Source organism: Trachinotus anak, unplaced genomic scaffold, assembly GCF_046630095.1.
Source record: "Trachinotus anak isolate AG129_WGS33_773 ecotype Australia unplaced genomic scaffold, CSIRO_AGI_Tana_v1 ptg000019l, whole genome shotgun sequence".
Classification (NCBI taxonomy): domain Eukaryota; kingdom Metazoa; phylum Chordata; class Actinopteri; order Carangiformes; family Carangidae; genus Trachinotus; species Trachinotus anak.
The window spans coordinates 8,535,928-8,652,865 of NW_027273870.1; the positions used below are offsets into that span (position 1 = coordinate 8,535,928).

Sequence of the window (116,938 nt, forward strand, 5' to 3'; positions counted from 1 at the left end):
TATGTTGTATTGTCATTGCTTGCTGTCTTGTTGTGTGTGTTGTGTGTTGTTTGTGTGTTAAATGTTATTCAGGAGCTGCCATTCGCAATCTTTTCGGACTCATGGCCCCTGAAAATCTCAAAAATGTTGGCAACACACATCCGACTCAGTAACAATATGGAAGCCAACTAATGCCTCCCCAGAGCACTGTGTATTTAATGTTAACAATCAAACATTCAAAGCAGGTGAAGCTCATTTTTTCTTTTCCTTTTGACAGGAGAGATCACTTGTTGATTCACCATCTGTCTCTTGACTGTCTTTCCTTTTAATTCTTCCCATTGTTAACCAGCTATCCATTTTGATTCTCCATTTTTGCCATGGATGTAATCTTTTTTTAGAATGCAGAATTTAAATGTAAACAATTTTAACGTTTTTAAAAACATTAAAAAACATTATTTATACCTTTTTTTTGCAAATGATTTGTCAGCCCACTTGCAATACTGTTGTGACCCACCAGTGGGCCCCGGTCCACAGGTTGGGAACCACTGTTCTAGAGGCTCACAATGGAAACAAGCCTTCTTGCTTTATTGTGTTTTTATTCTTGGTCATTTTAATCTATTAATTCATTAACAACACCATCAATGGACAATTGCACAGACAGTTCAAAGGTATGTATCATTATCCCCAATTGTAGCCCACCATTCATTGCATCCCTTCATGACATCAGAATTTTTCCCTGTGGCTATGTTACAAACGATACTTTCTCTTCTCTTCTCTTCTCTTCTCTTCTCTTCTCCATCTGACAGTTCCTCTAAGAGCAATCAATGTGTTACGTTATTAAATAAAAAATGTATTTCACAGGGGAAATAGCTCAAATGATTATTCTGTCCTCAGAAGTATGGATGTTTTCTTTTCAGTGTCCTCATACTGCATCCTCAATGATGCCCAGTCTGATCACAACATATCACCTCACAGACGTTTGCATGAGTGTATTTGTTTGTGAGACATTAAGAAAATACCTGTTTCTTTTTTTTGTGTGTGTCCATGGCTCTCCGCAACAGAAATGTAATTTCTTACTATTTCTTCCTATGCTTCACCAACTCTAACTCTTCTGTTCCCTCTGAGCTGTGAGTGATTAAGAGCCTATTTCAGTCATATTACCATGAAACAGACCAAATGTCAAATGGTACAGTATTATGCTGACAGCCCCAGACAGAGTCAGCAGGCAGGCCATTTGTCAAAGTGCTTGACTTAGAAGTTTAACTACTGAGCTAATAGACATGGTCACACATACAGAGATTCATGGACAGACTGATAAGAATGGATGTGCAGCACTCCTCTTCTTCTTCTCGTCCTCCTAAATTTCCCTCACTTGTAGCACGTAGCTCAGCATTAGCCGTGTGGAAATGAACAATAAATGAAGGTCCACAGACAGCCATTTACAACATGAGAGATCTGAGTCAATATTCAATTGAAAGGCTCACATGGGGGGGAATTTTTTGTGAGTGATATTTTATGTGTTCACTCAGTCAGATTGATTTACAGTTAGCACCTGGGATTTATTATTTTCTTGTTACAGTTGTGATGGTTATTTAAAGGCTAGGTCTGGTTTGATACCCATATAGAGAGCAGCAAATGTGGCATGTGAGAGTGTGTATTGATGTCTTTTATTATCCAGAGAAGGATTTGATGAGAGAGAATGACTGATTCAGTTTGAATAATTTACCAGCTTTTGTTAACAGTGTTAAAATGTTAAGAAAGTTAAGTTAAAAAAAGAGTTTTGAAGGGCTTACCTGTGGAAAAGGAAGTGTGGCTAACTTGCTAGGCCCTGGACTTGGATAAGTGGTGGGAAATGAATGGACAATTGTATAGATAGCTAGATAGATGAATAGATGGACAGATGGATAGATACATATACACACATACACACACACACATGCATAAATATAATGAGGTTTTAAGTTGCTTATTGACAACCCCCTTTAGTGTGGAGTACAGGTGTGAGAGATGTGAATGTGACAGTCTTTTGCACATGTACTGGGAGGGCAGAATGCAGTTGTATAAACTTATCTGCCGTGTTGGTGGTGATTATAGAAGACAGCTAAAAGATAATTGTAGGCTGCTCGTCGCTGTTACGAACCCCACAAGGTTTTATCCAAAAGTGAAGCCCCAGCATAACTGACAGAGCCAGACTGTTGCAGTGGGAGAAAATTATTTATTTCAAAACAAAAAGCAACCATACTCAGCAACACAAAAAAGAAGAAACAAAAGACTGTTTGACCGCCCAAAATAAACAAAAGCAGGGAAGCCACTCAGGCCAACCCACAAAGGGTCGTGGGACCTGGCGCCTTCCCTCTACCCTAAACGAAAAGAACCCAACTCTAATCTAACCAAAAGCAAAACCACAAAAAATGGACTACCTGACCCATCAGTACAACAAAAGAAACAAGAAACCCCAAACCCTGGACACAGCTACTGCAGCGGTGGCATGCAAGAGGAAGACAGAGAGATCTGGGATCCCAGAGCAGGCCTTATAGGTTTCCTCCCCTCCAATCAGGTCAGACCAGAGCCACCTGAGTAACAAAGGAAACACACCAAACACGTCATGTTCAACATCCCCAACAGGGAGGGAGAATGTAACAGTCACCCACAGCCACAAGAGCCGTGAGAACCACCAACCAAGATATCAGGGTTCCACATACACAGATACATAGATACATTGATAAATGCATAAAAGATATAAAGGAGAAGTCAGAAGTTTTTATACACTCTAGCTGACTATTGATATAATCTGAGCACCTGTGAAAGTATTTTAAGGTCTACCTTCAAACCCAGTGCCTCTTTGATTGACATCATTAAATCAAAAATAATCAACCAAGATGTCAAAAAACAAAAAAAAAAGGACATTCCTCAAAACCCTTGGGGGCAATTTCCAAACACCTGAAGTTTCCTTGTTCATCTGTACAAAATACAGTATGCATGTATAAACACCATGGGACCACGCAGGTGTCATGCTGCTCAGAAAGGAGATGTGTTCTGTCTCCTAGAGATGAACCTCATGTTGTGAGGGGGCTTTGCTGCAGGAGGGACTGGTGCACTTCACAAGACATCAGCCAGCAAGTTAAAGCTTGGTTGCAAATTGGTTTTCTAAATGGGCAATGACCACAAGCATACCGTACTCCCCAAGTTTTGGCATATTGGCTTAAGGACAACATAGTCAAGATACTAGAATGGCCAGCACAAAGTCCTGACTTCAATCAATTGAAAATCTCTGCACAGAACGGAAAAGGCGTTTACAAGCAAGGAGCCCTACAACCCTGAACTAAACTTCTGACTTCAACTGTAAATAGGTAGATAGGTTTTACTATTTATCTGACTGAGTAAGTGTTACTTCTGTGAAATGAGGGGAAGTTTGGTATCAGGTGGTTAACTGAATCAAAGCTGTCTGTCATAAAGCACCTTACCCTTATCTTTGCTTTTATAGAGGCTAATTGGATCGCTCATGAAGCTGTCTTGAAGCCCTGAACTCTGATGCAGCCATAGAGATACTGTATTCATGTATTTTTGTAGGAACATATCTATCAAAATATTAGTGCTTTCCATATATTATGTAAAGATGGGAGTTGAATCAATATTTTTGAATATATAGAGAATAACTATGAGATGTATGATGATAGCTGTTGATATGAAACAAGCAGTTCCTCATTGTGTTGTTAATTTCATACCTAAGAAAGTTGTGTCAGGATCTTGTGAAAGATTGTGAGAGACTGTGTGCATGCACGTTCACACAGGCTCGTTGTCCTTGTGGTCCTTCATGTATCATTACACCGTCATCTTCCTGAGTGAAACCAGCAGACTCAGATGTGTTACTTGATCAGATTCATCTTCTCTCCAGAAGCACAAATAGTTCACCCGGCACTCTTCCAGCCTCCCCTGGCCTTTCAAATTTCACCAGTGTTTCTCATTCCAACTGTGTTGACAGTGACTTCTATTCTCCCTGTCCAGACTGATTTAGTCAGGACTGCACAAGAGCCTCCTACATTTTGTCAGTGTAATGCATCTCTTAACACAGAGCTGGTAATGGGCTACAATCCCAATGAGCTTTACCAGGGTGTATAAATTGGGAAAAGCTGTTTTCTGTGTCACCTGCAGTTAAACATGAAGCATAAAAGTATAGTCCAGCAATTTGAAATATAAGACTGGAAAAAGGAAACTTTAAACTAACACCTTTTTTTTTCATTATTATTATTCATTACTTAATTTTTTTGAACCCAAACATACAAAAATCTTTGCGAGGTGTTTCATTTAGGAGGTAGCACTTCTGCTCAGCTGCAGCATCTACTATAGCTACATGCAGGCTGCCAGATACAGTGGGTGAGCACAAGTTTTGGTTTTGACACGATGGTATGAAACCTGGAAACCTCAGTGTGTTGATAAGATTTGAGGAAACTGCCCACAGTCACTGTATCCCACTAGTAAGTACTGACAACAGATCTACATACATATACATAAATAGTTTAAGGCATGGACAAGGTATGGGGAGCAAGCAACTACTGAAGTAAGTTAGCTGCAGGGAGATGCTGCCCCACCACCAAGAGATGTTCCGGGATAAGGGGCGGTAACATGAGCAGTGGTCCCCGGCTGATGACCCTGCAACTAGGTGTGTCAGGCCTAGGGCCTAGCAAGAAGATCACTCACCTGTACTAATCAAAAAGTGATTTTTCCTGATCTTTTTTTTTTGCTGTCTGTGTTAAGGTAATGTTGAAAACGGGGCACATAGCACTTGATATCCCTAATTATTTAAACATATCACTCTCTGTCTTGCAGTCTTGACACTAGAGTTCACTCTATTAGATGCATGCTTTCACCTGAGTTGTTCCTCTGCAGTGGTGCGGCTTTGTTTCGCCTCTTGGGAGCTGAGACACAAATGCAGGTGAGATGAGATGAGTCTCTAAATTTAGTTTCCTGTTTGTCTGCGTCTCACTGTTTTGTCTGTGAGAAGTAGGAAAAACACAAATGCTCACCAGTGCATACAGTAAATATTACAGACGATGTTACATCCATGTAACCTGAAGGATGAGCATACACACAGTGTCTCCACAGAAGAGCAGTGTATCTTTGTCCTGTAGAGTTTTCACCGTTGTGCGTCGGCTCTTACCTCTGGCTTCCTGTAAATTGCCGTCGGAACACAACAGTTGTTTTGTGAAGCCGTGGAGATTTAACAACCGACAGCTATCGTGGTTAATTAGGTTGCTGGGGTTTTACTGTCACGAGGGCTGGGCTAATAAATGAAGTGAGCAAGGATGCTGCTGTCCCTCCAGCATCGCTCTGACGGGGATTATCATTGAAGTTCTCATTTCAATTCAGCGCAGAGGACGATGGACTGACGGAGACATGAGACAAGCCCAAGCACACACACATACACACACACACACACACACAAATACACATTTTTGGAGGATCTTTGTCTTCAGTCAGCCTGAATTGAGAGGTATCTTCATCAAGTCATAGTCCCAAGCTTACTGATTGGTGTATATTAATAAAAACTGAATGTCCCCAAGATTTTGCACATCAGTGCATTGTAACAACTTTCTACACCATGTTATCATGCATTATACACAAGATCTTTCTCTTGCCCATCCGTTCTCTACTACTCTTCTACACACTTGCTCACAATCAGTCAAATTATGTCTAGACAGCTCGTCACCTAAAATGACAGGTCACTGCACTTTTGTGGTTCACTGCTGAACCAATATGTTGTTTTTGTTTTGTTTTGACACCAAGTTTGTGGGTCTGTAAAAATTTGAGCTGTTAATTTACAAAATGTTTGAAGAAAACACACAAAGAAGTAAGAAGTAAAATGTATCTCCCAGTATTTCCCTTACAATCAAGGTACAATACACTGACTGACTGACAAGCTGACAGTTTCATCCCCCGCTGCTGTACCAGTGTTGTGCTGTGTGTGAACAGTAGCAGGTAATAATGGATGAAGCTGACACACGTAAATATTTATATCTCTGTCACTGTCAACAACCTGCCACTAACCTCCACCTTAGTCAACCTGGAGCTCCAGTCTTTGATTCATACAGGTGCTCCTCTATCCTCCATCTGTCCTCTCTGAGTAACACACACACATGCACTGTGGCCAAAGCACTGGTGCTGAATGATTCATTATACCCTGCTACCCCATGAGACAAACCTGTATGTGTGAGAGAGTCACAGTCAAAAAATAAGAAAAAAAAAATTCGAATAAACTTTCTGACTGGTGCTCCAACTTCCCTAACATCCACAATTTTTCTTTTGGTTAAAGGAGTGAAATGTCAAATCCTCCTCTAGGTGGTAGATACATTTGGGTGCAGAAAGAAGATTGAAAACTCTGTAGGGTCTGTGGAAACATGATACTGGATTTTTAATTTCTGACAGACTTTGAGTGTCTGAAAATACTTTATTTACCGTGAATCCTCTTCTAATAAAAAACAAACGTACCCTCAATTCTTTTTCCTTTTTTGTCATTTTATTTCTCACTGCTTGCTAAATAGCATATTGGTAGGTGCCTGTTGCCATAGTTACATCACACATGGATGTAACCATATCCTTGCTATTATGGCCTTGCTGCAGCCATTTGCTGCATGATGTGGATGTTGTGGCAAGTAGTGAGGGGAAGTGTGAGACTTGATGATTGGAAAAATACATATAATGGAAAAATATATATGGGTTAGGGTTAAGATTAGAATTAATAGAGTAATTAGCCTGCAGAGAAGCCTGTGTAAATGTCCATTTTAAAAGCATTTTAAAAACCTTTGTATTCAAATCTTTCATGATAAAACGTTGTGTGTTTTTAATGCATTACTTAACTGAGGTGGGGAGTTGGAGATGTGACTGTCAGACAGGGATGTGTGAGCAGTTGGCATGATTTATGAAAACACCCACTTTGATTGAAAGTTTGAAACCGACTGAGATATTGATGCATGTGCTCATCCAGGCATCTTCATTCATTAGCACCTTATTTATCCTCTTAGCATGATACATGGGGGATTAATATATCCCTGTAAAAATGAGTTATTATTATGCTTTCTAGGGTGACTTTTACATTCAGAAACTCCAATTATAGGCTTTTACTCATAATTTAGTTTAATTTATGAGCCTGATTCTCTCTTGTGATTCCCTCTGTGAAACATTGAAAGCAGCAGATGGGGAAATAATTAACTTTTCCAGCAGAAAGCAGCTGACAGAAGCCTATGAAAGCAAACACTGTTGACTGGGATCTCAATTAAGTGGACCATGACATATTTACAGAAAATCCCAGGCTGTTCTAAGTTTCAGAGGTCTCTTACTGAGACAAACACTTGAAGGAAAGTTGGCTTGTGATCAGTCTTAATGTGTCATTATATCAATCCCTCTACAATAAAAGTCAATAAATTTCCAGCCATCACCTTGGGAGCACAGTTATGATAACATCACAGTTACCATGGTGTTGTTACGGTAACCAAAGTAAAACCATCATCTTGCGTAAGTGAGGCTGCTGCAAGATTTAATCTTGTCATCATCTTTGAGCGATGGAAAGATGGATGGATAAAAAAATCAGTAAGACAGGAACGAAAGTGAAAAGGGGACTGAGAAAGACAGAAATAGCAGCAACGGAAACAATGGAGTAATGGAAGAAACAGGAAAGTGGCACAAATGGAATGAGGGGACAAACAGAGTAGAGGAAAATGAGGAAAGCACAAGAGATGATGAGAGATGGTGAAATATGGAGAGAATAGACAAAATGGTAGATGGGGATAAAAAGGCAAAAATATCAGAAGGATTCAGGGGTGTTAGAGGAATGAGTACAGTGCTTACTTAGCTCTCTGCAGAGCGACTGTCTGACCCCGACTTCTTTTATCCATCCAAGATCAAAGCAGTGAAAAAGCTTGCTAAAAACCCAGGGGAAGGGATTAGACATAACTGTAGAAGTTCTAGTGCTTTCTGAGTGGCTGAAGGACTTTTTATCTCAGTCTGGCCACCATCATTATGATTATCATTAGCATATATACTCATCTGTTATTGTAGCCAAAGAAGCTCTTATATACTGAATACACATGAAGTCAGTTATCCAAACATTGCTAAAAACTCTGCAAGCCATCATTTGGTTTAGAAGTTTTTTGAGAGGTTTTGAGAGTAAAATGATTCAATATACTTGACAGCATGCCACTGTAATTAAAGCAAATACAGAGTAAGCCTTGTGTGGAGGAAAATAGGGTGCTGTTTCAAGTTACAAAAAAAATCATTAGATCAACTTTTAAATATGCAAGAAAGGGAAAATAAAATCCTTTAAAGCACAACAAGAAGGTCCTGTAAAGGTTTAAACCCCTAGGGCTGGATGGGATCTTTGGTTGTGAAGTTTAAATGTCTTCCTGTGGTTTCGTTGTTTTCCTCCAGTGTCAGGTTGAGGTTAAGGGCTCAGTGTGCTTGAAACAAACTGGGTCTTACAAGGTGTTATCTGAAACATCTAAAGGTGTCTACTGATGTCTCCACCTCCTCCTGCCTCCCCGATCTTTTTCCAAGAGCTGTGTAGAGGAGCATGTGTTTGTTGCCTCGACAACCTAAATCATACAAATAGGGATGAGATAAGAAGATTATAGTCTTTCTTCAAAATCATTGAGAGATATAGAAGATCCTGTCTTCTTTCTCAGCTTCACACACCTGTGCAAAGCTGGCATGCTTGTTAGTAAGTTAAAAAAAAATGCCAGATGCAGCCACCTCGAGGGGGAGGGGGCTCGATCCAGTGCTGTTTGTATGGTGGTCAAGAGAGCTCAACGCACTGCAGATGATCCAGGATGCGGCAGCCTGTCTGGTCTTCGATCAGCGTCAAAGGGCACATGTCACTCCAGTGCATCAACTGGGTAACCATGGCCACTGGAATCAAATTCACATCACTAATTCTTGCCTTCACAGTGAGTCTTTACCCATAATCATACAGCCTTATGCTCCATCTCAGTGACTGTGTTCCTCCAAGGAATGTCGTCTGGCATTACCATCCCTGCACACAAAGTCCAGACTGTTCTCGTTTGTGGTTCCCAAATCGTGGTTCCCCGAGCTACCAAATGCTATCAGAGCAGGGGCCCTCTCTATCCTCAAGAATCCCTTCAAGACAAATCTCTGCACCTCCTCTCCTAACACCTTTAACACCCTAACACCCTGCTATGCCACTTCTTTTCCGGATCTCCTTGCATTTATTGAATAGATTTAGTACTTCCACAAGGTCTCCTACTGCACTGAAGCTTTAGGGATGTCCCTCTCTTGTAAGATGCTTAGGATAAGAGTGTCTGTCAAATGAGTAGATGTGTAAATATTAACACATAAATAGACAAAACATCATCAATTTGAAAACGCATGTACTGCAAATACACACAAAAAAATGAAACTGACAAACATGCTGCAAATACTCACAGCGCAACCATATACATTAAGACACTATACTTGTAGCGTGTTTCTGTATGTGGTTTCCAGGGGACACCAAAACCTGAGGAACACAGCTGGGACACTCTTTTTGTTCAATGCTGTGCGACTTTTGAGATCAGCTCCTCTTCAGTGTTAAGTTTCTTTTTTTTTTTGTTTATTTTAACTTTATGATCACATGTTTCAGATATTTTTGTAGATATCTGCTTTTAACCTAGCCTTAGCCTTTTGCGTATTATTAGCCTGCCAACTCAAATAATCTGACAAAATACACACAATTAGATCTGAATGGTTGTGCTGTGTCTATTTGGTTGTGCTGTAGATAGATAAACTATAACTTAACATAAAGGAGCTATTTGTGAGCTTTTCTATTGCTACATAGCTAACATTAGCAGTAACAGCTGTTTACTTACCAGTCTTGCCAAGAGCTTCAGCCATTGTTTCATTTACAAAACAAATCGTTATAATACACCCACTGAGCACTGCTATGTCTTCAGGGCAGACTGGAGGATACAATGACTCAGTATCAGCGTGATGACATCAGCTTGGTACCATGCTAACTTCAGTAGAAGAAAAGAATTGATAGAAATGGAAGGTTGCTGGAGACTGCTCTTGGTGAGTAAAGGACAGAAGATTGATGCTGAACTCAATAATTGTTCTACACTGAGCACACAGTAAATAGCTGTTAATGCTAATGTTGTCTATGTAGCAATAGCACAAACATAAATTTAGCTTCTTTAATGGCCATCTAAATAAAAAAACAAATGACCACGCATAAATAGAAAATTGACTAATGACCCTAGTAGACAAGAATTGGGAATCAGTTGTAGAGAGATAGTGACAGAATGAGGTGTGTGTGCTTGGTCTCTCTTGCTCTCTCTCCTCTCTCTGTGTATATCTGCCTGGGCTTGCTGTTGTGGATCAATACCTGCCAGTCTGCCCCTTCACTGTACGAAAAGCTTGGTAATGGGCTGTAACAGAGCCTGTGTGTGTGTGTGTGTGTGTGTGTGTGTGCGCGTGTGCGTGCGCCTGTTGGTCGTTTAGGTATGGTCCAAGCTGACACTATACTCTGCTTTGTCTCAGCTGCCTTGTAGGTAGGTGCCATGCTACCTGCTAACAAGAGGAACCTTTCATTAGTGTGAACAAGCTTGAGTGATGTCCTTATATTTTTCTCTCAGCAGCCTTTCGTGCTGCACAGTTGGACCTGTGAAAAGACTTGCAGGAATGTGGCTGCCCAGGTGGAAATTAATTGCTGTAGAGATGGTAGATCTACAGAAGCATTTAATTTCACATATTTGTATCATGTTTTGCCAAATGTTGAGTCTCAGGGTACAATTTTATGCTTCAAAGTATCACTTATCATTTTCTGTCTTATTATAGAAAATGATACATGTAGTAGTGATAATGGTCTTGGCAACACCTAGCATTGCACTGGACTGGATGAAGGTCGAATACATCACGGTGGAGTGCGCAGTATACAAATTGTGCCTTTAGATATACACTCTTTAATTCACAAGTTCCAAACACAGTGTAAACCAATTAGCATTTATTTCATTTCTTTTTGAAATCAATGTCAAAGAGCTAAGCACATTAACCACAAGCTACATTGTGGTTCAGATTCATGTGGCCTTTCATAGCAGAGTTTGAAAAAGAGTCAAGCAGCTCAATATTTTTTAAGCAGAAGGGTTTCTGCCTGCAAAAAGTTGACATTTATAATCTGCTTGAATGTTCATGTTCCTGTTTAACATTTTAATGTATAAAAATGCTCACATTTTATAAAACAATTCACATTACCATTCATCCCTAAGTGTTTGAAAAATAAGTAAAATTAAGATGTTTTATTTTGATGCATGACTTTATAAGAAGAGTAATGTATTGTAATAGCAGTGACCTTAGTTCAGCTCTCCAGTCCTGAATAATCATGAAAACATCAGCCTTAAAAATCATGAAGATTACTGCAAACTTTAAATACATTCACACACTCCTAACCTTATAAATATATTTCTTATTCCACAGGTCAGTTATGACTTTGGGAACATTTTGGTCTGGGATAGTTTTACAATCAGGAGTAATAAGGATGAAGCAAGAATAAAATGTCCTCCTCCTGATGATGATCTTTATGATGTTATATCGAATTTAGAGGTAAAAATCAAGGTATAAAAAGGTACTGAAGCAAATGTAACATCTTGGATTAAAAACTTCTTACATTGAAATTTACTTGCTATAAAAGTTTTGTAGTTACATCCTGACAATACAAATGTGATATCTGACATATCCAAATAGGTAACAAGGCTGATAAAGAACCCCAACTCCATCCATGCAAATACAAGCCAATAACAGCATTTAATGTTCTCAATTGCTAATGTTTCCCCCTCAAGCTATAAACCTCTCAAAAGCATTATTTCTTACCTCCATATATGCATGGAGGTCAGAACAGCATAAAAATGACTACACCACAACCATATACTGTCACTGCAGCTTCACACTTTACTTTGATCTCTCCAACACTGGTCAGCTGCAGTTAGCTTCATACTGGATGTCACTGCTGCCATAACTTACGTGCACTACTGGTTTTATTTTCACACTGCTCCTACAGATTCATGGCAGTGCAGTGGTACTGAGTGAATCCAGTAGGTGTACTGTTATGAACTACCTTGTCACTCTGACCTTGCCAATTACACAATAAATCTTAGGTTGCACAACCTCTGTGCCTTTTCCCTTTCTCATATACAGTGATTTGCTCACATGGCAGCTCAGAGAGATACCGTGTAGTAACATTTAATCCTCTTTAATCTTCTTTATATGTAGCCTACCTCTCCAGCAGTATTTTTGCTGCATTTGATTGTATTGTATTTATATGCATCTTCTTTTATATTGCTGCTGCTGTTGCTTTTGTTTCCTTTGCCCATGCACCTGCCCCAAACTTAATTTTGTTGCTTATACAAAAACATTGAAGGAATCCTGAAAGTCACAACGATCTGAACGTCTTAGATCTTGTCCTGTCTGAGCTGAATCAGCTTTGACATTTCAGGCTGATTACAATTGATTCTGGTGTGTATTTAAAACTTTCATTTTAAACCACCCTCTTCCACAGGGCATGATGTATTGGAATTATTATTTTTATTTTTTTAGTTGAGCTGAGTCATTCTGATTTGAACTGCATGTCTTGGAAACGGTCGATAATAGCAAAAAAATCTTCCTTTTGAATGAAAAGCAAGCTCTGTGTTGTGCACTGAACAAATCTTACAAATACAAACATGTAGAAAATACCTTGGTTATCAGCAACTTGGCAAACAGTTGTGAATACACAGAAAGCTAAAGCAGGTGTGCAGTCAATCTGCAGGGTGTTTAAATTTATCACAAGACTTGATTAAGTCTTAATTTGAACTGAAAATAAACAGAAGAATTTTTATACTAATGCTGCAAACCCATGTGCTGCTTTATTGTCACAGCAGTGAATAGATTGTTTACAAAACTCATTAAACTATACCCCCTGTCTTCTTGGAGATGAACCTATAGGGTGATATTGGCCCATGTTACAAATTGTAATGTGTTTCTAAGAAACTGAAGGCCATTATAGTGTTCATCATGATGCTCTGTTTTTTCCTGTCACCAAACTCCAGATTCAGCTCATGTATTCTCCTGAATATTTCTATAAAAAGACAGCTGTGACCTGTAACTGATGTTTGAAACAGACACTGGATTGTGGAACATAGCCAGGTCTCATTCTTCCACAAAGATGCTACAGGACCTCCACTGCACTGTAGTGTGTATGTGTGCATAGTATGAATGCCAAGTATTGCAGGTGGTCCTTTGGAGATTGTCGTTGTGTCCTGGCTGATTTTAAAAAACTATATTTAAATTTTCACCTTCAGTTTACTTTAGATTTTATTTTAACTTACATTTCTGCCCCCGTGCTATGAGAAATGTTAAGTGGCATTTACACGCAATTTGTAAAATGTCTTTCTCTATTACTGGGTTTATTATGTGGAACCCCTTACCCACAGACATCAAACAGAATCGTAAATGGATCATTTTAAACTGAAGTTACGAGTTCAGTTCAGTTATAGTCCTACTCCAGGAAATTCTTTTTGCAGCAAGGAATGCAATAAATGCATAAAGGTGCTAACCACCATAAAAATGCAAAGACATTATGTGCTGATACTTTACTCTCACAGAATACAATAAGATGGTACATTAGAATTAAAACGTTTAATGCATCTCAATCAGGAGAGACTTCATTCTGAGTCAACAAATAAAGTTTTATTATCACATGCAGAACGAGAGGAAAAGTTAGAGATGTGAGTCTTAGGCCATTTAGACCCTATTGTGATGTCATCATATTTGAAAAGAGGGTGAGGCTCTGCAAAGTATAGGAAACCCCAGGGGTCTAGACACTGGTGGGGGTGATGGGAGGAAGAGAATGCTGGAAATCTGGATGTGATGAGGAGTGGACTCTGATGAGCTCAGCCTGATACTGGATGTGGAAACTGAAAGTGGATAATGTGGAGGAGGGTCGCAGCAATACACACTGAAATGACAGCTGACAGCAGAAGAGAACAGATTTTAAAGATTGACCGCAGCAACATGATGGGTGGTTGAACTTACGCTGAACTTCATATGGGATAAATAAAAATTTGAGCCTTCTTACCAGAGGGGACAATGGTCCGGATTTTCTTAGAAGCCTTCAGCTTTCCGTGCAAATTTCAGGCTTAAGATGTCTCACAGAGAAGGCTGCTGCTCAACAACAATTTTCCTTGCCACCTTGACAAAGGGGTCCAGATGATCCCTGCACAGAGTGGCATATTCATTCACACATATCTTGATACCCAATAGTCCTATTAGTTTTTTGTGTTTATGTTTTAAGGCATCTGCTACCTCTCAGCACCTGCCAAATGAACATCTGAGGCTAAGAGCAGACACCTCAATCATTGTTAACTCATACCTTGAAGAGGGGGAGTCAGACAGGGATTCAGCTAAAATAACCTTTAATTGCCCAGCAGGGGACACCGTGACAATTGAGATGAGATAGATAGCAGTGAACTGGAAAATCATAACTCACATCACTCAGTGCTTCCCTCCTTTCGTTTATAAGCTGCCTAGGTGACTGGAGGAGTTGAGTATGTTGGCTGAAAGTTAATCAGGGGAAAATTCGATCAGTCTTCCATCAAGCAGCAGCAGGTGGGCATAGTGTGGGTCACACAGAGATAGCATGGCAACTTGTCCGACCTGCTCGTGTGTGTATGTGTGTGTGTCTAAGTGTAAGTGTGTGGGGGCATATGCACTTCCTTTGTCTCTGCAACCCAATAAGTGTCTGGGTTTCCTGAAATCACTGGTGAATGATTTCATTAAAGAGGTATAGAGAGGAAGAGAGAGAGAGAGAGAGAGAGAGAGAGAGAGAGGAGAAAAGACATGGTATCAAAGAGAAGTGGACAGAAGAAGAGGATGAGTGTTTGGCAAACCTCTGCCAAACCCTCATTTTTCTTTTACCACCTCAGGGAATTTGTGATACTATTTATGACAGTAACAGCACCTCTAAGCATGCACATGCATGCATGCGCACACACACACACACACACACACACACACACACAAAGCTAAATTTCAAGAATGTATTGATCCCGAGGGTCCGGTCAAAGACAACAATCACAATTTCTGTAGGCTGTTAGACTCTTGAGGGAAATAAGCTTGTGTAGCCTTTTTTTTGAGTTTTTATCTTTCACACAAAAGGCTAAATGAAGGTTACGCTTGTGGAGACAGATGCAGCTGCTACAGGATCAGCAGTCTCCTCTGGTGTCCACTTGCCTCTGTGATCAACCTGTGATATATCATCTCAGTGTCACTCCAGCACATAATAGTTCTTTTGCAGTAATTTCAAATTGCTGTTTTGAGGTCGTCCAAACATGCCAATATTAAACAATTCTGCAAGACTCCTTAAATATTCTTAAAATATCTTTGCAGGGTAACTGTGGTATGGCTAGGGTTAGGGAAAAATTGTAGCTATGGCAAATGAATTGGTGTTTGGCAACTTGGTCAACTTGCTTGGATGATTATGGTCATGGTTACAAAGCATGCAAGCAATCTTATTTACACTTAGTTTTTTTGTGTGTGAACCATGTTGCTTTGTAGTCACTCCAACAGTTGTGGTGATATTTCGTTCTGAACCACAAATGTCAACCTCACTGCACTAGAGGAAAAGTCAGGGAAAACCAAAGTCAATAAGATTCATCCTTAGGGACCATGGATGACTGTCTCAAAATATGTGCCAATCAATTTCCTAGATGCAGAGATACTTCACAGGATAGATTAAAAGTTGGACCTGCTCGTGGGTGAAAAGTCAATAGATCACCAATGTCATTACAGTTAATCCTCTGGGGACTATGTATGTCTGAATGAAATTCTGTGGCAATCCATCCAGCAATTGATGGGATATTTTGACTAAAAACCAAAAATTTCAACCTAATGGTCGACACTAGAGGAAAAGTCATGTGATCATTTAAGTCATGATTCATTCTCTGGTGACCATGAATTTTGTGCCAATCTATCAATCTGTCCAATAATTGTTGAGATATCTGAGTCTTGATCACAGTATTGGACCCAGCTTAGTGACTAAAAAATGGCAGATTTCCATAATAAAACACTTTGTTGACCCATCCATCCACCCTGGGCTTCTCCGTAAGGTGTTTTGTGGTGTCAATAAGAATGTCACACTAATTCTGGCAAAGGAAGAAGAAGCATGTTGCCTTTACTCGACCACAACAGGCCCTTGTCCTTTAAACATAAACACAGGCATTTGAACAAGAAACAATTTTGTTATTTTTCTAGCCTAGTATCCCTGAAAATTACATCTTTATTCTGCACACATTCATGTGCACACAAACAAACACACGTGTGACTTAACAAAAAAGTTTACTTTATTGATTATCTATTTACAGATATAACGTGCCTGTAACTTGTATGATGAGTTTTTAAACTGTAAATTTTACAGTTTTTAATTTAATATAAATTTCATCTCATATAAAATATGTACTCATATACATGTGATAGATTTTTTACAAAAACGAATGTATAAAAAGCTGTAAGAAGTGGGCTAGTCTGAATCACACTCATCTTCAAATCTCACCTAAGAATATTTCTTTTTTTGATTTTGTTGACAGCTCAAGGGTTTCATGACAGAGCTACAGTGATGATGTATCTAGCTATCTTTAAATAATATCAAAGTGAAGCAGACCGAAACAGACAGCAGCTCACCTGTCTGTGTCTGTGCTCTTTTAGGCTGCTGCTGACAGGATTTTCAGAATAAAATGATGCCTGACAAACAAATCAGTTGGACAAGCTGTGGCTCATTTACTTTATAAATAATGTCCATGTCTTAATGACCCATATGCAGTCATAGCTCCATTCTTGATTCACTCATTGGAAGGGGTGGGATGCCATTCTCTGACTAATGTCAGAGAAGAAGATACATTTCTTTTTCTTTTTCTTTTTCTTTTTCTTTTTCTTTTTCTTTTTCTTTTTCTTTTTCTTTTTCTTAGCGAAGCTGAGCTGTTACTCTTTGGTTCATTTGCTTCTTTAAAAAGCACTTGATGTCTTAACTCGTGTTAGGAGGCAGAAAGTTTCACCAACAGTAATAATGTTATTTAATAAAATAGTAAAAAAAGAAGTCTGAGCAACGATCACAAATGAGCTAACAACACCCAGTCCAGTGACAACATTTTAAATTCTGTCACATTTGAAAGATTTTAGCTATAAATACCATTTCAGATTCACATCATCTCATCACCAGCTCCACTACCACTACTTTGAAGATGAGGGTTGCCATATCATAGTACAGTATCCCCCATATCCCAATCTGTAACTCTTTATCATTCATTTTGCTTAGGACACAAAAATCTGGCAACCCTACATAGATGTAACATGTAACACCATGTGGAGTTAAAATGGCAGGATAGTGTCCAATTAGTAAAAATATTGGTAGGGAAAAATCAGCAACACCGTGTTATGTCTAAATCTATGCCCATGTTTTAAGATTATGCCAATATTTGTGCAATGAGCCCTTCTATTTGTGCTATGCTTCTCTAAACCTATTGTTGCATATTTGCATGAAAACCGTAATAGTACTGTCAGATGTTTGACATTATAGCCACATACTCCTGCTTCTCCTGCTTGTTACCTGTGTCTCTTTACCAGTGTTGGCTGATCAGTGTCCGTAGCACTGAGTCTGTGAGAATTGTGGGATGCTCAGAGGTTTGAAGAAGTTACTGACCTGCGTGTGTTGTTTTTGTTGGACATTTAATTTGAAAAGTTGAAGGTGTTGGTGAGTTTTTTTGTCCTGCTGTGATCTTTTCCAGGATGTCATCACCCTCCACAGGAAGTCAGCTTGCACTCAACAGACCCAGCCTCAAACTGGTCCATGAAAAACCCCCTCACCTTGATGAGTGTATCATAGCCCATGATTGTGTGCATTGTTTTGTGCGCTCTGTGTGGTGTCCTCTAAGACTCTTTCCGTGTGGACTGATCAAATCTGACAGTCTTAAAAGGTCTCAGTACTGGGTGGTGTTTCAAGACTCCCTGCGGCACCAGTAACAGGGCTGGACAGTCTGATGACAGTGAGCTTAAAGGGCGAGTTTGCACACACGTGCACACACACACTGTAATGTTGACAAGGTGGTGACTGTTGTTTTGTTTTGAAGGTCAAGAGCCTGCTGTGCGGTGTGGTGTAACCCCCTAGGCTCACTTTCTTTTCCTTTTGCACCCATGTCTGCCGTGATTCTTAATACTGATGTACATTTCCTTCAGCTCCCTTGGCTTTTCTTAATGACCCTATACATTATGCATCAGTGCCATTATTCTCTGTGGAAATAACATCCTTCAGAATGAGCTATTTGTAAGCTGCTTTACATTTTGTTTTAGACGGACCTACAGTTAACACATACAGATACAGATAATAAGTGGGTGACAGAAGGATTCTGCTTGACTGACCAATGCAGATTCAGTGATGTACTGCTCTACAGTCATTTTGTGGTCATGTTGTGAAAAAGATTAGGGAAGTATTCTCCAAAGGAAGAGCCAAAGTGATTTGCAACAGCCACTGATGCGTTTGTGCGCCTGTGGTGTGAATTTTAAGATGGTCATTGAGAGTATTTGCTTCCTCAGTTGACTCTCTGTCTCTCTAACTTATTCCTTGACTGATTGGACCACCCTTGGCATGTCTCATCACAGCATTGCAGGACTAGCATGTTAATAACACAAACCGTCATCATTTCTTTTGTGTGTTTGTGTTACTCTGACAGGAGCCATATAACTGTGCATTTTATTTGGATATGCAGAAAAGCAGAATCAAGCTATACATTTAAACAGGAAGCTGCCTTGGGGTTTGGATGTAAAAGACAAAAGACAAATACCAAACTAGTATTTCGTACCCTGCACCATACTAAGTAAATATGATTGGCTGGTGAACAAAGTGCAGTGTTGGCCAGCTGGGAGACCAAAACAAAGCAGGCATTCGTCAGGTGGTCAGAAACACAGATGAATACTGATGTCGCTTTGCATCAGCTGAAAGTGCACATAGACACATAAATAACTAAATAATGATGAAATGTTGAAAAGTTGTGTTTACAGCTTGTTCAGCTGTCCACGAATAGACAAAAAAAACAATGCAGCTTTGACAAAGGATTTGATATTAGTAGATACATGATAAAACCTTACCCTGATAATAGTGGCCTGAAAACTTGCATGATAAAACATCAATTAATAATGGTAATTCCTCTGACATCCTCAGCCTAAATAGTCTTACTGAGCAATCAGCTGAGGTGGTACTGTTTTAGATGTTGTTCCTAACACCCATACTTCCTGCTGATCAGGAATCTAAAAGTCAATCGTACTGCCAACATGCCCGTTTCACTGTTTAGGGTTACATTTTGGTCATCTTGAAATTATGCATATCTGTCAGCCACATCAGCAATTAGCCTGTAAAAAACATCCATTTTAACCTGATTTATAAATCACCCACACTCTTCATTATTCTTAATTACATCTTGTTTTGATATTGATAATACGTAAATCTATTTACCCACACTGGGGTAAAATTGTGCTTGTGGAAAAAGGCTAATCTACAGTGATATTATTATTATAGGAACTAGTGAGGCGCTGCTGGGATCTGATGAAAAAAAAATTTTTAAAAAAAACATTTTTTTTTTTTTAATACCTGTTAATGTATGGAAAGTGGCACATTCACCTTTGTTCATACAGCTGGCACCCAGGTTTTGTCACGGGCATCATTTCTATGTATGGCTTGATGTGCTTAGAGCATCCATGTGAGAGGATCAGTGTCACTTAGAGCCTTTTATCCAAAACAGGTTAATAGCTTTGTTACTAGTCAAGATAACAGAGATTTGCTTCAGAGCTTTTTAATCAATGATTTCTTATTCCCTGTACCTCTTTTATGCTCACATGTACACACACTCTACCTCACCAAAAACATGCAAACATGCATACACTCAGAATATATTTGTACCTTGTCTACTTCATACTTACAGTGGCACATTTGTAAAATCTCCTGCTTACATATGCAGCGCACATTAATGTGCATGTGTGTTTGGGTGTGTGTTTGTGTGGCTCCAGGCATGTGTCTAAGTCCTTGCATGCATGCATTCATTGTTCTTAGTATAATTTTATGACAGCAAATTCATTAATTTATCTTGTGCTACAAGTTGAGATATGAAACTGTAAGAAACAAAGAGATGAAGCTGAATGGCAGGCCTGTGGTATAGTCGGGCTGTGTGTAAGCCACACCAGCGTGGCTAACACACAGCCTAATGGAACTAATGACTTTGTTTTTTTAAGGTTACTTCAAGCAGAAGCATCACTGTTGCTATAAATTCAATGGCCAATTTTTAGGTAAAGCATACGTCACAGAAGTATGGACAAATTTGGAAACATAGATTTCTCAAGACCATTTAAAGAAATAGAAACTATAGTTTAGTGGGATGTAAAGTCTCTACTGTTTTTATTGGTTAAATGTAATTTATCCAGTCTCCCAAGCTAAGTTTATTATTGACCTTGGGATTTATGTTTTACCCACATATTTGCTTACAGAAGCAAAGTACTTATTTACTCTGCTTCTGTACTGACATTTTGTGCATCATGGAATTTATATAAATACTAAATATGAAGGTTTTCACCCTGTAATTCACCAGAACTGTAAGAGTATGTGCTTTACTTTCATGTGAATATGCAGTCATGTGTGTAATTTCTCTTTTTAAATGGAGGGTATCTCATTTTGGGATGAGGCACTTCACAAGCTGTTCACTGTGACAGTGAAACTTAAGTTGAAAGAGTGTGTTGTTGGAAAGTCGGATAATATCAGGAGGGTGGCTCAGTGCTAATAAGCCAAGAGACATCCTAACTTTGTGCCAGGAGTACTATTGATCACATCTCTTGTAGAGTTGAAGAGGGGAGGGGGATACTTTACCTCTCCTGAACAAGGAAAGTAATTGGGTAAACTGACCTTGCAGAGATGGAGGAGAGAGAAGGAGGCAGAGCCAGACAGAGAGTCACTGAGACGGTGAGGTGAGAGAGTGAGAGTGATACTGAGAAGAGGAATTCTTACAGTACTGGCATTCATATTTTTTATAACTCACCTTGAGCTTAGCTCAATACATGTGTTCCTGTAAACTTGCAGGTTTTATAGATGAAAAACTCAGTCAGAGTCACTGGCTTTATTTTGCCACTAATAAAGACTGAATTATTAGGCAAATAATAAGGAGAAGTGTTGTTTTTAAAATAATTAATTGAATTTAATTAATTATGATTTAATGATTTTTGTATCTTAGCCAATAGTTTCTTTCATACACCAAATTATGTAAGATTGATATTAGACATATTATGAAAACAAATTATATGTGTACAATACCACTACAAGGTGCAAACATTTTGTTTTACACACATTTTTCACAGTTGTGATTAAAATAAGAAAATTACATACAGTAAACACAACAAGAAATGGACACACTCAAGACCCATTTGTTAAGAGTGGTTAACAAATGGGCCGGGGGATTAAAACTGATAGAAACACCAAATAAAGTAGTTGTACTTTAAAATGGACGCCAGGGAGAAATGGGGAACTGAGCCGTCTAACATTCGATTGGCTTTTTTCTCTGATAACTTAAAATCTAGATGTCCAATGACAAAGTCCTTCATGTATAGTTCAAAACAACAAGGGTGTACAAATGTAGCGTAAAAGTCAATTTTGAGCTTCCGGCATGCAACCACAACACTTGTGTATATGGGATATGACATCATTAATAGGTTAACAAATGAAACAGACTGTTCCACGTATTTCTCTGGGCTTGAGAATTGTTGGAAACATTTGGGATCATGTAATGCACAACTCAAAAAATATATATAACATAGGTCTAGTCATTTTTAGACATTTTAATGTGGAAAAGAAACATAACTTGAAAAAAACATTGAAACATCTGAACCTCACATAAAGACCATGCTGCAACATGTGCAGTACAACATTAAAATGAATTAATTCATTCTTGAATTCTATTAAACAGTATTGTTAAAAATAAAATGGAAATATCTTTTTTTAATGGTCATTGAACGTTTGGAATTCAGATGCTTTTCAGATGAATTTTCTTCTGAATCCAATCTGCCAAAGATGACATAAATCTGAGAAAAAAATCATTTTTACCTTGGAAGGAGCCACAATCACATGATCTTCATCAGCAGATAGAGCTATCCAGTTGTCTTGGATTATAGATATTCAAATATTGGAAATAACAGCTACAAAACAACGATTAATGTTTTTGTTGAATATTGTCATGATATGAGGGTGTGTTATTATATACTATATATTATGTCATTATATTTTTCTGTGGGGCAGTACAGTGCTGCAGTGTCGCTTCACAGGTTGAAGAGGGCTCAGAACGTGGCATCTGGTTGTGGCCTTTCTGTTTGTGTGCAGGTTGACCTGCAGGTACAGTTAATTGGTGAATGGTTGTTTGTCGCTACATATCAGCCCAGTGATAGACTGGCAGCCGGCCCAGGGTGTACTCCGCCTCTCCTGCCCAATGTGGGCTGGGATTCGCTACATCCTGCCCTCTAAGTATTTTTGTATGTTTTGTACGGTATGTTTTGGCATTAAAGGAAAATGCAGTAGTACACAAACTAATACAAGTTTAATTAATTTAAAGAATTAATAATTTAGAAAATAAATCACACTATTAATATAGACAGGGGAAAACTTATTTTAGCGTTTAATGACTATTTCTGTACATTTTCAACTTGGGTTTGTGTTTGTGTTATGTCCTTTGGGCGACAGGTTATTCCTATCCTCCGAGCTGGACTTGTTGTCTGTTTCCAGGAAAACCATTATTTCCCAAGAGCAAACAGAGACAGAGTCTTCTCTGGACCACAAGTTACAGTGTGTCAACCCATAATGTACCAAAACAAGCAGAAGCAGGAAAGCAAGGGACTGTTAATTCTCTTGTATACACAGAGAACGGAAACAGAGATACATGAACAACCCTGGTTATTTATGATTGTCTCTACACACACACACACACACACACACACAAGACCTGAGAGACTTCATGTGTACAAAGAAAAACACAAACAAAAAAATGTTCTCTTTGGTCTCAGCTCAATCATTCATTTCACAGTATCAGCAGACTGAGACAAACAGTTTTGGTCGGCTGGCTGGTCTGTGGTCACAGTTTGAATGGTTTTAAGTTTGATGAGTGTTTTTGTTCCAGGTCTCCCTCTTGAATTTGTCAGTTGGGGCAGAAGCCAGATGAAAACATTTAAAACCATAGATTGGCAGCCAACATTCACAGTATGAAAAGAGCTACCATACATCTAAACTAGGTCATACTTTATTTCACTTAAGTGTAGCCTGCTGCTGATATCACATGTTATTGCTCATCCTCAGAGTTGAAATGATGCAGCAGGTAGAGCACTCTGAGACTCAGGTTAGAGATGAAGAACAATTCAAAGAAATAGTTTCGGGGCAACAGTGTGATACACTTTACCAAGCACTTTATCTTCCCTCCTTTATTTTGAAATCCCATTTTGGTCTTTTATCTCCAGTAAACTTCAAGACTTCCACTGTCAGTGTTTGTGTTTTCATGTCTTTTTCCTCTCTTTATCTTGCTTTCTTCACTACCAAACCCTTTTCATGTTCTTTCTCCCTATAAACCGACTGTCACTGTCACAGTTACCCTGTGTTTGCTAGAGTATTTCAAGTGAACGATTTAACCCTAGAACACTCACATCGGGTGATTTTCACCCACACGATTCTTGTCATGTGATTTTCATTGTGTTGCTGCTGTCTGAGTTGCATGGGTCCTTGGGTAGCTTCAGGCTGCTCATTGATGTCATTAATGGTATGTTTGTTTCCCACCTCCCATCTATGTTTTTTTCAAGAGGCATGCGTTCAGCGTTCACCCGACGTTAGTGATGGTGTTACTAATTTTAATGTTAGTGTTCTAGGGTTAATTTGGCAGGATCTATAACTCACGGCACACCACTGCAGGTTATTATTTATTATTTTAAAGGAGGGAGCACCAGATAGAAATAAGGCCCCTTGGGTCAGCACGAGACAGTACGACTGACAGTGAAAAATTGATTGACACGATCTGATCTTCATAGGACGTACTATGGTTTCCTTATGGCTTTATGACATGTGTTCATTCCATATTACGCCTTATTGTTTATTTTTATATCCTTGTGGATTTACACCTCCATATTTGATGAAGTTAAGCACCATAAATTCAGCGAGGAAATTCAATCTTTCGTGTGTATAGCTGAATGAAAACTGCTGCAGATTTTCCAATACAGTGATCACCACTGTAATATCTCACTGGTTTACTCTCGTGTGTGAGCTGTCTCTGTGCATCCAACACTGAGGTGTGGGCTGTACATGAGATGGATGGACCACTAACACACTCAGACAAACAGCTAGATTTCATTACTATTCCATTATCCCTCGTCTTTTTCCTTGGAGGCAGGAAAGGCATCTCGCTCTGCAGGATTACGCACTGCATTGTACTGGAAACCGTTCGAGCACATCCTCGTGTGAGACCACCTGTAGCTCCGCAGATGCTGTATTTTTCTATCGCTTCCATCAAGAGGCTGCGCATCATGCAGATCATGCAGAACCACTGTGTCGTTGCAGGCACCTTCAGCTGCAGGATTATCCTGTGTAATCCTTCAAGAGCAGTAAAGACAGGGAGGGGGTGAACTAAGGAAGACTTTGTGACTCGTGTTATATTGCAGACCCCAGCTCTAATTCACCATCCTGTGCACACCAGCTCCACGCTCACAGGCACAATTTCACACACAATTCTGCAGCACACTCCCTCTTTTGCTCTCTCGGTTTCATTTTGCACAAACACATCTTTGCAGGGAAAAAAATGAAGGACACATGAGCTTCACAAGTGCTCTCTGCTGTGACATGAGCAAAATGAGACATTAGAGCAAAAATGAGGCATCGGGGCACAGCCATTTTCTCCATACCATTGCATATATGAAAATATATTGACATTACTTAATACTGCTATCATCTGCCTTCATTGACACCTGATCTGATAGTGTGGACTTGCATATTTCTCTCTGGATATCCTCACTTCCATCCATGAAGGATGAATATATTTAAATGCTTGCTTACTGCAAATTTAATAACTTCATCCACAGTTGCAAAACGGCATTTAATGTTTGTTAAATGTTTATTGTTTATTAAAGCTGCCACTTCCTCTCCCTCTTTTTCTTTCTCTTTCACCTCCTTTTTTATCTCACGAATCCACGTCACCATTCTTTAAAACTTATGCGTTAAACCAATGATGATGTCATCACAAACCTCAAGAGCCATAGCTCAGTTAATGAGCAAGTGCCTGAAAATGTCTCCTCTTTCAATCTCCCTCTGTCTCCCATTCTTCTTCCAGAAATCATTTGTTGATCTCAGGATCAGCACTAACACCTGGAGATCAATATATCACCATTTTACGTACACACACACACACACACACACACACACACACACACACACACACACACACACACACACACACACACACATATATGCATATACAGACAATTTGCAGTCAATAGAACAGATCATCTATGAGCCAACCAATAGTAAGGCTATATTGGAAATCAATTGTGTCGCTCTGTCAGCTATGAGCATTGTTGTTTCATGTCTTCACTGTTAATGAGACCTGACCTTTGACCTCTCACACCTGAGTAATGGATGGCTTCAGGCTTCCTCTGAAAATGAAAGAATTGCCATTTCTCTATTCGAGGTGGTCAAACAATGAACAAATCGAGGACTGATCAGTTTTGTGCTTCATGTCACCTTGCAGCTCTATTGTTTATTTGCTTTTAAGGACAACAGAGGAAAACTGCTCAAGATGAATTTTGGTAAGACACAGAAATAAAGAAAGCATAATGAGCATAAGCATAAAGAGTCTAGAGCCATGGTTCATGTCTACACCCTCAGCCAGGCATCGTCCAAGCTTAGTTGACTTTAGGACTTGCACTGACAGAGAGAGAGCTTGCATCTGTGTGTGTGTGTGTGTGTGTGTGTGTGTGTGTGTGTGTGTGTGTGTGAGGGAGAGTATGTGTGGAGTTTCTGTGTGCAAGCCAGTGCATATGCTGGCAGATATGCAGCTGTGTGAGTGTGTGTGTGTGCATTGGTGTGTGCGCAGACACCCCAGGATCAGTTCTGAGGAGTGTGGCTTTATACAGCTATTTACCCAAGAGTCAAATTAATGAGGGAGATTAACAGGCTAATAACTTCAGATTGCTTCAGTTAAGCCATTTTCTCATGATATGCCTGGACCTGACACTGTGCAGAGTTGCCATTTCACACATGACGCACACAATAGGAGATGTCCATGTCAGACGTGTTCTCACCTACTGGAAATACTCCATGGGGCGTTAGGCATGGGGGTAGAACATTATGTAAAAAGTCACAATGCTTTGTTTATATCCCAGTAAAAAACCATGTCCCTTGCTGTTCCTTGAATTTGTCTGAGGATTTTGCCACACGTCTCATTTTCATTATTTTCATTGACGACTTTGTGTAAATAACCATTCTTTTTCACCCTTGGTTGTTTGTATTCTTCTCATGATAGAAACGTATCTGGACAATGACCTGCTCTATTCACACATGCACTCAATTGGACAGTACACAGACTTTGTACTAGGAAGCTGGCGAGATAAAGTCTGTTTAATGTCTGGTCCAAGTAACTCACACATTTGCATCCTCAAATACAGCTCCAGTGGGTAATGTCTAGATAAGTTTAGGGTTGCAGTGCATGTGCTTATTAATGATTCCCTGATATATTGTAAACACTCCCAGGCCCATAAAGCAGAGAAATAAATTGCAAAGCATTGCTAATGAAAAGTGTAGCGGAGGTGCTGGACTGAGACCTCTAAAGAGAGAAAAAGAATGGTGGTATGAATTACACTCTATGGTAGTTGTACTCTGTTCCCAGCCTGTGGAGCTAAAATAGGCACACACTAACATCACTGTAAAGATTTACAGACAGCAATTATTATATTGTTAATTTCTAAAGTTATCTTTCGTAGTATTTAGTAAACAAAGCAGAGGGAGATCTACTTATCATGTATGTCACATAGATCTGCGAGGTGTGTATCATGTATCATTTGTAACATTTCATAGTAAACAGGGTTAATCTGCCACAATTGATTAGATGGTTATGGTTCTAAACAGCTTGTTATCTAATTGAACTCAGTGTTAGACGCTCATAGATTATATGAAACTCAAAATGGAAAGGCATCTTTTCTCTGGAATTAAAGCTCCCATGTGAAATAGATTTTACTGTCAACAATATAAAAGAATTGTGAGTTATAAATCAGAAACAACTACAGACATCAGTGTCACCAAATCACATCGTATTTCACATGGGAGCTTTAACTCCAGTGTCAGGATGTCTCTATGTCATTGCTTGGGTTTTTGTGTGCAGCACACTAACCTGCTGCCGATTCTGTGGCTCTGACTGTCTTTTCTGTTAGGCTCATTCGTGGCTAGCTAATGCTAATAGCAAAATCATGACGCAGAAAATTGTGCTCACGTTGTGATTTCTCTTCCATGGAGGCTCCAGGGTGAAATAATGTGACATTTCAGGCTAACATCATCATGAGTCTGTCCCATCACTAACTTTGTCGCACCTGCTTCGCTGACTCCTGCTCCCTCGGTAGACTTGGCTATGCATGCTTCATTTGAGTGGAAAGGGCAACTGGAATGAGGTGATTGTTATTCATTCTACTTTCTGCATAATATTCATGAGTCACTTCATTACTGCATTTTAATGCAGTCCTTCTTCATATATAATGTGGTGTTTTATATGTATAATGGTGCATGCCAGCAGAATGCAATTGTGCCATCCGTTTCAGCAGCGTACCGGGATCACAGGGGCCAGGAGGGAACTGCGCACCAGACAAGAGGTCACTAAGTTTTCACAAAAAAATTTGACATCACTGAACAGTAACATTATCAGGTTATGAAACAAATGTTTATCAGTGTGTAAATCACAACATTCACTTTTTGAGAAATCCAATATGTTCTGTACTTACAGCTAAAGTAGAAGAGCAAGGGCAAGATTTTCTGACACCACTACTGCAACTGCAACAGCAAATTGGTTTTATATTATAGTCTGGTTTAATACAGGAAAAGTTATTCATGACCTAGGACACGTTTATTCATATTTGACCAAACCAACCATCTTTCCGTAACTTTAACCAAAGTGCTGTTGTTGCTTAAACTTAACCATAGACAGGTTATGGGTATGGGTTAAATGGATCTTTGTAGAAATGCTTTTATATTCGAGATCAAACAGAAGATGGCAGTTGCCTAGCTTTTCATTGTTTTTTTGCTATAAACTATGCCCAGAACAGAAACAGAAATAGTTTACCGCCTCTTCGTTTGATTCTGGAGTCAGCTCGCTCCTCTATGCATGTCAAATAGGAGAAGAATGACCTGTTTTGGTGTTTCAATGTGGATGACGGTAATTTCAGGAACAAGCTGAAACACCTGTGTGGACGCATGTTGCTTTTGCACAAAAACACCATTTTAGAATTTAGCCCACTTAACGTAGACAAAGCCAGTCTGCACTAACAATTTTCAACACATCTATCCTCTTTAGCGTAGCATACAGAGCATGTAAGCCAGCGTGATGGAAATGTCTACTTTTTCTACACAAAACAACGTGTTTGATATGAGGAATTTTAATAAACACAGTTATAATTGTCCTAAAAGGCTAATGATGGACTGCTACTACAGTCTCATTTCATTGTGGCAATTATGTTTCATGATTTATTTACAAATGACAGTTATAGGTTTGATATTCAACAAACAGTGAAAGGCACACTGCATATTATCTTCTCCCTTAAAGGCACACCAGTGTGCATGTAAAATAAAAGGTATGGTTAGGAAGCATTCTGTAGTCATCAAATCTTACTTTAATGCCTCTGACAGTGAAAAAGGCAATAGCGCGTCAAACCTGCATCATCTCTTTTCCTCTGTTTGCTTTGTCTTAGGAAATCATTTTTCATTTTTTACATCATTTTGTTACTGACAGAGAGGAATGGTGTTGGGGGGATGGGATGTATGGATAGAGCGAAATAGAAAACAGGAGTGGGGTATGAACTCCTGACCCTCAGGGTAAGACTGCTAGATGGAGGCGGCTAAACCAGACACCAGAGCATGAGAAAGACATTTCTAAATGCAATAGTCTGATGAAATATAGATCTGCTTTTGTCAAAGGATAAAATTTGTCCTTGGGAAAGATATACTACTATACATTTACAATTCACGTGTATTTTCACAATTCACGTATTTTTAGCCGCTCTAGCAGCATGGCCTCTTTAGTCTTTGGTCCATATTGAAGTATTCTGACAACTACTAAAGTCATTGCCATGACATAACAAGACATTCGTGGCCACTAAAAGGTCGACATTTTTGACCACTTTGGTCCAGATTATATCTTAATGGATATTAGTTGGATGGAAGTTTAGCACAGACATTTCTTTTGCACAGATATTCATGGTCTCCAGAGGATGAAGTCTACAGACTGTGGTGAACTTTTTCTGTCATGCCTCCAGCAGGTTGAACTTGGTGTTGAGTAATACATCAACACCCACTGGATGGATTGGTAAAAAAAAACTTTGTACAGATATTCATTGTTCCCATGATGAATCTTAATGTCTTTGAGGTCATGAGGTTCATTGTGGTTTTGACTGAAGTGTTTCTACAACTGTAAAATGGATTGCTATGAAATTTTGTGCAGACATTCATGTCCTTCTCGGGTGAATTGTAATAGCCTTGGTGATCTCTTAACCTTTCATCAAGTGCCATCACAAGTTCAGAATTTAAATGTGTCCATTTCTTTGGTCTATGACTAAATATCTGCAAAACAAATGGTATCCCATCAGCCTATCTCTCTGTAGCTAGTGTGTGTTTTGTATTTAGCATGCATAACTCACATAACATGGCAAACATTATACCTTCTGAATATCAGCAAGTTACCATTGTCATTGTGCGCATGTTAGCATGCTGATTTTAGCAATTACCTAAACGAAATGCTGTGCCTAAGTATAGCATAACAGACCTGCTAGCATGGCTGTAGACTTTTTAGACCCTGAAAGAAAAATGCAAACAGAAACAAGAACAGACATTTGGGTCTGTAAATTAATCATTATCCCTCATTCACTTCCTCCATCAGCCTTTCCACTCTTTCACAATGTGAATAGTTTTTGCCAAATACGTTTCCAGCTGTGTATAATGGTGCAAAAACTAAGCCTACCCTGAGAGCTATTACATGTCTAGTCAATAAAATAGAATGCCTATTTAAGTTTAAGTTTTGGGTAGTGTATAAAACTTGTTGAATTTAGCAGGCTGTGACTGAGGAGCAGCTTGTGAATGCTAAAACAATAGGCGGTTAAACAATCAGAGCGGCCCATCTGGTGGCACTGTTAGAAAGTAGAAGGTGCTATTCCCCTGTGACAAATCAATCGACAACTCCATTATGCAATCCACAGTGATGACTTCTCTGTTGCCTTGAATTAAAACATTAAATTTGAACCAACAAGCACTGATTGAGCTAAAGAAAATGTTAAGAAGAGTGGCTTTATTAGAGGCTATGTCCGACAAAAAGCATTACAGCTCATGTACTAAAACTAGGAACTGGAGGTGTATTTACACCGGCCTGTGTGTGTGTGTGTGTGCAGGCGTGCGTGTGTGTGTATGTGTATGCTTTATCATGCAAGTGGAGCAGAGGCTGCTTCACAGAATGGATGGCTGCTGTCAGACTGAGGAGAAGAGATAGATTGATCTGGGAAGAGAGAAAAAGAGGGTGAAAGACTGAGGTTGAGATAGTGTGAGGAGTGTGAGACTGATGGCAGATGATGTGCGAGAGATGGAGTTTGCTGCTTTTCCATCCTTACTGGGAGGAGAGTAGAGGTATGGAGAACCCTGAAGAAATAAAAGGATACAGTGATTGATTGTATCAATCACTGTATCACACACACACACACACACACACACAACTGAGCCTCTTGTGCTCGGTGTCCACCTTTTGACTTGTCTGCTAACCACTGAAACATAATCCTTTCTGGGCTGTTTTTATTAATCAAATACTCTAAGTCACATCCAGTTTCTCATTTGCCTGCCAGAAACCACAACTCTCGTGTTGTAACACAGCAGAGACACTGATAGAAAACATAACAAATGACATGGTGTTGTTCACATGCTCCTTGCTTTAAGGTATGAACATGACATTCAGTGAAATCCATTAGAGAACCCTTCATCCTTCACTGTCAAAGCTCTGTTTGTCAGACAATAAAGAAAGAGAGGTGTTTTCATTCACTGCCGCATCGTTACTGTACATCTCTTGTGTCTTAAGTGCTTATAATGTGTGTGTTTTAGGAAAGAGCTTGAGTTTTTGTGCGTTAGACGGGGGGATATTTCGCAGTAATTTTCAACCATTCTTGATTCTTAAAGTGGCAAGTCTTTAACTGTTCTTACTTGCTTCCTTGCCCCAAATTAGATGAGAAGATTGTTCTCACTCCTGTGCCTGTGAGTCATGTATGGCGCTGGAGCCAGGGGGTTGTTGGCCTAGCTTAGTATAAAGAGCCCTCTCTAAAATACACATCTGAGCACCTCTACAGGCTAACGTCTACCCATTGCCTGCATACAAGGCATTCAGGAAACATTGTAATTTATAGCTTCTGCCAATTGTCTGCATGTGGGGGTCGGAGGACTCTTCAATGGGCTTCTTTGCCTGGGGCCCCCCAGAGTCTACAATCACCACTGAGTGTTGGTGGTAAGTAGGCTGACTGCATTAAGTCTTTGGACACAGCAAATAACCTCATTAAGTTCACTCTCAGGAATCTATAAGTCTGCTGGGTTCATAGTTGGTTAGTTTGTAGTGTTAGGGTTTTACAGAACCGCAGACAGACACAAACTAAAGCAGGTAGGTACAATGAGTGTAGTTTAACAAACAAAGATGATTTACAAGCAGAAATGCAAAAACTGAAGAACTGTCATGAAAGCAAAAACCGAGAAAATCCAAATGAAAGAAAAAAAAAAATAGGAGCATGAGGAAAATTCAAGTGAGCTGAACAGACAAACTTAAATACACACAAGGGGAGCAGGTAATAAAACACAGGTGTAACACATTTAAGCAGCACAGGTAATCAGAAAGGCCCCTACAACCTCCCTCTACCCACTTCAAACGCATTCGTATGAAGGCTTCGCCACATTAAGTGTTGTTCCAAACTAATGGCCCTGAAGTGGGGGTGGGTTATAAAGCCCTCCAACACCGATTCTGCGTCCATGCAGGCTTACAAACCACACTCCCAGACAAGTGCAGCATCGTTTTAAGTCTGGGATGGATGAAATGCCACAGTGCTGTCCTGGTGCTGTTGCTTTGGTCTGAATCTGTGAGATAACCCCGCCCCCTCATTTCAATATAACAAATGGAAATATAACATAGAAAGAGCTGCAAAATAAATGTGGCATTGTAAAATAAGTAAAATAAAATAATAAAAATAAGTCCCCCTGAAATCATTTTTATTTCAGGGGGACGGAGCTATTTTTTTATTTACTTAGTCATTTGTAAAGCTATTTATTTTTGTATTTACTCATTTATATATTTATATTTACATTTATTTACATATTTCTACATGTATTATCTAACTTATTTATTTCAGGATTGATTTCATAGCTGTATTTATCTAAGTATGTATTTTTTTTTTTTTATTTAATATTGATTTATATGGTAAGTCAAACTATTAAACCTGCATTAGGTGATTTTTTTTTTTTTTTTTTGCCACTTCAGCAGTGGATCTAAACACAACACTGGCTTGTTATCTTTTATAAACATGTTTTATAAACAGCAAACAGCTGGTTATTTACACATCCAGCATATACAGAACATAAACAGCATTCATTTGGAGTTGTGTTTGCGGATGTCAAATCTAAGTCTCTTCTTTTAGTTCTGGTTTGGTCCAGACTGACTCCTGAGAAAAATATTGGGCTCTTAAATTCCCAATGTTCTCTTATGTTTACAAGCAAGCAATTAAAGTAAAAATAGAGTAAAAAGTTAAAGCAATTACAAAAAGTCATAAAATTAACTGTTAAAAATATTGATTATAAATAAATGCCCACATATAATAATGGTGAGCACTTTATGCACTATAAGTTTTGTGTCTATGTGTGCCCCCTTTGCAGAGTAATTCTCTTGTTGTATTTCTCAAGATTTTGATTAACCCTGAAAAAGATGTGGAATTTCCACAAAAAATAAATGAGAAGGAAGATGGAGGTTACAGCAGATGAGCTCAAGAGAATGAATAGGGTGAGGCGCAATGGAGAAGAGACAAACTCAGGATGTATGATGATACTAAAGAAGATAGAGGCAGGGGGAAAAAAAAGTAAATTATCTCTAATTTCCCTAAACACATTCAAGTGATGCATAATCCCTTCCACATTCAAAACATGAGCATCATTTCAGAGGGAATGTAGCCTTAGAGCCTCTTGTGACGACTTACCACAACATACTGTGTAAATATGAAATACTTTACAGTCTGCCCTGTCTTGAATTGGCACTTCCCGCCCACCAAGCACTCGTGCAGGTTTGCTGAAATTAGTTATGACACGTGTGAGGGAGGCTGAGAAGACGGGGGATTTTAGAGGTCAGGCTGAGTTGAAGACATCATCGCTGCCTACCAGAAAGGAAGGCAGCATAGGCATTCATGAATATATTTTCCCTTTTAAAGGACTTGTCTTGTCTGATCAGAGAACCAAAATGTTCAAACTGAAGTACAGTGAGGTAAGCTAGAGGGTATGTTTGGATTGCAGATTATATACAACTCTTAGATGAATAAATTAGGTACATTTAAATAATTCACTTGCTGATAATGAAACATCTATACTGAATGAAAATATAAACACAACACTTTTGTTTTTGCTTCCATTTTTCATGAGTTGAAATAAAAGATCTAAGATTTTATCTGTACACACAAAAGTTGTCTGTCTCTCAAATCTGGTTCACAAATGTGTTTGTCACTGTTGGTGAGCACTTCTCCTTTGCCAAAATAATCCATCCACCTGAAAGGTGTAGCAGATCCAGATGCTGATAACACAGTTTGTTGCACAGGTGTGTCCTGGGTTGGTCACAATAAAAGGCCACTCTAAAATGTGAAGTTTTATTTTGAAAAAAATAATTTACTAGGCTCTGAATCATGGATTTTGTAGGAGGGTTCTGATCCGTGACCCTCCCCCCAAAAATGCACATCTGCATTCCAAGTCATGAGAAATCCATAGTTCAGTACCTAATAAATGGGTTTTTTTGAAAATAAAACTGCACATTTTAGAGTGGCCTTTTATTGTGACCAGCCCAGGGCCACACCTGTGCAAAAATTATGCTGTGTAATCAGCATCTTGATATGCCACACCTGTCAGGCGTCAGGTTATTTCATCTAAAGAAAAATGGAGGCAAAACAAGTGTTGCATTTATATTTTTGTTCAGTTTAGTTCATTCTCCTTTTGATGGGTTTTGCTTCAGAGCTGCCATCAAACCATCTGCAGCATGAGGATGTGACCCACTGACACCGTAAGCCATAAACACTTTGATGGGGGCAGCGATGACAGAATACATTGTGCCTAGTCATGGAGGTGACACTAGTCAGCTCTCAGGGACAAATGAATTAGCATGAGGCAGGCAGGGAAAGACGTACAACGGCGTGAAGTGTCTTTTTTGACCCAGAAGCAGACACTGAAATCAAAGAGAGTTTTGGTAAGTGATTTAATAAGGTAAACTGTAGAAGAGGGTTGAAGGATTTGAGGGGGTAAGGGCAAAGGCAGAGGCAGGCTGTAAGATGCGGTGATTGGCTGAAGGCTGAGGGCTGAGGTTAGCAGCTACTTGCAGGGATGGGTTAGTCTGGCACTGGAGTTCTGAGGCACAAGAGAAGCTTGGTTAGTAAAGAACACAAGAAATAGCACGAGGAACAATCAGGTATAATAGAATGAGGGGCTGAGAGAGTGGCTACCATGTGAACGGGCTGAACAATCTGGCGATGGGTGGAAGCAGAGTCAGAGTACCTGAACTGTGAGTGATGAGTTGATTGTAGACAGGTGTGCAGAGACACCAGGAAGCAGGAGAGGTAAGCCGCACGACACACACACATATACACAGACAAACATGGGAGGAGGAGACACAAGAGAAACACAAAGGAAGGGAAAAAAAAACCAAACTCACTACTAGAGCCGTGACAGAAGGGGTGTGTTATATACTGTTTCTGGGCTGAACTAAATTGTCTGCCCTCCTGACAAACTCACCTAAATCTGAGCTCTGACTGGATTGCAGGGTCTCTCACTGTACCTATAATATAAAGGCCGAAAAAGTCAGAAATTTTTTTTTTTTTTAAATTGCATACTGTTTCAGTAAAAGCTGACACTGCTGACCTCTACTTGTGGATTGATCAGAGCTCTTTCTCATACCTGGCGCATAACCGCTCATCAGGCTTTGTAAAAGCCCTCCTGGGAACTACATGCCATATAAATATAGTGGAGTCAGTGCATAAGTTCCATCTCTGGAGGACATACTAAATGATGCGCTAGGGGAAGGATACTGTTTACACCTATGATGAGCAACAGGGACTCAGGCAGTGGGAGAGTCAGAACTGACTTTGAACAGGAGAAAACTGTTTATTCAAATAACACGAACATCTTTGGTAAACCAAATCTAAGTCTGGGCAGACAATAGGAGACTTCTGATTTTTGGAGCCAGAGTTGCAGTACTGTGGTGAAGGACATGCAGGGACAGCAAACTTCGTACAATGTACAAATGTTTGTCTGTTAAGTCAAATCCAAGCTCTTCCGAGTCTGATTCATTAGAAAGCAAAAATGTCCTTCTCACTGTCGGCGTTCTGTGCACTGAAACTGCAAAGTTTTAGTCACAGACCATCAAAAGTCGTCATATTCACAATATGAAAAAACTATTTGATGCTTTAACCACAGGCTGCAACAACCAATCAAAAAGGACTGCTTTCACAAACACCTTGAATGATCACAATAAGTGAGTAAACAACACACATACATCCCTGACACAAGGCAAACAGTATATCTCTGGAACTATAGAATACAATAAAACACTTAAAATAGCAAAGGCTGGATGGAGTTGCAAAATAAGTTATTTATATTGTGAAAGATGATTTGAAAGTGGAGAGTTGGAGGAAGATAACAACCTGACAACAACCAGTTCAAGTGTCATTTCTCTGTTCTGGATCTTGATTTTTTTAATGAATTGCTGATGGTGTAACACAGCAGTTCCCAGCCTTTTTTTGTCTGACATACCCCCATAGCTCTATAAGATGAGTTCAAGTACCCCCTTGATCAACACCACCCATCAGTTCCAACTTTGCTTATTTGAATGGACTTAAAGCTGCATCTTATTTAACACATTAACACAAGCAGATATTGTTAGATGTTTTTTCATACAGGCCATAGAAACCCTGGACTTGTTGATGCTTAGGCTTGGTCCGTTTTTCAGTGGGTTCTGTAAGGTTTGCATCCACACAGCTGCCACACGAAGTGTAAGAAGCTTGACATTTCAACTATTTTATTCTACTGTAAATCATCTTATTAGCTCGCATATTGACAAATTTATTAGCACAATATTCAGGTGATTCAACTGATTCAGGTCCCGTGCAGTCGGCCTAACGTTGCTGGTTATTATGACAAATACACTATTGTTTCTAGTTAGTGTGTTTAATTCACACTTTTCCATCTACCGCCCAAGCAACTGCAATCGTACCCCAGTGGGTGCAAGTAGCTGTTTGGGAATCACTAGTGTAATTGTCTTATGTGCTTTGGCGCTAGTGTAAAGACGTTTCCTGACCAAAACATTTCCCTGCAGCTGTTAAGCTTTTGCACATTAGGCTACATTTAAAGTTTGAATTATTACAAACCATCAATAATTCAACCTAATCTAAATTTTCATATCCTGTGCTGCAAATTTTCCTAAATATCTTCCAACCAAGGCATGAATGGTGTTGATATAATTTACACTTTTATCACAGTTTAATGGCTTTTTCTTCGCCAACAGCTTACCAAGGAGGCTAACTAAAAATGACTGCATTTAAAAAAAAAGATCATTAGTCATATGTTGTGAGTCACACCAGTAACGGCGTCAGAGTAATAAACAAACAACACTGACACAGCAGTAAACTCTTTATTTGATCTTTTCGAATGTGCTCAAAGCAGAGAAGTAAACACTTGTTCTTTTAGAAAAGGACAGAGGTTGGTGTAACATGAGAATCGTTCAGAGCCTTGATAATTTTACAAACAATACATTTTTATCATATTCATACATGTGTGATTATGAGGTACCACACGATAATACTGTACTGTCTTCAGTTATTTACACAAGGAAAAAAAGCATTAGCCCTTCTGGCTATAAATGCTTGAAATGTGAGGATGAAAATATTGACTATATAAGTCAATTTTATGTCTTTATGTTCATAATAACAACGTGTACGAGTGTTGTTATGTGTGTGCGAGCAGCAGACATTAAAACAGCAGTAAGGTGTTTGGTTTTTACTGTGGCTTCATGTTTTTTTGTGGCTGTAAGGGAGAGAAAAGATATGTGACAGACAATAGGATGGAGAAGAAGAGAAAGACACTTGACGAGAGAGAATTAGGACGTTTGAGAAACCAGGCTTGTATACACACACAGACACGCGCACACACACACACACACACACACACACACACACACACACACACACACACACACACACACACACACACACACTAACTGGCAGTTGGGATGCAGTAAACTCGCTGCCTCGCTTTATCACAACACAGTTCCTCATGTTATTCACTTTGTCCTCTCTTTCTCTTTCACACAAACACACACACACAGACACACAGTGAAAGCCTCAGTGGGTTCCCATCGGTCTCAGCAGTACTCCTGTATTCCATCTATTTTTCTCAGAGGGGAGAAGAAGGTGCAAGCTCATGCCTGGGAGGGAAATTGCCCGAGATGCCACTCTTCTGTACATGCCACCGTATCCAGAGCAAGTTCACCAAAACATGTCCTAAAGGAAAGTTTCCACCGCAGTTTCCAGTAAAGACACAGAACACTGAGGCAGAAATATAACTTAGTAGTTTTTGAGGATGAGTCTTTTTTTTTTCTCTTTTTTTTTTTTTTTTTTTTTTTACAGTTTTGCTACTGAAACAGTAAGCAAAGAGCCCCTTCGTCCCATTGGTCCTCATGTTGAGAGCGTGTCGTCAGTAGAAAGGTAAAGAGACGGAGAGAGAGAAGATAGGTACGACCCTCTAAAGTCACAAACAACAGTTGTGTGGAGATTGTCAAGGCCTTCGCATTATATTCAGTGAATGAGGTCACATTATAAATGAAGTGTCTCTGTAAACCCTTTGCCTCCTGTGCAAGTGCAGCCACTGTAGTGTGCATGCATCAAAGTAACTGTTACGAGTCAGTTTGTTGTGTTTAAATGAAGGGACAAGTCAATGAGGAGGGGGAATGAGCTGAAACCCACATCAGAGTCCAAATGTAGCCTGAATGGCATTTGATGAAAGCCTCCTCTGTGATTATTATCAGAGTGCTTACTTGTACTTTAAACCCCTTTCCTGCACCTCAGGTCAATCCTTTGATTCTTTAAGTAACTCTTCATTTCAAGTGCAATCCCTGAAAGTAAAAGTGTAAAACCACCCAAGGCCAGCACTTTATCCTACAGCTCAGAACACTTCAGATTTATGTCTGCAGCATAAAATGTCTATTAAAAACTCAGCCATGCAGGACCCCCCCACCCCTTCAGAAAGAGCGTTTCCATGACTTACAGAGGATCTTCTGGAAGGCTCTGCGGAAGTCCTGGTTAAAGATGGTGTAGATGACTGGGTTTAAGGAGCTGTTGCAGTAGCCAATCCAGAAAAAGAATTTGAACAGTGTTCCTGGGATCTGGCACGGCTCCCGGCAGATTCCATACAGGCTGTAGGAGAAGAAGAAGGGGAACCAGCACACGACGAATACGCCCATAACGACGGCAAGGACGAAGGTGAAGCGTTTCTCCCGAGCGGCAGAGACTTTCTTGCGGTTGACGGTGCTCCGGCGTTTGCGACGAGATGAGAACAGCTCCATGGACTTTGAACTGGTGCGTGACTTCCTGCTGGAAAATTTAGAGGCAGAGCTGCTCTTCCGGCTGGACTTCCTGTCTTTCCTGTTGTCGTGGTGGTGTCTGGAGGAAGTGGAACTTTTCTTGGGTTTCTCATCTGATGAGCTGCTATCTTCAAAGTCGTCGTCGTGGTCTGTCAGTGTGTGTTTCGGCTCGTTTGGTAGAGGGGATTGAGCTGCCTGCGCCTGGCAGTGCCCATTCTCACGGTCCTGGTCTTTCATGCTTCCGCCCCTGTTGGACTTTAATGACCCGCCTCTGCCTGGTTCAGCTTGTTCCATCCCATTCTCCAGTGGGGAGTCCACATCCCTCTTCTTCTCTGACAGTGTTCTGGTCCTGGTCTTTGCCACCTGGTAGATCCGGATATATACCAGGATCATGATAACACAGGGGGCAAAGAAGGATCCAATGCTGGAGTAGAGGATATACCAGGTCTCATCATTCAGGATACACTGGGGACTGGCCTCATTGCTGCTCCTGTCCATTGATATGAGAGGTGGAAAGGAGATGACGGCTGAGATCAACCACACCACCACAATCATCCCTTTAACTCTTTTCGGTGTTCTCTTTAAGTTGTACTCTACAGCCTGTGTCACTGACCAGTACCTGTCCAAACTAATAGCGCACAGGTGAACAATTGAAGAGGTGCAGAATAAAACGTCCAGGGCCAGGTAGATGTCACACCATATTTTGCCAAAAAACCAGTAGCCCATGAGTTCATTTGCCAGAGAAAAGGGCATGACTAGGGTGGCCACCAGTATGTCGGCACTGGCCAGGGAGACAAGAAAAAGGTTCTGGGGTGGTTTCAGGGCTCTGCTCGTTAACACAGCGATAACAACCAATACGTTCCCGACTATTGTAAACAAAATCAGAAAGCTGACCAGTCCAGCCAGACCCCAGATAGCGAGCTGGGTGTACTGGCTCTGAGAAGTGGAATTAGAGGAGATATTTTCTGCCAGTATCCCGTCCTCCACGCTGGACATATTAATAAAATCCATCTTGAGTTTTTTTTTTTTTTTTTTTCTAGCAGGGTATGACTTTTAAAAAATTACAATGTGCCGAAATAATATGTAGAAATATCCCATCACGACTTCAGCGCATATTTCACAGGAATCTACATCTAATGGTATTTTACGTCTGTGCTCACCTGCGATATTCCACATCCTGCATACAAGTCTCTCCTTCAGAAAAAAAAGAAGAGAGACAGACCGAGAGAGAAGGATGGATAGAGGTCGTAATATGCAAAGTCTATTAAGTCCTTATTCCAGAAACGTGCAGGCTGCTCAGCAGCACAATTTCCATGCCTATGGAGCGGGCTCCCTCCTCATCGCGTCCTCTCCCATCCCGACTGCGCCCGCATCCCTCCACCTCCGCCTCCCCGTTGTGTCCTGAGAGAGGTTTGTAACAACCACGTGTCTTTTTTTTTTTTTTTTTTTTTTTTTTTTTTCATACATCAGAAAAAAACTAGCAAGTGCTCCCCTACGCCCTAGAGAAGAGATGGAAGCGATTAGTGGAGGAGCAGGGATGGAGCCGGTGAAATAAGCAGAAATTCGCGGAACTTCATTTGAGATTATAAGAGCGTGTCCAGTGTGGGGGGGGCGCCTGTCGAACGTGTGCCCTGCCAGAGCAAATTGGCTGACAGTCAAAGTCGGACAATTGATCTGTGTCTCTGCTTATTTGACTTTTTGAAGGTCACTTTCAGTATTGAGAGTGTGCTCCTGTGTGTTTTAATAGGCAGAGTGAGCAGGAGCCGCTTGATGGAGGTCACATTGCTGTCAAAAGGCACAGACTGATAACGGCGGAGTCCCGCACCAAGGAGAGCTCTGCCCTTCTGTGCGCACACTGGAGGTCAGTATTGTAACAGCCAGTCCAGGAGGGACGAACAGGCAAACACATGCACCACGAACATGAGCAGCATTAGCTGTATACAATAACATATCTGCACAGCCATCAGGTAAATAGATGTTCCAGTATGTATTGATTAACGTAAGCCCTTTGGGATAAACATGGAAAGAGCTTGTATGACCTTAGACTGGAAACTCTTATCATTTCCCTGCACTCTTCTGCCATTAATAGTTTGTGTGTTTGTGTTGTGGTAATTGTGTTGATAAGAAGATTACAGGATTACATGTGCAGTTGTCATGTTGTGATGGCGCTGAGAAGCACTCTGCTTTTGGGGATATCAAAGGCGCTAAATCATCTGCATGGAAAGCAGTGTGAATATAGACAGAGTAGAGGGCTGGCAGTAATGGCTTCATCCCCTGGATGGGCTTTATCACAGGAAATAAAGCGCTGAATCAACTATGACACAGACTTCCAGGTTATCTTGTTTGGAATTATTTATTTATGTGTTTTCATTTCCCATGAGGACACACTTACCACAGAAATTATCAGAGCACCCTCTAACTGTGTCTTTCCTTACCCATAACTCTCTATGTGCTTTTCTCTCTCTGCGTCTTTCTCCAGCATGCGCATATTCTTTAAGGCTATCAAATGGATGGTGCAGCAGCAGTAGCCTGCTGTCAAGGTTGTTCAGATTAAATCCAAGATCACGTCAGTAAAGTCAGTCCGAAAAAAAAAAAAAAAAAAGCTTGTGTAAAAAGTTTTAGGCCTTCCTTTTTGCTCTCTGCTTTGCTTTGTTACCTCATCTGATCTGGGTGGTGCTGCCACCTGGAGAAAGCCTGTCTCCTCTTTAGCATACAGCCTGGTATTAAGTTCCTGAACCAGTGCATTTATTGACCATGTCTCCCAACTAAGTACCTGCCATTAATCAATGAGTGCTCAGCCACACTGAATTAAAGAGCAGCCCCAAATGCTCAAGTCCAAATTGATCCTCATCAAGGCTATGAGGTGGAATGACGAGGGCTCCGGGGGTTGTGGTCCATCTGCCTGCATGGGAAATACGGTCAGGATGGTGAACTTTCTCTAAATTGTCCCCCACCGTTCCCAAAAACACCCTGCTCCCTCTCATGCTTTCTGTTTAAATTGAACAGGCTAGAGTGATGCGGTGAGTCTGTGTGGATGCACTCTAAGCTGATTTTGAACAGACAGACAAGCCTTATTATGGTCATTAAGTTGTGTCCCAGGGCCACAGCTCTGCCCATATAATTAGGGCACCAGTGAGCGATATCCACTATTACCAAGCTCTTTTTTAGTTTCCAACATTGTTCTCTGCTCTGAGGGAATAAGCAGAGTCTTCCTACCACTAGCCTGGCTAGTATTGATTACTTTTATCTACTTAGATCAAGCCTTTGTGCTTTTTCACCCCTTTCAAACTTAGTGACATACTGAATTGTCCTCCTTTTTTGTGCTGTTTTATTCTTTGTTATTCTATAGTTGTACAAAGTGTGGCCCTTGTTTGCTCCTTGTATCAGGGTGGTTACTTGCTTGCAGTCCTTTGCACTTTTATTGAAGGGACACACTGCAGTATTTGTGGACCTGAGAATGAACGAGGTGCCCAGAGCTTCCTATTTACAGGGTGAAAGAGAAGCAATATGAGCCTAATAAGATTCACCTAAGAGAACTTCAAAAACCTAATAACATCTGATGTGTTCTCACAAGGTTAACATGACTGGCCTTTTGTGGCCCACTGAAATCCAATACAGTGACCACTCCAGTTATTGTGTTTCATCACACAATCAGCCCCTCATAATAGCCACAAGACATAATGCCACAGACCTCTACCTCCTACTTCAGAACTTGTGTCATATTGCACATGAATGTACGACAAGAGCACTGAATTAAGTCAGCCACATGCTGACAAAGGGCTAAGAAATCAAAGCTGCTAACAGTAACGACAGCCACTTGTAATTGTCCCACCCTCCCTAATGTGCAGTGGTTTCCATACGGGCCCACTGCATAAAGGAAGGTATGATACCAGCTGTTGACAGAGACAAATGACAGTGCTACCTGTGCAGGCAACTACAGAGCCTAGAACAAATAGTTCAGCGAAGGAACATCCAGCCCAGGGGAGTGTCTCTCTTGGTATCACCACCTCACAGAACAGGGTGTGCTTTTTATCTAGTACCTTGCCTTTCTGTGACAAATTACCTTGCAGGAAGAACAGCAAAACAAGATCATTGGAATAGTTGATTTTGATTTTTTGGACTGCTTTCAAATTGAGGGATTTCCATTTTTTTGGTAACGTTAAGATAAAATGCCCGTATCTCGTGCTGTAAATAATGTAATGTGAAGTAAAACCAAACTAGTTATAGCCTACAAGTGGAGAGGAGAAGTTTATCAATGAGCAGTAGACTGACAAGCTCTGTGTGGAGGGCTGAAAGGTTTATATTTAACCACAGTGGTCCAGGTTCAAGTCCGGCCCGAGGCCCTTGCTGCATGTCATCTCTTTTCCTCTCTAATACTAATTGCAAAGCAGTAGTACACTGCATTTTTCATTACCCTTGATATTTTTGGGTTATGGGTACATGAGATCGACAGTTTGTTTGGTGTCCTTGACTAATTTTATCCTGAACAGATTAGCACTAGGCTTCAGGTAAGGTTCACTAACCTTATCTAAGTACTTCCATTTATACTCTGTCCCTGTGTAGTTGGATTAGCAAGTATTTGAAACATGAATGTGATTACTCTAGACATCAAACAGACACTGAAGTCCAAATCAAGGAACGTTACTCATGCCCACCCCTAGCAATTAGTTATTTTTCTTATCTAATGCATACCATATCCCATATACCAGTTTTACTAGTTTCAATTTTGTGACAGAATCAATGAATGTGTTCAATTTTTTCTGGTGATAGATTGCTAGGTAGATATATTTGTGAAATTATTCAGCTACAGTTAATTTATAGGTAACCTACAGATAATGTTAGTTAGTTACAGCAAAGAAGATATGTTTTTTTTGGTAACGTCACATTTTCTAAGTAATCCACACTACACTGTATATAAGTTAGCTCACAGTTTGTGTTATTAGGTCTACTTCAAACCATATTGTCTTTGGTGATCAACCAACGTTTCAGTTTATCCAATGACCGTGACCCTGACTTTAAGATGAATGTTTAAAAGACACATGAAGCGTGAAGCGTCTTGCTCAGGACAGATGAGTATGTACTGATTAGAGTAAAACTGATGAGGCTTTTAGGAGCCAGCTGCCATCACCACCCACAAACATGACGCATTCTGCTGGAAAACGCAAATTAACATGGTCACTGTTTAATCCGAAACACCGGCAAGGGCTATTGTAAGCCCTGAACTAGTCATGTTTTGAGTAGGTATGAAGTGCAAAATTGCATAGCCTACACTGTTTACACACTGCTGTCATCTTTTTTGCTGAGAGAGGATGTAGACTGAGGTTTGTGGCTCCACATTTGGAATCCATATTGCTCTGTGTACATATGGTTGATTATGGCATATGCTTTTTAGCTATCAGGGTCCAAGCTTCTGCACCCCTAAAAAGAGGCAGTGGAAGAAGCATCACTTGATGGCCCCTGCACTGTTCAGTATTGGATGTCTATCAAACGGAACACTTCATGACCTGAATCGATTTTGTTTTCAGCCCACATTGTGAAATGTATATCCTAATAGTGATGTGAATATTAAAAATTGAGAAGTATGTAGCTGTAACTAAGGAAGTTCATATAATTTAACTTGGTTACATTTTGTATTACTTGTGGCCTACATTTACACAATTTGATGTCTGTAAATAGTAAAACAAGTTTCATCTAGGTGTTGAGAAGAGCTGCCGCATATAGAAGAGGGCACTGAAGTATTAGAGAGCACCATGGATGCCCCTGAAGCGCTAGAAAAAAGGTAAATATGGTCTGTCAATAAACATGACACAGTGAAATAGCTCCAATTAGCTCCTTTGCTGATCGTATATAATCCTTTCTCATTAGTCTTCAGAATGAGTGTCCAAGATGAAGAAAACCTAATCATGGATGAACATGAGATTAATGACCTCAGGAACAGCATGTCAGTTGTGATCAATGTTCTTTTTCATATGGTATTGTAGGAATAGAATAGACGTAGATTTACAATTATTCTTGGTATTTACTAATTTGTTTGACAGTGGGAGGCACGGTGGTACAGTGGTTATAACTGTCGCCTCACAGCAAAACGGCTCTGGGTTCGAATCTGTGTGGAGTTTGCATGAGTCTCGTGTCTTCATAGCTCCTCCCACAGTCCAAAGATCAGAGATTCTAAATTTCCCATGGTTGTGAATGTGAGCATGAATGGTTGTTTAGCTCTATATGTCAGCCCCACATGACCAAACAACCAGCTGTGTACATAATGCAACATAAACCTTGCATAGTTTTAATGTGCACAATAGGAAGACACAAAAGTCGAAACTGCAATGTACACACTCAGGAGTAGGTGAGTAATTGAAACCATACTGGAAGCAAGTTTAGGTCTATGTCAATGTATTTGTATCAAAAATGGTTTCATGATACGTGATTATAAGGCTTCCAAAGATGTTTGCATTTATACAGAATGTGAAGAACTTGTCAATCCATGCTTGCATTAGAGAATGTTATTTATGGACAGAAGTTGTCTCAAACTTGATATACCCTTACTGCTGTTTGCTGTCCACCACTTTTGGTGGTGCTGCAAAACAGCTGAGTCATCACACAACTTCCCAGTAAGTTGTTTAATGCTGTCACATTTTGGACTGTATTGACACACAGACATGCACACACACACATGGTTTGGGTAAAGACTTGAATCTGACTGGCTGATGGCCTGCTAGACTCTCTGATGTAGGTGTAGGTACAGCTATGAGCTTATGTGGATGACTCGCGGCCATTCTTATGCCAAGGCTATGGTGGGAGACTCCGCTCACGATGGTGCAGTGGCTGGATTTAGATAGGGAGGAACAGAGTCAGTCTGAAGAACAACAGGCTTCTGTGGCAGCAGAGAATCTGAGCAGCTCTCAGTCTGCAGGAACTGTACAATCACAATCAGCAAATAATGTTCAGGAAGCAGCTTCCAAAAATTCTGCAGGGAGAGATCACACTGTGACCACTAATGAAGGACAGGGTGTGTTCAATAGCCGGTTGTCATGTGAAGGGGAAGAAATGGAGTATGACTCTGAGTCAGAGTCTGTATCTACTAGTGAAACTTCTAACAGGAACACTTATCTCTACTCTTTAGAGGAAATAACTCACTTTCTGGATGAAACACTTGTAAAGGCTGTTAGAGTGAGCGATTATTTTGGAGACACTGAGAAATTCATTAGATCTGCATATTAAAAAAAAATGGTTGGCTTTGACCTCTTGGATGAAAAGAAACGTTTCAGCCTCAAAAAGCATTTTACAAAAAAAAAAAAAACTGCTATAAAAGACTAGAAAGTAGCTCTCATGATCATGTATCACATGGTGTTTTCCTCTTTAATAATCTGTGCTTCTTTCCTGTTTGTTTCTCTTCTTTGATCTCGCCATGTGGAGCTTCAAAATAGGTTCTTTGAAGAGTAAGAGAAAGAGGCACAAGCGGGCTTAAATCTCTGAAGTCACTGCTCAAAAATAGATTGATGTGTTGTTTTTGCAAGACAAACATACTAATTCAACAGATGAGGTAGATTGGTGTTTATGGTGGGAGGGTTCATATGCCCTGAGCAATGGCACTAACTTTAGTGCTGGAGTTGGTGTTCCATTTCGAGCAACAACAAATGCAATTGTTTTATCTTACACTGAAGTATTGAAGGGTCAGCTGTTGATTGTCAGACAGAAATAGAGAGCTCTGTGTTCTGTTTTGTTGACATAAACTGTATGCCCCAAATCAAGGAACCGAAAGAGTAATCTCAACATGTTAAAAAAATGAGCAAAGAATTTACCATCATTGGTGGGGATTTCAAAGTCTCAATTCCAGACTAATTTCCAATAACACAAGTTCAGGTGGTTTCAGTGACCACCTCTTTGTTAGTATAGGCTTGATCATTTTGCCCGGTGAAGGGGTTAAGACCTACTGGCTTTTCATCAATAAACCCCTGCAAATCAATACTTTCTGCCACTACTTTTGTGTGCTTTTGGCAGTGGAAAAACAAAAAAACTGGGTTGTTTTTTTTTTGGGGGCAACCCCCCAGTTGCCAGCAATGCACCTCCCATTTCAGTGCTAGAATTAAGGTAGTTCAGGAACTGTAGGCCAGTGTTGGGAACATTGAAGAGAACTTGCAGAGAGACTCTGATCCCACTATGGGTCAACTGCTGCAGGAGCAGAGGTTGGAGTTGAGTTCCTTCCTGTAGGAGAGTGAAGGGAGCTCTTTTCAGGTGTTCTATCCTCCAGCTAAAGGGTATGGAAGATCAAAGCTCTCTCTTTTTCAATCTGGAGAGATTAGTGTGGGAGTGTGGGTGAGCTGAGGAACCATAATACAGACTTCTACACTGACCTCTTTGGTGCAGAACTATGCAGCATGTAGTGCTTCAGGGAGCTCCTGGAAAGGCCTCCTCAGCCAAACCCGGAAGGGAAAGCTGCTCAAAAAGGACTCCGACCTGACTCTAGAGTACAGACAGTTGACAGTTGCTGTTAACCAGGTGGCATCAGGACGGGCACTGGGGATTGATGGTCTCTCCGCTGACTTTTATTGTGAATTGTATAATTGTGAATTTCTAATGAACGAAACACATTTTTCCCACTAGCTAATGATGTCAGGTTTCTCCCGGTAATTGCTTAAGAAAGTGACATTTAAAACCAAAATCTTACCTTACTTCTCCTCTCCTCCGAGGAGAGCCAAGGAGAGGAGAAGACTCTTCTTTACTCTTCTCTTCTCTCCAGTCATTTCCTCTCCTCTCCTCATCAGGTCTCTCCTCTTTAAGAGGAGTGTAGCGCCTAGCAGAGGAAATGACTGGAGAGCAAAGAGACCAAGCAGAGATCAAGCAGAGAGACCTGAAGAGGAGAGGAGAGGAAATGAATCCTCTCTCCTTCTCTCCTCTCTTCTTTGCTTGAAGAGGAGTCAACATACATAACTATCTGTTGTTGATATATATATATATATTAAAAAATACTTTTCATACTTATTTTAGGTACAGGAGACTATACAAGAAGAATGCCAGACAACACAGTCTTTATGTTTTTCTTGGGCTAAAAACACACACTGAGGCTCCGACAGAAACTATGCTTTCTTTTCTACATCATTCTGTGCTAAAGAGCTGGTCCACAAAACAACAAGTACATTTTTTGGTCGAGTAATTGTAATCCTCAGAGCCAGCATCCCAGACAGACTGATGAGAAGCAAATCCCATTGCAGCCTCAAAACTGTGTCCACTTGATTGTCCTACAAGATTGTTCTACTCTTACTATTTATAAGTAGTCATTTTTTTCTGCATGCTTTCTCTATTAGGTCATTGCGCTGCCTTGAGTTAAATTGCACTTCCCATCATTATGGTGAAAATTACTTAAATATCAATACTAACAAGTAAGTACTAGAAACTATTGTTATTATTTTTGCTGATCTCAGCACACTCGCTTTGTTGTTGTTATTCTGGCTCTTCCTCTCTGCCTCTTGGACAAGAATCAGGACCTGCAATATCTTGAAGTTTATGGATGCTTTATTACATACTGGTTGTGAAAATCTGCTTTCAATAATCAATTTTTTTAGTGTGTTTCAGTGATTTGAACATCAAGAAAGTTCAAAAATTATCATTTAAAAACACTTTTTCAAATATTTTCCAGATTTAATCCACATTTTGTTGTTGCTCTATGAACAGTATTCAGTGCACAACTTTTTTTGCTCTGTCAGACTCCAAATGAATCTTAACATGACTGCTGAACGAGGCATTTTTAGAAAAACATTATTGGTGGATTGGCACATTATTGTAATTTTCAAAAATAATCATATAATCAATGGAGAAACAAAAAGTGAAACAGATGAAGGCTGAGGCTGTATCAAGAATCTTAAAGAAGTCTTTATTCCTCTGAGTCCATTTTGGCATTTCATAATTTGGGCATTTGTTCATCACACGTTTTATGCACAGATTGGACATGAAAGAGGGCAGATGCCTTGTGCTTTAACTGATGGCATGAAAGCATTTTCTGGTGATCAGTCTTTTAAAGAGCACTGCCTGAAGAGAGGTAAAATATTGGCAGCAAGTATGTATGGTAAAAATACTATTAAAAGCCTCTTTTAGCTCCTCGGGTGATTAGTGTTGGAAACACTCAAGCTGAAAATGTGTGCTTTGATTTGAAAAGGACTTGTGGATCAGCAACTTAACTAATCAAATAAATATATCAGGCTAGATTAAGAAAGAGTTTTGACTAGATAACTGATTAAGAAGCAACAGATAAAACATGGTGTGCTCTGTAGTAAAATCAGCATGGTAGGACTGAGTCTCACTTCAAAAACATAGTCAGAGATAAGTCTTCTGCAATGACGCATGTGACCTTTCATAGTGAAGTCAAACATTAAGGTTCACCAATCTTAAGTGTTGGGGCAGAAGAAAAAGACGAAACTGCTTCAGACTAATACATCAGTCTAGTCAAGGTCTTCTCATGTATGGCTTATGTTATCTGTGTTCTTCAGTCATTCCCAAAGAAATACTGGGGACTCTACTTTTGATTAATACATTTGGCTGTAAAAACAAATCATAAAGCTCTTCCAAAAATGATGCATCAGAATGACTAATACAAAGCCACTTCAGCCGCATAAAACTACTGAATATATGCTGTAATGCATCAGACTATTGTAGTGCAGAGACACAACTCTAGATTATGCAACTGTCCTGAGAAAGGTTGACTGTCCAATTAGAAGTGGCGCCTTGCTCAAGATGAGTGGCTGTGCAGTGTCTGGCCAGGCAAAGTCATTACTGTCCATCCGAGTGACAGCTGGGCCAAAGTGGCAGATCTGCAGGCAATTCAAGCATTCGGCACAGCAGGAATGTGTTGAAAACGTGACACCCAAGACAGACACAGCGCAACACCAGTCGACCAGGTGTTGTATCCTGATCTACACACCAGATTGACTTGCTGTTGGTGAAAAATGACCATCTGTGAAGCATCACTTGGAGAGAGGTCACAGATGGGCCGAGAGAGCACAGACAAATTGATTTGGGAATCAAATGTGAGACTAGAGATGGGAATGAGAGTGAGGGATTAACAACGAGAAGTCATCATTTGTTTTGGTTTGCCAATGGAATCAACACCTCGGAGTTAAATGCATCATGTGAGCCAAATAAATCTGGAGATGTTGGACTCATGATGCATTATCTTGTAAGTCAATCCTCCTTAACTGCTGGCTGCTTCAAAGAAAAACTGCCTAGTGTGGATATAAAATGAATCCAAGTCAAGACATTCAGCTGTAAATCACTTTCAGGCATGCTCCTCTAACCAGCACAGAGCTCAGCAGTGCCAAACCTGTCAGCTGGTAAACCACCCCAATGGGAGCACCATTAGATCCAATAAAACATGGAAGCCCGCTCAAATGTACCACATGCCAATATAAAGCCTGATCGATAGATCATTTCACAGCCTTCAGTAACCACAAGTATTTTTCAAGTGTTATGGGTTTCTTTGAGATGCCCAGCTTCGAATACAATCCAACTACTGATGCCTCTGCTGCCTTAGAGCTCAGCCTATAAAGCTGAAATCTGTAACAGCCCATTGAGGGAAGTGCGAAGTTTGGGAAACAGAGAGAGGAAGAGAGATGAAAGAAACACTGGACAGGAGTCAAGAGGGAGAGAAACACTGGGGAAGGAATAAAGCCAACTAAAGACCAATATTTCGATGAAGAGGCAGGAGTGGAGATGACTTAGGACAAGAAGAATCTTGGATGCTTAGATCCCTCCTTCATTGATCATATGGGGTGGTTGTCAGTTGATTAGCAACAGGGTTGAAAGCAGTGGTGTAGTCTACGTGATACGTAGGAATATGCCGTATACCTACTGAGAAAGCTCCAGAATTCCTGTGTAACGACTGGCCAATGCCCAAGGATACGTGACCACATAGTTTTGTGACAGAACTTACACTTCAACAATTTGTTTATGTAAAAAACGCGTGCTGTGAATCATGTAATGTCAAGTGAAAAGTTCATCCAGAAGCAGTAGCCTGACGAGCTCCATGTGCTGTGAGAAAATACAAGTCAGTGTCAGTGGTTTCCCTCTACAATACTCTTACAGGTGACTGAACAATTTAATAGGTTTATGTTGTGGCCACTAGTTTTATTGCAGACAACAGCAACCAGGATCCTTGGCCACGGAGAAGAAGCCAGTCAGAGGCATCAATCACAGCAGTCACAAAAGTTCAGAACATCCACTGCTGCATTTGTGAAGAAAACATAGTTGACCTATAGCTGCCAAATTCCTCCAAAATTTACCCAGAATTCCATTGTGAAATCTGCAGATTCCAAAATAAGTTTTTGTCTACACTGCAGCCTTAAGTTTCCACCCACCATAATACTGAAATTCCCCTTGGGTTTTTATGTACACAGGCTTTTACCTTAGATGTTTTATCAAAGACCCAGATATAATGAACCAAGATATAAATGCAATGCAGTTGTTTTTCCTCCCATTTTTCATTTTTTGAAATAAAAGATCTAAGGCTGTTTTCAAGCCCACAAAAGGCATCTTTCTTTCAAATCAAGCTCATAAATGTGTTTAAATCTGAACATGTTAGAGTGGCGTTTTATTGTGACCAGCCCAGGGCACACCTGTGGTAATCATGCTGTATAATGCTCAGTATGAAATGCTCAGTAACTTGGATTTATGTTTCTTAAAAAAAATTAAGAGACAAAAACCCTCTGTGTGTGTAGATATCTTAGTTATTTCATTTCAAATAATGATAAATGAAAGCAGTGATGCATTTATATTTTTGTTCAGTGTATTTTCTGCCACAGTTGTTCATCTTTTGTACTGATGATTCAAGCAGGAGAGTTTTATGTCCATCTGGGCCATAAAGGCGCTCTAACTGTGAGTCACTTAACTGTGTTTGGGAAAAACAAATGGCAGTTTTATGTCCAGAGCAGTAGCACTTGAAACAGCTCCTCCCACTTTCAAACTCTGTTCTCAGCTACACTGCCCCCTGGCCAGTATCACTCACAACTCTGCTTCTACAGGGAGTTTTATGTTGCTGGTGGAGGGGCAGGTGATTGGTAAATGTTGGCATCAGCATCGGGAGCTTGAAGCAAATTTGTACCTCCATGATAAGATTTGAAGCAGTAATGGGCAGGTGGGTGTCACGGCAGGAAAAGTTTGAATCCCTGAAGTCAGTGAAAATCATAGTATTTATCAATGTGAATATAAATTGCAAATTATTTTTTACTGCTGAAATAAAAACTGCAATAACCATTAAAAGCAAACAGAAAGCTGCATTTTAATTGACAAGCGATCCACCCACAAGCAGCAAACTGTGAGTGCTGTCAGCAGCTCCCCTTTTCAGTTGGTGTCAGTGCGGCTGAAAGCAAGTGCTTTTTGGGTTGTCAGTGTCTGAAACCCTGTCCCCCTCCACCTTTCAACAATCTGTCAGACATGCCCACTTCGCACTCAGTGATTGGCCAGGTGTGTGAAGCTCTCTTTCTTATTCTTTACACAACTAATTTACTTTTCATGCATACATTAACATGAAAAGCCTTTGAGAAGAGACTGTCCCCAAGTCGGTACCAATGTGATTAATTGTGCGTTTCATCACAGCAGTAAAAATATGACCAAGCCTTCTGACCGACTCCCAACTTTGTTAATCTTTGAACTTCAAAAAGAAAATCAAAGCAGCGGAGCATTATTATTATAGTGATGTGCAATTTTCTTTTCTTTTTTTTTTTTTTTCACAATATTACACTGTTAGACTACAAACTGCATCATTGCTTTCATAGAGTGTTTACAATTAATCATCTCTCTGCTCATTAATTCTTTATTACATATATCAGACCCATGACATCACATCCTTTCTTCAGGGCTGAGTGCAGGGCACAGAGTTTCATCTTACGCCGGGAACACACTGCCTGCGTGGTGTGTGCATGGCGACTGTAACGCTGAACTGCTACAGCTCACGTGTGCGTGCATGTGTGGGTTCACACCGGCTGCATGTCTGCTGCGTCGCTGCTACTGCCTGCTCTATCTGTCTAAGAAGAGTTTGCCTTGGATAATGGCCATCAGCAGGCTGCTTGAATGTTGGCTTTCTTTCATTATGAATTAATTTCTGATTTATTTTTGACTAACTAAAATGTCTCCACATGCAGTTGCTAAAATGGTTGAAAAAAATATAGTATTTATATTTTTTCATGTCTGTGACATATACAGATTCAGCCAAGAGATTGAAACTGTGGTGAAAGGTGTCCATTTCATGTAATGCTGCTGGTATGATGTCAACATGACTGTCAACAGATCTTTTCCCAGTCTATGTTTGCTGGGAACTGGCTGCGTCATGCGTGAAAAATAGGTGAGATATCGAATCTCTGGAATCTCTCTAGCCATGAAACATAAGAAGAGGGAAGTGTGTCTGCTATAACTCAAAGCACTGAAATGAAAACCAACCATGTTCTGCAGCCGCAACGCTTCCAGTGTGGCTACCAGCTTCAGTCAGTCAAATCTTCAAAAAAATCATCAGTCGATTCCTATCACTATCTTCAGCAGCTTACTGTGATGTAGTAAATATGTTTGTTTGATTTGGACCAGGAAAAATTACTCTGACATATTGTCACATTGTCTTTTGTTTCCAATTCTCTCGTATCTTACAAGCTGATAATTGCATGATGACACCGTTTTGACCTTGCCTGGCTGTCTACTTTCCCAGCCTGTATCTATATCATTTTTCTCCCCCACACTTTTTCTATTTGCAACTAAGACTGTACACATCTTACAAGCTGTGAAGGTTGTGAATAAGTAGTGTGTTGGTGTGTATTCGTGAGTGTGAATGTTTGTGTTTGTACTTTGCCGGATGTGCAGTGTTATACGCTAACCTTGCCTTTATCCCAGTCTAACAGGTAACATGCTTTATTCAATAGAAAATCAAAGCATTTGAACCTTCTTGAAGTCTGGGAAATACTCCCTATCTTCAGACTGTCTGCTTCTAAGCCCTTTTAAGTCTGCGCTGTGGACAGGCGGTGACAGAGCCAGCTGATCTGAAATTTGAATACAGACTTTGCCTTTGTTATGTCAGCAAGTTTTTTCAGCTAGAGCACTGACATCTCTGCCTGATCATGTCTACTCACCTCCCCTGTGAATAATAGATGATATATACTGTATATTGTGTGTGTTTGTGTGTGTGCGTGCATGCATGTGTGCGCATGTGTGTGTGATGTAGGAAACTAGGGAGATTTAGGCAAACTAGATTGTTCTGATTGGACAAAACTGGACTGACTTTAAGGAGACAGGACTGTACTGGAGTTGAGTGGATTTCAAGAGAAATTGAGATTTTTAAAACTCAGAATTTGTATTCATTCATCATTCCTTGTGGTTATGTACATGCAAATGCAGTTGTACACTATAGATAGTACTGAAAAAGGTTTTATGTTTTGGAAATTTGGATCATGTCATCCACTGCATCTCCCTTCCATCACCACTCTGCTCCTCTTCTCTTTCTTCCCCTTTCTGCAAAGTTTTTCATTTATTAAGGTGCCACACAGAAAATTTAATCTCTTTCTCTCTGCTTTGATTTGTAATTGTAATCGTGATTTGTTATCATGTTCAGTCATTTGAGCAATGTACCAGCTCATGTTTGTACCTGTGAGTGGTGAGATAATATTTTAGCATTTTGTATGGCAGCGATTTTTGTGTAAACACAAGAGCAAAATGTGCGATTTACAATTTCAATCATCTTGAAAAGCAGCGAATGTTCTGGTGCTTCGCTCCTTGGTTTCTAAATTGATTCAATAAACCCTTGAAGAAATTTTGGATATAAAAGGAAGGCAATTTTGCACTCCTGTAGATATGTGTGACGAGCTTTACTCTCCAGTCCTTATTGTGCGGCTCACAATATCCTGAGTAAACAACAGCAGAAAATGTGTCAGTGGAGGTTCTGCAGTCTCTGTCAGAGGGGATCGTAATGGTCCTCCCCTGGAGATTTGGCTCATACACAGTGCAGATACTGTGATTTCACACACATTTTTGCTCAATTCATAACTTTTATAACATTGTCATAAAAGAGAAGTCCACTCAAGGCTGTAATTTGGGCTTAATCCTGCCATCCTAGTCTCACACTAACTATTCATTTTTCACCATGGCAACTGCTGCAAACTTACAGAAGCAAGACTTGGTCAAAACCTAGTATATGGCTGGACCTCGACCTTTTATCTGTTTTATTCCCCCCTTTTCTCTCTGTGCTATCATATACAGTATTTTAATACAACCAAATTCCCAATGAAGCTATTCTCATTTAAATGTTTTTCTGTTTCTATTGTGAGACAACGAAACAAGAACGATGTAGTGACTGAAACATAGCCCATTAAGACAATATGTTAACTTCCAAACCATTTACATGCTGTGCCTCTGCAGTGCTAAACTCTGATTTTATAATCATGACGTTTTCTGAAAAAGTCACCCACATGTTAAAGACAAAGTGATTTCAACTATCTTTATTTGTGAAATGATGACTCAGAGAGACAGAATTGACAGAATATTAGGATGTTTTCACACATAGTCCTTTTTAAACAGACCAACCTCAGTCCTGTTTAAAGTAGATGATTTGCTGCATGTCATCCCCTCTGTCTTTCTTCAGTTTTCCTGTCTCTCTCTCTCTCTCTCTGTAGCTATAATAAAGGAAAAAATGTAATAAAAAAGGCTAAGACTGGGCAGCTCAAGAGCCAGATATTTCCCTCAAAAGTTGGTGGAGACCAAAACACAACTAAAAGTAGACTCAATGGTGGAATACTGGTGTACTTTTTTTGATGTGTATATATTAAATGGTTCGTTAGCGCACTAGCCATAACTTTTTAAAGAGGTGACATTATGTCATGTGGAGGACCACAAGTGTGACGGAAACAGCAATAAAACATTTCATTAATTAATAATAAATTGTACAATAAAAGTAAGGATTAATACATTTGTTCACAAATAAATGTATTAATATATAAATAAATAGACTAAATGAATAAAGTAATTCATTACTTGATATATTAATGGACAATAAAAAGATTAATTATTGAAAAAAAATTACAAATCAAATATTAATCCATGAATAAATGGTCCAAATTAAAAAGGGGTTTACAAAAGCAATATAAAACAATACGTACTTCATTTAGGAAAACATTAATGCATATTCGAATTTGAAAATCTATTTGAAAAAGCTGTTTTAAAAGAGAAATAAATAACTGGATTCACAAATTGAATTAAGAATACAGATTTTAATCAGGTATTTATAAGGACAATTTCCTTTCCCATTTACATTTCCATTTCTCTGCTACTTTCCTCTTCCTGTTAGCCATTCAGTTTGATTAGTCATGTGGCTGCTTCTTTTATCCTCTCCATTAAGCCTCTCCACGACACTTGGGGCGTGCACTCGTAAAACAAGGTAAGAGAATGCGAATTAGCCATGGGATGTAACAAGCTCGGCCATCACCTGTCAAATGAAGACGTTCGTGTTGTCTGTTGTTGTCTTGTGTTGTCTTGTGTTTTGTGCTTTCTAATCCCTATTGGCAATAAATGGTTAAAAAAAAGTCTAAAATATTTTTCAATAAATAAATAAATAAGGTGTTTTACCTTCCAGTCCTCATTCCAGTTAGTGCATTTTATCTACATTTGCATGGATGCTGACCCTCAAAAAGCTCTCATTTTGCATGTAATTTGCCAGGTTCACAACTTTGATCCCTGCCCACAGTGAAAAGTTGGCCATGCCAAATTGCTGTCCAAGGTTTGCGTTTACATCCAGCTGGGCTGCACTATTTTGTTTTTAGAAATTACTCACACTTTTTTGCCTTGAACCATAGAGGGATTACGAAAGGTAAACAGTACCTCAGTAAAATGTTGCTCTGAAAGGGAAAGTAGGAAAATAAAGCTAAATTGTAGCACTTCTATACAGATAACTAGGAAGGGTTACTGTATGTTGAATCCAATCACTACTGTATATTCTCTGCCTTGTGTAAATACAACCACTTTCCTACAGGATTCCTAAGTGTCTTGAATTCACTCAGTCTATTCACATTACATGTCAATAGATCTGTGGGTGGACAGAGCCAGTTGAAAGTCAAATTCATAAGACCAGTTAGGGAAGATCAGTGTTTGGGGTTTTTTTTTTTTTGCCTTTTGTAACCAACAGCAAGACAAATACATTGACATCTTAGACTTTTTTATCAAAATGTACCGGACTGTAAAAAATAAATTTGACCCCAATGTGATCCCTCCACACAGGATGAAAAATGGATACACACACTTTCTCACTGCCACTGTCCATCCTGGAGATGAGCATGGCAGGGCTAATGCAATAACAGTTGCACATAATGAAATGAAGATTATACAAAACATGTACATCCATACTCAATCACATGTGCACACCCATCCACTCACACACAAATACAGACAGTTCACTCATTTATCCTGATTCCAGCAAGTGAAACCAACCTCACAAATACACACAGTCTTCTGATAATTCTGCCACACAAATACACACACAAACAGTTACAATTTGTATATGGATGTATATGTATATATATATATATATATATATACACATATATATATATATATATATACATATATATATATATAAGACCACATGCCCACAATAGAAATACATACCTTTACTTGTATATGCATCTATATGAAACTATAACTACTTTCAACACAGGGATTAAAAGCTTAACTGTGAGAGAAAGAACCACAGGCTCTCTCTCTCTCCTCTCTTTCTATTTCCCTAATCACAAGCATTACACAACTCATATAGCCTAGCTGTCAATTAGCCAGATGTAAAGCCATAATTTGGAAGGTAATTTGCCTGTTGCATACCAATATTTATCTAATCCTGGCTTTTATGTAAGTATGTTAGTACAATGACTGTGTGTGTGTCTGTGTGTGTGTGTGTGTGTGTGTGTGTGTGTGTGTGTGTGTGTGAGACAGTTTGAGAAGTGTGGCTTTTTAATGAGTTCAAGGCTGTTATAGCACAAACCAGATGTGACTCCTTATTAAGTGAAGTGCAACAGTAGCTGTGAATTAGCTTAATGTGTAAATACAGAGTTTCAGGATGGCCTGAATTCTGTGTTAAATTTGATGGCAGTTCAGATGGCGACGGACTTATTTGGCTTATTAGCATCACTTCTACTGTAATTTAAAAACTCCTTTCCTCTACATCGATTTGAGCAGAAACATATTAAAGTGTCCAGTGCAGATTTCTTCTAAACAATAACAACGGTGGTTGTTTACATTAAGTATTTCTCACTGAAATGCATTGTGGGTGTTCTGGAGGGCAGGTTGTTAGGGGGCCCAGCCTCAGCAGTACATGACGTGATTTAGTTTGTTCCAGTTTAATGGGCTGCTCTGTTTCACATTTGATCCAACGCTTGTATTATACAGATATTAATAGTAGAAATGTAATGATGTTAAATGATTAGATACATTATCATTTCACACTTTTATGATTCTGTAATCGCTGTATATATGAATAGTATCAAAATGCATCATTTATTGACCTGATCAACACAGAACTGTCCCATTATTTATAAATCCAACAGGTTCTCACTGTTTGTAATTCATGTGTATTGTTGCTAATGATGAATAAGTTTTTCTGAATGATTAGTTAAGTTCCTGGTGCACTGTGGCCACTGTGACTAGGACACTTTAGCTTCATGTTAGTTGTTAGCTTGGTGTTATAGCCAAGTTATACCCTATTGGATATCTGTGGTTATTATTTATTGTAAGTAAGCTGGTATTTACAGCTGCCTTGTATTGGTTTGTCTTTCAGACATTAAGTAATCCAGAAAGTGCATTCTAATAGATCAGCTGACTTATCATTATAAGTTATAATGATGCACATTATAACTAAGTGTAGCCAGCCTGTATTGAACCTCTACTACAGTGAGTGTCCTTGAGGCCTAACAAATGTGTTGAGAACATTTCCTTCCCTATAAAAAATTTGTAAAGCCAATTTGTAAATAATATTTTATTGTGGCATTCATATCATATCATTTGGACTATCATGAGCAAAGAAGTCCAAAGAATTGTTGACATCAGCCTTTCGGATGTAATTCTGGGATAACAAGTAGTTTACCATAGCATATACAGTTTGTTTGTACCCGGTTTCACTTGTTAACAAACTCCTCTGAGATATTTTCCTGTTCTTCCCATTCTGTTCACATTTCTTGAATGCAGCAAAAATTGTTGATTTGTTTATATCCAAGTTTGATTGTTGCCTTTGTTGGTGCATTGCCGCATTTTTTGGTGCATTATCATCACTAGTTGCCGATCAGCAATGTAATCACTTCCACCTCTATGTTTGCCCACGTGTATGCGTGTCCTGGTGCACATGCACAATACAAACAAGACAGGGAGCTACATGTAAAATAAATCGCTCCATAGCACTGCCAGAGTTCAAAAACTCCTCAAATTGCCTTTAATTTACAACTGTGAGTAAGATTTTTTTTAAAAACACTTAAAAAAGCTCTTTCATTTTGTTTACTAATAAATAGATTCTTCTTCACCTGAGCCTATAAGGCCATATTACCAGTCGTAAATGTCTAGAAGTATTGAAATGAAAGTCTTTTGGATTGATGATGATGTCTGGATTGAAAATAACCCCTTTCACACACAAACACACACACACACACTCACATACTTGTACTTCTATCTTTGTGAGGACACTCATTGACATAATGCATTCCCTAGCCCCTTACCTTAACCTTAACCATCACAACTGAGTGTCTAACCCTAACCCTGACCCTAACCTTAACCTAAACCTAATTCTAACCATAACTCTAAAACCAAGTCTTAACCCTCAAAATGTGATTTGAAGGTGTCTCAAAAAGTGAGGACCGGCCAAAATGTCCTCACTTTCCCAAAATGTCCTCACTCTGTTAGTAAAATACTTTTTTTGGTCCTTACTATGTAGCAAGTATAAGTACACACACACACACACACACACACACTCTGAAACATGTGGGTGAAGGCACAAATTGTTTACAGGGTTATTGCTTTGATAGGTAATGGTGTAGAAATGGTCCATCTGCTGCCATATAACCTTCCTCCACTGTGGATGTCCACGTTTTCATTGTTCCCTCCATCTCTTTCTTTATTCTTTCACTTTCATTACACCCTTCACAGTCACACACTAATGCCCACCCTCTCTCTCTCTCTCTCCCTCTCTCTCTCTCTCACACTCACACACACACACAACCTCACACACACACACACACAGACCTAGCTGTATAGGGAGGTCATTGTTATGCTTCTCATGTTAGAGTATGTTTGTGTCTGGTCTGTCCGATTGTTCTCTGCTCACCAAAGCCCTGTGTGTGTGTGTGTGTGTGTGTGTGTGTGTGTGTGTGTGTGTGTGTGTGTGTGTGTGTTTGCTTGCATTGCCCTGTCTTGGCTGACAGATACAAAACAGTTCATTATGATGTTCATGTCACATCAAAATTACTGTCACTTAAAAACCTCTAGAAAGAGGATATGCACCTATTTTATTTACAAAAGCATATACACTAACTGGCAGTATAAAGATGACATTGATGGAGGACAGCCAGAGAATTATGTGTTTGTATAACTGCACACGAAAAGGGTTGTGTCATGATCCAAATAACCAGCACTGCTACTGTACATGCAGGCTGCAACATGTGTTTCTGTGTGTCTCCTCTGGTCCTGTCTTCCCATCTGACAACAGCTGTTTGATTTTACATTTAATAGGTTAAGTCATCTAGCAATTGCCCTTGTATCTATTTTATTCATTAGAGTCCGTGCTGAGCTGGCATTCTGAGTGATAATTTTGTGCTTTTGTGTGTGTGTGTGTGTCTGTTAATTTTCTGTCTGTGAGGGCAGTGGCCATGGGAGAATTAGTCCCACAGCAGGTGGGTTGGAAAATCATAGTTTATTGCTAGTTACGAATGTGTTATGACCTTTTCTATTGGTCTTTTGTTCAGTTGCTAATGGCAACAGAAAAACAAACAGCCAGAACCTGGGGTAGATGAAACCTCTGTGCTATGCTGTTTAATTTGTCTTTTTATAAGTTCTGTATACAGTTTGTAGTGACCACAGAGTGTGCACGTGTGCCTAATCCATGCTGTCCATCTACCTTCATTAGAATATGTTACATCTGATGTGAGATGTGTGTTGTTTAATTTAGTTTGACATTGGAATAATAATAATAATTATAGCATCAATACATACAGTATATGCAGTAGATGTTCAGGTTAGCAGTGATACACCATAAACAGACATTGTCAACATCTGAACAGACTGTTTCCTCACGCAGGCCAACCTTTTCATCCGGCCGCCAAGGCCCCATCCACCGTGCCACACATACACACAAACACATACAGTATAGGTCCTTGCATTTTCTGCAGCTTGGTAGAATGTGTTCTAAGGAAGGTAACCAGGTCCTTCACACTGCTCCTTCATGTCAAAGGAGCCAGTTGAGGCGGTTCAGACATCTGACTATGATGCCTCCCAGGCCCCTTCCTTTGGAGATTTTCTGGGCATGTTGAACCTGGAAGGAAACCCCGGGGTAGACCTAGAACTCGCTGGATGGATTACATATCCCATCTGGCCAGGGAATACCTTGCTGGAAACTTTTGCTGGAGAGAGAGGGATATCTGCAATTCCACTGCTTAGCCTGCTGCCACTGTGACCTGACCCCAGATAAGCAAATGGAAAATGGATGGATGGATGGATGGATGGATGGTAACCAGGTCCCTGCACTGTGGCTGTGGCGCAGGAAGTACACCTGGTTGTCCACTAATCACAAGGTCTGTGGTTTGATCCCTGGCTCCTCCAGTCCGTGTGTCAAAGTGTATGAGTGTGTGTATGGTGAAAGCGCTGTATGAATGTGTAAGTGAATGGGTGAATGCAACTCGCAGTTTAAAGCCCTTTGAGTGGTCAGTAAGACTAGAAAAATACTATATGAGTTCAGTGCACCATATATCAAGCATCTTGGGCTCAGAAATCTTTTTTAAAAAATGGTGACAAAAACTACTTTTGGGAAGACAGGCACTAGTGGCTGTAAAACTGATAGAGGACCAAGGTAGTGAACCTGCTGACTGAGTGACACTGCCATTTCTAGAAACAGTGTCACTCACAAATAGTTTCACCTGGCTCTGCATGGATGGTCTGTGGTGTGTGTTTTCACTCCAGGAGTTAAGGAGAAAGACTTGTGGTGTATCTGTTTCCACTATCCTTCACTCTTCCTTGTTTACTTCGATTACAGTCAGTGATCTCCTAAATGACTTTCAGCAGACCCTGGGTAGTTTGTCTGGATTTGTATCGAGCTGGGTTTTTACATGCAGGTTGAGGGAGCAATAATAATGGCCACAGTAAGAGCAAAGAGAAGAGGAGCCAGTAGAGAGAAAGCAACCAGCCCCCAGAACACAACATGTCTTGGAGCGGTGTTGCATAATGATTTGTTGAGTCTACCGAATGTATTGTTGGAGGAAAAATTTGTATCTTTTTCTCCCTGAATGACAGCTGAATGTCAGCGCTAAACGTTGCAGCAAGAAAAAAGTCTTTGCTCTTCGATAACAAATCATGACATTTACTGTTCTTGTTTTATGTTGTTGAACTTTCTTTCCCCATTTGATCTTTTTGTACACTGCCAATTACCATCTGGAAATGTTTCTTTAACACTGACTTTATATCATCTACTGTGTGTTTTGGCCATTGTAAAAATGAAAATAAAAGCACCAAGCAACAATATAGACTCATAATTGTGTTATGTCACTAAAAGCTGTCCTGTTACAGTATTTTAGTGCAGATTTTTTTTTACTATAAGCCGTATTTAATAATTCCCACAGACAATAGAGTGTATTCCCCTGAGGAGCTATCTGGAATTGAATCTGTTTCAGCTGGCTACACTGATAACTTTGTTGTTGTACATGAAGTGCTATCAGTCTATGACTCTCATTCCTGGCTCCCATGGAGAAGCGCTGAGAGTGACATGGAACATTAACACCTCTGTTGCAGTGTTGTTCCCACACATCCCTCAGCAATGTGAAACCAGATGGATAGCTTCTCATGGGGAGTGTACTGCATCGTTGCTGTTGTTTGATCCTGAACCTCATGAACAGTAAGTGTTATCTAACCTCAGTGCGATGAAATGAGAGGGTTGCAGAGGCATTGTAGAGAGAAGTGTGTTACCCAGTGTCAGAAAACAAGGTTTGTGGTTTAAGGTCTTGGGTCTTTCAGCTACAACCTAAAGCTCACATCCAGCACAAAAAAATGGTTGAAAAGGAAAAGATGGACTCTTTTAAACTTTTGGAGAGAGATTAAATCTCTCAGTGTATAAGGGACTCCTGCAAATTTAAGAATGTATAGCAGTGGAAGAGTGACAGAAACTAACAGCAGGCAGGTGAGACATCCACTGAGAAAAATAACAATGAATGTGCTACTCCCCTCTGAACCATTTTTTATCAGTTCCTCTTACAAATGGAAGTGTGTGTGTGTGTGTGTGTGTGTGTGTGTGTGTGTGTGTGTGTGTGTGTGTGTGTGTGTGTGTGTGTGTGTGTGTGTGTGTGTGAGGGGTTAGAAGGGATGCAGGACATACTTACATACATTTGCTCTTCTGATTATTTGCTAAAATTCCCACATGTTGTATGTGTGTGCGTCTGTGTGTGCTCAGCCATGCACACGTACATGCGTGCACATGATTCTTATCAAGGTACCTCCTCTAAAATGTTTATTTTTGCCACTGATGTGTTCAGCTTGGAAAGAATTTCTGCAGAAATTGATCTATTTGTTGAAGAGAGTTGTTTTATATGTTCAAAGCCACCAGACTCATTTGACAAAAACAGGAAATTTACCTTGCATGGGATTTGCTGGTCTACCACATTGACTGTATGTAAAGATGGACGACACATCTCCAGTTCCTCCCACTGTACAAAAATGAAGCCAAAATACCCAGGATATGGAGTGCTGCAGAGATGATGTATGTGTGTTTAGAGACACACATACATACATGTGCGTGTGCATGGCTGAGTCACACATACATACACACATTTTAGTAAATAATTACATGAGCGTATGTATGTATGTGCATCTCATCCTCCACGTCACTTCTCACCGCCCATACTGCGTGCGTGTGTGTGTGTATGCAGACTGTCATCAAAAACATTAAGGAGTATTACTCCTTAATGTTTTTGAGACACTCAATGTAAATCATTGTGTGGAGTGGAAAAGATTATGAAGTGACACTTGGGAGGTATTGATTAGTTGAATGTGCTTCTCTCTCCTCCTCTTGGGGGTTGGTTCAGTCCTCTGCTACCATTGCTCTTTTATCAATTCCTCTTACAAACGGAGGGACTGGAGTTATCCTCAGTACTTCCTCCTAGAACCTGCCAATAAATCGCCCATCTGTAATACATTTAAACGGGCACAAGGGAATCATGCCATTTATCAAACTGCCTTTGCAACCAGGGAGTTACAATTCTGTAAGATTTCTAGAAATGCTAACAGTAGCATATAACTGACACTAACAAGAACAACACATTTTCATAGTATGGATGAGTACCAAAGTGAAAAGACCCAGCAATCCAATGCATAATGTAAGGATAGGGATATAAATAATGATTAGTTTGATACTGGGAAATACATCAACCTGTCCAGGGTGTACCCCGCCCTCACCCAATGTCAGCTGGGATTGGCTGCAACCCTCCTGCGACCTATAAGGATAAGTGATAAAGCTATTGGATGGATGGATGGATGGATGGATGGATGGATGGATGGATGATAAATACATAATTTTTGTTATTTTTGTCACAACCAGACTAGGACTCAGGACACAGATGCAGGATAGTTTCAATCAAAGTCTTTATTACCGAATCTGACTCGAATCCTCCGAGACCAAATATCAGAAGCAGGCAAAAGAAGTAACAAAAGGAATCGAACAAACACAAAAACTCTCCTGAAAACCGGAGGCACTAGACTATGAGATTTATAACAGAAAATCACTCAATGAGGAGGAACCTGAACAAAACCCAAATGGGAACAGGCTTGCGATGAGACTGTGGTAAGCTAGGGTGATCGCATGCAGACATCGACAAAGACGACACACTGGCACAAGACAAAGGGAGACACAGACTCTTATACACATGGTAATAAGGGACAGGTGGATACACTCAGACAATCAGACCAAGACACACGAGGAAGGGCAAGTGACCTGAAACGAGAGGAGAGTTACTTTTCAAAATAAAACAGGAAATGACAAGACAAAACATGGAGACAGGACAAAAACCCAACTTGACCTCACCGCGGTGTGACAATTTTTTGATTTATTGGTCATGTGTTTTGTCCATAACATGCCCTATTGTAGCAAATCCTTATATCTGAGAATCTGGAACGAGCTACTGTTGGCATCTTTGCTTGATCAAGTACTGAATAAATTATCACAATTGTTATTAATTACAAAACTATTACCGTTGATAGACCAATTTGTTGATTAATTATTTCTACCCCACACCTGCAAAGTGAAATAACACATCTTGTGATCATTTATGTAATAAGAGAACTGGGTGATTGGATGTTCCACTGACATCTTTAACTGTGCACATGGGCTTTGTTGGATTTCCACATTTTGAGGCGCATGAAAATTTGCATTTGAGTTTTCCCCCAGCTTCTGTTGTTCTCCTATGTATCAGCCATCTCTCATCTTGAGAGCATCTCAAGGCTTTTTCCACCTCCTCAGTTTTGTAAGAGGCTTCTGCTCTTGCCTGTAACACCGCGTGAGTAAAGCTGGAATTATGCATACAGAGAGATTTCTTCTCAAGGAGGCTGATTGGTTGAATCAACTCCTGTTGGGAGGAGGATTCAAAAAAGAGAAGAAGAATTGAGAACTGAGTAATACTTCTCTATGAACCCCGTGCATATCTGCCTACATGCAGCCTACATGCAGCCTAAGTGTGTCTTAGCCTTTAAAATGTCTGGAGAAATTACCTCACAAAACCTTAATTTTCATCTTGCCTTTTAGCCTTTTGTGTCACATTTGCTGACCAGAGCCTCTTTATCTCCATAGACTCATACAGACTCATACATGCAGTCTTCACAAGGCAAGTTCAGCTTCAGCACTGATGACAAAAGACGTAATAAGCATGTAGAACCTCAGACCTGTACTGTCCGTCCAGGTCTCCCAGCAACTGAGTATAAGGACCTGGGCTTGGGCTGATCTATGACTCTGATGAAGCAATTGGTCTGCTTCTCTGGCTGTTTTATCTCATACTTCTGCAGTAACTGTGGACAGTGTAATGAACATGAAAGCACATCCCTGTGTGCATGTTCATTTTTGGAAATATTTTGCAAAAATGTGAGGGGGGGAACTGGAGTGTCCTGAAATTACAGTGCACAGACAAGTGCCAGAACATATGTTTGAAAATGAGGTAAGTAATTACTGAGCCAATGCTACTGACCAACAACCCTATTAAACCCTCACATGATGGTCGCTTGACATGGTAAAATGTAAACTGCTGCTACTGTTAAGAACTAACTCTGTGTTTGCGGGGCAGTTCTTAACAAAAACACGGTCATGCCATTGTACCCTAAACAGTCAACGTCAAAATATTTTACATCCCTGAATTTCAATTACATAATTCAGAATATCTATAACAAATAATTGAAAATGAACCAATTCTGTATGACCAGGATACTTTTAATAAAAGCTTAGTGTGAAAAGGAAAAAAAAAACTTGCATAATGGTGAAATAATCCAAACAACATGTACGCTAGACACAATATTGGTACCCTTTTGATTAATTTAAATTACTTCCTCAAACAAAATAAAAAAAAACAAATAAGAGCCACCTCAACTGCCAGTGTCCACAATAACCAATAACCAATGACTGATGGTTTTACTTTAAACTGTAGGCTAAACTGTTTCCACTTCCAAAGACAAGAGAGCTGTCTGAGGGCATCAGAAATTCTATTATCAACAAAACATGACAATTTCAAGGCAACAAGGCAAACAGATCCTGAAATCCCTGTTTCAACAGGTTGTAGTGTTAGCAAGAAGTTTCAGAGTCATAAAATTGTTAAGACACTTCCAGGATGTCGTGTGAAGATAAAATTCAATTAAAGAAGTCTGTGAAGCTTGCTACAAATTGTGGAAAATTTACCATGCAAGACATTTAAAGAGTTTCAGGCTGACCTGGAGCCATCTGGAGTGGTGGTTTCACTCAGTAACATATGAACAATAAACCACGTAGACTCCATGGGCCAAGGAGGACAAGACTAATGTTTTCAAAACTTTCATAGATAAGACACAGTCTTCCTGGGTTAATGTTCTATGGACAGATGAAACCAAAGTGTTGCTCTTTGGGAATGAAGTGCATCAGTTGTTTACTGGCAATGAAATGAAGCCCATCAGAAAAAGAACATCCTACCTACAATGAAACATGGTGGAGGCTCTATGATGCTGTGAGGTTGCTATGCTGCCTCTGGTACTGGAAGCGTTGAATGTGCTAATGGAATGATTAAATCAGGAGATTACCAAGGGATTTTAAAGCTAAGTCCGTTATCCAGTGTCAGAAAACAAGGTCTGAGGTGAAGGTCTTGATTATTTCAGCAGAACAATGGCCAAAAGCACAAGGCCAGCAGCACAAAAGAATGGTTGAAAAGAAAGAGATGGACTGTTTTAAAAAGGCCGGTAATGAGTATCCATGGATGTTGATCTACAGTATTGATACAATATCATGCGAACTGCTCAGTGTGGCAGGCTTAACATGATAAAGGTCATTTGCAGTTTCTTTCCTCATGAATTCCTGAAGAGGAAGTGAAGAGAAAAGACAGTTGGTACAGATGTGCACTCACATGCATTTTCACCTCTGCTCCCATGCGGTCCTCCCCAGTGGCCAAAGACGGCTGATGCAAACAGACGTGTGTAATCAGTGGTTAAAGGTCATGTTAATTATATACACTACAGCACACCCACTCTCACATGTCTATATATAAATATGTGTAGAGTGAAATATACAGTATACATAGAGAGAGATCTTCTCACAACCTTACAAGTTTTCCTTTTCAATTTTGCAAGTTCATATGACTGATGTAATGCAGTGTTTGATTCAGTGGAGACCAACAGGAAAGGAGGTAGAGAGAGGGGAATGACATGCAGGAAAGAGTCAGACCGATCTGAAGTTGAACCGCTGACCAATGTTCCCTCTAATTTTTCATGTGTCTGGGCATACACACAAGGTCCCTGAGCACACTGAGGACCATTGTGAGCAACATCAGATGTGCACACTGTGGCCACACACCAGTATCACACCTGATCAACACTGAAGCTCAGTAAAGTTATTGACATGGCAGGACAATGACCCTTAATACTTAAGTAAATCTACTACAGAAAATCCAAATTTTGGAGTGGCCAAGTCAGAGCTCAATACACATCCTGTGGAATTACCTGAAGAGAGCCATTCACACCAGACATCATATGAATATGGCTGAGCTGAAGCATTTCTGTAGGAAGAATCAAATAGCTTTTTTGAGGTTGATACTGTCAAAGGACTTTCCAGTTATTAAATGCAAGGGTTCACCTGCGATTCCTCTCAGCGTTGTGACTGTTTAATTGATGTTTTCAATAGAGAACAATAGATTATATTTATATAAACTATGTAGATATTTTTTGGCAGATGCTGTTTGCACCCAAGTGTCCAAAACCAACAATGCTATTTGCACCTGGGGTGGATAGGCACTTGCTGTGGTGTCTCTGTCTCTGGATAGCCAAAGTAGCTATGTACATAGATTTTTAACCCAAACCATGATCTTTTCCCAAATCAAACCAAGTAGTTCTGGTGCCTAAAGCCAACCAACCTGCAACTTAAAATTGAATATGGACTATTTTCACCTGGGTACAAATAGGTGCTGCAGTTTTTTTTTTTTTGTTTTGTTTTGTTTTGTTTTTTGTAGAGATTAGAAGCAATTACAGTGATCAATAACAGTTTCAGTGTTCATATGGACATGCAAATGTTGTTTTAAGATAGACTCAAAAAATTGTGAACCTGTCCTGTAATGTATGATGTACTGTCCAAATCATAAGGGTACACAATCACCACTGCTAACACTGTTATTTTTTGTCGATGTTTGCACTGACACCCCCATTTTTATATGTACTTCAACAGAAACTGATCAAACACTAATTTTGAATGTCAACTTTGATCGATCTTACAGCCCATTTTCTTTAAATGACCAGCACAGCCTCACAGAGCTGTTAGCAAGGCTGTAGACCATAGTGGGTTTTTTTTGTTTTTTTACTTCCATTGCAACCCTTTAAAATACAGAATTTGTAAATCTAGCTTCTGTAAACAGTGTGAGTGTTGGTCTGTCTCTTTCTGCACATGCAAGCATGTGGTTGTATATCCGTGGGCGTGTGCTTGGCTGCATATTCGTGTTGATGTTTTAACAGTGAATAGCATTCTCTGTATCAGTGGAGTTGCGAATTCCCTCTCCTTTATGGACTTGTTTTCATGTTGTTTTTCTCAGCAGGAAATGCAATTTTGCCAGTGCCTAGGGCTACAGGGCTTCTAATGTAGTTACTATTGTCTTTTCTCTGACATCCACCCACATCTCTCTATCTCTCCATCTCATTCTGTCCTGGTTCATTCTTGTCTCCCAGGCTTCTTTCTCCTCTTTACATGATTAAAGTAGAATCACTCTGCAGCAACAGACATCTTGTTATTTTACTTTCCCACCCTCTTTTTTCCTTGCTTTCGCCGTCCATCTCTCCAAATCAGACTACTTTCAGAGAAATATTTCTTGTTCTGCTTATATGTAGAAATATGGTAAGGATTGTATTTGAGAGCATGGCTTCAATTTCACATTTGCACAGTTGTTAACTGTGTTTCATTCACTCACAGTTCAGGCTACTCAGCAGAAAAAGAGAGCAAAGGTGAGGGCAGAGAACGTCAGATAAATTGAAATTCATAAAAGCGGTGAAAGAGGTTCATTTTCTAAGTGATGACAAAGATGAATGATGGTGAGTCGGTTAGACCTCGGTGTGATTATAACACCATCATCAGACTCTCGCCTTCCCCTCCCTATCCCTGTCAATCACAACGTAGTCTATCAGCCATAGCTGCACTTAAACACAGACCCACCACTCAGTCCCTCACAGCATACACACATGCATAGCCACCCCTGTCCACTTTCCATCCCCATCAGACACAGACATACACACACACCCATAAATCACAGGGTTAACCATGCTTTAGCAGAAACACTGGATTGGGATGAACTGCTTCCTCGCTCCGTCTGCATCCTGATTTGTTAATTTATGGCCTGAGCTCACCTGAGTAGCTCACACACTCACACACACAGATATACACCTCAGTGACTTGCAGCATTACCACATCTGTCCCTCTGGTCTTACAGTATGGACCACCAGAGCGAGTGATAAGCCAGGATGAGAGAAGACAGGACTTAATGCAAGGAAAAAAGCAAAGCAGAGAGGAATGGGGGTTGGCATATTTTTATTCCTTCCTTATCCATCAGGTACTATCAATGGGCATAGACCACCAGAGCATATGATAGGGGAAGGCCAAAGGATGGAAACTGAGGAAGAGGTAGAGGGATTGACTAAAAGGGGGAGAGAGAGTGGAAAGTGAAAAGTGATCCCTAAAAGGTCTCATACAGGAAGTGAATTAGCTCAGATGCAGGGATGGAAGAACGCCTTAGGAGAGGGATCATCCTTCTCCCAGTATTAACCTGTGATACTTAGGGAAACAGAGTGGTCAGAGATGGACATTAGAATAGACAGACACAGAACGAGGGTTCACTTGAGCTCTGTAGGTGGAAATTGACTTACAAATCAACTTACGTTGAGATATAAAAAGCAAATTTAGGCAGAAAGGACTAAGAGGTGTATGCAGGTAGGTGACAGATTACAGGAAAATGTAAATAAATGAGCGGAGAAACATAATGAATGCAGATGCTTCCATACAGGGCATAAGTGAGTCAGTAAATCGTCAGTAAATCATGTGCTGTGGCCTTCGCAGTCACCAGATCTCAACCCAAGTGTAGGCCTGTGATTGATTTTGGATCGACATTATGGCTGCACCACCGTCATGAGGGAATATATATTGGAAGAATTGGTGTCCGTTCCTCCAGTAGAGTTTCACTGGAGCTGAAGTTGTCCTGGAGGCTCCTGCTGGCACCTTACTAAGACATTTACTATGTTAGTTTTTCCTTTAATTTGTCACCTGTCAATGGGATTGAAATGCTTATCCCACGCTTCTATCACTGAGATGGAGATAGGTTAATGGAGTGAAGGGCAGAGAAGATAGATGGAAAGTGGCAGTGTTAGGTATCCTCAGGCATGTGCATGTGTGTGCAGGCACTCAGGAGTGTAATACTCCTTAATGTTTGAAGAGAATGAAGTGTATTGCTCCTCAGTGTTGTGTGTGAACCATTTCTTGAGGCAGTATGATTCATGCAGCAAGGGTGAAATACTCTTCTTTTGACTGTCTAAAGAGATAAACAGTCCAAATCAGCACCTCAAGATTTACATCCAATGTCAACATTCAGTTCGAGGAAGTGCCCTTATGCAATGAGGTAGAAAATAAGGGTGTGGCCGTCACAGTGGTGGATTGGCATCAGACTTTCATGCTGGAGGAGGCTGGAGTTTGTGTCCCATCACAGACCTGCAACAACTGCCATTTTCACTGTTGCCTAACCCTGATCATACCATATTGTAAACTTGATTTATTTGCCTTGTTGTGCACATACTGTATATCGTAGAAAGGAAGAATCTTTGAATCATTGTCTTTGAATCTTCAGAGAGTTGTTCAACATCAAAATGTTCTTGCCTGGTAATAAATAAAAATGATTTGAACCATATGCTTTGACCTTTACAGTCACTCAGTTTAACATCTATAAAAGAGTTTGGACCAACAATTGTCAATAAAACCATCAAATGAAGGAATATCTTTTGGAACAATGACATTCATTCATATATTTTCAGAGACTTGGGGAGTCTGGTCCAGGAGCATGTTCTGGAGTCTCATTAGTTTCACTTTCAGGATTAGAAATTGTTGGTCAAAGATCAAAGGTAAAGATAACTGTTACCTCACTAAATGCATTTTTGGCCATAAGTCACAAACTCATACACTAATTACGACACAATTTAACTCAAATGTCTATAGGATAAAATGAAGTGGTGACATTTTATATCCAAATGGTCAATGTTCAACTTTAGGGTGACATCATTATGTTCTATTAAAACACTTATGGCCATTAGTCACTGCTGTAGCTCAGGAAGGAGAGATTGTGACCATATTTTCTGCAACTTGGCTGGTTGGTGGAGTCATGCACCCGTGGGACAGTAATTCTAGGTCTTGAAAGTGTTTTTTTAACATTTAACATTTAATAGCTATGATTAAGTATTTGATGATGCCATGATTAAAACTCTCAAGTTTAAAGATAGAAAAAAATATATCTAGGAATTGTTTAGCAAGGAGTTTCACACTCAAAACTCACTTACAACTACTACATAAGGAATTTACCAAATGCTGTTATCTAAAATATAACTAAATATAACTAAATTCATAAGTACAGACATTCCATCTTTTTCCAACAGAGCCCTGTCCACTTCAAACAAGAGGAGCTCAGAGAAAAAAAACACAAATACAGAAATCTCTCATGTAAAAAACAAAAAAAGAAACTGTTCTAAATTTGGCAGCAAATTCTGTGTTCATGTAGCACTTCATTGCTCTTACTGACATACATATACACTAAGACATACACACCAGATTAAAAGCGTTGAGGATGGATGGGTGGATGGATGGTCAGTAAATTCAGCCTCTCACTATAATTCACACTAGCAAAAACATTATTTAAGGCTAAGGCTGTATGCATTATAATTACAAGTTCATAGGTTCAAATTGCAGGCTGTCCAACCACAAACACAAAGTCCCTGGATACAGAAAGCTCTGCTCTGACCTGACCTGTTTTTAAACTTGCAGTGAACCTTTCAAATGTGTTTTTCCTGGACACATATTGCATATTTGTCTGCCCATGTGAATGAGAACAGGTCGTTCTTTATGAAGTAGACAGCTCATTCTGGTGTTATTAATAGTGCTCCACGTAGGAGGGGGAACCAGAAGTTGTTGAGATAAAAGAATTTGTGATGCTTTATGTGCTCTTGGCATGTTTGGCCACTGAAAGAAAAAGAAAAGTGAGTCAGTGAAGAGAGCATTTTAACAAACAATTCAAAAGACAAACATTTTCAGCATTTCAGCTCTTTGTGACTGGCTGTAAACTTGCACAATAATGAGGTGAATGAATGAATGAATGATAAATATTAGGAAATATGTTTTAAAATAAAAGTAATTTATATTATTTACAGTTCATTACATTTACAGACTTTTATATAACTGTTGTATGTTATAGTGTACAGTATTGTATGTAACCAACCACCTCATATGTTTTTGTTCTTTAAAGAGTCATAATTGCATTTAAAAATGCTGCTTAGTCCAAGATATTCTGTGTCAACAACCCTCAGTTCCAGGTCCTTAATTCTGCCTAAAAGCATCAAGTGAGATATGAACGATGAGAATCGTGTTCCCATGAATATGTAAATGAAGATTAGCTTTCGATCGCAATTCACCAGGTTTCCAAGCAGTACATTAAAGTCAGACAAGAACAAGGAGAGGAGACAGAGGCATGGTAACATTATGAGCTTGTAATGAAACCCAGATGCTTTCTGGCAACTGACAACCACAACCACACACTCCACAAGGATGCCTCCTGAATTAGCATTTTCAAATGTTTGATTATGGTCATAAAGACATGGCCCTGAATTTGTTTTGGAGTCTGTCTTAGTTTGACTCTCATGATTTAATTTCCCTACATTCAGTATTTTCTAAAAGAGTTGATATTTGCATAAGAAAAATGTGCACAACTACACCTAAGGAAGGATCGTCAGTAATGGTGGATTGAATGATGTCTCCTCAGAAATGTTTAAAAACAATGAAAAGATGACAATGTGGTTTGATTAACAGGATGTGCCTGTGTGACATCTCATCAAAGGCTGCTTCCTCTCAGCATACAGCTGGGACAGATACGTTGGCAAGGGGAAATAGTTGACATGCTGAGGCTCTTTTTCGCTGTGCTTGGATTAACAATATAATTTCAACACACTATTTATCATAATATAGTTGTTCCTCTGTGAGAGACACACAAATATACATATACATATATATATATATATATATATATATATATACATATACATATACATATATATATATATATATATATATATATATATATATATATATATATATATAATTATTATTATTATTATTATTAATATACTTTTTCTAACATCAGTCATTTTAACATCCTGTATATATAGCTCTTAATTTAAACGCTGTACATGCCATTTGTCCTCACTACATTAGATTTTTTAAATGTCTTTAATTATTTTTGGTGAATGTTGGTAGTCTCTAAGAACCTCTCTTTTCATCATGCAATGTTGTATTAAGTAATTCTCCATTAAATATTTACTTGAAGATAGAGAGAGAGAAGAGAAAACTTTTGGGCTGACTGAGTCGTATAGTCTTGCATTCTCCAACTCTCTGCCTTTCATGAGCTGTATGTCCCTATTGTTGAGACATCTTGCCTGAGTTTTATCTATTTACTGGGTTGTTAAAGCCCTTTATTCACATTTAATCTCTTGGGACTTTAGATAGATTATTCTCAAAATCATCTTTTTCTCTGTTGAAGTCATATGAATGTACATACATCATGTTAAATATTGTTGTAATTGTATGTGTTTGATATGTATTTATATTCATCTTTATTTACCAGTGTCTATTAGGGATCTCTGTAGTACTGGTTCTTGATGTTGGTATTTGTTCTTTAACTTTTAGTTAAGTTGTTTGTCATCATGTGATGATGTTGCCTTGGCAACACCAACCTCCTTGTCGCTTCTGGGGGACTCTTTCATGGATGTATCTCATCAAGAAATCATGTATTCTCTTTGTCTAGTAGTTTAAACCTAACCTATCTGTATAAATGATCACATCCACTACTACTGTTCACGCTGATGATGGCTTATAACTGAGACGCGGTCGTTCTTTGCTCACGTTGATTTTTAAGACTATTTATCTGTGAGTGGCATTCTGCACGCTGCTACTGTCTACTGTATGAAGAAAACACTATTTTCTGGTATTCCCAGATAGAAACAGGACTCCCACTGTTGACTGCTATTATAACATGACATCAACATGACATGTATTGCAGTATCATTAGCATGTCTGAAAATGCATTATGACAAGTTACACATTTAAACTTTACACCTTTACTGTATTTTGACTGATGCATACAGGCAGACACTGGTAGACACTTTACAGACAAAAAGAGATAGAAAGAGGGGGAATAAATCAGGGAAAATCTGAGGACAGGAAAACTCTCAAAGAGTCCATATTGAAAAGCAGGAGTCCTATTTTTCACACCCCTGACAGAACTGATCTATGCTCATGACAGACTTATCCTTGGCCTCCTTGTTCTTTATTATGAGAGGGATTCAAATGATTGTAGACCGTGCAGTTTGCCCTGCAACAATAGATAGATCTTGATGATAGACCAGTGTGTGTAGCTAGATAAAGTGCACTCCGGTTCTGGTTATTTTTCTGCATATGCCAACAATTCTTTCTCCACTTTCCTCTTATTTTACTGCTGCACTGAAGCTGCTGAGAGTCTAGAGGAGGTAGACTGTCCACACTTCTCCAAACACAAATACAGATAGATTATAATAATGGGCTTGATCCCCACTGACGAAGTGTTATATTATTTTCATTCTTTTTCATACTTTCATACTTTTTTTCATCTATTTTATGAGGAAGGAAACCTATAAAGTGTCTGTAAAATGAAGTAAACAACCCCACTCTCTGACTGATGCAAGAAAATTTGATAACAAACTAATTAATGGGTTTCATGAGCTATTTCTTCACAAAGAATTTTAATAACTTCCATAACAACAAGCTAAAAATTTAATTAAACTTTAGTTGTAGTTGAAAGCATTTAATGTGACAGTCTTGTCATGCCAACCAGACCTCCTTTTTGAAGATATAACATGAAGGCAGTAAGTTTTTCAATATGAAGTCACTCAGTGTCTGAAATTTTCTACAGTGCGCAGGATCAAAGCCATAATACACACAGATAGCAGCCAAAATGTTTCTTTCTGAAGGGATTACTGTCTAAATTACACTTTAAATAACATGTAAAAAGGCACGATTAGGTAACAAACACTTTTTTCTTTTGTCAGAACAGAGGACTGTGAACAACCGCAGAGAAAGATTTTTAGTTTGCTGCATTTTTTAGAATAGTGCAGCTTAGTTTGATTTGATTTTATTTAGTAAAGAGCAAATTGAATTTTTAAAGAACTAATTTTGCCATGAGAGTAACTGTGTGAGTGCACAGGAAGAAGTGGGCAGGAGTGAATTGTCTCAGGTTAGTGACAGCTGCCCAAAGTGTTCAACAGGTCAAATTACTTTGATCAAAAGACCTGGAAACTGATTTCTGAGCAATACATTAGGGTTTGAAGATAATGGTTCAATTAATTAAATAAAGGAAATTTTAATTTGAAAAAATTATATGTAGTATGTCCATTCTAGCATTTTTTTTCCATGGCAATGTTCCTTAATTCCAGAAGACATCTTGCATTTGCTGCTTTATTTGAATTTTTTGGGCAACACAACTAGCTATGAAGTTGATAAGGTGAACATTTTAGCAAACTGTGCCTAATTATATGTCCAGCAGACACCAAGCACTATGAGATTTAGAGCCATTTTTGTTTCAGCTTGACGAATGAAAGTCCAACATTCAGTCTCTACTTAATCCTGATGAAAATATCTGGATCTTTACTTGCTAAATAATCACTATGTGCTGGGCGGGTTTTTATTGAAACAGCTACCTGCTGCACTAGAAACAAAGCTGACCAGCCCTTCAGCCCTTTATCTGTTTGCTTGTCTCCTACTCTGTGCACTCACACATGCAGTATTTTATCAGTCTGAGTCTGTGTCGCGCAAGCAGTAGCCTGGCTGTTCCCACCAGAAGCGTATTTCTCTGCACCATCAACAAGCAATTCTGCTCCTCTGCTCCTTTTTAATCGCACATAGAGCTGATCATTATAATAACCTCATGAATTTGTAATGTAGAGCTTTTGATGTGTTCCTGGATAAGCAGGGCCTCACTTCCTCTGCAACAATGAAAGGACCATTTGACCACTTGTGTTACGATCTGCCGGGAGGGGCTTCTCTCCTGTCTGTGTGTCTGTGTGTCTTTCTGTCTGTCTGTCCTCCCATCTGTCTGCCCGTCTGTGTTGCTCTCAATTTAGACACTTAGATTTATTTTCTAATTGTTCCAGCCCACATTACTCCTGCCAGCGAATCTCTCATATATGGAAAGATGCTAAGGTTTGTCCAAAATGTCTCTAGAGTGGTTGCTAGGTCTTTTTTTTAAATAAAATTTCTAAATCTAGTGACAAATGTGCTAATGTGCTATCCTTGTTTTTCTTGTGTTTTTACACATCCCTGCTTTCTATGAAATCAGAAAGCTATAATTATGCAGGTATCTTAACCATTTAAATTAATTTACTTCACCTAAGATGGAGTCAGTGTGTCAGCTTGGAATGTAGGCGACAACAGATGTTTTTAATTTAAACTTAATTGAAAAAATTAGATGAATTAATTATTTTATACGCTGTAAATGACTAGCTGCAGTTAGACTGATGAGGTCATAGCCTTCAATCTGTTACAGACAAATAAGTGTATGTGTGGTTCTGTGTATGCATGTTCGTATGCGTGTTCACAGGTAGAGTTTATACAATATTAACTGAGTAAATCCTCAATTCTTATTGTTAAAGCAATGCAGCCTTGACTCGATTCAGTTTCATTTAAATCATCCCTCCTTTGAAATGACAGCCATGCAAAGACCATATAGATTAATTTATTTCCTTCAGTACGTTTCCTGTCACATAGTAACTAGGTTATGTGAAAGCCATAGGAACACATTGTCGGGAGCTTTATTGTTGAAAGTTCAATATGCCCACAGAGACATCATCCTTTCATGGGCTGATATCATTAAATTAAGTTATCCCTCCTATGGATTGTCATTCTTCCACCTAGAGCTGAGGGAAGAAATCTTATGTTTGTTTGTGTGTGTGTGTGTGTGTGTGTGTGTGTGTGTGTGTGTGCATATGTGGAGGCATGTTTAATAATTGTGAGAAAGAGAAAAACAGGTATTTAATTGTGTAGTCATGGCATGTTTCATCATCTTAACCTTTTTTAGAGTTAATCATTACAGCTCACACACACAAACATGCACACACTCACATACACCAGCTTACGGTATGATTGTACTGGCCATTTGAATACTGATCATGTGAGAGGTCTGTGTCAACACAGAGACAAACCGCTGGCTGGTCAAAATACACAAAAACAGTTCTGGCAGTGCAATGACATGCAGTAGAAAGGGACTGTGTGCCACGAATGCAGATGGGGTCGTCAAGGGGACTGCCTCAAGGTTAGTGCTCAGCAAGGGGGATCAGCTGGAGTTTGCACTTAAGGAGCCACATCTACTACATGATGCAAGCTCTTCAGGGACATAAGGCTGTACATGTATAATGAAGATGAAGAATTTCAAGTGTTTCCTCTGGCAAAGATACCACAGTTTGTCTATTTTCAGAACATGCTTTTGATTTAGTGAGTCCAACTTCAATGCCAGCAGGCATCAGAGTCATGAGACGTTGAGACTGTGGTGGCCACTTAATCCTTTTTCAGATTTTGTTGTCATTGTGATGTATTTTATTTTCTATAGAAACAAATGTCACAGTACACAAGGGAATTAGACCCAGCATTGTCAGATGAATGATTTCTAACTGTCGTCGCAGTCTCTGTGTAAATTCCTCTACTGTGTTCAGTCTTAATAGAATCATAGTTATGTAAACACATTTATACAACCCACTTAGAGGACTGGACAGTTTTGCTAATACATGTTTCAGAAAATGTCTTTGAAGTGTGAAATATTTTGCTACTGCAGTAACAGCATGCCCCGTCACTGGCCTCCCACCTGGGATTGAGGTTTTTGTTTAAGCCAGAGGCACCCACTCTGTGAGTGAAACTGTGTCTCTGTGGTGCTGTGAGAAGGTGAGATGGTCCCTCCATTTCAACCAATGCAGATGTCTGGTTATGTAATAGTTAACAGAAAAATTGCAAAACTGATAAAAACCATTATGCCGTACACTACACAACTACCTCTGTGCTAATCTATACAAAATCAAATTGTGTTCTAGCAAGTTACGATATGTAACTTTTCCACATTACTGTCTAAAAATGACTAGACTTATGTTATACATTTTTTGAGTTGTGTTCTTGCATTTTCCCAAATGTTTCCATCACTTCTCAAACCTAGAGAAATACATGATTTTAGTAATTGTAATGGTCCTGCCTGTCAGTGATATCATATCCCCTGTGTCAGGGTTGTGGTTGCCGACCAGAACTGGTCAAAATTGATTTTTATCTAGTTTTAAGCCACATTTTTAAGATACACTTTTTACACCTTGGTCATTTTAAAATCGATTTTAACTGAATGGAGGATTTTAGTCATCGGACATCTGGATTTACTCAACTGTTAGGCAGCTCAGCTCCCAACCACTCCCTGATGTACCATGTCCACTGAACAACTGATTTTTAGTGTGAAACTGCCTTATTCATTGTTTCTACCTGTTTGAATCCCCTAGTTCATTAATTATCGACAAAATGGTAACTCTGTGGATATTTCAACTCCCGTTAAAAAAATCTCCTGAACATTTGTGTAAGGATGATTTCTTGAGGAGATGAGAAGAACTTATTGGAGGCTGGAGAATTTGACAGAGATGGAATAATATAGTAGACACTGGAAGGTCGAAGATCAACGAGTCAATAATCAGCAAACATGCATTCAGGAGATTTTGACAAAGAGGAATTCTTGAACACAGATCTTATATAGGTAACATTACCATACCATACATAGTAAGTTCTGACTACCGGAAATAAGTATCTTCTTGCCTATCTGCTAGACTCCCTGGTGCTATGTAAGGAAGCATACAACATCACATTGTCAAGTGCCAGTTATATAAGTACTGTACAGGTTAGACATTGGCCAAAAACAAAATTCCACTATCAGTCTGGATCATAAGTGAACCATCAGAGAACCACTCAAAATAAAGGTTAGCAGTCTCAGCTCTCAACCCCGTCCTGTGACGTCTCACCTCCGCCAAACAGCACTGGTGAATCACCAACTTTTAATGTGAAACTGTCTTATTCAATGTTTTTACTAGTTATTTGCGCCGGGTCTGTTTGATTTGGAGAGGAGGAAACCTCTTCAGCTCCTGGTAAAAACCTCCTGAATCACTGATAATTAAGGAATCCAAACCAGGAGAAGCTGAGGACAATGGTGGTGAGGCCAACAACAAAACAAAATTGTGCTATTCCAAGTAAAATTCTCAGATCATCCTACAGAATTATCGGGTAAAACTGTCATCACTATGTCCATATTATTGAGAAAACAATAAGATAGTGGAAGATGTATCATTTCACATGCTTATGTGGTGGTGTGAAAAATCAACCATCTACAGTGTGTTTTCTCTTGGATCTTTGTACTCTGTGTCCATGAAACAGACAAGATGCTGAAGCTCTCCCTGGGCTTTACTGGACCTCTGTTCTGTAAAATCCTTTGCTCCTATCCATGGATCCCTCTTTATCTCTCTGTTTACCACTTCCCTGTTCTCTGTAGCTCTACTATTTTCTTTCCTCTTGGCATTTACCCAACAACAAATCTTTCCCTCCCCTTTCTTTCTCCATCATCCCCTCACTCTCTACTGGTTTACCAGTTGGAGCTGAGTGTCAAGGGTATTTGTCCCTAGCAGCTCCTGCTCCATTCTCCTTCTCATGGTCCTTTATCAGGTGACAAAAGAATCACTGCACACTTTTCCTTCACATAAAAAAGTCCACACTATTTATATTTTATAGCAAATATTTGACAATAGATTCTTATGTCACTGGTTTTATGCCTTAGTGATTTATTCTGTGCCACAGTAGGAAAGGTAAACTGGCTCATCATCTCCTCCTCCTCTGTTTTACTCCCCCTCCTCCTCTGGGTCACCTGCCTAACTTTGACCACCACAGTCTATTCTTGTTACAGCACAAAGATAAGCATGGCCACACATTTACTGTGAGCTCTGACCAGTCCTTTAAATCAGATTGGCAGTAGCAGCACCAACCAAGGAACCCAGGAGAGCTGTGTACTCTCTCCAACTGCTGTTTGACCTGTGGGTGTTTTGCTATTCTGACAGTGACTCACCAGACTATCTGCTCAGCTGGTCCCATGTCCACGTGTTCTGGGAGGGAGGAGAGTGCAGAGGAGGAAGGAGAAAAGAGGGGAGTAAGACAAAGGCACACCTTTATGTCAGCACAGACAAATGGAGACTGCCAGTCAGCTGGCAAGCAGCCACTTCAGTCTACCCAGAATCTCTCTTCTTCTCATCTCTCTGATTAAATACCACCCTTGGTTCAGGATCCGCTTGGCTTGGTCTGCTTATATATTTTATACATATTTATATGCAGTTGACACTGCAGCTGAACGGGGTCAAAGTCGAAGTTGAATGGTAATAATATCAAAAACATGATGTGAATACAAAATCAACAATTATTGCAATAGTAGTCACAGGATAGCTAGCATCTCCTGTGCATTTACAGTTGTCAGGTCAAGTGGCTTGTAGCCACATAAAATCCAGATGAGATTTTGGTTTACATTTAGCCATATGATTCTCCGATGGTCATATCTCATCAGTCGTCTGTACTGCAGGTGGTGGTGATGTACTTGAAGCTATTTGGTAACTGCCAAGAACACCAGAAAAATAACTTGTGCACCTTAGCATTTTAGTTTGAACAGTATGCTAACAGTTTAGCTAGCAGTAGAATAGTTTAGCTAGCAGTCAAACAGTTTAGCTAGCCGTAGAGTAGTTGAGCTAGCAGTAGAACACTTAAGCTAGCAGTAGTATATATTAAAGACATAAAATGCCCCAGAAGAAAAATGAGAATTTGATACCCATTAATGGAGCAAAGAGTAAATACAATGTAGCCCATACTACAGCATAGTTTATCTTTATCATCACCTCCACTCATCTAAATTGTATATTGACATTCAATCACATTCCAGATGTCAGATCAGATATTGTAATCAAGAGATTGGTAATGTGGATTAATACCAGGTGATCAGATGTCATTATCCAGATAACATATTTAGATGTAGATCACATGTTAACATAGGTATAAAAGGATTCCACCTGAGTTAGGGCAGAACCAACAAATTACAGGAGATCTCCATACTTTGATTATAAAATGTTCTCTCCTTGTTAAACCTTCAAGTGTGTGGGCTGAGAGTCCACTGTGTTCTCAACATGCAGCCTTGGAGCACATCCTGGACAGCTGTGGCACTGGAGAGAGACATTGCAGATGGAGAATGGCTTGATGGTAACTGTTAAAAGCCATCTGCTTAGATTATGATGGAAACATGCCTTATCACCTTTCCGAGAGCCAGGGAGCATCAGTGGTGTGAAGAAACTGAAAATCTCAACTCGTTGTAAATGGGAATCGTTTTCTTGTCTTCACCAAACAAAGCCACCCTGCAGGTACTGACAGTCCTTTGGGAGGATCATAAAGCTTTTGAAAGGAAAATGGCTGAGTTCAAGGGGATGGTTATTGAATGTGGAAAGGGTGGCTTGACAGAAAGGAGCTTTCTAGTAGAGACTGTATCCGGGGCTTTTGCTTCTTGATGTCTGTGTGACAAGCCTTCATCTTGGTGGGCATTAAGGGAGAGGGGAGGAGAAGACCCATTAGCAGTATAACTGAACTGGTGGGGAGCTTTAGAAATGCTTTGGCTCAAGAGAGGAGCACCATGGAGGACTGAGTTGGTAATCTGGATACAAACTGGGTCACCTGGTGGAGATTGTATAATGTTTAAAGAACAAAAGCTTAACTGATGATATGTCCAGAAGAAAAAATAGTTTCCAAATGAGAACATAGAAATAATGTGCAGCCTTTACATATTCCATACCTTCTATTGTTTCCTGCATCTCTATTCCTGTATTTTACTTAGTATATATTTCACCTTTCCAGTCGTCCTTTTCACTCCTCTGCTCTAATCATCATGTTCTCCCACTGAGGCCAAAGGTTGAGCTGAGAATAGGCATTCCCTGCTCAGTCACTATGCTGTGATTAGCTACTCAATTCAGCTATTAATTAATCTCACTTAGAGATGGAGCAAAAGACAAATGAAGGATAGAAAAAAACTACTATCCCTGCTTAGGCCAAAAATTTACTTCCACCAGATACAGATTATTATCAGGATCTGTACCATTTCAATAATTAAATCTTTATTAAGGACACAACTAATGGGGGTCCATAGCAAGAGAAAACAAATTTTTAAAAAAAATTCATAAAAACAAAAGACATGTCTTCATAATCAGACATTTGTAAACAAACTGGAACACCAACGGTTCCACATCTTAAATGAGAACATGATGGAGCTCAGTTCGGGGTTGGTTAAGGCTGAGACTAAACTGCAAAATCAGATAACATTCACATATCAGATTTCATATTGCAGCAAAGCAGGTGGGCACATCAACATTAACAAATATTTGGTTTTAGCCTCATACTGTCATTGTAAGCCACTGTGAGTCTCTGTATACCGCCTGTCCTGTGGCAGTGCCACAGGTGGGCAGTTTATGGTGGATCATTGTTACTTAATGTTCTAAATATTTAACCTCATTCCATTCTTTAAGGGAAATACCAGACAGAAAAAAGTCAGGAAATACCAACTTCCAACAATTGTAATATTATACTGCATTACATTTGATCAAAGTCAAAGTCTATATCATATTGTGAACTTACCCTGAATTCACTATTTAAAACCTGCACTACATGAACAGAAAATCACTAAACATCTGCAGACAGAAGGTGGTTAATGAGAAAATTACCAACCATACACCCTGTTTGTCATCCTTTAACTGCACTGACAGATCATCCATATAGATGAAAAGGAGACAAAATACCAGCTTGTCGACCTCCATAATTCACATGTAACAGTACAGATACAGAATTTCCCCATCTAACCCACATTGTCTGATGTGCCTACTAGAAAACCAGGATTGTCACCAGAAATTTAGGAACCCCACTTTGATATGATTGTTAAATTATTTAAAAAACAGGAATTTTGCTTTATGTATTTGCACCAACTTGTACAAACTCATAGATGCCAACACCATAAATTTGTATGATTTAAAAAAAAATTTTTTCCTTTTTACATCAAGATCCATACATTACCCTGTCTCACAATGTTAAGGAGAGTGACTTAAAAAAAGCCCCTTTAATAGTATTGACACCAACATTTTAATGGGTTCTTGTCTGGCCCATGCCCCAACCAAGCGGAAACCCTTGGAGGTTCAGTTCTGCAAATTGCTTGAGGTTGGCTACAACAGTGAATCAATCCCCATAGACTTCCATGTTGAAATGCCCAATTTTACAGCAGAAATACGCATGTTTACAGCCTGGTACAAAAAGTTTTAGCCTCTAATTTTTCTCCTTCATAACAACTGTACAGGGGTGAATTTATATATAACTCACCCTTTTAAAATTTGTTAAGGCTCAAGGTTCTGAATAATTGAGGGTGTGCCACTTTGAGTGTAGGGCGGATGAGCATATGCTTGCCGTAAACCACCTTTGTCTGAAAACCCAAACTGATTTAACTTTGGGAGCAAATTCTCTGTTGATGTAGCACTCCATTGCTCATATTAACATACAGTACATATACACTAACTAATTTGTCCCCTGATTAAAAGAGTTGATGATGGATAGATGATATTCACTAAGTCCAGCCTCCCAGCCATGACATTTGGCTCTGGGTCCGGCTCGCGCTGGGGTTGGTGGTCGCGGGCTGGCTCTGGGGCTTCCTGCCCGCTATCCCTCTACGGGCCTCCTTGCGCTGGGGGCTGTTGCCTCTGTACTCCCTTGCGGACTCCTCCTTGGGTCGGGCATGTGGCTGCCGGGGGGGCATGCTGCCGTGGGTCCTAGGGCTCTGGGGGTGGCTGGGAGTCTCGGTGGCCTGGTTTCTGGCCACCTGTGCCTTTGGTCTGGGGGGGTGGTGTTACCCCCACATCAATTACCTACCACATCCAATGACAAATCGCAACACACTTGCATACACACATGAACACATACACATACATACACACACACCTACCCCTTCCCTCATACACACACACACACACACACACAGAGACAGATTCACACACACACACACACACACACACACACACACACACATATACACATATACACAAATACACATAGGGAGCATCTAATGGTTAAGGACTATAGAGTGACCATAAATGTGGATATTATTAGCTATTGTTATTGTTACTGTGGTTGTTTTTCTGTTGTTGTGTTGTTGTTGTTGTTTTTCCCCGTCTCCCCACTCCCATCTTCCTTTTCCCCATATTCCCTCTGTTTTCCTCTTCCTGTCCACTCTCACTCCTGATGCGGTCCGGTTGTCTTAATAAAATTAAAATATGCTATAGGAGGAGTATCCCACACTCCTCCTTCGCAGAGTAAATCTGCCCCAACAACACAAGGCATCCAGACCACTCATACTGCTTGCCAATGATATTGGGACAGGACAAAAAAAAAAAAAGTCCAGCCTCCCACTATAATTCACATAAATACACCAGCAAAAACATCTCAGATCTACACATGCACCAACTTTTTGCTAATTTTTGGATTAGCCAGGAGTTAGGCGGAGTCACTACCAAGATGGCGACAGCAGCACAGCCCACTCTGAGCTTCAAAAACCACTCTTCAGAAACCTCTAGGTGACGTCACGGAGTCTACGTCCATCTTAATTTACACTCTATGGCCCCAACCCACCAGATTTGATGTAAATCGGTTCAGTACTTTTTGCGTAATCCTGCTGACAAACAAACAAACAGACACGGGTGAGACCATAACCTCCTTGGTGGAGGTAATAAAAGACAATTGAGTCCAAGCAAGATGAGAGTCAAAGAGGTGACAAGAGCAAATTTAAACAGGAAAAAACATCTCCCCAGAGGCACATGCGGGACTGGTGAAACGTTTTCATGTCTACCTTGTTTTGAATAATTTCCAGAACTCCTATCGAGGGTTTTCTTGATGGATTTTAATGTACTTTTCTTTATTTCCCTGTGTGTGACAGAGTGGCCGTAAATGCTTGCATTTATGAGCATGTGCGTATATATATATATATATATATATATATATATATATATATATATACATACATACATATATATTTTTGTGTGTGTGTGTGTATATATATATATATATATATACACACACACACACGTATGTATATTTATTTATTTATGTATTTATTATGTGTGTGTGTGTGTGTGTATACGGTATACTGTAAAGGTGCATGTCAGGATATGTGTGTGCATCCCACATCAACATTTCAGGATTTAAAAAGAGTTTTCCAAATGAAATACACATCTTTTCAAGCAGAAAACAAAGGAGATCCTGGTTAGCAAAGAGATAGAATTAGGGCATAGATGGCTATTGAAAGAAAGCAACAGAATTACAGTTGTAAAGACTATTGGTTGTAAATTATACTAAGAGAGAGAAGAATACACTGCAGAAGAGAGAAGAGGTGAGGGACATTAATGCGCCACCAAGGCAAAGAAATGAGGAGAGACATAAGGGAGTAGCACATAAAAATTGGAAGACAACATCAAGACAGATGGAGAGAAATAGCCAAAATAACACGAGTGAGTGAGACACACACAGAGAGTGTGATTCTGATTACAAGGAAAGAAAGATTGCCTTGGTGACAAATTAGTTTAATCAAGCTGTATGGGAGACGGGCGAATCATTTGACAGGGTCGTCGTCATTTAGCTAAATTGATGCCAGTCCTTCCTCATTTTCATCCCCCTCTGTGCCTCAAATATATTCTGATGTGAACTGAAGACGACTGGTGCAGGATCTGACCACAAATTGCCCAGTTTTTAAAAGGGCACTAGAGTCAGTGACTGCACAAATTGTGTAGATGTGTATGTGCATCTGTATTTGCAAATCTGGGTGTTTGTGTGTGTGCACGTGTGTGTGTGTGTCCTTCCCAGAAGTGGACTGCCTGCAGCCTGTTGGCCACCTGGTCCTCTGTGATAGCTTTAACCCAATAAAGAGCAGCGTGAGACTGACTGTCAATGTCTGTCAGGGCAGACCATACAGTCTGAAAGGAAAACCCTCCCACTTGTGTTTGTGGGTTCAGCTGTTCACCTGTCTGTCTCTCTTTTCACCACTTGTTCCCTTTCAGTATGTACACACTAATTATACTTATGGGAGGAACTCTGCACTATTCTGATTTGTTTGGCCTATTGTGCACCAGATGAATAAATGAATAAATCCAGACCTTGTCATCTCAAAGCACTGCCCCTGCTTTTCAACATGAATATACTGTTGACATGAGAACAAGGGATAGAACAGCTTCACTTGTCATACTTTTTCTTTATCTTTATCTTAACACTGTTTACAGCACAAGACATAATGACAGCTCATGTATTTTAACAGACAGATGATATTCATAGTAAAAAGCCTTTTGACCATAATTATACAAAAGAATAGAGGATGTCTATACACATTGAAAGCTGTGATGTACAAGTGTGGTTTAAACTACTGCTCCATGTTGGTTTCTGTGTTTGACTGACAGCTGGCAGGTTGACCAGAGGGTAAATGTAGTGCTCTTGGGTGTGGTTTTGAACACAGCCATCGAAGATAATTACTTTATACATTCAATTGCACATGCCCTCACTATTGCATACTCCTGATATCATACAGAGTCAGGAGTTTGCACACACATGCAGAAGTATATGCTCACAACATGCTGACACATACACGAGGGAACCACCATTTCTACCGCATTCTGTGTGGAGGGGAAATAAGGGAAAGGAAAGGAAAATATATTAACTGTTATATTGTGTGTATGTGTGTGTGAGAGAGAGGGAGGGGGGAGAAAGAGGGGGGGAGAGAGAGAGAGAGAGAGAGAGAGAGAGAGAGAGAGAGAAATTTAATATAATGGATTTGTTTCCATGAGCAAAGTGATTGAGAGATAAGCCGGGAGAGCCTCTGGTTATTGTTTCATCAGAGCAGCCTCTTTGTGGCCCAGCCCCCCCAGACACTGTAACATACAGAACACACACATGCACACACCATTCTTTCTGTACATGCTATACATCTACATATCTCTTTAATTAGCTAGAAACAAAATGCTCTCAACCTAGTCTCCTATAATCTTATTCCTACTTGCATGCCAGCTACACAATGAAGTAATGGAAGTGTTCAGTGAGTAGATGTGCTTAAAATCTCCAGGGAAAATCCAACACACACACACAAAACAACACTGCTTTTGTCCAGAGTCTTTATTACACCCACTCTGTTTGTCTTCATTTCAGAATGAAGCAGGACAGAGTCAGAAGCCTCAGACTGTTTTTCAGTACCATGGACAGCACCACTACTGCACTACATTCATCCTGTTGAATTACACACTTCTTTAACATGGGTGACTGAGTTTGATAGCTTATGGTGTCAGCGTGTCTTTAATAGTGTGTGATCAGTTCAGTGATTGGCTTTTTGTGCTTCGCATTTTTTGTGATGTGCAGTGCTTGGGGGAAATATGTTATGCCATTTTAATGCTGCACACAAAAATGCTGTGTGCTCATGAACACCAGCATGGTATAAGCCGTAACACATGCATGAGCAATACTGGAGCACAATGCTTTCACGCAGCAGGAGGTAGCTTTGTGATGTCCTTTTTTTTTTAGAAGCTAGATCAACATCAATTTTTATTTCTTTTTTTGATGCAGAACGCTTCATGGAGCTGGTTTGTATCACAGAGTCAGACTCACAAACCCACTCATTCACATTTAGCAGACTAGAGTCACACATGTTGTACACATGCAACAGCAGCAGGGCAGACGTATTAGGGACTTTAAGCAGTGATGGTTGAAAGGTTGAATCTACAGCATGACATGATGACATAGATTCTATCTCGACTCTTCCTAGAATGACTGGTTAGCTGTAGCAGACAGTTGTAATTGTCTGTGGTCTAGCTACACTGATCATTACATGAAAGCGCAAAACAGCAAAACAGTGTATGTATAGGCATCAGAATATGTCTACATTTATGCACTATTACATCTGATGGTAATTTACTGTAGTCATGCAAAGTGGACATGCAATATGAAACATAGATAACACACAGGCTTCTGTTACACATAAATACCTAAGTCATAATTGCCTGTGTTCAAATTGGTCTTCACACCAACATACACTGACAATATAAGAATAACACCAGAGGCAGCAGAGTAGACATTAAAACAGATTCATGTGTGCACTACTGTATGTTACATATAGCTTGCTACAGTTAGGCACAGTGCAATGCAAAAGAAAACAAACTAACATTAAAATGAAGTTAATTGTATTTTATTTCAAGAACCTGATAATGAATTATGTTCTGTTTTTCTTTCTCCCAGCCTCCAAACCCCAGGAAGTCCTGCCTGCTAAATGCCACAGTGTCAGTACTGGCACTCTACCCAGAATGGACTTCCATCTCTCCAGGGCATCTTTCAATGCTCTGATGGCTGTCCTTGGTCCTGTTCTTCCTACTTTGGTTGTTCAGTGGAACCCCACACAGTGGTGTGGCTGCGTGGCGTTCATTATGCCCCGAGCCACCGTGTCTAGGGCAGTCCACAAACAAGCAAGAATGTCCTCTCTCTCCTCTCCCAGGCCATTCACCTTCCATCTGTGGAGGATTTGCCTCACCTGGATGCAGGGTTTGCATGTTTAGCCAGGTCAGCAGCTTTCCTACAGGGTTGTTGGCAGCACTGATGACTGCCACGTTGGTGTGAAGCCACCAACAGAGAATGCAGCCTGTTACCTGAATAAGTAACTATTCCACTCTGCTCAGTTTCAGGCTGTCTGTGACCCCACAGTCAAGTACTTTGATGTCTTCAAGGGTTTCCCAGAACCAGTGCATGATACAAGGGTGTTAAAGAATAGCCCCATATATTACCTCCATAAATACCCTCCACCATACCTCCAAAACTTCTGCATCATTGGGGATGGTGGCTACCCCTGCCTCACACAACCCATCAGCTTTATCCCCCTTACTCCCCACAGTGAAGTCCAGGGGCACTTTACCAGTCACCTATCCAAAACAAAATGTGTTGTAATGTTGTGATATAATATAATATAATATATAATATAGTTCATATATATGGTGTGTGTGTGTGTGTGTGTGTATAACATGTGTAATTCATTCATGTATTTTTACTTTGTTGTATTAGTACCTTTAAGTCTGTAAAGGATCTGAAAACATCTTCCACCACTGTATGTGATTATATATGACAATAAAACTGTCAAATAAATGTAGTAGAGTCAAAAATGCAATATTTCCGAACTGTAAAGGAATAAATCATTTTTCTTAACTGAAACATTAATGTGTGTGGATATTTCTTTGTTTTCGACTTCATTAATTTAAACAATGTACTGTGCGTCTGTTGCTGCACATTTCTTCTACAGACAGCAAGTGATAACTTAATGCAGTCATTGTTTGTTCACCAATTTCTAGAGGACTGATGGGAAGCGCTCCTCCCTTGAAGCAGTGTCTCTGTCCTTCCTCTCCTCCCTCTCTTCCATCTTTTTAAAGAACTGTTCCTCCCTGTTTACACCCTCATGATATCTCCTCTCCTCCCTCTTTTAATTTGAGTCTCTAGACTGTATCTAAGACAGGGAAACACTCACCATTCCTCTTGGCTCAGTAAGGAATTATTTCCTTTGAGGCAGCAAAAAACATATGAACCAGGAGAAACTCCTGCAGGTTAAACATAGGCAGACACACTGCAGATAGACAGGTACAAACTAACTAGCCTTGCAATATTAAGGCTACAAAAAGAGCTTGCAAATACCCCACTCAAAGAGAACATCTGTGGTTTTGAATATGTTAATGTCTTTGTATTTAGCAACCTTAGCCTTTTCAGGGCAGTAAGGTGGTTTTATTTCCAGGTGACCAATAAAAAATAATCAGATAACAATAAACAAGCAGTTAAAGTCACAGGCCTCTATGTCCCCTGATCTTGGAATAAATTGTTAGCTTCCCAATTAAAAGTGCTGAAAAGACTGGCCTAATATTCTCCGATGTATGCTACATCTTGTTAAGTTAACAGGCAACTATAAGCCCTGTGACTGGGCCAGAGGATTATTTATGGTTGTTGTTATTAGCACAGAACTCGTTATAGTGTATTGCACTGCAAGAAGAAATTGTTCTATATTACACTGGAATACATAAGACCCTTCCTAGACCCTATGACTGCTACTTTAAGAGGCACATTCAACTTTGCTCAAATACCATAGTTACTGGTTGTCAAGTCACCTCCTGTGGTATAAATGGAAACAGGAATCCCTGAGCCCTGAAATGCTGCAGACAGCAGTCGCCTCCAAGATCGATCTCACGATTTCTTTACTGTATGTGTGGGTACAGCACAACACTGCTGTTGCCTCAGTGGCATTATAAGATGCCCCTTGGGTGTTACTGCTATAACACATCCTTATTGACCAACCAGCTCTTGTCAGCACAGTGTGGTTACGCTTGATAACATGCAATCAAACCAGGGAATGTAAATGTAGACAAACAAATATAAAGAATGAGGTTAGAGTTGTTTTTACATACAGCTTTTAATGTTATGTGTTATGGTACATTTGTAGGAAACAATTTAATATATGGTAAGTCTATGTACAGATATGCATACCATGCCATGTAAACGCGGCTCAGGCAGTGAATCAATGAAGTTCTCTGCCTCATTAGTGCTTTCCACTGTCCTCGCTACCTAATTACATCAATCCAGCCTACACTTCTTCAATTACAGACTATTGATTAGCTGACATGACTGCTACAAACAGGGACCATCTAAGTCTTTGTGTGAGTGCATGTGTTTGTGATAATGAAGAGGTCTATAGGAGCAAATGTATTGGTTTATCCACCTATCACTTTGCCTCTATAAGTGCCAATATTTATTTTCATGCAGCGTTGGTGGTAGTTCCCCATGTATGTTACACTTTGTGTCATTGCTACAGCCTCTGTGTTGACGACCATGTGTCTACTCAGATACACATACAGAGTCACCAGCTGCTGAACTTAACTTGACAGTGACCATGAGATTGTAACGGGTGTAGGTGTTTATTTATCCCAAAAATCCCTTATTGTTTGACTAATGAATAACCTATTTGTTTGTCTGAAATGTGGCCCATTGAATAACCATTCCAATAACCAACCAATATTCCATTTTAGCATTTACAACCAGCACTGTAACACATTGTTCTTTTTTGGTCTCATTTCCATCATCACAATACAGAAGACATTGTTATCATGATGAGCTAACGGGGTTTCTTGACTTACTTCACACCTAGGATCAGTCATTGGGTATTTTCCAGTCAAGATGTCAAACTTGTCACACACTGACACACAGCTACATAAAAAAGCTGAATCACCCGTTCAGTGAGTGCCAGTCTGTAAAAGAAATACTGTCGCTCTCACCACAGCAGGTTAGCAATATCAGAATAGCAGAGGTAGTTGTTAAGATTCATTCTATCATGTGATGTTTTCCAGTAGGAATATGTTAAAAGCAAGAAGGTGCCAATTCATGGGTACTCGGCTTTGTGCGGAACCTGCTTGAATGAAACTCTGAAATTGCTTCCTCAAAGGATGTACAGGTCCATTATCTGCTGTTCTTTATATTTTCAACTACTTTTATTTGATAACTTTGTTTTGTCACTAGTTACTTTGCTGATTCAGATTAATAATGCAATATAGTTTATAAACAACAAATACTGTCCACTGTCTTCACAATATACCCAGTAGTAAAAAAGTTATGAAAATCAGCCCCTTAATTTTGTAGGTTTTACTCACGCTCCAAGAGTTCAGGTCATAACAACACTTTGGTTAACAAACACAAAGTTTAGCCTCTATTATTGCTGTTGGTGTCAAGATGGAGCCATCTGTATCCCCTGTAACTAGGGTACTCAAGGTTTTATAAGTAAGGAGGCAGAGAAAAGCATAACAACATAACAAGATTCTACTCAAGGATGAGTGAAGTAGGGGAAAGGACAAGACACATGTGATATTAATTACATAAGAACATGTGATGATGGTCAGACTTAAGGCTTATGAGTTTTCACACATATAGGTTTACAATATAGTTTAGCCTTATTTGGGTAAGGTATGAAGGAGTGTTGATACCCAGGAATGTATACAGAAAAGATGTTGAGAATTTGGTGTGGCACTACTCTGAGTCCGTTTTTGGCTATGTAGGCTACTGCTCATCCTTTTCTCCTTGGTGCCAAGCTTACAATAAATATTTCTGCCTGAGACATCTGAAGTCCTGGTAATTGTCTTGTTCTCCAACTCACAAGATTTCAATCACACCCACCTTTACCTGCTGCAATGTTAAAGTGATGTATACATGAACGAATCAATAATATAATGTACATTATGCTGAAATGAGACATTCTGCATAATGAGTATTGCTTTAAGTGTTGGTATGGTAATACTTGACGATAACACTTTTGTACTTTGCTTGAAAAATTTAAATGTTGACTTCTGTTGAGTATTTCTACACTGTGCTATTGGCACTTTTACTCAAGTAAAAGATCTGAGTACTTCTTCCACCAGACTACATACCACAATAAGTTTTATTACCACCACATTAAGAAAATATAACCTACATAATGATTTTCTGTAATGATTTGATAATATTTGAACAGCCTCTCTTCAGCCCTTCAGCATGAACAAAATACCACAGTTCAAATGCAGGTTAAAACAGCAGCACTTTAGAGTTGGAGCTCACCTGCAAATAATGCTTCAATAAATGACTTTTTTCTCACAATACCCTATGATGACAGCTTTCAAATAAAAATGTCAAATGCAGTCTGCACTGCAAATGAAACAGTTGGTCTCCATTGTTTTAGGGTGGCAGCAGAAATCTCCCATGATTCTGTTTGAAATTTTGCATGACATTGGCTGGCCACAGTTCATCCCAACAATATTTTGCTGGCTGATTGTTATAACTATCAGCCAGGCAGTGTTTAAAAAAAGTGCTACAAATGATTCACATTTGTCTTGGCATGTACGTTTATTCATATCTATCTAATATGGTTCATTTAACACAGACAAACCCAGGGCAACATAAGGAGAACCCCACATTTACTGTAGTGAGACTCATTGGTTCGAATGGAGGCAAACACATTGGGACCAGATACAAAGAAGGCTTTAGAGTCAGTTGCATGGTCTTTTCTATAAAATGCCAATAATAAAATCTGGTTTTCATGACACTTTTATTAGAAAAATCCATGCACGGTACAAAAAGCCTGCAAAAGTATTAAAATGAATGAGAATCTTTTACATTCATTAATCGTAGAGAGAGGAAAAAGGCTAGGCTGCCCAATCTTCTCTTCACACTGCTTCTTGAAGCTTTAAGTCAAACAATAACACAATATTATCAAAAGATATTGAAGTCACTAGGGTAGAACAGTACTGTTGTTTGCAGATGATATCTGGGACAACCCTCATAACAATCTCCAGAAATAATGGTCCTATTAGAAGAGTGTGGGGCTCTGTAAACTTTTTATACAATGCACAGGACTTTAGACATTCACATTTACAGGGCTAGCCCCACTGATGCAGTCGAGCCAATATGCTTTATTGAGCTGTGTGTGTGTGTGTGTGTGCCCATGTATCTGCGTGTGTGTGTTTGTTTGTTTGTGTGTGTGTGTGTGTGTGTGTGTGTGTGATTAAGGTTTTTTGAATGAAATTGAACTGAATTAGGAGTCACTGGTGGCAGACTCTGGATTCCTGAAAATCTGCCCTGGTCATTAAAATCTGTTTTAGGTTGTTAACCAAAACTCTTTGGAGACTTTAATGTATGAGCCTATAAAAAAGCAATTATACAAGTATATTTTAAAGAGGAGAGGTATAAACAAGGGCATGGAATTTCAAGTAGAGTCTTGAAAAAAGTTTTTTTTTACATTTCCTCTGTGTCTCTCGGCCTCTTTAAGTTTGAGACACAAGTTGGGAAATGTTATCCACTTTTTTGAACAAAGGTTATCCAGGATCAGCATCACAGTGGTGCAGTCAACATGGCTCTGATGCAAATCTTTTCATATGTTTTGGGACTGCCCAAGTTTTTCTTAATTATTGTCAAACTCTATGCACAGATACTGTATATACCACAGATATACTATTCATGTATTTCATATATTGTATTTGGGCCACATTTTGAGCTGGGACAGAGAGAGGATATAAAACTGCTCCAGGGCCTATTGGCAACAACAAAAGAGCAATAACTAGAAAACGGTACAATTCAGAGTTACCGTCCACAAACAAGAGATTTGCTGCACAGCAGTACATGAAATCCCTGCAATAGAAATATTGACTTATTTCAGGATTCAGACATACAACTTGATTTTCTATGAAGTTCATGGAGTCTCTGCTTCTGCAGTTTTCATTGTTTGTGCGTCCTTAATTCACATGTATAAAGTTCTATAGTTTTATGTTTAAGAAAATTTACATTTGAAATGTAAGGATGAATAAAACAAATCGCCATTAATTTCGATATCCTGCAAGTGGAAGATTGATCTCACTTTTAAAATGATGTATTTATTTAATTAACACAGAGTAAAGACTGTAAGAGCTCTCCAATAAAGCCAAGTCTGATTATGATTATTGTTGGCTTTGCTTCTCTGTGTTTTCTGCAGCTGCAGGTCTTTGTCTTGGTTGTTTGTTTTTCTGTTACTTTGAACTCCGGCTGGCAAAGATGAGAACTCACTACTTACAGAATTAAATGTTATTGAAATGTTTCAACTAAAACCAATTGCAGAACAACTTTGATATTTGTGATACTTGTCACTGTATTAGCTCACTATATTGTGATTTTTAGCTACCCAATTATGCAAAACCACATAATAAAAAGTTAATCTCATCCAACTGAATCAAGTTATTTAATAATGTTAATGTTAATAATGTTATACCAGAAAAAAATCCATAATTTTCGTATTTTATTCTTGATTCAATTATACTGAGCAACAATAAACAATGATATTGAATTATCTGCCAGCCCTCTCACTATCAGTAAAACCCACGAGTCAAACTGTCAGCACAGTACAATGTGCTGCAGACAGCTTTGACTACTGCTGTGTTTCAGATTTAGCCTGCTAAATTCAGACAGACACTGGGACCAAAGGCATGGAAAACTTTCTCTAAGTTTTCACTCTGCGAGAAGCCAAAGTGCCTGGTGAAGCATAATAAATAAGATTCTACCCTCTCTCACCCTATCCTCCTTCCTCTGCCTCCCCTCTCTCCTCAGCTTATACCTCTCCTGATCTCCACATCTCTTCTCCTCCATCATGATTGTCTTACTCTTGTCATCACCTTTAAATCTCAGCCTTCGTTCAACCACTCCCTCTGCTGCTTCCCTGTGATCTCTTCTCTCTGTACACCCAATATCCTCTTTTATTCTTTCCCTTTTTCCTTTTTTTCAAATTAAAAAACAGTCAGAGCCAGGGGTATCTCTAATTACAAAGCAATTACAGAATGTCTTTTATCCTCATCCTCTCTTTCTGTGTGTTTTTGATCTCTTTGTCCTTGCCTGACCCTGTTGAGGCTTCTGGGCCTGTTAACAAATCAATAATGTAACTCACCGCTGTTGCTGGATAATGCTAATTTTTCAAGTGAGGAATAGGTTAAATCCATTTTCTGGATCTTGATTCAAAAGTTTGGTTAGTTCTTTTAAAGTGTAGATTGCATGGTTAGTTGTAAGTGAAAGGGTTTGCTCATAGTGACAAACCCACAGAGACATATCACCTGACTTTGCAGCTCCCCTCTATCTGGTCTCCTAAAAATGACGTTTCTATACAACTATACTATCTAAATACTATACTAAATACTAAATATTATACTATACTACTAAATTGCTATCAGAGCAGGGGTGTCCCTCTCTATCTTCAAGAATCTCTGAAGACTCATCCCTTCTGAGAGCACCTCCTCTAATACCCTAACATGCCCAACAGGTATTTACTATGCACTTTTGGTGCACTTCTTCACCTGATCTCCTTGTGCCCACTGAATAGATGTAGCACTTAGTATTTACAACAAGGTCTCCTTCTGCACTGAAGCTCACTTGTGTAAGTCACTTTGGATAAAGTGAGTAAATGTAAATGTAACTAAACTGCAAATACAGCAACAGCAAATAGGGTGTCAGTGATGTTCATTTATGTATTTGGCAAATCACAAATACATTGATACTGAACATATTGGTAAAATGTTTACAAATTTGTTTTTTTACAAGATCTATTTGTAGTGACTTCAGCATTATAACACTTTTAAATGTTTATGTTTAGGCAAGGTTAGAGAAAGTCTGCACTCTGGTTTAATACAGATACGGTTCATATGACAAGCCATTTCCAAGCTGCTGCTCTGCTGCTGCTAAAATCCTGATTCACGACCATGACGTTGTCTCACAAAAGCACCAAACACATAAGTTAAAGACAAAGACTGTGTTGTGATTTTCATTATATTTAATTGTAAATAATTGCTCAGAGAGAAAGAAGCAAGGGATTATCTGTTTTATTCTGTTTCTCACACAGCACACAGCCTCTTGGTAACAAACTACTGCTCCGCCTCTCTGCCACTCACTGAGCAGAGCGGGCACAGGCAGGGCATTAGTGTCACATGTTCTAAGTTGGCAACACTGCGGGCTGTAGATGTGACACCCACTGCAGATGCATTACTAAATGTCTTCAATACCTTGGTAGCCACAATTGATTTTTTATTTGATTTCTTTTAATTTTATTTTAGCTCAAACCTTATTGTCAGTTATTTTGCATATAAATCTGATGTGAGGATTTAGTTTTGATTCTGCGTGAGTTTTCTCCTTTTTGTTTTGATTTGGATAAACAGGCTGCTGAGCGTGAGGAGGCAGAGAAACTGACTGTGACTACTGTTGCAGGTGCACTGCTCCGTGGAGATATAACCCAGTGTGACGAGATAGTGAGGAGACATGCTGGAGTTGGAGCAGCACTGAGAAGGTGTTGAGACCAGAGAAAAAGTACGCCTAAATCCCAGCTGTCAGCTACATAATCACCTCCCTAGTAAAGACTGTAGTAGCGCCAATTCATTTGGACAGTACAACCACCAATGGGGAAACTCCAACTCAGTCACGTGGCATTTGGCTGACAAATGGTGGAACTGTCCCGGCTGTTGTTGTCCATCCAAAAAGATTCATGTCTCAGAGAACATGTTTGAAGCGAGGCACAAAACCTGGGCCTGTATTTGCAAAGCCACTTAGCGCTAAAAGTAGCACCTAAGTCAGAAGTGGAGAGGACTCCTAAAGCGCTATGTTTTGGAAACCTTAAACAATGCTGGAGTACTCAAAAGATACTCAGTCGCAGGTCAGTAATGATTGTTGTGGAGCATGTGAGGGATCCAAAACTACCTCCAACCAACCGAAACAACCCAATAATGGAAATTAAATGTTTGGCAATGCTGTGTTACTTGGTAACTGGGAAAATGCAACTTTGCAAGAATGACTGTGATGGAAATTCTTTTGAGCTGAGGAAGACAATGACCAGGAGTTCAGATGTCTCAGGCAGAATTATTTATTGTAAGCTTACGCGTCGCAGAGAAAGTGATGAGCAGTGCAATGACAGCAAGTGAACCATAGTAGTTCCACACCACAATTAGTATGTATTATTACTGATTGAAGATAATTAGTATACATATACATATATATATATATATATATATATATATATATTCAGATCTCACACATTTGCTACATTTACCACACCTTACTGCAAATAAGGCTAAACTATAGTCTAAACGTGAATGTGTGAAGATGTTATTGGAGACCAAAATCCACATTGTCACATGTTCTTACCTAATTAATATTACATGTGTCTTGTCTTTTCATCCTCAACAACTAGATTTCAAAAAATATTTCCTACGTTTTTGCTTTCCTCCTACCTCCTTATCTATGAGATCGTGGGTACCCCAGCTATGGAGGATAGCTGTGGCTCAGTCAGACACAAACAGTCACAATAGAAGCTAAACAGTGAAACACTGAAGGTTGTTATGGCCTGAACTTTTCCTTTTCCTTCACACTGACAATCTGGAGATCTCCCAGACACACAGGATTCGTGGATTTTAATGGAGAGTGGCCTGAGGTAGGCCAGGGAGGCCAGGCATTATATTCATCATATGGACGTGACTTGGTGAGGGAAAGTGGATGTCACACCCTACCTCAACCCACAGTGGAGATCATGTAGCTGTCTAGGTGAAGAGCTGAAGAGGTGAAAATTTAATTCTCCCAGGACGATATAAACCTTATTTGCTTTGGAGAATGCCTATAATATAATAAAATACAAATAAAATTGAATTGAAAATTGGTTCTTGCAAGCCAGCTCATCCATGAGAACTGGCATCAGCCATAGCAACAGAGTCTCGCTCTTACCCTAGGAGTTTTTGCTTTTCCCAAGTAAACATGAGTCTCACTGGCTTTGTGAGGAGGAGTCAGGAGAAAACTTTTAGTTAGAAACTTTTAGTGCGATATGTCGTGGTGCTGAGTTTGCAAACTGTCCTTTTCATAAACCTTGGTCTATTTTGTTTTTTGTTTTTTTTTTTAGCTTCCCACCCTGCCTAGTCATGACAGCTGTTTATCATTCAGAGCAGGAGCTTGGTTAAATCATTCCTAGTCTCCTCTTCTTCCTCCACTCTCACCTCTGACCTGCCTGAAACATATCGTCTCCACCGTGAGACAAAGACTGTTGCGTCATCCTATTGTGACATCCTCACATATGAGTGTGTGTGTGTGTGTGTGTGTGTGTGTGTGTGTGTGTCTGTGTGAGAGAGAGAGGGGGACTGATAGACAGAGGTCTTTGTGTCTGTGCTGGGTCAGGACGGTGTCGCCAGCACCTCATCATTAAGAAATGAATTCTGCATGTCCTTCACTGAAAAATAAGAGTAACTGAAGGAACAGTTTAAGAAGTTTCAAAGGTCCAGAAAAGGTTTCGTGCAATTGATCCTTCAGACTTATTACTTGGAAGAGAGTATTTATTTTTCATCAGTTTGTTCCCTTGTATTGCATTCAATGATGTAAGCATTGGTCTCTCAGATATCCAGTTGGTGATTATCATTCATCATTTCGAATTAAAAAAAAAAAAAATCCAATTACAACTTAATAAACTGTTCATTTTGGAGAGTAGATTCTTCTCATTGCAGTATGTCTAATGCTGAATTGTGATCTATAACTTTTATTGTAATGAAACAAAAAAACACTTACAGACATTGTCCTTTGTGTCTTCCGTAGATAATTCAAAGCAGACACTTCACCACAGAGGACAGAAGTGATATGCCAATCATAGCAGTAACGCTATAGAGAAATATTTAATTAATCTAGCAGATTGTATGTTTGAAGGCGTTTCCTATCAGCTGATTAAGTTGAACCATTTAGTTTCTGCTCCAGAAGAAAGAATTCCTCTGTAATTGTAATAATGCATTTGTAATAATGAAAATTAATGAAAATCCTTGCTCAGCAGTACGTCATGCAATTTACTCCACGTGTGTTGGTGAGAACCCTAGTCAATATCTAAAATTGGGTTCTGGATGTTAGTTGTTGGTGTCAGTAAGAACACCCATGAAGTCTTCTGTCATTTAAGTTCTGTTTATTGCCGATGTGCAGATCAGTATACATTCAGAGTGTGGCTGTGGATATGTGCGTGTGTGTTGTAGTCTAAAAGGAAATAAAAGGCATTATTACTAACTTGTCTCTGTGTTAACAAATCTCATGCTATTCAATTCACAGCAGTAGAGTGCATCTGCTTTCATTATCAACTAAAATGTCATAGCAATACAATGGCAAACATATGGCAAATAATGTGCATTTACCTGGCACGTTAACCGCTAGCACGCTAATCTCTAACACGTTAACCTCACAATTCATATGTTCCCAACTATAAACTTGACCTAAATAAACTAACATATCATGCTCACACTTATTTATCAGCAGAGATACACACAGTTCAGCGCACAAGCGGCTACATTCAGATGACGGGCTGGACTACTACATCAGGCAGGGAGACTTTCTGATAACCTGTCTGCAGTAAATTCTTTTAACATGAAGCAATATCTTTGTTCTTTGATATATCTGTTTTTAGCAGCCTTTAACAAACAACATCTCTGTCAAGCCCAAGACCATTGGGAGATAAAACATCTGCAGTTTGGCAGGGTGAGGCCAGTCGAGTGGTGTGGTGATGGCAGAGAGGACAAGGTGGGCCAAACTGCTTTAACATTTTTGAGATTACAGCTAAAAACAATATTAGAGAGCACGGGTGGGTGTCATAAGTGATGGAGAATAAGTTACAATGACATATTTAAAGAGCTCACTGCTGCTTCATGCAGATCTAGTGTTTTTTTTTAGTTCTTCTTTCAGACAGAAGAATCATTATTGATTTCTGTTATTAGTAATATAGTAGATTTTGTCCTGTTGTTTATAGAGGGAGTAACTGTTTGAGTGACAAGGCCAAGTCCTGTAATTTGTAACAGTTGAAATTGTGAAATTTGCCTTTAAGACATGCTGTGTTACCTAGTTACGAGAAGGGCTGTGTCATCAGCCCGCGATTTTGTGTTGTATTAGTTAAGCCGTGCACCTTGATGGAAATGGATGTCTGCGGATGAGCTCCTTATTCTTTTCGCTTCTCAACTAAAGAGTAACGTTTAGGGAACGTGTGGCTTCTATTTTGTTTATGTACGATAAGACAGAGCCATCCAACCGGGCTTGGTAAGGCTGAAGTGTAGTAAGTTTAAAAACGAGTATTGTAAGTCCCAGAGTTTGTGTGAACATGCATTTTTGCCTTCCTCTCTTTTTCTCCACACCCTCCATACTGCTTCATACTGAATACACAGACACAAACTGTTACAAATTACAACAGAAATTCAGACCAATGTACAAGCCAGAGGCAGGTTTGCAGCCACAGGGGGTAGGCAAGAACAGCTTAGGTCTGACTAATGATAACACAAACTAGGGTATGTGGCTATAGCTACATCTTTTGTAACCACCATTAATCACAGGTGACCACAGCTACAGATCTTTGTGAAGGGGCAAACGGTAACATTAGTACATTTCAAGTGTAAATACAAACTGTCATTATCATCGTGATTGTAAATGAGACTGTGCATCAGTTCTTTTCCATTAGTTCAGAAATGTGTTTTTAAAGCTGGAGTGTGGGATTTTTAATTAGAAATCAATGTCCGTTAGATTCAAGCCAAACGAATCCACACAATGTTGATTAAGTTTATCAGCAGCAGGTAAATCTCTCTGTATTCTACATTATACCACAGTTTTAAATCTGGTGTGTGTGTGGTGACTTTCCCATGCTGCAGAGCGTTAGCAGTTAGCATTTTTTCTCTGACATTTATTATGTGTCCCACTTGCAACACTGTGTAACATGCATGAGGGTTCCTAGATGAAATACGTGGGTAGGAACCTTAAGCTTGTTGTACTGTGCTGCTTAGGGGACACATTAAAAGTCCAGGAAACAACAGCAGGGTGCTTGTGTTGACCTTCCAGATATGTTTACAATAGATAACAGAACATGGTGTCAGAAGGAGCAACCGTAGGGACACAGATGGAGCAGGCTGCAGCAGCAGGAGAATAGTGGACCCTGTGACTGAAAAACCAGGGCGTGTCCAAAAAAAGTTTCTGATGCTCCAGACAAAAAAAGAAAGTCAGTGTTCAGAGGAAGGATTACAGTCTGAAAAAGAAATCGATCGATGGTGAGGACAAATGTGGATTACCATTGGCCTTACTACTCTTGGAAAGGTAGGCATTTGTAAACTATTTCAAGCAAGCTATGTGGCTATTACATTCATTCTACCGAAATAATAAATTATTGTCCTAAAACTGTGGAAATTTCTCTGTATTCACCCTGAAGGGGGAGACAAACGTTTCGCCCTGCAGGTTTAACTTAACCGTCCACACTAGAATTAGGAAGGAGGCAAAACATACTGTATCTGCAATAACCTGCAGCTATGGTTGATGATGATTTAAAGTCTGTTGCACCTCTAACCACACCCAACATCATGGTGGGGAGTGGCCACACCCAGCTGTGAGTGGGCATATGTAAAGTCATATTTTCGTCGCTGTATATCACCACCTTCTGACTCATCAAGTGCAAAACAAGAACATTAGTTTCCTCTCAGGGGAAGTGGTGTGATCTTATCCCCCCACCTACAGCATAGACTGTATTTCCATTCAGACAGCAGAGGTTGATAGATTGCTAGAAGCCCATGCGGCACCATCTTGACAGAAGAGACTGTCGAGGGATGGGGAGGGTGGGTTTTATGATTTAATTGCACTTGCATCACAAAATCATGATCATGCTCTTGAGTGCATGTGTGAGCTACAAATTAGTTCCATGCTTGAGTCAGATTTATATCGCCACTCGATGCTGTGAAGAATATTAATTATATTTATCATTTAACTTTCAAGCATGGTGGGTACGAGAGGGTGACTGCTTGAAGTAACAGCACAGTGATGCTGGCAGCTGAAAATGACACTGACATTTTAGCTGGTGAATAAAATGAGTGTGAGTGTGAATCAGTTTTTCATCAGTGAATTCAGAGCATTCAAGAGCTGCTCAGTGTGACACATTCATTTTTAAATGATGCTTACAGTCATCGTGGAGGATAGGAGATCAACAGGGAAGATATTTGCTGACGTCCTCGCCACAACATGCTGTGCACATAAATAAGCAAATGTATATGCTGCAGGTATATGTGTAATTTGCTGCACAAGGTCCCCACACAACACAGCTGGGACTGAGGGAGAGACGTCTGTGTTTCTCAAACAATGTGCCCAGGAGGCTGCAAGGATTATTGGCGGCTGCAGTATTGATTGAGGTAATTCAAAAAACACAATCTTTAAGCGTTCATCATTAGAGAAAGCTTTCCCTCCTAAATGTTTATGTAACGATAGTACATTTGATTCAGCACGATGTATGCTGGTGGGGTCCATCCCGTACAGATTCTGTCAGTGTTTGGAAAAGAAAAGAACAGCAGCAATTTGTCATGACTCACTGACCACACATACAGATACACACACACTGAGTGGAAACTCTTTGATTTCACTCTTAATTAGTTCACTCTGCTGATAGCACTGCAGTTCAGGCAGTGCCTTTGTGAACCCAGATAAGCAATGGGCCAATAACTTAACACAAAAGACTTTTAGGTAATTTAAGATTATGCTGACACTGTGGAAGCAGGCACAAAACTAAAGCCATGCAGAGTAATTACACTGAATCACCAACTCACCAGCTCTTGAAAGAGTACTATTAAATGTTGTGAGCGATAATAATTTTGGGCTCACTGCCCTGGCTGCTCCCTTGATTACCTTTACCCCAACTTCTCAAACCGGCATCTATTCTCAAGCTGCCCACTTTTCAGCCTGTGATGGATCTGTCCATTCAGGGAAAAACACCCTCTTCCCCGTTGTGAGGGATCACCTGTCATCAGGGTTTCTCGCTGTGTATTTGTTTGTGTCTGTTCGCCCATACTGCCAATGTATTCAGAGTAAATGAGCTTGGAGGGGATTCAGAAGATGCATCGTGTTGAACCTGTGTGTTGTTTGCTAACGTGGCAGAATTTTCACACAGTAAGCAGAGCTCACAGAGTTCACGCTGGTCAGAGAGGAGAGATGAAGGCAGAGGGGCAGAGACAAACAAGAGAGAGAGGTTAAAATATCAAGAGGAGCGTGTCTGTACAGATGCGAGCACCACACCAGAGTCAATAAATGTCAGGCATTGCAGAAATGATGAGTTGAATAACTAATTAGTTGATGGACAGAAAAGTAATTTATATTTAATATTTAATATTTTATTATAAATTAATATCTTATTTATCAAGCTGTTTCATATATTTGAGAGTTTTGAAATGTTGGTGGTAAGCTGATGGTATTTTTTTTTCAACTATTTGAGAACAGTTTAAGTAGAAAATACAAAGGAAAATATATAAACATATAGGAGCAAGTAAGGAGCTGATTATCATCTGGTCATCACCATCTCGAGGGTTAAAGGTACCTAGAAGAAGAAATATTTCCTTTAGACATACCCACAATGCCTACGTTGTCTGAAGTGTGTTGGTTTAGGTCCTATGCAACAGTATCTGCAACTTTCTTTGTTTTGCTCAGTGTATAGTTCATTGAACTGAATTCCAATTTTCCTCCTGTTTTGCTGATGGGGTAAAGCCTGGTCACAATGTCATTATTACTTCCACCAGCAGAGTTGGCCATGGGGTTAGTGCCTGTTTTTTCCCTGCCTCCCCCTCTGTTTAGTTTTAATTGGAAACCTGAACAAGTTGCATTCATTTGCAAAAAACTTTGTGGAAAACATCGGTAAGGGATTGAGGGGAATTAATATGTTTTTCACACCAAGTGGTCAAAGCGGAATGTGGCCATGGCTTTTTGCAAAATGTCACTGAATGAAATTCAGATACAAACCTGACTGTCAGCTGGAATACAAAGAGTCACTGTCTAATATTCAAATAAGAATCTCAGCAGACCTCCAAATGGTTACATAACAGCAGATACCTCCAAGGTCTTTGTTTAAAATATGATGATCATTAAAGGGTTGGTGGACATCAAACATGGTGGCTATAACCAATGTTCAACTGACATGAGAGCTGAATGTATTATAATGAACTCCTGGGGGGTTTGGTGAGCCTGCAAGATCACATGATTTAAAAACAAGCTCATCTAGCCTCAATTCATTGAAGGAAAGCAACACATCCTGCCCAGCCTTTGTAATTGTTTCTGGTCTGCAGAGACACCATTCATCCATTATTGGCACTGTCAATCAAGCTATGTGCTTGTTCAAAATTGCACTACAGTGATAGGCAGACCCATTGTCCAATAAACAATCCCAGTTCATCCAGAAACCATACGGTCATCACATGAGGATGGTTGTTTTGTGTGAACTCAATCAGTGGTCAAAGTAAGATATATCAAACTTGCATATACAGGCAAATGCCAAACAGTCAGAGTTAATGCCATGTAGCCACGAGAAGCGGAGCTCAGGTTTAACCAGGAAGTCCGAGTTAAAGTGGACCTATTATGTTCATTTCCAGCTCTATATTTGATTCAGGGACTGAGGGACTTTTATTCAGGGTAGCATCGCATGACTCACAGTTCAAAAAGAGTTATTTATCTCAAACTGCCTCAGTTGAGCCTCTGACTGAAATAAGGCAATATTAGTTCCGGCTTCCTTAAGAGGCCTCTTTAAAAACACTTTCTTCTGATTGGATGAACTTCCAGAAGCCTGCTGGGCCACAGGACCCCTGTGAGTGTCACCTCATCCTCTTACCGGTGTGGAGGTTCTGAAAGAAAACTGTAAAACGTAATAACTAGAAACTAAAAACGAAGTAACATAATTGATAACTAGATAATTTAAGATTGTGCTGCCCATGCAAATCGGTAAAATACACAGTTGGTGGTTGGAGCCTCCGTTTAAGATGCTTCGATCACCTATGGTGTATTTTTAAAACGTTATTTCAGGTCTGCAGCTCAGTCTTATCAGAACGTATAGCCACAATGTTTCTGGCTTAACAGCACTGTGCTGGAGTAAGGTGTGTGTACAGTGTGCGTGTGCTCTGAAAGATGTCACAGCAGGGAAAAGGGGCAAAAATGTATTTGTTTCCATCACCACAAATCAGACCCAGAGCCAATAAATACCCACGTCTACTGCAGAGTTATTTGAGCTGGAAGAGAATGCACACATTGCCAACAAAATTAGCAGGTCTTGTTAGCAAGTTTTTTTTACTAGTGTGAACGCAGCTTAATGAAAATAATCTTTGTTCGATTAGAGAAAGGCAGAAATGGACCAATATTCAATATTACAAGAAACACACAAGGTAATAAAAATGAGTTGTTCTCCAGAACAACTGAAGATGCTTCATGCTCCACACTGGAATGTGGAATGTGGAATCACTGATTTCACCTCCACCACAGAGTCTGCAATAAACTTCATAACACTACACTCTGTAAGTGGATATCTGACTCACCAATCAATCACATGCTGTCAGGACTGAGGAGCTCACCTCGCAGTCCCCCCCCCCCTACAGAAGTTAGACTGATATCTGTGAGAGATGAGTCATGTTAGAGGGAGAAGGTTCTGTAGAACAACTTGTAATAAGGTGTTCAGTCAACCGCCTGCCCTTAAATGTCAGCAAAACAAAGGAGCTTGTTTCTAACGTCCAGGGACAAAGAACAGCAGAGCAGTGCAGCTGCTTAAAGATTTACAGTTTTCTGTTGCTGGGCCACAAATCCCTGAAAGCCTCCAATGAACTTCAAAACATATTTTTCTTAGTTAAAAAGGCGCAGCAGTGTGTACACTTACAAGATTGAAGACTAAGCTGTCAGAAGCTGTTTTCAGGACCTTCTGTACATACCCAGCACATGTTGAGTTTTCATTGTTTGTTTTACAGATGCACAGATTGCAATTTTCTTGACAGATTCTTCCTGATTTAAAAAAAAAAAAAATCTGACCATCCAATTCTGATTTTCTTTCTATGAACTACAATTGACAGTTACACAAACATTTTATAACTTTCTTAAATGGACAATTCAATTGTATGTTCGAAATAAAACATTCACTATTAACTATTAAATGACTAGGTGGAGGGCTCTCTCTCTCTCTCTCTGAATGAAGGTAAACAAATACCATGTGACTGCATTCAGGTAAAGAATTGTAAAACTCTTCGCTTTTTTGGGCTGCTCATCAACAATGGATGATTACATACGTAAAGAACCAATCCCATCAACTTGCGGGCAAAATAAACCTGAAAACTTGTCAGTACAAAGAGCAGGTTTTCATTAACACAACCACTGACACTGTGTCAGTCACTGCCAGTTACAAGCTAACAAACAGTGTAAATAAAAGATGCAAAGTACTCTAACTGTTCTGACATGTCTGCTTGTCACCGAACAGACTCTTCATCTGAGTCTGGGCCTGACTGAGGCTCAAACATGTAGCTGAGTCTCTCCGATGTTTCCTCTAATGGTAACCATCTTGATACTCCAGTCACTGAAATCTTGTCAATACAGAGAGCGAGTTTAAATTAGCACAGACATTGACATTGTTTCAGCCACTGCCAGTTTCAAGCCAACAACAACATAAACAAATAACTTCGGTAACCATTCTTATTCTCATTCTTACCATGATAAATAAAATATTAATCATAGCAGAGTATTTTTACATAGTTTAAAACATGTCTGTTCGCTGTGTCTTCTACATTCCAATTTGAAATTTTTCTTTCAACAATATCCTCAGTCTTACTGAACATAAAAACACAGGACTCATTTAGTCATGTCACTGTTGTATTGGTTTAGGTTATTAACACCTGTTATTATTTCAGCTTCATATCTGAGAATTATTGTTTTCGTAGATGGAGCAATGGCCTGCAGCTACTATGCCATAGTCATTGTATTATCATTTTTTTCAACACCTTAATGTTAAGCTTTCACCTGCCATTAGCAGTGTACGTCACACACAAATTTTAAGATGGAGTGACTTGAAGTTTCTCACCAAAAGTTGTGTTTAACCTCATAATTTCTTTACATTTCACACAATTTTTTTTTTACTGCAGTTTTTAATCTTTTGTATACACGAGTCCATCAGGAGAGTTTCATGCCAATCCAAGCCAAAGAGATGCTCCAGCTGTGAGTCATGTAACGTTGCTTATGGAAAAAATTAATGAGGCTTTTACCTCCGGAACCAGAGGCACCAGAATTACCTCCTAACCAAGAAAATTACAGCCCTGTTGGCTCAAATGCCTAAAATGACCTGTGTTTACATTTTACTGACAAGGACTTTGTGTTCTTGTTCACTGTTGTCTGCCAGGAACAAAGGGGAGAGATGTTATTAGTTCTGTAAAACCTTGTTGGGAGGAAGATGAATTGGATTGATGGATCAGGTGACCTGGGGCATGGGTGACTGTTGTTCCCTAACCTTTACCATAACGTTCTCTTGTCAATCATGAGTCATTTTTGTTCCTGAATGTTGTAGCAGTTTTCAAAGGCACTGACAAGCAATGCTGCTCTGCCAAAAGGGGTTTCAGACCAGAAAATGCTCTCATGGGTTGATTTTACAGTAAAGGCAACGACAGCACTTGTATTTTGTTTTATCTTTATATCAGAACACAAAACAGTATGAACACTTCACCTAAGCTGACACTTAAAGTATCCAGTTAAGAAATTAATCACCACACTCTGTCAAGGAGAGCAAGTTAAAATAACATATTTGTCTGGGGAAGATTGATGGCATTTGATGGAAAGAGAATGGCATCAGATAAAGGCAGAGAGCTTATATCACCCAGGATGAAACAAAAAATCTACTCAAAAGACAGGTTGTGTGTTACTCTTCATTAAATCCGATACAGTGATTGAGTAACTGTGATCAGAAGGGTTTTTAATGGTCAAATATATTGTACTCCTCTTGATTTTAGCAAACACAGAGCCAATAATAGATCTTTTTGAGGACAGCTTGTCAGAGCACATTTTCCACTGTAAAAATCTTCAGCTTCTCGTCTAAATGTTACAAAAATGGCAACATGACTCTCTGAGAGTTAGTGAGTCGCTGTGGGAGCATCCTAATGATTATCCTCAATTGTGTAAAATGCAAGCTCAGCAGTTATAAATGTCAACAAAGCATACTGCCTGTAGTGCTATTGTGCATTATCGTCTCTTGTGTATGGGTTATGTAACTGGATAGAACAGAAAAGTATAAAATCACTGCACTTTTACACACTGTCCTGCATAACCATTATCAGGCTCAGACGGCTAAAGGTGTGTGAACAAAGAGGTGTGTGTGTGTGTGTGTGTGTGTGTGTGTGTGTGTGTGTGTTATGTGTTTGTAATTAAACTAAGGTTGGCTGCACCACAAGCTTATTTGGAGCTTATGTTGAGTCCAAAACACACACCACAAAGTTAACTTTTCTCAGTCGGATTTAAACATGGAGCTGCTAGTTAAGATTTATTAGGTATTTACAATGAAGGTGGTGCAATGTGAGCATTCTCCACACACCCCCGTGGTCACGGCTGCATACCATTATAGCATGCACCCACACTGTTTGGAGACGTGAACACAGAGTTTAGCACCAGGTTCGTGGTAATGTCATACACACAACTCTGCGCCTGCTGTTACGAAACAAGCATCGTTTGCTTTAAACATGACACATTGCAGCTGTTCATTATGTCTCCAAATACCCCAACTTTTGTTTTTGTCAGGCTTTTTGTCTCCTGGTTTAAAGCCATCTGGAGCCATGAGAGACCCAGAGTCCACATTTCTACCTCAACTGCACTGTTTAGCCAGATGGTACTTATAACACACAATTTTATGTTTTGAGCAGTAATTTTTAATCCACATGGTAGTGACTTCATTTTTTCTTTGTTTGTTCCGAGATACTTAGCGACTTTGATTCTCATACAAACCATTTTCATTCTACTATTTGCCCCAAACAGTTGATCAGGCCTACAGGTAAATGGCATGGCCAGTTGAGTATTTAGTCGTGTTTCAAAGGACAGTCTTACAACTTTTTCCTCCCACAGAGTTGACTCAGCTTCTAGCTAATGTCAGCATATTTTGGAAAATGTTGACTGTGAAAACTCTTTAGCTTCGAAGTATAAACAAAGTTGCTGATGAGTCTGATCCACAAGATGACAAATATAATTTTCCAAGTTTGGTGGAAAGGTTTCAAATATCACCACTAACCTGGCAAAAACTTGTTCTACAATCAGTCACTGGTAACAGAAATAAACATATTGGCCGAACCTAATTAAACTGCAGTCTCAGCATTTAAAGCTACTACACTCCACACTGTAGACATTGTCTCCAAAGTATTTGTCATATTTTTCTTATACATGACACATCATTTCTTTCACCCACAATCCACCTCACATTAATCAGAATGTTCGTTTTTAGGACCCGGGCCGCCTGACCCACGGATTAACCACAGTGCCTGCAGATATATCTGCAATTGGAGCTGCTGTGCGATTGTCAGATTTGATCATCATCACGTTTTACGTATGGAATTATGTTTAAACGGGTTTACAAGAAACAAGAAAGACACAAGGTAATAAAAAACATCTCATCTGAAAAGTCACTATTTTTGTGGCATTCTTTGTGAGTGGTGGGAGTCATATTTAATGACCTTTGAGGATCTTTAAACAGTCACTGTTTTCATTCATTTTTACCTCCACCAATGAGGTTATGTTTCCACCTGTATTTATTTTTCAGCAGGATTACGCAAAATCATTTGCACCAAACTTGGCGGAGGGATGGAGCATGGGCCAGGAAAGAACCCATGAATTTGAAAATGAAAATTGAAAATTAAAAAGTTGTTTTCTCTTAAGCCTGGTGTGTTTTATTTGAATTGGCATTGGTGGAGGTCTGCACTCTGAGCACCTCTAGTTTTTACATTCATTCCACTAGCAGCCTACAGTGAATCACCTTATTTTACTGTTTCTCAATAATTATTATTAAAAATCATAATTATTTTACCTATTAGTTTCAAGCCTTTATATCACCCCAATCATTTTCTTACATTACACACTTTTATTTAAATGTTTACCTTTCTGTACAGTTTGTAATTAATTAATGCATTCATTTATTGATTATAGTTTCAAGGCACTCACTTCCTTTCTCTCTGAAATCCATGTTTGTCAGGCCTGCAATGGACTTGACACTAAAGTGCAGCATTAACAGTCGGAGGAATATGGACCTGCTGCTGCTCGAAATGCACAAGTCAGGAGTCCTGCCAGCAGCGCAGATCTGTAAAGGTGTGAAAGAGATTCATCGCTGCAGATTTATCTGAAATTTGGCTCTGGTCTGCTGATCTTATCAGCCCCATGGTGCATAATTGAAGTGTCTCCAAGTATCTCCATGGCAGAGCCCTCCCCCCCTCCAAATCTTCCTCTTTCAACCCAGCCAGCCCACCATGAGTCTGGCTCTGCCCATGTTTTCCACCTGTTAAAAGGAATTCTTTCCTTGCCACTGTTGCCAAGTGTTTAGTTATGGTGCAAATTGTTGGGTCTCTGTAAATAATATTGTAAAGACTACCTGCTCTAGACCTGCTTTATATGAAAAGTCCCTGTTATGATTTGGCCTATTTAAATTAAATTGACTCATTTCATTTTCTTGTTTTAAGTTTAAAAAGGAGCCACTGTATTATCAAGACGTCATGTGCAGTTGGGCACAGCTCCTTACAGTCTTGAGTGTTTTAGCCATGGCATGAAGTAGATATATATCTATGATTATGCTGTAAATTACAGTAGTAATCAGATTGAGAATTTAATGTCAGTGAAGTCACCACACTCAAATCATTAATACTTTTATAATACCTTTATTTATCTACAGTCTAAACAAAATAGGTGAATTATTTTCCACATGACAACAAACCTGAGTGATTGTCAGGAGAACTGCAGAAAAGTTATAAGATTAAATTTTATAATCTTTGGGAGAAATTTAGTCTTTTTCAGATTCACAGTAGAAATTGGATACAGCTAAAACAAAACCTAACTGAATGCTTAATATAGAGATGGATGTGTATATACAGTGTATAAGAAGCTGTATTACCTCACCAGAGATGCGTGTTGTTCAATTGGAAGTTTCATTTGGTCTTGATCCTCTGCCTCATTGCTTCCCCTAGGGTGTGCAGCTGAGCCAGCTGTGTCACCAGTTCAGTCATCCTGCCTGCATCCCAAGACTTGGTGCTGTACTGATGAGTATTTGGTGGAACATGTGTGTTACATTGTGTTGAAACAAAAAAAAAACAAAAACACACCTTAGCCTCAAGAGAAACCTGCTCCTCCGCCCTCTGCCTCTTTATTGTAAAATCAACAGTTTATGAGCTTTACGATACAGGTTATAGGTCTGCACTAGTTTCACTACCACACCCTGAATGGTGACTGGTGCTGGTGCCGTTGACATTAAGTGTTCAGTGGCAGAATAATACCACAGTAGAACCATGGAGTAGAGCTCCAGGTTTCACTTAAAAAATGAAAAAACAAATATTAAGGCCACATTTTATACGAACTATGTATTTCAGCTAAAAAAGGGATAAAGGGAGATTGAACCACTTATAGCAGAAATGGTTATACAGATGTATTTGGTAAGGTTAGTTGTGTCAGACACTTAAATGACATGCTCATACCGTCCAGACAATCAGCTTATCAGGCAGGTCTTCACCATTAGCATTGTTTCTCAAAAATGAAGGCTGAGATCCTTAAGTGCTACAGCTCTCCAGTGCACAGGGATGTCTGTGGTCTGCATAAAAACAAACTGTATTTGCTTAAATAGTTATGCAAAAGAAGACCCACCACTGCACTGTTGTGGTTGTGAGAAGGTAAGAGCATGGTAGTGAGGGAACTCACAAAGCCTAAAATTAAAATATTGTTTTTATCTATAATTTTGAAATTTTACACTGTTAGTATGATAGAATTATATTATATTACGTGGCTAAATGAATTTGATGCAATGTATCACGTCCTATTATAATGAATAGCATCACTTTGAGATACAGCCAGACTGCGTGTAACAGACCCCCTTCAATATGTTGCAGGGCGTCTACAAGTTCTTAATCTTTTGACAAACTGGTTCAGAAAAGGGCAAAGAGCTCACAACACAACAGTCAGGTTAAAAACTTATTTTATTGTATAAAACTATAAAATTTCAAATCAGTGGGAACTTCTGGCTAAAGGGGAGATTTTGGGACTTTAATTAGGGGACAGGCAAATCTAAAAAAAAAAAAAAAAAAGTATGTGTCCTACTGTCTGGAAACAAAGGGCCGTCCAGGGTTGAAACAAATTGTGCTGCCAGTTGGTTGCTTCCTCAGTCCATGTTGCTGGTACCCAGCATTTCAATGGACAAGCTCGTTACACATATGCTCCATCTTCAGACTTAAGGGTATGAATCCATACCCTGCCTTCAGACAACAGCACATAAAAGAGGACCCTGGACCTGCATATAGAGAGGAGATCAAGACTGAATGAAAGAGAATACAGACAACAGAAATTAGGCCCCTTTTAACAAGATTCTGTTTCTGCTTTAGTCAGTCACACAAACCACCACAAGTGTTTACACCCTGCACCATACCTGCGTACAGAAAGGAGACCAAGACTGAATGAGAGGATGCAATGTTTGCTGCATGTCACTAAATAAACAGGAGGGGGCACACTCAGACACACCTACAGTCAATTAACACCTCATGTGACACCAAAAAAGCTGCTGGCCCACTACCAGTGAAATCACTCCACCCCACACAAACACAAAACCACTTCATAGCAGTGCCCATAAATGTGAGTAAGTGTAAGTAAGTGTGACGGTTGTAGTACAGTTCTACCCGTTACAAGTGGATGAACTGAAGGTCCATCATCACCATCTGCTCATGTTAATGAGAATGTCCAACATGCTGAGCTCAGATAGATTTTCAGTCTATCTGAAAAAGGTTGAGCTGTGCTACGCTTTCGCTTTGCTCGAAACACACTAGTGTAGGACATTTAACAAGTGCGTGTTCTCACCTTACTTCCATGGTGTTTAAAAACTGTCTGCTGTGTACAGATGGCAGTGGAATCACAGGGCTCACATCTGAATGTTCCCCTTTGCTCTCTTATGTTTCGTCTACAATGAAATCTGCGAAGGTTTGCTTTCAACACACTGTGTGCACAGTCATGCATTGTAGTTTCCTTCAGGCGGTAATGCTTCAATAATAGGCTTGGATAAGGCGAGTCAAATTTACAGTGGCAATCAAGCGACACAGTATACGTCAACAGAGCCTGGTAGAAAAAAATAAAAACACAAACCAATATTGCAATCAACAGGCTAATCAGATATGGATTTGTAATTATCTGTGTTTATACAGCAGTGTTCAAAGTCAAACAGCTCTGTCAAAAATTAATGGGTGAGGGAGGCGAAGCATAGACATAGACACAAGGTAAAAGATGATAACTGTTAGCTTACATTTAAAAAATCCAACATTATGTGGTTAATTGACACATCTTGTGTGAGCTCAAGAGCGGGGGGGTTGGTCAGCAGTTACAGGGCTATTGTTGGCATCTGGTGGTACCTAACAAGCTAATGTGGCTTTCAGACAGAATGCAATTTGCACTACGCTCACTGCTCGGGTCACCGCACTGCTCGGGGGAGAAGAGAGAAGAAGACAAATGTAGGTCGAGTTTTCCACACTTCTGCTGGACACATCACGCAGTGGGAAGCTCCCCCTGCGTTTAGAGTCTTACATTGCCAGCAATAAAGGGCAGGTGTACTTTACGTTTACTTTCCGTGCCTGGCTGGATGCCTGATTTCTATCAGCCATGCAGGTATTTGTCACAGTGTTCAGTGGTTAAAGTTGAGCCATGCTACGCTTGTGCTTTGCTCAGCGCAGCGACATGGCTCGGACGCAAGCCATTGAAATAATGGGTTTTGGAGTGCAGCGGTGCCGTTGTCACTTTATGTCTGAAACCCCCATCAGGCTATGCATAAAAGATTTTTCTAAAACAAGGTTGAAGAAGGCAACGAGGCACAAACGAGGCTAGAGGAGCAACAGCAGTCAGGACATCAGAATGACACTGATTCACCTACAAGCTCAGGTTGGTGAAGAAGAGGGTTCTCATGTTTTTGAAATACATCACAATATTACATGGTATTGTAGCTATGCGACAGCACAGTTTGAGAACTAGAACTAGCTAGTCGCTCACTGTGATATTAATGCAGAACATGAGCTGAGCATAGAAAGAAAGTGGGATGACCTCACTTAACTTTAGTAGAATCCATTTGAAAAGTCTTCTCTATAGTTGATTTCCCCTGCGGCACCTATGAAGCATTTTTTCATCTCTGCTGCTGATCTGGAGATGTATTGTACTTCATTTTTAATAACGATCATGATAATAATCCCCAGCGTTTCAAGATCCTAACAACACCTCTGAGCAGAGGTCTGTGCTCCACATTTTGAGGCGAGGGAAATTCTAGTATAATTTTATTACTATGTTAGCTGTATGAGCAGGTATCAGTGTCTGCACTCACCACTGGCTTGTTAGCTTAGCTCATTAACTAGCTAATCAGCTGACAACTGGATCAGAAACCCAGCTGTGCTAACAATGCTAACAGAGCATGTGTTTGCCACAGTTTTTAAACCTAAGTGGAGTAGTCCACTGTCAGCTTCAAAACCGCTCTTCAGAAATCTGTGGGTGAAACCATGGAGGCTACGTCCATCTTTATTTACAGTTTTTGTGTTGGCTTGGACCACATTAGAGGAAATTTGAAAATGCTTAAGGCTGCAGAACCCATAGGCTACACTCGCTGTTCATACATGAAAGTAGAGCATTTCTACATGTGCATTGTTTTGCACTTTACAAGGCAAAAATTTGATGAATGAAAGCATGAAAGCGCTCAAACATTATACCAAATCTGACGGACAAAGAGTAAAGCAGGGATGTATTCTGACTCACTTGTAGTATATAACGTTACTCTAAAATTGAAAAGATTTTTATATTGATAAAGATATTATTTGAATCGTAATGGACAGAACAAAGCCTTTTCTCTTCCTTTTTCACACAACAGCGACATAGCTTATAAGGACTGAACTGTTTCACATAT

General features: G+C 39.6%; 1 protein-coding gene and 1 long non-coding RNA gene across 2 annotated transcripts; one reads left to right on the top strand and one right to left on the bottom strand.

The window, feature by feature from the left end:
- Window positions 1–37,167: 37,167 nt before the first annotated feature.
- Window positions 37,168–40,542, bottom strand: adra2c (adrenoceptor alpha 2C). The gene has a single exon (XM_071503345.1). The coding sequence runs from the start codon at window positions 40,137–40,139 to the stop codon at window positions 38,787–38,789; it is 1,353 nt and encodes a 450-aa protein (XP_071359446.1). The 5' UTR covers window positions 40,140–40,542; the 3' UTR covers window positions 37,168–38,786.
- Window positions 40,543–40,549: 7 nt separating this feature from the next.
- LOC139635843 (uncharacterized) lies at window positions 40,550–90,313 on the top strand. Its single transcript, XR_011694298.1, has 3 exons — window positions 40,550–40,989; window positions 44,824–44,907; window positions 89,728–90,313. It is a non-coding gene; the product is annotated as an uncharacterized lncRNA (long non-coding RNA).
- Window positions 90,314–116,938: the final 26,625 nt, after the last annotated feature.

What these genes read in the sequence shown, in the direction of transcription:
- adra2c (XM_071503345.1), bottom strand. Translation starts at nt 40,139, where the DNA reads ATGGATTTTATTAATATGTCCAGCGTGGAGGACGGGATACTGGCAGAA.